Here is a 112,700-nt window from a genome sequence, read left to right as displayed (position 1 = left end):
TACATTCGGCATCAGTGTGCCATTTCGAGAAAGCGGCATGACACGAGACTCTCATCGTAGCCACCGGTAAATAAATTCCCGATCCTGCGGGCCAAAAGGTAAACAGTAGACGTCACCCAAAACACGTCATTTCGGATCCACTCGATCCACTAACGGTGCTGTTAGGTACCCCAAGCAGCAGTCATCGTTCTCGTCGAACCCGTTGCTTGCGACGAAAGGCTCAGCGAGTAAACTAACCTACAGACCACTGAGTTTCTCGCTGAATTTTCTCAGTGGGTCGCGTTTCCAATCCGATGGTAGATTCTGCAAAGCACTGCTCTTGCTAGGGTTAGTGCTAGCAACGTCGTCAGGTTTGAGCCCCGTGAGCTAATAGTTAAGGTTACTCTGAAATGGTCTCTCAAGAACATCAGCTTAAGAAAAAAAAATGGTATGTACCTATACTACCTATCTGTAGGCTCAAGGGCGGATCCAGCTTTGGCGCCAGGAGGGGGTCACATAATCAAATTTTCGATGCGCTCGTTCCCAAACGCTTGCCATCATACAAAGTTATTAAATTATATTAAATTAATTAAATATTGAAGGTATGTAGTTACATAAAATCTGTATAGTGACAAAATATATAAATAAAATCATTATGGTCAATTAGTGGTTCACCTAAGTCCTGGAACCAGCTCAGGGGGGGGTCATGACCCCATGACCCCCGCGGGATCCGCCGTTGTGTAGGCTATGAATGAAAATTAAATCTAGTGAAGTAAAATTAAGTGTAATATTATTATAATATATATTATATTCTTGATCCAGGCGGTAAAGTATTTGAGAGTCGTCCTGGATGACGTGTCTGCAAGTGGGGAAAAAGTGCTTTCGCAATAAGGTGTCATTTTACAAAACTTAAACGCGGCCTATACTGACTTATGAGTATGACGGTGACACGGCCGACACGCACATAGACTTCCACCAGGGAATTCAATCTCTGTTTTGTTCGAATAGGTTTTAGCAATCTTTCTTCTCTTTGCGAGAGTTTTTACCCGCCCAAGTGTCCTAGCTCGGCGGTAAGAACATGCCGCGCCGTAATCCTTCCACCCAAAAGAAAAACAAAAAAGCTAAAAGCATAATAGATGTCAGTTTCAATTTTCTCATTTTATTGTAATCCTTTTAAATTCACTTAATTATCATCATTAATTTATTATAAATGGAACAGCAATTTTATTTTTATATTGCCTACAAGTTGAGCAAAGAAAGAACTTTCAGCTATTCAAATAAAAAAATGGCTTATAAGCTTAGCGTTCTTTGCCTTTCCTAGTGAATCAAACAAAAAAAAGAGATTGGTTTGGAATTCTTCAATTCAGTGCCAAATTGGTATAATAGCAATCGTTCGTCCGCCATTATTGTTTGGCGACTTATCGTTGTCGAAGTCCAGTGAAAATAAAAAATACCATTGTAAGTACATACAACTTGTTGATCTTGAATAGAATAAAAACTAATAATTTAGAGCTATAATTATTATTATGACTAAATAATTATTTAAAAACGTGCGTTATTGTAACACGTGCCAAATTATTAACCAAAAGCCGGTAGAAACTATTGTTTAGCGTCAACATAGAAAAAATAAAAAAAAATAGTTTCACTTTATCTTTATCTTTACTGTTAAGTATAGATTTTAAAATAAAATGTATTCATCCAGTTATTGTTACTGGTAAAGCATTGTTAAAATAGTTTTTAGTTCGAAATGTATAATAGAGAATCAACTTCGGACATAGCTTTTAAGATTAAAATTACAATATGGTAGCAACAAATATCTTCAGTATTTAATATAACTTTATCATTAAAAAAACGGTTGAACCAAATAGCCATGCTGTTTATAAAAATTTCAATCTACCTTCCAAAACTACTTGATAAAAGTTAATGGAAAATGAAGGTCACAATGAAAAATTTTAATAAAAAAATTACTTTGCAGGTAATGGATGATGACTGGGATGATTCCTGTGAAGCTGTTGTAAGTCATCAACTATAAAAAATAAAAATGATCTTTTTGATAATAATGCCTAAAATAATAATATATCTTTAACAAAATGTGAATTTTCTCCATATTATTATATTAAAGTCACATAATATTTGAATAGTTTAGCTCAATTTCCTTCATGGTAATATGTGTGCAAAGCTTCAAGAGAACATTTAAAAAGGTCAAAATTATGTGCTCTTTTAATATTTAACATTTTAGTCTATTTTTTGTTCCATGGAATAACTTAAGAACCACAGCGTTGGAGCTTATGGATATCACAATGTGTTACCATCCTCCTTTGGGACCAGTGGTAAAAGTCTCAATCAAATGGTATTGTAAACCGATTGTCCCACAATATGAACCCTTCACCTATTTGCAGGCTAATTATTTGACCTATAACTGATAATTAAGCAAATCAACACTTCTCAATAATGATTTTTACCACATGATGATCACAAACTTGTGTAAAGCACATATTTTCATAAAAATAACTGGACCAAGCCTGTAGGATACAATTTCTGGAATATGAAATGAAATGTTAAATTCAGTAACTTTTCGGTGTTTAATGATTTTCCTGGTTTCCACAAGCTACATACATAATTAAAATTACTTTAATTAATCTTATTATCTGTTGTCTGCATTCTAGGTGGTGCCACCTCCCCCACTACAGAACCATGATTCTGTAGATGAAGGTCACAGTCTATCCAGAGGAAGAGGATTTCCTTCCTTCAATGAGGATGGTAAGAATTCAGCTATTTTTCATTTCGGCTTTTAAAACTGATAGTAACATATTAACTTAAATTACATTTGAATATTGCATAGAAACATAAACTAAGGGAATGAAATTAAGTGCTTGTTCTTGATATAAGATTTTGTGTATCTTTACTATCATATTAATCTTTTGCTTATGTGTTTACCTTTGCTTAGCTATTTTATATTAAGGGTTAAAGTATGAAATTGCCGATTTGTACTGAAAAATTGAAATTCGTTTTTTTTTTCATTTAACATATTTTTTAATCAAAATATCTACCATTATTATCTATACATTGCTGCCATCTAATAGGAAGGTCATTTATGCCTTTGCGATAGAACTCTGGTGGTCTAGATTCTACAAACTGTCAAAGCATTTTGTCCTGGGAAGCAAACTTTTTATAACATAGAAAATTGTCCAAATCACGAAAAAAATGCTAGTCCGTTCGAGCAAGGTTTGGCGAATATGGAGGGTGACGAATGGTTTCTTATTGCAGTTCCTGTAGAGTTAAAACGGTTTCTCGTGCTGTATGAGGTCTCGCGTTATCACGGAGCAATGATGGTGAAGATCGATTCATGAGTCGAGGCTGTTTCACTGCAAATTTTGCTTTCGTTGTTCGGATTTCGGCACAGTAGACATCTGCCGTTATTGCTTGACCAGATCGGAGAAAGCTATAGTGAATAACAACGTGCTGAGACCACCAACAGTTACTATTACCTTTTATTGGTAAACTTTGCTTTAGGACACTGTTGCAGCGTTTGACCTGGGGTCAGCCATTGCCTCTTTCTCTTACGGTTAACGTAAGGAATTCACTTTTCATCACATGTCACAATTCGATCCAATATTCCGTCATATCTGTATCGATTCAACAAGGCAACACAAGTTTCAACACGCGTTTCTTTCTGCAGACCAGTCAAATCATAAGGGACCCCCGTTTTTCATATTTATTTTATTTTATTGATTTAACGCATATGAGTCAACATCATTGGTAAGGTAACGTTAAACCATGCCGCTAATCTCTGGGTAGTATGGCTCGGATCGGCTTCCAAAATCTCTTTCAATTCGTTCGTTCTTCAAATCAAAATTTCCATCACGAAAGCGTTTAAACCAAAATCGCACGGTGCGGTCATTAGCAGTCTCCGCTCCAAACGCAACATTGATATTGCGAGCTGTTTCTGCAGCGTTAGTTCCGCGTCGGAACCCTTATTAAAATATCACTCGAATTTTCGAAGTATCGCATCTTTTTCGTCTAAGCTGAATAAAAAAAAAACAACTGAAAGTCAAATCGAATTTTGCACATTTTTTAAACAAAGAACCTCATAGAATGGTACCATTTGAAAAAAGTTTCACTCAAAAATCTCAAACCGTGAAGCTTCTATGTCAATTCGAAGTACCAATTACAATAGAATGGCAATTTCATACTTTGACCCCTTTTATTTTTACATGTTTCACATTCACATTGTCTTGTCAATAAAACTGAAAGCTTTTACTGGGTATGATAAAAACTCCACTATAGCTATTTTTTGCTAAGAAAATTTAATCAAAAACATTATAATAAATATATATAACTAAATCAGAACTGTAAAAAGCAGATTATGATATTAATATTGAAAGAAGTATTAACAAAAACATATTGTAAGGCTGGTTTGGTGTCAATAAATTTTTGAATTGAGTTGCCACTTAAGTTTTCTTTAGGCACTTATGATGCTTTAATTAACTCTGGTTAAGCACTTAAGCATGGAATTTTAAGTATCCACAGCTGAATCCAAAAATAAAATGTATGTTGACATATGCTGAAAGCAGTTTTTCAACTCTAATAGCATTGTATAATGTGATAGATATTGTTATTGGAAAGTATTCCTTTGGGTTACTTGATTAACTTGAATCTTTTCTCACTTGCATGAATGTAAAAAATTCAAAACAATTTCATTTTATCAAACTAAATATGCAATAATTAACTGAAATATATAACAAAAAGTCTGACTAAGGTTTCTGTGTGGTCATGCATGCATTTTCTGTCATTGACTTCTTGAACCTGTTTTCTGCAGCATTTTTGTTATAGACATTATTTTCTCAATAATATAAAGTCTTAATACTGCACTGATTAAAGCTACAAAAAATATATAGTTTAAATCATCAGTAAAATTTAATATTTCTAGAAGAAACATTTGAATTTTAGATGAAAAAGAGAATGGGTATGGTGAGCGACGGGGTCGAGGTAGCCGAGGCGGAGGACGAGGACGCGGCGGAAGAGGTGGACGTGGAGGGTCACGAGAACAGCACAGCGACTATGAGACTAATGGTAATAGACACAAATATCAAAAATTAAACTCTATATTATCCGTGGATGTTGAATTATTTATTGTTTGTAATTATTATTTATATTGTCTCATAAATGGTATGAATATTGTATATAATTATAGGTGACCATGATGATAGGGGTCGTGGCGAACGTGGCCGAGGCCGCGGAAGGGGAGGACGTGGTGGTGGTAGAGGTGGTGGTGGCGGAGGAGGCGATAGAAATGATTATGAAGATAATGAAATAGGGGAAAACGGGGAAACGAAGAAGCCGGTAACCTATGTGCCTCCAGAACCAACAAATGATGAGACGGAAATCTTTAGCAGTACTATAAGCTCTGGTATTAACTTTGACAAGTTTGACCATATTGCAGTAAAAGTAAGTACCTAAGTAATTTGTTGTACTCTCAAACAGTTTTAAAGTAACTATAGCAAGTAAATTACTTTTTAATACTTAATAATAAAAAGAGCATTTTTTTCATAGTACAAAAGTTTTGATGTAATATTTTAACCTCGTACTAAAGAAAATAAATTCGTTTTATAGGTCATAAAATGTTAAGTCTACAAATATGAGTATTTTCCTATATTTATGATGCAACTCAAATCTCTAATGTTATGTTTACTTCATAGAATGTGAATGCATCCATCCAATGCATGCAATTATCTATTTTAGAAAGAGCCAGCACTGCCTCCAATGAACACTACTCTAACTCAAAATTTTGAAATTTTCGTTTTTCACACAAATCGCTTCACTATTTTAAAAGTATTACAAATTCATTATTAATGGTTCGAAGCAAGAGTAAATCAGTTAGTTACTCAAGAAAAAACCATAAATATATCTGCAATAATAAAGATTTTTTCAACTTTTTTCATTTAAACGCTCCTCCTGTAAACCTACGAATTTGGAGTTAGAGTAGTGTTCATTGGAGGCATCGAAATATAGGCTGGTGAACACCATGGCTCTCTTGTCAATCTCTCAGTTAAAAACATTGTTATTCTCTTTCTAATATTGAATACTAATTTAATTTGCAGGTCAGTGGTGAGAATCCTCCGAGACCTATCGAAAGTTTCGAAACTGCAAATCTCAGAAAGTATGTTCTAGATAATGTACTTAAGGCTGGTTATAGAAAACCCACACCTATTCAGAAAAATGCAATCCCAATCATAATGAGTGGCAGAGATTTGATGGGTTGTGCCCAGACTGGTTCGGGTAAAACGGTAAATTTGAACTGTTTAATATACACAGTAATTCAAACCACTTTGTCTTTAGTCTTGCGTCTTTTTATGTACTTCTTTTCCATTAAAAAAAAATTTTTTTTCCTATATTTTTCGCCTTTCACATACTTTAATTGAGCCATCGTCAGTCAATCGTGCATGACCACGAAAACTGCAGGAAACGAAAATAATATGGTAATCAAAATAAATAAATTAACCCGAGATTAAACTGTAAAACTAGTTTTAACTACGCTCACGACTCGCGAAAATTTTAAAAATAAGTAAATTACAAAAGCGAAAATAACTATTCAAAATTATTGATTCAAACCTTTCTTTTACAATAATTCATTCGATTTTTTCTTTCAGGCTGCTTTTTTGGTACCCATAATTAATATGTTATTACAAGATCCAAAGGATCTGATCTCAGAAAATGGCTGCGCCCAGCCACAGGTGGGTAAATTTTTATATTATTTTTAAAAGTAAGAATATTGTATAGCATTTTTTGTGGTAATGTTAAATTAATTTTAGGTTATAATAGTATCTCCAACGCGAGAACTGACTCTTCAAATATTTAATGAAGCTAGGAAATTCTCATATGGCTCAGTTTTGAAGGTTGCAGTTGCTTATGGTGGCACTGCTGTGCGCCATCAAGGTGATAACATTGCTGTGAGTATTTCAATATTCAACTATTCAATATAATTTCAGTAAAACAGTTAAACATGCAATAGAAGAACGTTTTTAGGGTCTAGGTTAAGTTATGAATGAAAGACTTATGTTACTAAATAATCAGCAGAATAATTAAGATAAACAATGTTTAATATTACCTACTAAGTTTGTATTAAAATAGGTCAAGATGATTGTATAAATACCGGCGGTTAGCATATCTCTGTTGATGTTGCATTCGTATTCTACCCGCCGTAACGTGTACTAAAGAGAATATATTATTTCGTGTGGATGTAACTTTTCTAGTAAGAAATTAGTGATCCTTAAAAATATATAAATTAGTTAGTCAACTACAACATTATTACTACAACCCTTTCTGCATCCCGGTTGAGCTATCAATTCCTATATCTACAGCATTATTCAACGTACAATATTGTTATCATCATTTTAAATCTGAAATATAGTAAAAAATAAAACTTAATACACAGAGAGGCTGTCACATATTGGTAGCAACACCAGGCCGTCTTCATGATTTTGTGGAAAGGAATCGTGTATCATTTGGCAGTGTAAGATTTGTCGTACTGGATGAGGCTGACCGTATGTTAGATATGGGGTTCATGCCAAGCATTGAAAAAATGATGTTACATCCAACCATGGTGGAGACCGTAAGTTAATTAGTAATTAATCTTATTTATTATGCCAATTAGTAACTTCAATAACAATTAAATATAATAAAATAATTCTTAATGTGCAACTATTTAGTTTTAAAAATTGTGGGAAAAAAGAAAATGGTGTTTAAAATATTAAATGGTCAATTTATAACTGATGGTCAATGGTGCCTTTTTGTTTTAATAATTTCATATCCTTTGACTTAATGAATGAATAATGAGGGAGATCAGACAGGTAAATAATGATGAAATAAAATGAAAGCCAATGTCCAAGGAATTACTCATTACTTTATATTAGCTTATAACATCACTAATTCATTGGTACCAAATTGATTGCTTTAAAACAGGGAGAAACGACTTCCACTTAAATGAAATATTGTGAATGTATATAGGCACAAGGTGGTTTTGATTTGCTGAGTAGGTATAAAATTACAGTTAATTTTTATTCCTACTCACTGGTTACTTGTCAGTCAACACACCACCTACTTTGTATCAGACTGTAAGTGATCAATGGAAAACAAAGCGAAGCTTGTGGTGATTGGTGCATCAATATAATATCAGATGTCTATTAAGAACTTTGATTAATGATTATCTCCATCATTATAGAAAATACGCAACTAATCAACTAACTTTTAAACTCAATATATAATTTTATTTTTTTTCTAAATCGACAGACCTTCGATTAGAAATTATATTTCACTCATCAAATTTAGCTTTCACCTTTTAATGAACTACGTAAAAATATGTATATGAAAGAGAAAATTACTCTAAGAATATGTACAAAATGTCTCTTCATATTGCAAAGTTTCCATAGACCTTGAGAGGATATTTACTTTGATTAATATATACAATTTCTCTAAAAATAGGATATATTTTCATATTCATCATACATTATTATAATGAGATATTGTTATGCCAATATCTCATACTTTAACCTAAAATAAAATAATAGAACTACTATAATATAAAATAATACTATTAATTGGCAACTACTATCAGCGGATCCTGTTCGCTTGTAATATATTGGAGTCACATACATGCTTTGCACTCAGTGATGATACTTAACCAAAGATATATTTGTGTACATTGGGGATTTAAAATTAAAACAATGAACTTCTACACACTCCTTTACCCAGTTTTTATAAAACCACATACAAGAAGAAATTATATATTTCTAAGAAAATTTAAAGTGTGCTTTATATCCACTGCAGACGAAAAGGCAAACTTTAATGTTTTCGGCAACATTCCCTGAAGACATCCAACATTTGGCTGGTCGTTTCCTAAATAATTACCTATTTGTGGCGGTTGGTATCGTCGGAGGCGCTAGCACTGACGTCGAACAAATCTTCATTGAAGTCACTAAATATGAAAAACGGAACAGTCTAAAACAACTCATTGAGGAAAATGGTGAGAAAATATTTTAATAATATAGTCCATAATTCCAGAAAAAGTGAATTGTTGTTGTTCTTTCTTATTTTCATGTCATCTTATAAAACAATTATTACAGATGGTAAAAGAATCTTGGTATTTGTCGAAACAAAACGTAATGCAGACTTCATAGCAGCCATGTTGTCGGAACAGCAATTGCTCACATCTTCAATTCACGGCGATCGCATGCAACGTGAGCGCGAGGAAGCGTTACAGAATTTTAAGAGTGGAAAACACTGTATCTTGGTTGCAACAGCTGTAGCTGCACGTGGCTTAGGTAAACATCATTTAATTTTTATATTGTTTTTTTTTTTGTTATTATAATGTTTACAATGCCTAGTTCAGTTCCAATCTGCCAGGAAATTCGAAAATCATAAAGATTAATGTACTATCATTTTTGTATATTTTTTTATATAATAATGGTAATAATAGACGTTTATTCCGCCTAAGCAATAAAACAACTTTTGATGTACCTACATGCAATTTTTGTCACTAGTTAAACTTTGAACAACTTTAATTAAATCAATGAAAATGAAAACTAAATATCATATAACTAATTTATACCGCACTATCTACTGTCAAGCACTGTAAACACTGGTTATTTTTAAAAGAATGCTCAGTTATTAGTTTGTAAATTAAGAAAAATCTTAATTTACAAACTAATTGTAAAGTTTTATTATAGTAACTTGCGGATTCCATAACCACTTAGTATCATTGCCCATTTGCTTATGGACTGTTAATTGTAAAGTTTGTAAATTAAGAAAAATCTTAATTTACAAACTAATTGAGCATTAATATCTGAAAATATTAATTTCAATGAACATTTAAAATTTCAATTCATTGAAATTAATATTTTATTACTTCAAGGGGAGTGGACGCGCTCACGGCCCACCTGGTGTTAAGTGGTTATGGGCCCATAGACATTGTAACAAGGTGAATACCGACACAGTCGCATTGCTCGATATGAATGGACTGTGTGACCCTTTAGCCCAGTGGCTCTCAAACTAAGAGTCGCAACCCCTTTGGTGGCCGTGAGAAGGTTGTTGGACGTCACTATTTTTTAATTTTTCGGTCGGTTTTAGTAGCTCGTATATACCACTCCCTCCGTATTTAGGGGTCTTCTAAGCTTTTCTCTACTGAAGGCGTCGTAGTGGAAAAAAGTTTGCACTGCTTTACAATAGTTTTTTTTTAATACAAAAATTGTATACTTGGTTCTGCCACCAAACACATACATATATAAAGTTATCCAGGTTCAGTGAAACATCGATTTGTACAACTTGCAGTTATTCCATCCATATTCTATGCTTAAAGAAGGTGGTGGAGAATGCAAAATTTTTTAATATCTACTTTATTTTCAAATTTATCCTATTTTTTTCTCACAAGAAGTTGACGGAGTTACTTTATATTTTTTTTATTTTCAGACATTAAAAATGTAGACATTGTAGTGAATTATGACCTCCCAAAAAGCATTGATGAGTATGTGCACCGAATAGGGCGTACTGGTCGCGTAGGAAACAGAGGAAAAGCCGTATCGTTTTATGATTCTGATCAGGTAATTAAATTATAATAAATTGAATGATTCAGTTGAGAAAATCTGATTTAAATACAATGTTTATTCGATGAACACTGATAATAAAATACACTCAATAAATTAGAACATAAACATTAATCATTTTTTTTACACTGTATAATTCGTACAATAGCTTCTATTTATATTTATAACAAATAAAACTTCTCTTTTTATTTCAGGATTTAGCCCTAGTGGCTGATCTTTCAAAAATACTTCGACAGGCAGATCAATCTGTCCCAGACTTCTTAAAGGGAGGTGGCACTGCTACATTCAAGGGCAATAAATATGGAGGCAGTGATGTCAGAGTAAGTAATATGAGCAAATGGGGAATATGTGAATTTCAAAAATTACAAAGAATCACTAGATTAAACAATTTGATGTTATTAATAACTGTGGTATAGCTATTCCAAGTTGGTATGGCTATTTTTTAAAAGAACCTTTATTTTGTATTTCTTTATCAGATTATTCAATGAAATTTAGTTGTTCCATGCCAATTGATTAGTAAAAAATTAGCATCTATCTGTGCATTAATTCTTATCGATTTTCCAAACAATTCTCAAGGTTCTCAACTAATTTTTGTTAATGCTTCCAAAAGGGATTAACATACTACAATAATGAGGTACTTAAAAATATAAAAATATGTTAAATCAACATGATTAGAAATAGTTCTAAGTACAAAATTTTCCATCTAATTTCAGAATTTCAACAATGCCAACACAGCTGTAGTAGACCAAGGGCAGGAACCTGAAGAAGAATGGTAGATGTACAATGTACAAAAATGACTTTGAATTTATTATCACTATAATTAGACGTAAATGTGACTGTTAGTGATTTTTTTGCATTACATCTACGTACATACAACAGGAGTGAATGCGCGTTCAGAACATTGGTGCTTATGCTAGTAAACTAAAAGACATCTTTATTCGTTGCTACGACGAAGTAAAATTATATTATACATGGCCTGGTGTACAAAGACTGTAATTCATTTTCAAGTAATTTTTTTTTTTAGAAATAAGAATATTTTCTAAGATTAAATTGCCTTCAGGCAACTGCAGCTTGCTCAACTTTGACGCGCAATAACCCCGATATTTCGAATTACTTTATTCCGCTGTACTTACGTTTATTATTTTTACACTATTAGAAGAGGTGTTTTTTTTTTATATTTTACATATTAAATAGTGCCAATAAAGAATTTAACACGAAACATTATAGTGCATAGAATGACATGCGATTCTGTGATTGTTCAAGTGAAAGTTGCTCACTTAAAAGTTTAACAAAGTTACTCTATTATCTATAGTTTTCAGTTATTCATATTTTTGTTTCAATTCTATTTTGTTTCGTTTGAATCTCTTGAGAAGACCTCATAAATATATCAATTATGTTTATCCCTGTACAAAATTGACTAACTGAAATGTAGTATAAAACTGTAATCTGTGATGATTATTATAAGTAGAAATAAGTTTGCAGTTTGAATTACTTCTACCATCATGCCATAGATATTTAGTTCAATACCAGTTCGTTGAAGTGATCAACAAAACATTAAAGAGTGATTTGAATACTAAGTTAGGGTTATTTACTATGTACGTTTTCAACTTTTTTTTTATTTGAGTTTAGTTGTTATACTCATTATGTTATAAGATGTTACTTTTGAATAATAAGGTGTGACGAAATAAGTGTTTTATTTGCCCATTATAAATACGCCAGATCTTAACGCACGGGAATGATCAACTTAGTGTTTCATCTCTGGTTCAGTTTCCAAATAAATCCTGGACAATGAAAACACATACCTACTGATAGTGCTCTTATAAAGCAACATGCTTCACCCACCTTAAGGATCTGTTCACAGACTGGCTCGGAGAGGAGAGCAAATTTTTATTACGTTGGAAGTTTATTTTTGCATTTGTACACTTTTTTGTCATAAAGAATACTTGAACGCGCTGCGTGTGAAATAATAAGAGGAGCCGACCGGCTCTGATTGCGAGCGCATCCGCTTTCAGATCTCTTCCACCCGGACTATGTGAAATAGTTGGCGGATCCGCTCCGGCCAATTCCAATGTATACGATGCGGTCTGTGTGAAAAGAAAAAAACGGGCCGATGCTCTCCGAGCCGGTCTGTGTGAACGGACCCTAACCCATACGGTTGTAATTAACTATCAATGAAATAGAAGCATTGTACGACTGAAGCTGCAACTTTTCTTCACTATCCATTCGCTGGTAGCCTAAAGGGCTATTCCAGCTACGCTGTGACTGGTAGATGAGCTCACATGGCTCAACCTGAGAGAATGTGCTAACATTGACCTTTGCGAGAGTAGTGCTTCGTAGATTCTACGACCGAATCGGAATCGCAACCCCCTAAGCCGCAACGCAAGACAGTTCTTTTTGAGGTAACAACGGCAAGGATTTTGCAAAATTGAAATTCCGTAGATTGTTTCTTGGGTATCAATAAAAAAAGATCGCTTAGACAGAATTTTATTATGACTAAACAGAACATCACATTCAAATTCGAGTTTTACAGATAAATATAAAATACTCTTTTCTTTAACCTACCTATCCGCTGCCTAGAGGCTATTCCAGCTACGCCCGGACGGGAAAATACTTCTGATTCGAATTAAACCTATTGATCCATTATTATTCTATAAGGATATATTTAAACCAGTTGCTCCAATTAAAACTACGAGATTGTCTAAAATGTCCGAGTTGATTATTGAGTCTGATTGAATTGTCATCAGAGTGCATTATTGCGCATAAAATCACAACATAACAAAGTCCGTCTTAATGAAGTTATACTTCTTTAGGCGCGTTATGAAAAATTGATGAGAGTGAAATTTTACGATGCGCGCGCACCGTGACACAAAATTAACAGAAATGAAGTTGCCCGCTAAATCGCTCATTACAATACGACCGACGTAACTTGGCGAGTCTGAATATAGCCGCAGGCGAACTTTCGCGCATGTACACTCGTAAAAAAAAGTGTTATTAGCATTCATTTTTTAGTAATATAAATGACAAAATTATTATTTAATATAATTCATACTAAATATTATTAAGTTATTAACGTTAAATATTCATTATTAATTATTTAATATTTAAAAAAAAAGAAATAAATTTAATAAAAATAAAGTATAACGCGTACATAAGTACACGCACCCATTTATTTATTTATTTGATATTTGATAAAGTGACTGACAATCCATTCATAAATTTTCATACTTATGCGCCACGGCAAAGTCCGCGATTTTTTTTCATGAGGTTTTGTGATACAATTTTTTAAAAGTGCATCGTACGCTAGCAGTTTTTCGGAATACTATTTATCACAGAGTTTTCTTTTATTTAATGTTGTATATAAAATAAAAGCAAAAAATATTGCACAGGAAATTGCTGTTGCTTTTTCTGTTAATTTATCACAAAGAATTCTGGATGTGCATGTATACAAAATTACTGACTTGGCTACGAGTTTTCCTTAATTATAAACGTATATTCTTCTGGTAACTTCTAAACCCCTACTTCCAATATTTTTATAAAATCTTTAAAATCAGTTTTGGTGAGGATGCAATGAAAAATCTATATGATTCTATATACCCCTTGGGATTACAACTCTTTTTAATAAGATAACTTATGTGTACAACATTTAATTATATTTAAGTTTATTAAAAGTATAATTTAAAAAATGTATCACAATTATTTACGACCCCGTAATAATTAAGTACCTACCTACCTAAATAATTAGATTACCTATAAAACTTCTGCTATAAGCAACAAATTGTTTGTTCAAATACAAAAATTAAGATCATTCATTTGATTAAGAACCGAAGTCCAAAATTTGAAATTAGTTAAATATATTTTAATGTATATCGACGCTTGAAATGCAAATGTGACTAAGCGACAATAACTGCTTTGTACATACATGATAAGCAATAACCATATTCGATGCGCAAAAAAATATATATTTCTAGGTCTATTAAAGTCATTTCAATCCTACAGCTAGATTCGTTAAAATATATTTTTTTTCAGGTATTTTAAGTTTAAATTAGTCTACTGTAAAGTTCACGCATTGTCGCTTTGTCACGTTTGCATTTCAAGCGTCGATATATTTAAAATTCATTCTCTAGATTTTGACAGTATGTAAAAATATCTTTTGGCCAGTAGATGAAATAGTTACCCTTCCGCCCTTCCCGCACTATACCTTCCGGAATATCCAGTCTGTTAGGTACAGTTATCAATAAAAAAATATTGTAGATATTTATAGGCAATTTATAAACAATCTACTCTGCAAATGAAAAATCAAATTACGCACGTTTTTCTAATCTAACCCAACCATATCACTTTTCAATTGTGACATTATGCACATTATGTGGGTTTTAGTAATGTAAGGCACATTTATTTAAAGGTTTTCACGTATTTTATGCAATCGTTGGTGTATCTTGCAACCTCTCATAGGGCGTTGACACATTCCTTCTGAAATATTGTACTAATCTGTAAAAAGAAAACAATAATGCGTTAATGTTATAGATAATATTGATCAGGCAACAGGATTTAAAAAATCACAATAAAATTTGCTTTTACCTAATCTTTCGAGATGCCAATAGTCGTGTCAGAGTTAGATAAAGGTAGGTACTTTCAAAACCAGTATTTGCCAGTGGCCAAGGTTATTTTTTTAGAATTAAACCAAAACAAAACATACTAGCCTTAGACACGCGTGACGCATACGGATTTATCTAGCTTCATAACACAGACTTGTACAGGCAAGTAAGTAGATGTGACTATTCCACCTTTACCGTGTTTTCTACTTCTCGGTCAAAAAGTGTCGGACAGACAGACGGACAACAAAGTAATCTCGTAGAGATTCAATTTTCTTTTTAGGGACCGTAACCAAAAAAATGCATTAGTACCATTAATTTCAAAAACCCATCGAGATAATAAGATGCTAAGGGTAACATTAAAGTATACATTGTAACATTGTTTTGTGGACAACTACAATTATGAATTGTTATTAAAGAAGTCTATATTTATTATTAACTAGCTGAGCCGGCAAACTTCGTAGTGCCTTAATCGATAAAAAAAGACCTAACCTTTTGTATAAAATAAACTTAAAACAAACAAAAGGAATCCGTCCGACAGGGGACACAATAAAGGAAAAACAAAATTGTTATTTTTATTTAATTCCGAGCATTTTCATATTTATCTTTACCTTTTAAACCTTCTCTCGACTTCCACAAATAATTCAAGACCAAAATTAGCCAAATCGATCCAGCCGTTCTCGAGATTTAGCGAGACTAACGAACCGCAATTCTTATATATATACCTAGTCAGGTCATAAATTCTGTCACATGTTTAATGTAAAATAATTGAAACAAGTTTATTCATTATGTAACCATTCATATACCAAAATGAACTTAACAAAACATACACTCGGGTGCAATGAAATCGCACATCTGTACATTTTTTGAAAAATATTATTTACTTCTTTTTATTTAAAAAAATACAGATATTTTTTAACATAAGGTTAAAGGATAGTTCAATACCTATTCAATGATACCACATAAGACATGATAAGTTTACCTGCCTGCTGAAACAAAACGACAACAGCAAACTCCAAAAATGGCTCCCTCAACTCACTGCAGTTTGCAAGACCAACAGCAGGTATAAAAAGGCATGTTTTGTGTAAAACGTCATTCTACCCGATGATATGTAGGCGAAGTAAAATGTCCCTTAGAAATAAGGTGACACTCTACAAAACTTGCATACGCCCCGTCATGACTTATGCAAGTGTAGTGTTCGCTCACGCGGCCCGCATACACTTAAAATCCTTCCAAATTATTCAATCCCGTTTTTGCAGGATAGCCGTCGGAGCCCCGTGGTTCGTCAGGAACGTCGACCTCCATGACGACCTGGACTTAGAGTCCATCAGTAAGTATCTGCAGTCGGCGTCCATGCGCCACTTCGATAAAGCGGCACGACACGAGAACCCTCTCATCGTGGCCGCCGGTAACTACATTCCCGATCCTGCGGACAGAATGGAAAGCAGTCGACGTCGCCCAAAACACGTCATCTCGGATCCTCCCGATCCACTAACGGTGCTTTTAGGTACTTCAAGCACCGGTCACCGTTCTCGTCGAACCCGACGCTTGCGTCGAAGGGCTCGACGAGTAAATTAACTCTCAGACACAGCCCACTGAGTTTCTCGCCGGATCTTCTCAGTGGGTCGCGTTTCCGATCCGGTGGTAGATTCTGCGAAGCACGGCTCTTGCTAGGGTTCGTGTTAGCAACATCGTCAGGTTGAGCCCCGTGAGCTCACCTACTAAAGTTAGGGTTACGCTGACATAGCCTCTCAAGGCTATCAGCTTAGGTAGGAAAAAAAAAAAAAAAAACGTCATCAGTTGCAAGCCAACGCTTAACCTGATAAGACCTCTAGTGACTCCAATTGCATTTGTCTGAAAAAGATGGATACTACTCCGGAAAAAGCCGCTCAAGTCGTCGCTCTAATTGAAGCGGGCCAGAACCAGAGTGCTGTAGCTCGACAACTGAATATCAGCCGATATTCAGTTCGTCGTGTATACCAGCGCTATCGGGAGACTGATAGCTTTGAAAGGCGACGAGGATCTGGTTGAGCAAGAGCTACAACACAGCGCGACAACAGATTTCTTGTAACGACAGCGTTGCGAAATCGTCGTTTGACTGCCGTTGAACTTGCACAGCAGCTTCAACAGGTGCGTGAAGTGGTAGTCAGCAGGTGGACAGTCAGAAGGAGACTTGCCGAAGGTGGTTTGACTGCGCATAGGCCAGCAAATGGCCCTAAGTTGACGCCAGCTCACCGCCGGGCTCGTTTTCGATTTGCACAAGAACACGTCAACTGGACAGCCGAGCAGTGGAAAGCAGTCCTGTTCTCAGACGAGTCCAGAATGTGTCTTCATGATAATGATGGACGTGGAAGGGTCTACAGAAGGCGCTCAGAGCGATTTTCCCAATGTTGCATCACAGAACGTGTAGCATACGGCGGTGGTTCGTGTATGTTCTGGGGAGGTATCTCACTCGAACGAAAAACAGAGCTTGTCTTCATCGTTGGGGCCAATATTAGGCGACAAACAAGAGGTCTAACATCTCAACGATACATAGAGGAAGTTCTACAAGAACATGTCGTACCATTTGGCCGTTTAATTGGAAGTAACTTCCTTTTTATGCATGACAATGCAAGACCTCATACCGCTGCGATAGTGAGACAATACTTACAAGAAGTAAATGTACCCGTGATGGAGTGGCCAGCTCGGAGCCCGGACCTTAATCCGATTGAACACTTGTGGGACGAATTAAAAAGAAAAATTAGAGGTCGAAATAGTGCTCCAGCTAATCTCCAGGAGCTACAAAATGCGCTCAAAGAGGAATGGGACGCCATGCCACAAGACTTTATCAGAAACTTGATAGAGTCGATGGGGAATCGGTGTGAAGCTGTAATTCGGGCAAGAGGGGGCAATACTTGTTACTAATAAATGATTTTTCAGTATTTTTTGTTTTTTTTTTATTAATCCCCAAATTTTAAACGGTTTAGTTGAGTAATCATTTTGTAATAAAGATTAAATTGTTGTTGTATTTTATTTTCCTCAAGAAAGTAATCTTATCTCCACTTATATGGTATCATTGAATAGGTATTGAACTAACTTTTAACCCTATGTTAAAAAATATATGTATTTTTTTAAATTAAAAGAAGTAAATAATATTTTTCAAAAAATGTACAGATGTGCGATTTCATTGCACCCGAGTGTATATTCTTATGACACTAAAGTTTATTAACAATGACCTCCGTGATTTTGAATACAGGCCTTCAATCTGCGCGGCCAGTTGCCTATCGCAGCACGAACGAGGTCCATGTCAATATCGGCGGCTGCCTTAATCAAGGATGTCTTGAGTGACTCCAAATTGGGATGAGGCTTTGAGCACGCCTTTTCCTCCAAGTGTTGCCATATCTTGTAATCTAACGGATTCAAATCTGGACTGGAGGAGGGCCAGTCTTCGTGCCGGATGAAGTCGATTTCACGCGCCGCCAGCCAGTCTTGTGTGCTCTTCGCTCTATGAGCTGGCGCCGAATCTTGTTGGAATACCCAGTGCCTGTTATTGAACATGGTATGAGAAACAGGTTCCACAAGGTTCGTCAGGACTGTATTTTGATACACAACTGCATTCGTTTTTACACCTTTCTTACAAAAATATACCTCTGTTAAGCCCCAATAAGAAACTCCCAACCATACCATGAACGAGGATGGAAAATGACCTCGTTGGACACGCGGAATACGGTTGCTCGCTTCTTCACTACTGTGTGCGTACATCTTATCATTTTGTTTGTTGTAGCTCTCTTCTACGGTAAAAATTTTTTCATCCGAAAATAGAATTTCCCGATATTTTTTTCCCGCGTACCGCTTCAACAAAGCGCGGCATCTCTTCAGTCTCAGGTCCATTAGACGAGCATTCAAACGATGTCCTGTTTTTCTTCGATATGCCCGAAGCCCTAAGTCTTCATTTTCCCCGTGGTTCTGCTTAACCCCATCTGAAGGGCCAACAGTTTCTGCTTAAGTTTGGGATTTCTTTGAATTCGCGCCTTCACGGCTTTTATCACTGCTGGAGTCCTAACAGACCGAGGGCGACCACTTCTTGACCTGTCACTAGACACTAGAGTCTTCATTGTATCGTTTAATGGTACGATAAACGAATCTTTCGGTTATATTCAAATTTTTCAGTATGTTAAAAATTTGAATTGGCGCGTAACCGCAACGATGCAACGCAATAACTGCAACACGGTCTTCTTTAAGCGTCCACTCCATATTTAAAAATGAGTAAAATTCTAAAAGTATACATTTTTATTTTCATGAACAATTCGATATTCGAATTCAATAAACTTTTTTGTGGCCAGCATTCTAAAAGAAAAGTTTTTACTGTGTGACAATACTTATGACCTGACTAGTTATATATAGAAGATAGAAGAAGAAGATATATTTGACGAAAATAACCATATGTATTAATTTAAAATCTGATAAAATATACGAATTGTACAAACTTTCGCGGCTATCTAAATTAAACACACTATTATTTGTATTATATCAGTAAACAGCACTTTATTATTGAATGTGAATATTGTCGTAAGAGTCCCTCAAATATTAGTGCCTGATAAAGAGTACCTACATACTTTAAAAATATTATATTTTGAACAGCGACTGCCAAGAAAAGTTCAAGGTATCAAATGAAGAATTAATGGAAGCCGTTTATAAATTGTAAATTTAATTATAGTATAAAACGACAATAAAAAACAATAATATTAAGTTTAATCAATCGCACACAAGTTCTTATTCATTTTCATGTGTCATATTATTATATTAGTTCAGCTACTTGCCGCTAGGGAAGCTTATTCCCCAATACAAAGACAAAGAAACTCCGTCAATATTCGTCATGTAATATCTAAATATAGATTTACGTTTAATTTTTGAAGTCACGCTACTACGAAAATAAAGTTGAAATATGTGATATATCTATTTATAGAAAACGCGTTGGTCCGACAATGTTTTTGCTTGTTTTTGTATACTAAAATGTCATTGTTTGTTTAATTAGAATACTGAACACCAAATATGTTTTAACATTTTGTAAACATGTATCGGGAAAATCGTCCTCCCTATTTTTGTCACGAAGCAATCATGGGCTCGGTTTTGGAGGGTAAGATATTCTAATGCGGTTCAGAATCCTGGGTCAAGGTTGGCTGGCGAAGGTCACTGTTAGTCTATAGACTCGGATAATTACTTACTGTTTATGACCAAGTGAACCGTAACCTCTTCTGCCCATTTATGCGAGCTATACAAAAATTGTTCAAAAATTGACAGCATTCTATCTCGTGCACAAACACACTTGTTTTATGACGATAACAACTCATTCAATTAAATAATATATTTAACTAGGACACTGGTGAATTACATAATAGATACATCTAATTAGTACGCCGCGAGTATCTGCAGGCCATTTACAGTGAATAGTTACTTCAGTCGCTAGCGAGTTTAACAAACTAACGATTGTCATTAGTCACGCTAGACTTTGTAGCGTAAGGGACCAAGGATCTTTGATCGTAATTAAAAATTTCAACAATCGTAATTGTTCAACTAGACGTCCACGATATCTAGAATTTTATTGATCTAATTCGTCCGTAAATTATTATCTCCGAAACGTCATTAGCACATGTGCCTCACTATATGCATATATTATAGTAATACGAATGTATGTACCTACTCATACCACAAAAGCGACGATTATCACCGGCAAGAACCAAAAACAGGGCAAAAAGTAAACAATCTCCCCAACAATAAATAATGACGATGTAGGTAGATAAGGAGCAGATTCTGTATCAGAAAAAAAAAAAAAAAAAAAAAAAAAACGTATGGTAAAAATAAACTTTATCGAAACGCAAACATAGTTCACCCTTTTTCGAAATTTACATTCAAATCGATTCACGATAATTAAAACAAAACAATGTGGTTAGCTTAAATAATGCGAGCAACCACCCTTAGGCACAGCCCACTGAGTTTCTCGCCGGATCTTCTCAGTGGGTCGCGTTTCCGATCCGGTGGTAGATTCTGCGAAGCACGGCTCTTGCTAGGGTTCGTGTTAGCAACGTCGTCAGATTTGAGCCCCGTGAGCTCACCTACTAGTTAAGGTTACGCTGATATAGCCTCTCAAGGCTCTCAAGCTTAGGTAGGAAAAAAAAAAGCGAGCACCAAATAAATATGATGATAAATTTCGTTCAAACAAGTTATCGTGTGCAAAAATAAATACATTATAAACTGCTTAAAACATACTCGTTTACAGCATTATCATTTTAAAATATGTATTTTATTTTATTTAAAATGCGATATGAAACATTTTGATAAAACTGTTTCGGTATTTCAATAATTGAAATACGAAAGTTTATATCAGCAAGGATAGCATTCGACGGTTGGTTAAACCATTACACTACTCACTTATTTTTCCCACCTATGCTGATATTTATTTTTAGTGCTCAGTTGGGTGGACGAGCTCACAGCCTAGCTGGTGTTAAGTAGTTACTGGAGCCCATAGACATCTACGACGTAAATGCCACCACCCACCTTGAGATATGAGTTTTAAGTTGTCAGTATAGTTACAACGGCTGCCCCCCCTTCAAACCGAAACCCATTACTGCTTCACGGCAGAAATAGGTAGGGTGATGGTACCTACCCGTGCAGACTCACAAGATGTATCAGCGTAACTTTAACTAGTAGGTGAGACCTCTGGGCTCAAACCATTAGGTGTTGCTAACACTGGCCCTAGCAAGAGCAATGCTTCGCAGAATCTACCACCGGATCGCGACTCATTTAAAAGATCCGGCGAGAAACTCATTTGGCTGTGTCGGTGGGTTAATTTACTCGCCGAGCCCTTCGTCGCAAACGACGGGTTCGACGAGAACGTTGACCGGTGCTTGTCGTACCTAAAAGCACCGATAATGGATCGGGGGGATCCGTAATGACGTGTTTCGGGCTTGAGGTAAACGTATGTACGTATTGTTGCTAAAATCGCTCAAGGCTATCACCATAAGTAGGAGGAAAAAAAATATACCTCAAATTTCCAATGCTGAGAAATTATGAATTTTCATAAATAAAAACTACTTACCCAATAAACGTGCATGATACGCACACGATCCCAATGCTGAGCATATAAAAAGCCGCCGGGAATGTTGATATCGTGCATTCGTATAAGGAATTGTACAGAAGCGGAGACAGTAAAGGGCATAAGCCCTCAATAGCCGACATTAGCGCGAATACTTTAGCGATATCACTGATAGGCAGTATTTTCGTCAACAACGACCTCAATAGCGGTGACGATAGCCCTTTGAACAACGATATAGCGGAACCTGCAATATAAATTTCAACTCAATCATTCAAACACTAAAATTCACAATAGATTGATCAGTATTCCTTTATTATTTTGTCTTATCTAGCCATACAGCTACGCCGATATTAACGAAAAATAATTATTTGATTAATGTAATAATATATGTTGAAACACGATTCGAAGTAACAAAATGTAATCGTTTTTTTTTTTATTGCTTAGATGGTTGAAGGAACTCACAGCCCACCTGGTGTTAAGTGGTTACTGGAGCCCATAGACATCTGTAACGTAAATGCGCCACCCACCTTGAGATATAAGTCCTAAGGTCTCAGTATAGTTACAACGGCTGCCCCACCCTTGAAACCGAAACGCTGCTTCACGGCAGAAATAGGCAGGGCGGTGGTACCTACCCGAGCGGACTCACAAGAGGTCCTACCATCAGTAATTAGCATGTAATCGTTTAATGAGTTATGTCTTGTACTTTAATGTTCTTTAATAAAAAGTAGTAGAAAATTGTATCAAATGTATGTATGTTCAGGTTCAACACGACAATGCATCGACGTAAATACATAATTCGTTTGTTAGAGAATGACAAACATAAATCGGGTAAAAATTGGGGTATCATTATTTCAGAATGATAAAATTTCATATCGGTGAATGTAAATGGGTGTTCGACCTCACCGATCTACTTGATTAGCAGAGCCCATACCGGAGTGAATACCGCCACACACTGATAGAGATATGAGAGCCAAATTTTGTTGTAAAACAGCTGTCCATTGTTCAGATTCGAATGTATAATTAATTGGTGGATTAATTATGCAGGATTATGGTACTTAGCCGTTGGGCTTATAATACCAGTAAAGGCCGATTGGTGATCGCAGTACGTTGGTATAGTATTCAAGGGATGCTACTGTGTATTCTCCGGTGAATCAATTGAACACACACACACACGCACGCACACACACCCACACGCACACACAAACACGCACACACACACACAAACACGTACACACACAAACACATACATCGAATACATCGAAATTAGTGTTGCAAAGAAGCCAGTAGCCGCTAACCTGCATATTATATAGCTATTCAAGGCTAACGCACACACACAAACACGCACACAAACACGCACACAAACACGTACACACACAAACACAAACATCGAATACATCGAAATTAGTGTTGCAAAGAAGCCAGTAGCCGCTAACCTGCATATTATATAGCTATTCAAGGCTAGGACACCAATTATGCAAATGTAATTGAGGATGTCTCGAGATGGGCGGTAGAAGCATCAGATGAAAAAAAAAAAGAAATAACGACTTACTTAGAGCAAGAAGTAGACCTAAGAAGAAATGGATGGATTGCGTGAAAGACGATATGTGTAAAGGGGGAGTGAGCGAAGAAATGGTATATGATAGAGGAGTATCGAAAGAGAAAACATGTTACGCCGACCCCAGGTGACTGGGAGAATGGTAGGAGAATTATGATAAACGACTTACTCAAATACATATGCCACGTTGAAACTGCAAGCGCTTTCACGACGTACTCGACGATCATCGAGATATAAGCGACGTTCACGAAGGCCAGATCGCCGATCTTCAGTAACTTCTGCACAACTATAATGCCCAAGAAACCGCCCGCGAACGATATCGTCGTGCTCAAGGCCGAATATAACGTGTAGTCTTTCAGAGCCCAGCGCAGTTTCTCTCTCGTGTACAGATATTCCAAATTCATGGAACCGTATAATATGAATATCGTTAGGCTGTTCGCAACGGTGAGGAGCAGGATCTGTGCTCTACCGAAGTTAGGCCGTTTCTTGAAACATTCGCGTGCCATCTGTTTCACTAAAGACCAATCTAATAGGGTACCGAGCCGCCCCTAAAACAATGCTATTAATAAGACGACTCTTTGCTAACAACATATCAGTATATGGCAACACCATATATATGGCAATACCATATCATTATAAGGCAATACCATATCATTATATGGCACCACCATATCATTATATGGGACCACCAAGCCGCTCTGATGACGAACCTGGAAAGCGAGCCTCGAAGATTTTGCATGAGCTGTTCTATTACTGCACTATGCGGTTTACCGGAGACCATAGACTTCTGAAGATTATTGCCCCACCAACCTTGAGACATGAGGTCAAAGTTGCAATTGTACTGTAAAACAGCTGCTGCTGTTCCACTCTGCAAACTAAAACGCATGATTTTACAGCATAAATACGAAAGGATGACCACAATTATGATCACAATACAATAAGAATATTTATTTCTTTACTAATGAATTTTTTGATGGATAAGCAGGATAAATAAGAGAACACATTCCATGATTGTCGACCGCATCTCTCATTTTGGGCGGCAATAACATTTTGGTGTCCAAAGGCTTCGATAGACAGTTAACACGAAACTGACTGGGCCTACGTCATACAGCAATAATAATAATAAAACGATGCGTGCTTAATCTCCAACTCTATAAGTACTAGAAAATTCCTTATCATGCGTCAATAGTTGTGATATCTTCTACGAACAAATAATTGTTAAATTTAATTTCACCTGTGTAGCTCCTTCCAATGATTCCCTTAGAAATATATTTGTGAAGGCGTACGCAAATACATTTAAAGATGCTCCTATCAACAGTAAATACACATTCCCGACAGCCCTAAGCAAATGGGCACTAAATAGTCCTCCCAGTACGGTTCCAGCAGAAACAGATGCCTCCAGTATGGTCATTCTACAATAGAAAATTTCAACCACGTTAATCCATTGAACTTTAGATATTCGAAGGGCCTTTTCAACCATTCGGTCTTCAACTAATTATAATTTAATCTATATCTATAAAAATGAATTGCTGTTCGTTAGTCTCGCTAAAACTCGAGAACGGCTGGACCGATTTGGCTAATTTTGGTCTTGAATTATTCGTGGAAGTCCAGAGAAGGTTTAAAAGGTGAATAAATATGAAAATGCTCGAAATAAAAATAAAAATAAGAATTTTGTTTTCCCTTTGATGTGTCCCCGTCGGACGGATTCCTTTTGTTTCTTTTAAGTTTATTTTATACCAAAGTTTAGGTCTTTTATTTATCGATTGAGGCACTACGAAGTCTGACGGGTCAGCTAGTTTCTAATAAAACTTAGCAGGTACGATGCGCTACATTTATTGATTAACGTCAAATAAATCTTATTAGTTTAATAAATACGGCTGCCCCAACCTTCAAACTGGAATGCAAAAATATTTCGCCGCAGAAATAGACATAGAGGTGCCTCCAGTGCGATCCCATAATAAACCCTACTGTATACCAGGAATTATGCAAATTTATTCACTATCGAAGACCTTCATAAACAATCAAATAAGTTTTCCTTAGAACCTGTCTGTGGAATTTTAACACTGGCATAATCGCATCGCTTCATACCGGGCGACTTAGCCTTTAGGCTACGACGACTTCGCTATGTCGCTGAGCCCAAAGCAAATTAAAAAAGCATTAGTAGGATTGGTCCACAAATACTAAGTTCTATACAAATACAATTTTACAGTTTGCAAACTATTATTATAGGCATTTGTTTAAGGTTAGCATGGAAAACAGGTAACGTCAAAACCGTTATTACCTAAGGGATCTGTTCTCCGGGGATGTGACGTCACTTACGTAACAAAAAGCTCCAGTAAACAATATGATCATGCCGCCGGTCAGCGAATATGGAACGGCAGTTACTATCAACCACCAAGGGCCCAAGTCGTTCATAGTGCTATACACCACCACCATCATTCCTGTCATTGCCATGCCTAAAACACACTTCAATATATTTTTTACAAATAGTTATTAAAATAATTGAATATCGCCGAGCAGCGGAAAATCTACATATAAATAATAGTTAAAAAAAACTAAAAAACACGCTTTATATAAAATTCAACTAAAAAATAAATAAAAAATTTATTATAAATTAATTAAATAATAAAAATAATTATTATAAATTTCAATTGAAAATAATGTATAATATATTTTATTGTAAAAAAGGCATGGGGTGCATGGTGTTATTAGTTATAAATATTTTTTTGACATATATGAGTAGAAGAATTATTATTTCAATAATATCTTAAAAAGCACCCCACGCTTTTTTTACAATAAAATATATTTTACACTACCAGTAAAATCACGCGATCACGCGAAAAGACCTCCTCAAAGAAAAGATTGAAAAAAACCTAGACCCACATCTAGTGTTTGTTTCATTTTAATCGTTTGACTAATATAGTACTGACTGTATATCACATAACTGTTTACTCAATACCATACGTAGATTAAAATATATTGTACCTAAATGTAATCTAAAGTGTATATCATTGCAGGCGACGAAGGTCATCGAGGACACGGCTTAAATAAAATTTGAACTCCAAATTCAATACGACATATTCAATTTACGACACACCTTAAATGCACGATGCATTTTATTTTTAAATCTGATAACAAGACCGACCGGTTTCAGGGCGTAACTAAAGTCAAAAGTTTTTTGTTTTGTATTTTTAAGGATACTGGTTCTGAAAACCTTCAATTAACACAAGTTATTTCTTAATCGATCTTTAATTCTGGCACGAAGATACCTTTAAATTTGCTTTTAGTATGATCAGAGGATCTCACAATGAATGATAACAGCTAGTAATGTTATTTATTGCGGACAATGTGTAAAGGCTTTTTTGTCCACATAAGAAAATCGCCGGATCACCACCCGCGCGGCAAGTGGGGTATGTGGGAGTTGAACCTCACTAAAAACTCCTGCCGCTCACAGCCGGCGCCCTACCTCAGACCGGGCCGGAGCCCAGTCAGGGCTATTGAGACGCGGGACAAGGTTGAACAATATGAGAGGGCTAGAGCTAGCTAGAGATATTTTTATTTTTTTTTATTGCTTTGATGGATGGACGAGCTCACAGCCCACCTGATGTTAAGTGGTTACTGGAACCCATAGACATCTACAACGTAAACGTACCACGGAGCAATAAGGAATTACATTTTATAATTTTGATAGTACATATTTTGAAGTCGTCGTGGCCTAAAGGATAAGACGTCCGGTGCATTCGTATGAAGCGATGCACCGGTGTTCGAATCCCGCAGGCGGGTACCAATTTTTCTAATTAAATACGTACTCAACAAATGTTAACGATTGACTTCCACGGTGAAGGAATAACATCGTGTAATAAAAATGAAACCCGCAATATTATAATTTGCGTAATTACTGGTGGTAGGACTTCTTGGGAGTCCACACGGGTAGGTACCACCACCCCGCCTATTTCCGCCGTGAAGCAGTAATGCGTTTCGGTTCGAAGGGTGGGGTAGCCGTTGTAACTATACTGAGACCTTAGAACTTATATCTCGAAGTGGGTGGCGCATTTACGTCGTAGATGTCTATGGGCTCCAGTAACCACTTAACATCAGGTGGGCTGTGAGCTCCTCCACCCATCTAAGGAATAAAAAATAAAAAGGCATGAAATAAAATGAAATGAAATGTGATGAGAGAATATGGGAGCACGTAATGATTTATATTTTATATAAAAAAGTTATCATATAAATATAGTTTTTCATATAAAAAAAAAATCATTTCGTGCGCAGCGCGTTTCGCATTACGTTGTTTTTGATTTTTGGCTTTCGTTCGTTTTCGTAAACAACCTAATGCGCGATTTCTCGTAACAGGTTCTATTTTTATTTTCAAGCAACCTGTTGCTGCAACAGGTTTCGTAAACAATTACTCATCTTTAGTAGGAAACAGTTAAAAAAATATCGTTTTTTATTAAAATATCTCGAACAATAAACATAACCTAAAATGTAAACATTGTCTGATTTTACCAATTTGGCCATTGCTGGGAGACCTGAAAATTGGGCTCATGAAACCTTCTTAGGTATTGTAACTTATGCCCAAATTCTAGCACTGTAACGCCACGCCCAAATTTGTATGGATTTCGGGTTTGTCCTTTTAATGATTAGGGAACGTACCCATACTACGTGACCCGTTTAGGGGGGGAGCGGAGTCTTTAAAATACTACGGTCAGTCACAGGAGCGGGGGGGTGGCACAGGTTTTTGTCACGTAGTCGATTTTAGTCAGAGAAATCTCGTATTTTTTCGACCTATATTCGAATATAGCGCGCAGTGTTTAGCGCTTTGTAAACTCACACTACATAATTCACTAGTAATTTAAGTGTGTATGCAGTCTTATGCAATAAAGACGAGTATGAACCAAATTATTATTTTTTTCAATTTTTGCGTGTGAAATGATTAAAAATCATAATTATGAATTACTACGTAAAAACTAAAAGGGGAGAGGGGGGGTCTTGGCATATACTACGAGTGATCACCGAGGGGAGGGAGAGGTCGAAAAAACTAAAAAAAATGTTCACGTAGTATGGGTACGTTCCCATAAGTTTTATGATATAAAATGTACCGGTATTTTGAGTGCTAAATTGATGTTCAATGATAAAATGTTGCCATATACGTTTTTACTAAAATGCTTTCGCTTATATTATACTTATATAGACCGCAGGTTGCCCATGCGATGAACTGACCAAGTCATGTCAGCAGTTGGCGTTTATTTGCATGGGTGTACCAGGCTCACCACAAAACCAAGAGAAGTGGCGATTGCTCGTGAGGCGCATAAAATCTACCCACAGCAATGATGTCTCCACACGTCATTACGGATCCTCTCGATCCATTAACGGTGCTTTTAGGTACCACAAGCACCGGTCACCGTACTCGTCGAACCCGTCCCTTGTGACGAAGGGCTCGACGAGCGAATTAACCCATAGACACAGCCCACTGAGTTTCTCGCCGGATCATCTCAGTGGGTCGCGTTTCCGATCCGGTGGTAGATTCTGCGAAGCACTGCTCTTGTTAGGGCCAGTGTTAGCATCACTCCGGTTTGAGCCCCGTGAGCTCACCTACACGTTAGGGTGAAGCTGAAATAGCCTCTCAAGGCTATTATTAGCATAGGTAGGAAAAAAATGTATACTGAATGACGACCAGGACCGACAAGAGTGATACGACAAAAGATTATATTATACGTACTCACCAAGAAGTGGCCATACAACCAGAGGTTTTCTACCGTGGGTATCAGACCACACACCCATAAATAGAGATAAAACTGCCGGTGCAACCGCTTCTATTATACTCTTTACTGTATTCACTACGGTCGCGTATCTCTGCACTTCTTTTTCTAATTCATCTGTTTGGTTCGTCTTGTCGAGTGCAAGAAAAACCTTACACACAGAGTCTGGATGGTTCAAACTATGCAAGCATGTCCTGTATAGTAAAATGTTGCTAACAGCAGCGCCTAAAATAATATTATTGATTTAAGAATACAAATAGAGAAAAGAATATCTTTACTTAGCTTAATCCGTTTTTTTACTGTAATTTTTTTGCTACCTACTCGCTAGTAACCAAAGGGGCTATTCTAGCTACGCGCGGAGGGGTTCGGTGAGCTCGCCGGTTCAATCTGTGAGAATAAATGAACACCAGCCCTACCAAGGGCAGTGCCTCGCAGAAACTACCACCGAATCGGAATCGCGACCCACTGAGAAGATCCAGCGTGAAACTCAGTGGGTTAGTACTATCTCAATAGAAAGCTAACAATAAAAACAGCCGATCAATGAAAACAAGGTAAAAAATTATTCAGAAACGTACCTTACGTTGTAATGGTTTAAAGTTTAAAAGTGCGATATTGTATAATGAAATTAACATTCCGGGGTTAATTCTAGATTTTATACAGCGACATGGTCTACGGAAAACGAAACAGAAACGAACAGTGCATTCCCCACTCGCGCTCACGATTATCTTTTAACTCTGATAACTTGGAACCTATTAGCCCATTATTTCTACAACTTGCTTATATTAATTACGATTTTATTTTATTTTATTACATATTACCGTAGTCAACTAACCTATGCAGTAAGAAGCATACTTGACAATTCCAGTTAGGTTTTCGAGTTTGTAAGAATTACGATCCGACATAGCATCCCTTTTTTTCTGCAGGTTTAAATGGTGAAAGCGTTTTTTTTTTGACTTCAAAGACAGTGGAGGTTTCATGTGATCGTAACTGGCTGTGGTCGCTCATAAAAATAACCATTAACAAGGTGGGTATTTATAAATAATGGTTCTGGCAACAATACACCCCCTTTGGCTATTCAGATTCTACCTTGACGTAATTCGATCACACCACTATCTGCACCACAAACCATCATTTTCTGATTTTCTTTTGTCCAAATAAAATATAAGGTATATGTCACAAAAAAGTTTTTGATATAGGTATATTAAAATATTCACTGGTGGTAGGACCTCTTAGGAGTCCGCACGGGTAGGTACCACCACCCCGCCTATTTCCGCCGTGAAGCAATAATGCGTTTCGGTTCGAAGGGTGGGGTAGCCGTTGTAACTATACTGAGATCTTAGAACTTATATCTCAAGATGGGTGGCGCATTTACGTTGTAGATGTCTATGGGCTCCAGTAACCACTTAACATCAGGTGGGCTGTGAGCTCGTCCATCCATAGCAATAAAAAAAAAATTAAAAAACTGCCACATTAGTAATTCAATAACACCTCTACATTTAAACTTGATTTTCATTCTGTACATACCAATAACATATTTATATTAGCACTGCAGTTCTATTCAAAATAAAAATAAAAACTTTGGTATGTTCAAATTTACATTTCATTTCATAAACTGATCCTTATTACAATCTCTGATTTTGTATTTGTTTATAATTGTATACCATTGTATATATAATTGTATATCACACAAATATTTTTAATTAAATTTAAAAAAAACCTTGGTTTGACCATATGCAAAATTAACAATGGTTATTCCTATAGCTTTTCTCGCAAGTTTAATTCATTATTAATAATGAATAAATTAAAAGTTTTCTTGTAAAAGTTGTTGAAGTGCTTATATAAATGCTAGTTTCCAATTACCTAATAAAAGACCTGTTAATTACCTGTTAATGACAAGCTTAGCATGGTTAGGCACATTGGAACTTCCATAGTCAAGTGGAATTTTCTTGGTGTATTTTGGACCATAGACCTGACTGCTGACCCATTTTCCAGATGATGATTCTCAATTTCAGTCATTACACTTAGATCTAAATGAAAATAAATTTAGTCTTAAAAACAATATAGCTCAACATTAAAATTGAACTGAATGCACACAATGTGATGAACAATTTTACACACTTACTAAAGAATTACCTTATTAGATATACTGAACTTAAAAATATTGTTGTTAAATTTTTATCTACCGAAATAATGCAGCCTTGTTTTTATTTGTTTATATCAAAAATCAGAAGGCGGCAGCAAGCAGTGGGCCTTATAATTCTAGTTAATCAACAGTTAATATTTTTATTTCATTTAATCTCACATAATTTTTTTATTTTTATAAATTATTGTTTTTATTTTATTCAATAATTACTAATGATAAGTTTGCAGTGGCTCGAACCACGTATCAGTGATATTACTAAAGCACTTCTAAAACAACCAATGAAGGGGATACAGTTTCCACTATCTTGCAAATCTTATTAATGTTTGATGGAGTATAATCCACACGATCCAATGTTTACCAGACACACGACCAAACTAATCACCATAAATATTAACAGAAGAACTAAGTATTTAATTGTCTTACAAAACAACAAAGCAATGTTTGCGTGATCATAAATGAATATTGTGTTAATAAAATTATTACGTTTGCTAATTTTTTCACATCACACGGCAAAATTTGAAAACGTTTATTTTCCCGCGATGGATCATCCGGAATGAATTTGTTCACTGTAAGTTTAACAAAGTTGATTTTTTTTTGTTTTGTCCTCCTACATGACAAAACATTGCATAAGTACATAGATTATACACATAATATAATTGAGACTTATGTACCTATACATATTCACTCATAAGAACTGTCAATTGTCATATTGCGCGCCTGCCAATGGAAACAAATAATATGTTTGGAATTTTAAAGATTGGAAAGGCATTGCTAGATGTTTTGTTGAATTAAAAATTTTGATTGAATTCGAAGTACCGTACCTATATATCATAGAACATTTACCGTCCATCAGGTAACTTATGCTTTCCGTTTAACATTAGCCTACTTAGGTACTCAGTTTTTACTTATTTACATTATGCCGGCCACTCACATGCGCGAAAACATTCCTATATTGTACAAATGTTCGCGCCATGTGAAGGGCTGTTAAACATTCATTCGCAAACTTAGCGGCTGTGCAAATGGGTTCGGCATTCAATTTGCGAACCCGCTTGCGCTTCCTCCTACACTTGTTTAAGAATGTCTCACGAATTTCTCCTCTTTTTTAATTCGTCAATAGAACATTGAAGAGAAAAAGAGTTTTCAATTCTTTCCCAGGCGTTATTAACAGCAATTGTTTTTTGGGAATTCTTTTGAGGGTCCCATATCGTCGATTCATTTTGCAGGAGTTCAATGAACCCCATCACCTTGGTGTTGTTCCAATCCATGATGAAGGTACGCTACATAGTAGACGTCACGAACTATGAAAATGGCGAAACGTCCATTACCTTTGCAATCGTGGGCACAACTGGTCACACGCATGTGTGGAAGACTACGTGAAGGATCGCGGTTCGCGCGCTTTGATGTCCGTTAAAAAACCGACACAGTTTGAAAAACCGCGAATGCAGCGAAAACTGTGCTAATCATTTGCAAATGTCGTCCTACACTTGTGGGTTTGCGTATTCGTGCGAATGTGTGACCGGTATTATATGGCTCACTGACTTTGGCCCCCCTTTTTTTATTTTCGGATAATTTTTTTTAATTATTTGTTCGGTAATGTTCGAATGTAAAAATTGTTTGTTCGTCTTTTATTTATTTATAATTAATTAAACAAATGATCACCCTTAAGTCGGCCCTCCTTACCTTATCCTTATCTTTATTTTTATCGGTGAGATTAATTAATTTTGATCAATTATCGTTTGTTCGACGACTATTGGTGATTGTTCGATCATAGAAACAATTAAATTTCCAATTATTAATTATTTTATATCTAATAAACAAACCATCACCTCACGCCTACAATGCACCGGTTTTGTCTGTCAGCTGGCAATGGCCGTATTTACTAGCGTTTTGTTAACAAGTGCGTTTATACTGTCTAATTATTTCTTAAGTAGATCAAAAATTAAACATAAAAAACTCCGTGAGGCTGCAATTGAGTGCTAGGTGACACATACTCAGGTTTTTTTTAAATAAAATCCTGTTTATAGAGTGTATATACATATATACCTAGTCAGGTCATAAATTCTGTCACATGTTTAATGTAAAATAATTGAAACAAGTTTATTCATTATGTAACCATTCATATACCAAAATGAACTTAACAAAACATAGATTCTTATGACACTAAAGTTTATTCAAAATGACCTCCGTGATTTTGAATACAGGCCTTCAATTTGCGCGGCCAGTCGTCTATCGCAGCACGAACGAGGTCCATGTCAATATCGGCGGCTGCCTTAATCAAGGATGTCTTGAGTGACTCCAAATTGGGATGAGGCTTTGAGCACGCCTTTTCCTCCAAATGTTGCCATATCTTGTAATCTAACGGATTCAAATGTGGACTGGAGGAGGGCCAGTCTTCGTGCCGGATGAAGTCGATTTCACGCGCCGCCAGCCAGTCTTGTGTGCTCTTCGCTCTATGAGCTGACGCCGAATCTTGTTGGAATACCCAGTGCCTGTTATTGAACATGGTATGAGAAACAGGTTCCACAAGGTTCGTCAAGATTGTATTTTGATACACAACTGCATTCGTTTTTACACCTTTCTCACAAAAATGTACCTCTGTTAAGCCCCAATAAGAAACTCCCAACCATACCGTGAGCGAGGATGGAAAATGACCTCGTTGGACACGCGGAATACGGTTGCTCGCTTCTTCACTACTGTGTGCGTACACCTTATCATTTTGTTTGTTGTAGCTCTCTTCTACGGTAAAAATTTTTTCATTCGAAAAAAGAAGTTCCCGATATTTTTTCCCGCGTACCGCTTCAACAAAGCGCGGCATCTCTTCAGTCTCAGGTCCATTAGACGAGCATTCAAACGATGTCCTGTTTTTCTTCGATTTGCCCGAAGCCCTAAGTCTTCATTTAACACCCTTTTCACCGTGGTTCTGCTTAACCCCATCTGAAGGGCCAACAGTTTCTGCTTACGTTTGGGATTTCTTTGAATTCGCGCCTTCACAGCTTTTATCACTGCTGGAGTCCTAACAGACCGAGGGCGACCACTTCTTGACCTGTCACTAGACACTAGAGTCTTCATTGTATCGTTTAATGGTACGATAAACGAATCTTTCGGTTATATTCAAATTTTTCAGTATGTTATAAATTTGAATTGGCGCGTAACCGCAACGATGCAACGCAATAACTGCAACACGGTCTTCTTTAAGCGTCCACTCCATATTTAAAAATGAGTAAAATTCTAAAATTATACATTTTTATTTTCATGAACAATTCGAAATTCGAATTCAATAAACTTTTTTGTGGCCAGCATTCTAAAAGAAAAGTTTTTACTGTGTGACAATACTTATGACCTGACTAGGTATATTAAGTTTATTCTTCCATGTTAAATGATTTTCTACGAAATGTCCCAGCAATATATTTCTTGAACTTATAAATAATTGTCATTTCAACAAAAACAGATTTTGTGTGCATTACATTTACATTTTTTGAACTACGTAATGAATTTAGGAATTATTAATTTTATTATAAAATACAAGTATCATAACTATCTCCTATTGCATGGTAATGAATAATATCATTTTAAAACGAAAGTTGTACTCCTAAAATATTCTTAGAATAATTAGATATCACTGAAATTCCTATAGACTTGTTAATATTCAATATCATTAAAAATAACTGAATTTATTAAAACCGCGGTACTCGTACTTTAACGACTAATTGGCCGTCTTCATTGACATTTTTTTGTTGAAGTATTGTTGAAGTTTGTTGAAGTTGTCAGTATTTTTTTGATCTACATAAGAAATAATTAGACAGTATAAACGCACTTGTTAACAAAACTCTAGTAAATACGGCCATTGCCAGCTGACAGACAAATCCGGCGCATGCGCATTATAGGCGTGAGGTGATGGTTTGTTTATTAGATATAAAATAATTATTTATTGGGAATTTAATTGTTTTTATGATCGAACAATCACCAATAGTCATCGAACAAACGATAATTGATCAAAACTAATTGGTTTGACCGATAAAACTAAAGATAAGGATAAGGTAAGGAGGACCGACTTAAGGGTGATCATTTGTTTAATTAATTATAAATAAATAACCGACGAACAAACAATTTTTAGATTTCAACATTAACGAAAAAACGACGAACAAATAATTAAAAATAAAAAAAATCCGAAAATCAAAAAAAGTAGGGCGAAATTCAGTGAGCCAGACAAAGCCTGTCCAACCTAAAGTGTAATGTTTGAATATTTCAATGCCGGTTGAACCTTAGTGCGTTTGCCTATAAAGGTTAGCGAATAGAGTCTAAAAAAATCTTTGGTCGTAGGTATCGTGACGAATAGAGATTAGAGAACAGAAAGTGTCTATGGTGATCAAAGAAGAACGAGGTGAGCGTTTTGGATAAAAATTCTAACAAATTTGATAACTTATCTCACACAGCAAACTTGTTTAGAATAAAGATAAATTCACGGTCAAGAATTTTTTCATCAAGGGTAAGTTTATTGGCAGTTAATTTTAAACATTTACCGCAAAACTCTTAAAGTAAAGCGACATATTTTTGATGAGTCGACTCGTATGTCATATCACATCCGCTACGAAGAACGTTTCAGTTAACTGTTACTTTACAAACAACTGTCTTATTGATAGCGTAAGAATTAAGAAGTTCAGCAGGTGGTTATAGTTATATGAGTATTTAAAAGATAGACTCACTGTATCATAATACCACGACCTATTTTTAGATCAGCTTTCTTTTCCGAATGTATTCGAGGCGCATTGATGTTTGCTTGCAGCCGGTCTTTTAGCGATTTATCTAATGTTAAACAATCCCAACCTTTTGTTTCAGGCTGATACATAGTAAAAATGGCTGTAAATGTATATTCTACGAACGTTACGTCAGAAAATCTATCGCGGCATGATATGCTAGCGTGGGTGAATGATTGTCTCCAGTCAAACTTTGCGAAGATCGAAGAGTTGTGTACAGGTGCCGCCTATTGCCAGTTCATGGACATGCTGTTCCCTGGCAGTGTACCAATGAAAAGAATCAAATTTAAGACAAATTTGGAACATGAATATATACAGAACTTTAAAATATTACAAGCTGGTTTTAAAAAGATGGGTGTGGACAAGGTATTGCTTTTTGTAAATATAATTCTAATCTGATTAGTCATAAGTTTTAAATTCTCATTTAAAGAGACTTGATACACAATTAAAGTAATATCAGAAAGAAAACGGAATGTTTATCAATAATGTGTTGAATCAGTAGGTATTTATGTTTACAGGAAATGGCTTAAAGAAAGATACTTATTTAAATAAATTACCATACTATTACTACCAATGGTAGGACTGTAAGCCCAAATGGGTAAGTATCGTCACCTTGCCTATTTCTGCTCTGAAACAGTAATGCCTTCTGGCTTGAAGGGTGAGACTGTTCTAAGTATAATTGAGGCTTTGACCTCATATTTCGAGATGGCTGACAATGTTCACATTGTGATCTTTAAAGGCTAAGTACCCATTTGACACCAATGAGCTTGCTTACTCTTCGATATAATAAATTCAATCATTGGTAAAAATTATCAATATCTGTTATGTTGCCATTTAACTAAATAAATATGTAATTTTATAGGTAATACCAGTAGACAAGCTGATTAAAGGCAGATTTCAGGACAACTTTGAATTTTTACAATGGTTTAAAAAATTTTTTGATGCTAACTATGATGGTCGGGATTACGATGCTTTTGAGGCTCGCTGCGGTATCCCACTAGGTTCTGGCATTTGTGACCCGGGTGTTCCATTATGTGGCATCATGCAGCCTCCACCAACGAGAGCACGCCGACCAGCGCCCATACAGCATTCGGGCAGTATGCATCTATATAGAATACCTTCAAGCACACAACTCACACACCACACTCAGAAATGATACCTGTGATAAAAAAAAATATAACAATTAATTCAATTTTAATGAAACATTTTTGAGAGTGGTGCTTGAACTTTAAACATAAGGTCCTAATTGCAGGTATCGTATCCCGCACTTGTAGACCTATTGTTTCATTTTATTTTATCCTTCACTTTTTTCTTTTGTAGATAGTACCCATTGACAAACTGGTGAAGGGTCGTTTCCAAGATAATTTTGAGTTTTTGCAATGGTTCAAGAAATTCTTTGACGCCAACTATGGAGGTGCGGCATATGACGCAGTGGCGCAGCGAGAAGGTCTGCCCATGGGGCACGGGGGCTCGGCCGCCCCGAGGGCCGCTGCCGCTAAGAAACCCGTCGCCCCTGTCGCCAAAGTCGCAGCTAGACCCCAAACCAGTACTATTTTATTTTCATTTAATGAGTGACCTAACTATTCCTTATTTTGCTGTTATAAAATATGATTCATTACAAATTTTTAGTATTTACTTATATTTCAATTTATCAGAACCATTGCACCTAATTAATGATTAGTATTCCCTGTTACTTAGTGTTGAGTTTTGTATAAATATACATAGTTTATCTTTAACTACTTATGAGATATAACTTTAACTACTACAACATATATGTCATACAAATCATTATAAGGAAATATATAATGTTATTTAAACTGCACCTGCACATAAGTTACACATATTTACACAGCATGCTTTGCATTACATTTACATGTAAATATATTTTTTTCTTCTTACAATTGTAATTATGTACATTTTATATTATAGTTATTAATGTGTAATTTGCATAGTACTGTAACTGAAATTTTGTATAAAAATTTACACTAATACTTGAAATATACTGAATGCTCGAATCCAAGCAATATTTTAAAATAAATTAATTTTATCTTTTTTAGTTGGGAAAGCTAATACAACAGTCAGATCTCCACCAGTTAATTTGTCACGGATAAGTCAAAGTGCCAAGGGTGATTCGAAAGTTGTGGATGAATTAAACCATCAGGTAAATATAGAAGTCAAATGTGATTAATTCAAGATAATTCCAATGGAAACATGGATACAGTTTTAATTAAATTTTCTCAGATAAACGAATTGAAAGCTACAGTAGATGGATTAGAAAAAGAGAGAGACTTCTACTTCGGTAAGCTTCGGGATATAGAGGTGATCTGTCAAGAGATGGAAGAACAACACAATGCTCCTATAGTGCAAAAGATTCTTGATATTTTATATGCCACTGAGGTAAGTATTTACTACATACATTTTTGATAACAACAAGAACTTACACAGGACTTTTGTATTAAAAAAAAGCACTATTCTGTTCATAGTCACTAGTTTGGGCCTTTGACTTTAATCAGATTTTCTCTCTATATCCTATTATATGAACATTCATTTTATAAGAATCTGAAGTATATGATTCATTTCAAGGATTTGTTTTTTAAAGTCTCCTTTTTTACTTAAGATATTTTACTGCATCAAATATGACAAGTTTATGCACATTTATATATTAATAAATATAATTATATACTATATACATAATCAAATCAAGAGGTGGTCAAGAACTAATTTACAAAAGCTGAGGTGTGCTCTGCTAAATTTAACTGTCTTCTTCATTGTTATAATGTGGAAACAATTTTATGTTTTGTTGTAAATATGGGAGGTACTGAAACATCAATTATCTTCTCACTGTACTGTTGATTTCTCGTGCCAATCGCCTGTATCCATGCAAGTGGCACTTCGACAACAACTTTACGAAGCTCAGTAAATTTAAATATAAAATGTAGCACAAGACAGTAAACTATGCAAAGCCCAAAACAGCACAGCCACTGATTTTAATTCAATTATTAATAAATTCAAATTATCTTATACTTTAAGTCGTCGTGGCCTAAAAGATAAGACGTCCGGTGTATTCTTGTTGAAGCGATGCACCGGTATTCGAATCCCGCAGGCGGGTACCAATTTTTCTAATGAAATATGTACTCAACAAATGTTCACGATTAACTTCCACGGTGAAGGAATAACATCGTGTAATAAAAGTCAAACCCGCAAAAAAAAAATTATAATTTGCGTAATTACTGGTGGTAGGACCTCTTGTGAGTCCGCGCAGGTAGGTACCACCGCCCTGCCTATTTCTGCCGTGAAGCAGTAATGCGTTTCGGTTTGAAGGGTAGGGCAGCCGTTGTAACTATACTCGAGACCTTAGAACTTATATCTCAAGGTGGGTCGCGCATTTACTTTGTAGATGTCTATGGGCTCCAGTAACCACTTAACACCAGGTGGGCTGTGAACTCGTCCACCCATCTAAGCAATAAAAAATAAAAATATATACTAAATAAAATTTGCATGTTAAAAACAACTTATATGAGTTAGGCTTGTCATACTAATTCTTTATGATATAATTTACAGGATAATACAAATTTGATTTCACTACTATAGTAGGCAGCAGCTTGGTTGTGCTCTTGGAATTTAAGCCAATGCTAAATTCTTGGAACATTAAACATTATTTTAGGAAATGTAAATTTTTTTTTTTTTTTATAAGCAATAAAAAAAAAAAAAAATTGAAATATAAAAAATTATTAGTTTCTGTTTCTATTCTTAATTTGAATCCAGCCTGTTATTTTCCAGGATGGTTTCGCGCCTCCCGAGGAGATAGACGGCGACAACCCTCACCCGCCAGAAGAGGACGAATATTGAAACAAGACAATACGACATCAACGCGTATCATAGTGCTCTTGTATATTATATCAAACGAAATTATATCGCTTAACAATCATTGACAATATTGAGTGCTTAGTATTTCACAGCCAACGAGTCGTAACATACTAGGTCGGTCCATTGACACAGTGACCTTTAGCTTTTCTTGTGTATTAAATTTTAACACGTTTGTTAATTCTAGTATGTTTATAATTAACTTGTCAAAACGACTGTCTATATTTGGATGGTCGCGGATTTGTTATACATTTTCCTTATGTATTATAACATTTTTGAATTATGTAACGTGTTAAAATTTAATTTAACATATATAAAATATTATTTTCATCTGTAATTTCCTTCTCTGATTTTTGCACAAAAGTAATTTATCATCCATATGTTTATTTTATAGGAATTTTTAGACCTACAATTATTGAAATAGCTTAATAATGACTAGCGGTATTGTAAAAGTTAGTCTTTCAAGTAACAATAATTTATGTAGGTTCCGTAGGTAGATGAGTAATAATAACATTGTATCGTGCATGTAAATCTGTGTTGTATTTTCGCATGGCTGTGTCATATCTAAGTGCATACCGAATAAATTATTTGGGGGCGACATTTCTCGACTGAATTTCTAATTTCGTGTGTATTTTCGGAGGTTTGAAGTATAAATGAATGGCGTTGAGGTTTCGCGTTTGAGATTGAGTAATGTGCAATGAACCGCGAAATGAGATGCTTTTTCTCGTATCTACTACATTTCTGGGCCACTATTGCCTAAATAATGTGCATTTAATAGTTTGTTAATTATTGGAAGAGATTTACTGTTACTTGTTCAGTTCTGTTAATAAATAACAAAGTTAGCCAAAATTAAATGTTACAATATTATCTCGTATTATTATGGTTTGTAATTAGATCTGAAATTCTTAGTTTTCATGGAAATTTATTTTGTTCTCTGCAATTTGAATAACCATGCTAGTAAATCGTTAAATACTTATTTTTCGTTTTAATACTAACATTAGTTATACGTAAGGTATACTAATAAATAATAATTTAGTATATTTTATTGGTAAAGCATCTTAAAAGCGGGACACTAACGACTTGTTGGCGGAAGATGTTCGCTGGTTAAGATAAAGATAGATAATTTATTTACTTCAGCATTCGTAAATTGCCTTAACTTCAGATATATTAATTGCGTCTGATTTTCAGATTGTGAATGTCTTATCGAATAAATAACTTTTATTGACGATTTGTTTTTATTATTTCAGATTAGTAAATAAATATATTAATTGCAGCATTTGGCCAAAATTATCTCTACCTATTCATGCAATAACAATTCAATACAAGTTGCTCTCCCTAGCCCTAAAGATTCTCATATCGGCATTGTAGTAACATGAAGGGTGAACGAGCTTACAGTCACAACCTATCTAGTATTAATTGGATACCGTAAACAGGCATTACATGTGGACCCCAGCACCTACATCGAGACACGACGCGTAAGTCTCCTTTGTATAGGTTAAGAGCTGTTCCAACTCTTCAAATCTTTCATTACGGTTTTTATTGATGTTGCTTCACAGTGAAAGTCATCGTGAAGATGTGTGACTACTTAGGTATATTATTATTTCAATGGAAAACTTTGTATCTCCGCAGTATTTCGACACTTCTTCATAGCTTATTCAGAACGCTTGCAAGTACACATTCCCGATCCTGCGGAAAGAATGGAAAGCAGTCGACGTCGCCCCAAACACGTCATTTCGGATCCTCCCGATCCACTAACGGTGCTTTTAGGTACCTCAAGCACCGGTCATCGTTTTCGTCGAACCCGTCGCTTCCGACGAAGGGCTCGACGAGTAAATTAACCCTCAGACACAGCCCACTGAGTTTCTCGCCGGATCTTCTCAGTGGGTCGCGTTTCCGATCCGGTGGTAGATTCTGCGAAGCACGGCTCCTTGCTAGGGTTCGTGTTAGCAACGTCGTCAGGTTTGAGCCCCGTGAGCTCACCGACTAGTTAAGGTTCCGCTGATATAGCCTCTCAAGGATATCAGCTTAGGTAGGAAAAAAAATACAAGTACACCTTCGATCTGATTATATCCAGGGTGTCTCAAAAGAAAGTTTACATTTGTTTTGGATAATGCGTGAACGCAACTATTCTGAGGGGCGCGGGGGGGTGTCAATCGGTAACCTGGCCAGAGGTCAAATTTTTCCTGGTGAATTGATCTCCAGGAGACGTGACATAAGTTGACCTCCATGCAGTTCCGATTTGACACCTATGGACTTTTTCCTGTGGGGTTATGTCAAATCCAAAGTTTACGCCAACAAACCGACTTTCCAGGCACAATTAAAAGAAAATATCCGTCACTAAAGCGCAGCCATCACGGAGAACACCTGCCGAGCCGTCATAGGCAATTTTAGTGCTCGATTAAACGAATGCCGTGAACGGAACGGTTTACATTAGGACGATATCATTTTTAAAAAATAAATTCCTAAACAGTGTATCTTAATATGTAATAAACATTTTTTCAATAAACTCCTTACTTTTTTATAAATTATAGTTTTAAATATGACATTTCTTTTGAGATACCTTGTATATCAGGATACAAATTACAATATTTTTTTGCTTTATCTATGTACTGCTTAATTTGTTGTTTCTTATTCTTAAATACTTTTTTTAAATGAGTGATGTATGATGCTTAATGGTATTTCCAACAGTACGAATATTTTACAATTTTCGCATTCGAGAATATTTAAACACTAAATTTACGCCTATAACTTATCATCATCATTCTCCTCACCTTCTCCCAGTCACCTGGGGTCGGCGCAACATATTTTCTCCTTTTATGTATGGAAGGAGAATAAATCATCTATCCTATAGCATTTCTTCTTAGATCTACCTCTTCCTCCATAAATTATAATGCAATTAATATTATAAGATATACAAGGAGATACAACTAATTAAGTATCTTATCTATGACCACCACAATGAAACAATTGTCACAGTCACAGTTTTTTTTAAATAGAGTCCTGTTTACATAATAAGCTTTAGGATTTTACTACGTTTATAGACACTCGAATCCGACAATGACTTCCATATCATTCACTGCTTCGGTGCAGCCCAGTTCCTACCCACCGGCTGGGCTTCAGCTGTTCGATTACCTGCAGACTTAGCGAATGTAATTTCCCACTCATGATTGTCAACGGCCGACTCCATGACAACGAAAATTGAAGTATTCGATGCGTCGCGAGATGTTATAGAAAATAAAAAACGTGAGATGAAACCATACAAGTAGTTTTTAATATGTCTACGACTCGCGAAAATCGAAGAAAATATTATGACAGACACATAGTTGACACAAAACAAAGGAATAAAATTTAGGTTACAGTTATGTACATTTTTATTGAATATTTAAATTTATAATATTAAAACCTAAATTAAATCAGGCATACACAATAATTTCAGAATTTTACATTTTTAAATAAGAACTTATTAATTATAGGATGACAATATGGAAATGTAATCTTAATTGCAACTACAATAATAGCCCTCTAAAACCCTATTTAAGTTATTTTGCGAGTGGAGATTAGTAAGTCATATTATTATCATCGTATCTAATCCTGCTTTGGAGCAGTTGTACATTCCAGCCTGAAGGATAGAACTGATATTGGCCAATACATTCTAATTTATATGAATAGTGCCCGTAGATAATGGTAACTGCATAACATCATATGAGGTGCAAAGTGGTAAATATTCAGTTTGTTATTAAACTGATATAAATTTTTCTTGGCTTTCTTTACTGATTCTTTCTTAAAAAGCATTATGAACACATAAACAATATAACTTAATTAAAATATAAAAAAAAATTCTAATAGCTTTTAATTCATATAAATTAATTTCTCCAAGCAGGTAAACAAGTATGTTTAATACCGAAAATATTTCATACATATGCTTAAATTTTATGTCTATTATTATTATTATTGATTTGTCTCCTTGTCCTATTATTATTTTTAATTATTGGGCTTGAATTTGATAAATTACTTCTTGATCTTAAACTCCTGTCATGTTTTACCGGTACAATTTCTATATTCACCTTATTATTTCTTAACTTATTTTTTACCTGAAAACTTACATCAACCTTTGACATAGAATCCTTTTTTAAAATTTGTGTGTTAAAAACTTTGACTGGCTCCTGTATACTATTCTTTTTTGATTTGCTATTTTTCATTTCTATAGCCTCATTCTTCAGGTTTATATTCTTCCTGGAGAGTATAACTTCTTTTTTTAGTTTTTCTGCTTTGGGGCTTTTACTGGTCTTCTGTGGGGTGACCCTGTTATTTCTATTAATTTTGGTGGTTTTTACAGCATTTTTTGGAGTTATAGCCTTTCTTGTAACTCTTTTTGATGAAATATCATTTTCTCCTGAACTTGTTTTGATCCTCTTTGCTGTATTTTTTGGAGGCGTTGGACATCCCCGTTTTACTTTTATATTAGATTTATTTGTAGTATTCAGATTATTTTCAGCAATTAAAATAGACGCCTTCAAATCAGTTTGGGGTTTCTGTTTCTGTTGTTTTGTTGGTTCCTTTTTTTTACTATTTGTGGTGTTTGTTTCTTTGGAATCAAGATTTTTTTTGGATGTGGGCTCTCTATGTGATCTTATCCGAAAATTTTTAATATTAAGCTTTTGCATATTCATTTTAGTATTGTTTTGAATAGTATTGTTGACCTCTGGAGTTGGAGTACTATTTTCCTTGTCATTTCCATGAACATTAGTAATATTATTTGTTCTATTTGGGGTGGCTAAAACAAAATAATGTTTTAATATTTATTTATTTTTTACCTTTATAGACAGACGAGCATACGCCCCTCCCCCTCCCATAGACACACTGAGTTTCTTGCCGGATCTTCTCAGTGGGTCGCGTTTCCGATCTGGTGGTAGATGCTGCGAAGCACTGCTCTTGCTAGGGTCAGTGTTAGCAACACTCCGGTTTGAGCACCGTGAGCCTCACGTACACACGTTAGGGTGAAGCTGAAATAGCCTCTCAAGACTATCAGCATAGGTAGAAAAAAAAAAACGGCCCACCTGGTGGTAAGTGGTCACCGCCGCTCGTGGACGTCAGCGATGCCAGGGGCAGAGCCAAGCCGCTGCCTACCATTAAGTGCTCTCCGCAAGCCTTGTTTGAAGTAGGACATGTCCTAGCGCTCAATATTTCGCATTTAATTAATTTTACAATTATCTAATAAGTTATGCTTACCTAGCTTATCAATACTTGCATAATATGTGGTCTTTTTTGATACCATGAAAGACTCCACATCACTTTCAATATCTGTATCCCAAAACGACTTAACACATGATTTGATATTACTGTTGATTGTATCTGGAAATCCTGAAACATGCAAACATTTCTTATAATTAAGGCCAATACATATTATAAAATTTTATTAATGTATCTCAAATGTAACAAACCATTCTTATTTATTTCTGTTTTATTTAAATAATTCCCTGTCGGCTTCTGTAAAAGTTCCTTTGCTGGAGGTCTAACATTTTCTAAAACAACTTTACAGGTTTTTAGGTTACATTTATCTATACATTTCTTCTTTGTATTTGCTCTATTTTCTTTATTGTTTTGAGTATTTTTAGTTTTATTACTTTCATTATTTTTATTTTTAGCAGCAAGTGTATTTGTACTTTTATCAATTTTTATAGTTTTACTTTTATTAGGACCTTCCAAAAATATTTCTTCATCTGTGAAAGTATCACTAACACTTTCATTGTTACATGCAGATATTACTGATGTAACATCCCATTTGTCTTCTGGTTCATTTATACTCCTTTTGTTTTGTAGTTTTGTTCTATTTGTTTGTGAAGTAAGATTCATTTTGTCAGCAGGAACGATTTTATGTATGAGATCTAAGAAGTTATTGTCATCACCCAACATGTCTGTATTTAAACAAGATTGAGAAGTAACTAGTTTTCTAATTTTATTCTTTTCTTTTTGTATTGTATCATAATCATTTTGAGGACTGTTAATCGAGTTATCAGAATTATTTTTATTACTATCAGGTACATCAAATTTCTGTGTAAATAGTTTTCGTTTAATGAAACTTGGTTTACTAGATATGTCACTAAAACAAGTCTGTGCTGTATCATTAAGTTTATCTTGAACTCTTTCCTGAGTTCTCTCGGGTGAGCCTGCATCACACAATTCATTGACTGGCAAAGAATTAATCTCTGAAGTAGGTGCTGATTTTGCAATAACTTTTTCTTTTAAAGTATTAGCTGATTTTCTAACTGGAAATATAGGTTTGGCAAAATTAAAATCGTCTGTTTTACTGTTTGTTTCAGACACCTTTGTGAAAACCTCACCATCTATCTTTTTTACAGGAGAATTCTTACATCTCTTTTTATTTGGAGTTTGAACAGTTTTTGTCAGTAAATTCCTTTTTCTATTAGTTTGTTTTTGAACCAAATTCTCCTTTACTGTTCTTGAAAAAATTTCTTCATGTTCACTATCTGTTGTTTGGCTAATATTATTAACTGGGTTCATATGGCTCCTTACAATAGGTTTTGGATAATTTACATTGTTTTGACTCTTTTTGCCTGAGCATTCCGGTATTGTTGCTGATGCTAGAGAATTGTTAAATCTTTGAGAGGGTAATAGGAACCCATTTTTGAAACGATCCTTTTGTAATAAAGGAGCTTGCATAGATTTATTTCTGTTAGCAGCTAGTGTTATAGGGTCAACAGTAAACATATTTCTAAAAGTTTTCTGTTTAAAATTTGCTGAACAATCTTTGTAAATGTTGCCCTCCTCAATAGTTTTCTTTATATGAGTAACATCTGTTTTAGTTGATCTACAACTTGATAAATTTTCCTTATAGAAACAGTTTCTCATGGAACTACATTCATCATTACTTAAAGAAGAGTCACTACCTTGCTCTCCAGATTCACCACCCGATCCCTTTCTGGTACCTTTAAGAAATAATCTTAAATGGCGCCTTTTCTCAAACTTTTTTCTGATGCGTCTTTTCATATATTTTTTGTAAGCCTCTGTTATCACTTTTAGATCACTTTTTGAAAATTCTCCATTTTTAAATGCCATTGCTATGTCTGCAGCACTTACACTTGCACAAGATGCTACACTCATAGACATAGGGCTTCCACTTCTTCCATTAAGCAAAGATCGTTGAGAGCTCATAGCACGATGATAGAAGGGGCGATTAAAGTTTCTTGGCAACATTTCACTTCTCATTGAAACGGGTGAGGTTTCTCTCTGAGAGTACATATTCCTGTGATCATAAGCAGACTCGGTATATCGATATTGATCAAAATTTCTAGATATTTGCATTGATGTCATCATTTTATTGCGTAAACTTAAGCTCGTCATGTTTGAAATATCAGGTCCTTTTGCACAGACCGTCTGAAACAGTGAAGTTTTATATTAAAACCTAGAACTCACATATAAGTCCAATTCAATATAATGCAATCATATATCCTATGGCTTCCGAGTAACTCACTCTTTGAATTTGAATTCAATTCAAAGTAAATCATTTCACTGTTTGTTTCACTCACCGTGTTTCTGTTTTGAAAAGTATAAACATTGTTTGATAATGCTACGCTATCACTGTCAGTATCACTCATTTTTAGTTGTTCCAATTTGTCATCACACAAGAATGTTCACATAACTTCGGTATTATGGTAAGAAACTTTTGTCAAATCACGATTATGGTTATGCACTACATTTCAATTACTACGTTGTTTATCAACTCATTACAAAATTAAATTCACATTCCCCAAAATATTCAAATAACGGATTTCGTTTGACGCGTAACGCCTAGTTCTCAAATATTGTGTATAGTCTATAGTCTATGGTTTAGTTATAAGTTGACGCATGAGTGATTGGTAGCACTGTTTTTTTAGTTTCCATAGTCAATATTACTCTTCTTCAATCTTCATCTCATTTAGAGTTTAGAGACTTTAAAGTGCTTTTAGTCTTCACATTTAAATGTAATTCTCAGTTTATTTTGTAATCTATCCATAAATTTTTTGTTAAGTTACTATATTTTATACGGGGTGAATTAAAATTTCAAACTTTTAAACTTCTTACAATGTTTTAGTTGGCTTTTTATTTTATTTTTGAGCTTAAAATAAGTACTGCATTTACGCATTTTCGAATTTACAATACTAGTTTAACATATTTACATTTAAATAATTTGCCATATGACAAAATTAAATGTAATGACGACATTGATAATATTAAACATCTGATCTTTCACAAATTCATGATACTTATCTCCTCGCTTTCCCACCAAAGTCCACTGTAAAAGCCTCAATATATGACCACCATTTTACTGAAACTTTATTTCATTCATCTCGTTTCATTTAATTTCATTCCAAAGTCTCAAATTAATCAACTTCTCAATTCGCTTCAAATCATATATCATAAAACAGAATGTAAGAAATAAGACTTGCTTTAAAATAAATGTTTTATGGTGGAAAGATCAAACTCCAAATCAACCCTCCCCTTTTCTCATCTGGGATTGGGACCGGAATTGGCAGAGACCAGCCAGGTCATAAAACCTTTTAAAAAAAAAACTACATAGTCTCTGGTAGTATCTGTTTATAACCTTACTTTTGATATAAACATGGTACTGTACACATAAATATAAATTACGAATATTTAACAACTTCTCTCAGGTATTTTCAATGAAATTGTAAATTAAGCATGTCTCCAGGAACAAGATTATTTGTTAGTAATATTCCCGAAAACACAAGTGAAGATGAGTTACGATGTGCATTTTCAAAATTTGGTAAAGTGAACAGTTTAGATTTAAAGTGCAAAAGCTCTTTAGAAGAGAACAAAACTTTCGCTTTTATAACTCTAAGTGCTTCAAACTACGATATTGAGTCATGTATGTATTTAATTTCTAAATTAATTCAAACAAAATTTTAATTATGATATTTTGATTTTGAAATTATGATAGTTATGGATTTTTTAATTTTTTTGTTTTGCATAGATGGGTGGACGAACTCACAGCCCAACTGGTGTTAGTGGTTGCCGGAGTCCACAGACATCTACAACCTAAATGCGCCACCCACCGTGAAATATAAGTTCTAAGATATCAAGTATAGTTACAACGGCTGCCCCACCCTTCAAACCGAAATGCATTGCTGCTTCACGGCAGAAATAGGCAGGGTGGTGGTACGTGCGGACTCACAAGATGTCCTACCACCAGTAATTACGCAAATTATAATTTTGCGGGTTTGCTTTTTATTACATGATGTTATTCCTTCACTGTGGAAGTCAATCGTGAACATTTATTAAATACGTATTTCATTAGAAAATTTGATACCCGCCTGTGGGACTCGAACACCTGTGCAACGCAAGATACAAATGCACCAGAGGTCTTATCCTTAGGCCACGACAACTGTATTATAATTTTAATTTTAAGGTATAAAATGTTTTACATCTGAAGAGTTTAAGGGCAGCAGATTGTATGTAACTAGAGCTCGTGAAAGTTTTCTTGAAAGACTACAAAGAGAAAGGAATGAAGCACAAAGAAAGGAAACAGAAAAGGTACATTTCAGACTATCACTCGCAGCCATTACATTTTATGATTTCAGAAAATCTTCTATGATTATCTCTGACTTTCTTTTGATGAAGAAATATGGTGGTGATTTTCCTTAAGCTACTGCTACAATTTTTTTATCATTTGTATTTTCTCAATTGTCATCTGTATCTAATTATCCTATTTGAATTGCCTAATAATTATTCACAGTGTCAATAACTGTCCACAAAGCCCATATACGTTAGTCCTGATGACCAGTCTGTATCTATTTCGAAGTAGTCAGACCTAGCGTGGACAGTGGCTTTCTAGTCTAGTAAACTTATAGGCATGCATTAATTAATTAGTGTATTAATCAATTAATACTTCCACAGTGAAGGAATAACATTGTGTAATAAAAATCAAACCCACAAAATTGTAATTTGTGTAATTACTGGTGATAGGACCTCTTGCGAGTTAGCGCGGGTAGGTACCACCACCTTGCCTATTTTTGCCATGAAGCAGTAATGCGTTTTGGTTTCAAGGGTGGGGCAACCATTGTAACTATACTGAGACTTTAGAACTTATATCTCAAGGTGGGCTGTGGCATTTACATTGTAGATGTTTATGGGCTCCAATAACTATTTAACACCAAATGGGCTGTCAGCCCGTCCACCCACATGTGCAATAAAAAATAATAATTTGTGGTTATGAAATAACATCTATAAAAATTTATTTCTAATAAATCTAATAGGCAGGATTTAATTGTTGTAATATTATTGATTTGTGTTTAATGTTTATGTGTTTGTATTTCCTTTCCAAAAATAATACCCGTCTTTGTGAATCTCACTCCATATAGTCAAATACTCTAGACATGTAGTATTTTTCACAAGCTCTTCAGTAACACTCGTCAACCCACCTAAGCAATAAAAAATTTTAAAAAGTATTGCTAAAATGGTATTTTTCTTATGAAACGAAAATATTTTTAGGAACAGCAGCATGAGACTATACCCAACCAAAATCCAATCATTAATTTGAGTGAAAAATTGAATCCAAGAAAGAGAAAATTTGAAAGTCATGTAGTCAACACATACTCGGATACAGTAAGTCTTAATCACAAATTGGCTTTCATATGAAAACTGTGATCGCGATTGTCCATGTAGATTGCGGCAGTCACTTGAAAGAGCGTTTTTTAATTAAACCATATAACAACTAGTACATTATGATTCATTAAGCTAATGTTGCTACTACATGTAGAGTACAACTGTGATTAGTGTGATTTTATAATATTAGAATTTACCAGGACATTGCTAGCCATAGTTTTTGGGAGCAGTTTTTTATTTAAACTACATACTTATGCTTTCAGTAATGTGATTGTTATTCAAATGAGCTTTTAAAACATTTTACAACTTACAGGGAATAAATTTAATTAAAAAACATACACATTTAAAGTAAATGTACATGCCGCATCTTTAGAATTGATGTGGTGATTAGATGGTGATTAGAAGTGGCTTAATCCAAATTTTGGATTTTTTGGGAAACCCCAAAAATATACATAATTGGGGAATTGTTGATTTTTAATACTTTAAGCCTTAAAGCGCCTTAGATAAAGTTTAAAGTATGCGCTTGATTTAAAACAGATGGAAAGTGTACCTACTTTGTTCTAATTAAATTTTTTTATTATTTATTAACTGATATATTACATAATACATAAGTCATTCAGAGTATAAAACTCATTTTCTTAAAATTTTTAGTTAAGCCGCATCATTTCTGAAGGTGCATATGTAAATATAATTTAATAAATATTGCAATTATATTAGCAACACTAAATATAAAAATTACAGGAAAAGAAGCGGTTGGAAGCCATGAAGCAGAAAAGGCAAGAGTTTAAGCATAAACAAATGATAATCATTTCATTTTCTTATGTAATGGCGGTCCTTTTTGATTTCGCCAAAGTCAAGTTTTATAGAGTCTGTGGTTTTGGTTATGCTCAGATGTCTTTTGGTGTGGTTTGGATTCTTTTTTGTTGGGTGGGCTTCGTGATTGCACAAGGTCACATCAATTTTAATTATTATTATTTTACAAAGTAATCAACTGTTGAATTACTTACCTAAAACAGGACAAACAATATATGTATATATACATACATATATATATGTTACAGAACAGATTGTTAGAAGATTATTAAGGACAAACAACTTATAGTCTAATGTTATTCTGGTGAACATATTCACATAAAATATTTACAAAAGTTGTATGTACAAGGCTCAACAAAGATTTGAAATTCGTCGGTCTGGGGATAATGTCCGGTAGCACTTCGTAAAGGAAAGGTCTTCTAGAGCAGTTAAAGAAAATGTGTTCTGCTGATCCCTCGTCGAGCCCACACTCACAGAGGGAGCTATCCTTGACCCTTAATTTAGCTTGGTGAACCAGGGTACAAGCATGACCTAATCTTAACCTACATATTGTGGACGTGACTCTCTTGTTGGCTTTCCTATATTTAAAAACCAAGGCTGAACGAGCAACGAGTCTTGAACATCCGCGTAATGGTTACCTTTAATGCATTTCAAAAGGTTCCACGCTTCATTCCAGCGCGACATGAGATCGACCTTGGCTAGAGACGTTAGATCTTGTGCATAGGTTGTGTAATGAGTATCACTACCTATTGTCGTGGCATCCTTAGCACACTGATCAGCACCCTCATTACCCACTATACCGCTATGTCCCGGGATCCAAGCTAGGGTGACTTTTATGCCAGACACGTGACACCGAAAAAGAATTTCTTTAATTTTCAGAACAACAAGGAGCTTTGACTTGGATCTGAGTTGGTGTGCAAGGATTGCCTGTAGACAGCTTCTAGAGTCAGTGAATATCACTGTGTTGTGTAGCTTATGTGATTCTATATACATCAGGGCTTCAAGGATAGCTAGCGCCTCTCCTGTAAAAACCGAGGCTTGAGGGGGACACTTAAAGTTTAAAATGATTTTGTACTCCGGTATCCAGACAGCGAAGCCTACACAGCCGTCAGCTTTTATTTTTGATGCGTCAGTGAACATAGTATGCCAACCGTTCCATTTACTATTGACGACAGAGTTAAAGGACAATGCCCATTTTCTATGGGCGTTTGGGCCCCTAAAAAAAGTTGTCGCGTCATGATGGTTTTAACTTATTTTGATAGACAAAGAAATGTCGTGTCATATTCAGAAAATTATTTTTATATTCTCACCCAGGTTTAAGAGAAATCTGTTTTTTTCTGCAGCTAAAATTAAGTTGTTAATTGTTTTTTTCGAAATCAATAATCGCTTTCATCATTATTTACAGTATTAAATAAGTTAATTGTGGTTAATGTTGCTAGAAATAAGCCCTTACGTACATTTTATTTTTATTATATCCTCATAATAATAATAAAATGAAATGAAAATCCGGAAGCCGACAACGATATTGTTGTTTTTAAATTCGCCAATAAGCAGACAAAAAGAGCCTAGTCTGTCGTAGTTACATTTATATTTTTTTTTCAATAAGAAGCTGGTGTATCTCTTTTTATTGCTTTTTGGGAGTTTTGACGTCAACTCGATGAATAGCACATTGAGTGAGCGTGAATTTCCGAAGACCTTTTATCTTGAAAAAAAAAAAAAAAAACAGTCACTGCTATGTTAGCCACAGTTTTATTCCAATGCCCCAATAATCGTGAACAAAGTTTATTGACGTTTAATACACAAAACAACACCCAATCTGTATATTAAAACATCACAATAAACTATTAAAAAAACATTTAAATAAAACTTCATATAATAAAAATAGAGTAATGGTAGGCCACTGAGATTTTTACTAATGGAATCAATAATATCTAAAAATATTAAATAATTCATGGTTTTAAGTAATAATTATTATTACAATATATAAATATTGAATTGAACAAAAATAAACTAAAAAGTCTGTGAATTATAACCGTTAGCTATTTTTTTTTAATTTGTTGTTCAAGTCACAGACAACTCTTTCGTTTGGCAGCTTAAAGGTTTACTATAAGGCTTTATGGGCTAAGCCCTTTGCCTATTGACGAATTTAAAAACTATGGCTCTCAGTTTTGGGATGGTATCAAATAAGTAATTTATTTTTTTGTAAAACAATGCCAGGTTGAAAGAAATGTTGACACATAAACTAAACAACGTGAAAAAATAAGGCATAGTTTTTCAAGTACAAATAGTTTTGACATAAAGTTGGCCCACTTTTGGGCATTGTCCTTTGGCGTTTGCACCGGGGTCGTCTTTGTTTATTCCGATATGATGGGGGGTTGATTGCTTCCCGCTTCCGTAGGTTTAACCCGCGATTCCCTACAAGTGACCCCTGGGTGGTGCTAAACGGGAGCCGAATACATAATCGGTGGTAGGACTTGTCCGACTGGCTGGCGACCATCCTCCAACTAGAGTCCGCCGCCAAATAGCCTAGCTGTGTTCCGGCGTGTGGGTTGGAGAGCCAGTTCTATTCCTTCCCTTCCCTCTTCCTTGTTGGGGGTGAGTCTTGATGATACCTGGAACATGCGGAGCAGACGTGTGTGCGAGCTTGCGGGACGTGATTGTTCGACGGGGGTATAGGGAGACCTAGTGAAACGGTTTTCGCCGCCGCCCGCCGGTCAGTAGGGGACCTGAACTCGGGTGTCACTACTAAACTCCGCCCCGGGAAGCTGTCCCGCCAACCGGTGTAAAATCCTGTCGTGCGGTCGTCGTGCCGGAGTCGGAGACCGGAGTGGATCCCGGCGATCGTACGCAGGGTGGACTGGGGGCCCTTCCATGCCCTGCGTCGGTCTTTCACGCAACCCGTGATCGACCACACACTATGTTCCGCGCTTTATTCAGGTGTTGTCATGATTTCACTTCCAACATCCTACCTCACCCTATCCCACTCTCCAAAAAAAACAACATGAAAATCAGAAAAAGAAAAAGGGTTACATCGGCGATCCCCTATTCCACATTTAATGTGGATTTCAGCAATGTCAGGGGCCTTCATAGTAACCTTGACGCCGTACACCACTACCTTGAGACGGCGCAGCCTGCCCTGCTTTTTTTTAACGGAGACGCAGATATCTGCTCCGGACGATACCTCATACCTTGAATACCCCGGCTACGTATTGGAGCACAACTTCCTGCGTAAAGCCGGGGTGTGCGTATTCGTCCGGGCTGATGTCTGTTGTCGCCGTCTTCGGGGCCTCGAACAACGGGACCTGTCCCTCTTGTGGCTGCGCGTAGATCACGGGGGCTGTATCCGAATCTACGCGTGCCTGTACAGGTCCCACAGCAGTGACGCAGGTTCAGCTCTTTTTGAGCATGTGCAAGAGGGGACTAACCGCGTGCTTGAGCAGTACCCATCTGCGGAGGTGGTGGTTCTTGGAGACTTTAACGCTCACCACCAAGAGTGGTTGGGGTCCAGAACCACTGACCTCCCGGGTCGGACTGCCTACGATTTCACCTTGGCCTACGGCTTCTCCCAGCTGGTGACACAGCCCACCCGTGTCCCAGATATCGAGGGGCACGAGCCGTCTTTGTTGGACCTTGTGCTGACCACAGATCCGGCCGGATACAGTGTGGTGGTCGACGGTCCGCTTGGATCGTCTGATCACTGCCTTATTCGTGCTGCCGTACCACTCTCTCGTCCTGGTCGTCGAACGACGACCGGGTATCGAAGAGTTTGGCGGTATATGTCAGCAGATTGGGATGGATTGCGTGAATTTTACGCATCCTACCCATGGGGGCGGTTCTGCTTTTCTTCTACTGATCCTGACGTCTGTGCGGACCGTCTTAAAGACGTGGTGCTTCAGGGGATGGAATTGTTTATTCCCTCCTCTGAAGTGCCCGTTGGGGGTCGCAGCAGACCCTGGTATAACAATGCCAGTAGGGATGCTGCACACCTTGCGCGGTCCGCATACGCGGCATGGGTTGACGCCAGGAGACGTCAGGACCCTAACATCTCAGAGGAAAGGCGGAAATATAACGCCGCTTCCAGGTCCTACAAGAAGGTTATTGCCAGGGCGAAGTCGGAGCACGTTGCTAGAATTGGCGAGCGAGTAAAGAGCTATCCCTCTGGGAACCGTGCTTTTTGGTCGCTCGCCAAAGCTGCAGAAGGAAACTTTTGCAGGTCTAGTCTCCCACCACTACGCAAGTCCGATGACAGTCTAGCCCATAGTGCGAAAGAGAAGGCTGACCTTCTGGTCAAACTCTTCGCCTCGAACTCGACTGTGGACGACGGGGGTGCCACACCACCGAACATCCCCCGGTGTGATAGTTCCCTGCCGGAGATCTGCTTTACACAGTGTGCAGTCAGGCGGGAACTCCGACTCCTGGACGTCCATAAGTCGAGTGGGCCAGACGGCATCCCTGCAGTGGTTCTGAAAACGTGCGCCCCTGAGCTGACGCCTGCGCTAACGCGTCTGTATCGCCTCTCTTATTGCGCTAACAGGGTTCCGTCTTCATGGAAGACCGCCCACGTCCACCCTATCCCCAAGAAGGGTGACCGGTCGGATCCATCGAGCTATAGGCCTATCGCGATAACTTCTTTGCTTTCCAAGGTGATGGAGCGAATAATAAATATACAACTCCTAAAGTATCTTGAAGATCGCCAGCTGATCAGTGACCGACAGTACGGTTTCCGTCACGGTCGCTCAGCTGGCGATCTTCTTGTATACCTTACTCACAGGTGGGCTGAAGCCTTGGAAGGCAAGGGCGAGGCTCTTGCTGTGAGCCTTGATATCGCGAAGGCCTTCGACAGGGTCTGGCATAGGGCACTTCTGTCGAAGCCACCATCTTACGGAATCCCCGAGGGTCTCTGCAAGTGGACCGCTAGCTTTTTGGATGGGCGGAGCATCACGGTCGTTGTAGACGGTGACCGTTCTGATACCATGACCATTAACGCTGGCTTTCCACAAGGTTCGGTGCTCTCCCCCACGCTTTTCATCCTGTAAATCAATGACATGCTGTCTATTGATGGCATGCATTGCTATGCGGATGACAGCACGGGGGATGCGCGATAGATATATCGGCCATCAGAGTCTCTCTCGGAGCGTGGTGCAAGAGAGACGATCAAAACTTGTGTCTGAAGTGGAGAACTCTCTGGGGCGAGTCTCCAAATGGGATGAATCGAACTTAGTTCAATTCAACCCGTTGAAGACACAGGTTTGCGCGTTCACTGCGAAGAAGGACCCCTTTGTCATGGCGCCGCAATTCCAAGGAGTATCCCTGCAACCTTCCGAGAGTATCGGGATACTTGAGGTCGACATTTCGAGCGATGTCCAGTTTCGGGGTCATTTGGAAGGCAAAGCCAAGTTGGCGTCCAAAATGCTGGGAGTCCTCAACAGAGCGAAGCGGTACTTCACGCCTGGACAAAGACTTTTGCTTTATAAAGCACAAGTCCGGCCTCGCGTGGAGTACTGCTCCCATCTCTGGGCCGGGGCTCCCAAATACCAGCTTCTTCTATTTGACTCCATACAGAGGAGGGCCGTTCGGATTGTCGATAATCCCATTCTCACGGATCGTTTGGAACCTCTGGGTCTGCGGAGGGACTTCGGTTCCCTCTGTATTTTGTACCGTATGTTCCACGGGGAGTGCTCTGAGGAATTGTTCGAGATGATACCGGCATCTCGTTTTTACCATCGCGCCGCCCGCCACCGGAGTAGAGTTCATCCATACTACCTGGAGCCACTGCGGTCATCCACAGTGCGTTTCCAGAGGTCTTTTTTGCCACGTACCATCCGGCTATGGAATGAGCTCCCTTCCACGGTGTTTCCCGAGCGCTATGACATGTCCTTCTTCAACCGAGGCTTGTGGAGAGTAATAAGCGGTAGGCAGCGGCTTGGCTCTGCCCTTGGCATTGCTGAAGTCCATGGGCGACGGTAACCACTCACCATCAGGTGCGCCGTATGCTCGTCTGCCGAAAAAGGCAATAAAAAAAAAAAAATTTAGAACGATGTCTGGTCGGTATAGAATTGCATTATAAGGTGTGAGGAATAATGGATTTAACCTACATTGATAGATGGGACAGGGGAGGCTGATAAACTTAACAAAACTGGTGAAGAGGCATGGGTGGGACTTATGATTCCAGTAACTGTTGAAATAGATGTGTTCCGAAAGAGTATGTAACTTTGAAATAAGGGGGTGGTTAGAAAGCTGAAAATTTTTGTAAATGAATCTGTCCGATAAGTATTGTCTCCTCATGTGCAAGGGGGGTTCTGCACATTCAACCTGAAGGGCGTTGATGGGGGAAGACTTCATTGCTCCTATTATGATACGTAGGCACTTTGATTGGATCCTGTCCAAGGAGGTTAAAGCAGACTTATTGCAAGGTTCTAGAATGTGAGTGCCATAATCAAAATGGCTGCGAATCAAGGCGTTATATAACAATTATTCAGTGTCAATAACTGTCCACAAAGCCCATATACGTTAGTCCTGATGACCAGTCTGTATCTATTTCGAAGTAGTCAGACCTAGCGTAAACAATAGCTTAGACAACTTTGTTTCATGATGGGCAGTGGCTTTCTGGGCTTATAAGCTGTGGTAACTGAATAACATAAGATGAACTGTAAAGTTATATGCGTAGTTAATGCATTAATTAATTAGTTTATTAATCAATGAATACTTCCACAGTGAAGGAATAACATTGTGTAATAAAAATCAAACCCACAAATTGTAATTTGCGTAATTACTGGTGGTAGGACCTCTTGCGAGTCAGCGCGGGTAGGTACCACCACCCTGCCTATTTTTGCCGTGAAGCAGTAATGCGTTTTGGTTTCAAGGGTGGGGCAACCGTTGTATAGTAAGCGGCACGTAAGTTGGCAAGGTTTTGGTGTAGTGGGGGTAATGTTGCGCATAGTGCACATTGCAACAAAAAAATGGTCACTTTTATGCCCGCATATAATTTAATTTTATTTTATAACATTTTTTATATAATATATTTTTAAGTATATGTAAGCCATAATTTATTTTAAGCCTGTGTGCTTAGAAAAAAGTTAAAGAAAAGAGAGGAAAAGTTAAGAAGTATAATTAAAAAAATATACTTAATATTAAAAATTATGTGTCGCCGTCGTCACTATCATTTACTAATAGTGCTACCCCTTGGATAAAATTTATGGTAGCACCTGAGCTGGTAGAAGGAGTTGGCTCCTCATCGTCGACATAACGAAGAGTTTCTGTCGTCACTGGCGTAAATAATAAAACGCTCAGTGACTGAATCGACTATATGGTCATTGGTATTTGGTCCTGGCATTGCAAACAAACTTAAAACAATAACACTCGTAACAAAAACTAAATTTAAAACAATAATAACAATTCGTAACAAAAACTCAATATAAATAAAGGGTTCCTACAACTTTGTAGGCACATGTGTAACCGGGAGCGAACGGAACGTGGACGCGGTGCGGGAGGGGAGGGTCGACTGACTCACCAATCTCGCGTTCGGAACGGTGCTACGTCTTTCCCCGCGTCCCGCTTGACAACCAAAGAGACCTAAAAAACGACTTCTGCGCATCTAGCGACTCTTGCCAAGTTACGTGCCGGGGACTATAACTATACTGAGACTTTAGAACTTATATCTCAAGGCGGGCTGTGGCATTTACATTGTAGATGTCTATGGGCTCCAATAACCACTTAATAACAAGTGGGCTGTGAGCCCGTCCACCCACATGTGTAATAAAAAATAATAATTTGTGGTTATGAAATAACATCTATAAAAATTTATTTCTAATAAATCTAATAGGCAGGATTTAATTGTTGTAATATTATTGATTTGTGTTTAATGTTTATGTGTTTGTATTTCATTTCCAAAAATAATACCCGTCTTTGTGAATCTCACTTCGTATAGTCAAATACTCTAGACATGTAGTATTTTTCACAAGCTCGTAACGCTCGTCCACCCACCTAAGCAATAAAAAAAATAAAAAGTATTGCTAAAATGGTATTTTTCTTATGAAACGAAAATATTTTTAGGAACAGCAGCATGAGACTATACCCAACCAAAATCCAATCATTAATTTGAGTGAAAAATTGAATCCAAGAAAGAGAAAATTTGAAAGTCATGTAGTCAACACATACTCGGATACAGTAAGTCTTAATCACCAATTGGCTTTTATATGAAAACTGTGATCACGATTGTCCATGTAGATTGCGGCAGACACTTGAAAGAGCGTTTTTTAATTAAACCATATAACAACTAGTACATTATGATTCATTAAGCTAATGTTGCTACTACATGTAGAGTACAACTGTGATTATTATGATTTTATAATATTAGAATTTACCAGGACATTGCTAGTCATAGTTTTTGGGAGCAGTTTTTTATTTAAACTACATACTTATGCTTTCAGTAATGTGATTGCTATTCAAATGAGCTTTTAAAACATTTTACAACTTACAGGGAATAAATTTAATTAAAAAACATACACATTTAAATTAAATGTACATGTCGCATCTTTAGAATTGAAGTGGTGATTAGATGGTGATTAGAAGTGGCTTTATCCAAATTTTGGATTTTTTGGGAAACCCCATAAATATAATTGGGGAATTCTCAGATTTGATTTTTAATACTTTAAGCCGTAAAGCGCCTTACATAAAGTTTAAAGTATGCGCTTGATTTAAAACAGATGGAAAGTGTACCTACTTTGTTCTTATCTAAAAATTTTAATTTATTAACTGATATATTTACATAATACATAAGTCATTCAGAGTATAAAACTAATTTTCTTAAAATTTTTAGTTAAGCCGCTTCATTTCTGAAGGTGCGATGTATGTAAATATAATTTAATAAATATTGCAATTATATTAGCAACACTAAATATAAAAATTACAGGAAAAGAAGCGGTTGGAAGCCATGAAGCAGAAAAGGCAAGAGTTTAAGCAAAAACAAATGATAATCAAAACTGGGCTTTCTGCAGTGGTAGGTTAATCACTAATGAAGTATAAACCTCTATAAATTATCTTAATTAATTTACTCAAATCCTTAAAGCGTAGTTGCTCATTTTCACAATACACATACTGTTTAGAAGATTGAGTGAATGTTATAAATCTGAGTTCCAATTTTATGATTTTCATGAAATATTAATTAATTTTATTTTCGTTTTAACTCTTTTTTAAACAGGATAAACTACCAAACAAAAAAGTGAAATTTTCCGATGAAGATAGTTCTATTTTGGTTAATGATGGAAAAACACATGAAAAAAAGTTGGGACACCCACCTGAAAATAAAAATTATTTGTTTGATGATGAAGATGATGATGATGGTCAGGAGCATATCAACTTTGAAATAAAAAAACAGTTTGAAGGAAAAAGAGGACAAATGGTAATATTGAGCTTTAAAATTCATTTTCAATTCTATCTAAATTGAATGTTTTACTGTGAATTTCATTTATTTTATGTATAGTTTAAAAATATAACTTTTTTAGGTTCTGGATCTACAATCAAGATACAAATCAGATAAACGTTTCACATTAGATGAGAGATTTGTTGATGACGAAACAATTGGTGAAAAAACTAAAGATGAAGAAGTGGAGTTATCACAAGTTGACGAGAAAACAAAGCAGTTAAACATTTTACAAAATGTCCTTGGTGTTACTCTTAAAAGTAAAGAACCTGAACAAGATAGTCAGAAAACAAAGTGAGTATTGTCTGTAAATTTACCAAAAACATAAGAAAATTATTACAGTAAAATAAAAACTTACAAATATGGCTTAAAGTGGCAAGAACAGATACTCTTTGTTGCATGATATTGCTTAACGAGGGCACGCACTTAATATAAAATAATATTAAGTGATTACCCGACATTTTAAGATGACATCATGCCATTTGAAATCGTCGTGGCCTAAAGGATAAGACGTCCGGTGCATTCGTGTGCACTGGTGCTCAAATCCCAGGCGGGTATCAATTTTACTAATGAAATACGTACTCAACAAATGTTCACGATTGACTTCCACGGTGAAGGAATAACGTCGTATAATAAAAATCAAACCCGCAACAAATATAATTTGCGTAATTACTGCTGGTAGGACCTCTCGGGGGTCCGCGCGGGTAGGTTCCACCACCCTGCCTATTTTTGCCGTGAAGCAGTAATTCGTTTCGGTTTGAAGCGTGGGGCAGCCGTTGTAACTATATTGAGGTCTTAGAACTTATATCAAGGTGGGTGACGCATTTACGTTGTAGATGTGTATGGGCTCCAGTAACCACTTAACACCCGGTGGGCTATGAGATCGTCCATCCATCTAGGCTATAAAATTTTTTTATTAAGATGACATCATGCCATGTGTAAGGTGAAAGCATAAATTGTCATTGTCATTTCTCATTGTTTACATAAAAAAAAAAAATATTTTTTATTGCTTAGATGTGTGGACGAGCTCACAGCCCACCTGGTGTTATGTGGTTACTGGAGCCCATAGACATCTACTACGTAAATGCGCCACCCACCAAAAATCATACAACTGCTTCAATAGAAATAAAAATAGGTTGGACGATTCGTTACCTTTGCTGACGCAAAATAAGTTTTGCAGCAGCACACAATATAGGTACACAAGCCTAGTCAGGATAAGATATCTTTTAGCCTACAATTCTTCTCGTACTAATGACCAATTTATTTCAGGCCAAAATTAGGAATGTTGAGATTTGATCCTCTTCAACCAAGTCACGCAAAATTTTTAATGCAGCAAGCCGAAGATGTAAAAATTGAACCAGTGAATAAAAAAAAAAAGAAAAAGGACAAGCTGAATGAGAATCAAAATAAACAAGAACATTTAGAACAATCACAAGAGAACAAGATAGAAGTGTCTAAGGAAACCTTCTATAAAGTTAGCGAAACACTGAAAGAGACTATTGCACAACCTAAAACATTTAGCTTGAGAAGTTTGTTCACTAAAGATGCAGAACAAGATGAAGGTATTTTACTGTGAACTTTTTTTTATCTAGTGTTACGAGCTGGGGTTTGGGATAAATAAAATTTCACCACAGTACAACTAAAAACTGTATTCACCTAAACTTAGAACTAAACTCACTTAGAACACTTAAAACATTTCACAAACACTTTAAAATTCTCAATTCGCTTCTTCCGCTTCGCTTCAGGTTATCCGTTCGCGGTTTCTTTTCGAGTAGTTCTTTTTTTTTTTTTTATTGCCTTTGTTGGCAGACGGGCATACGGCCCACCTGATGTTGAGTGGTTACCGTCGCCCATGGACTTCAGCAATGCCAGGGGCAGAGCCAAGCCGCTGCCTACCGCTTAATACTCTCCACAAGCCTCGTTTGAAGAAGGACATGTCATAGCGCTCGGGAAACACCGTGGAGGGGAGCTCATTCCATAGCCGGATGGTACGTGGCAAAAAAGATCTCTGGAAACGCACTGTGGATGACCGCAGTGGCTCCAGGTAGTATGGATGAACTCTACTCCGGTGGCGGGCGGTGCGATGGTAAAAACGAGATGCTGGTATCATCTCGAACAATTCCTCAGAGCACTCCCCATGGAACATACGGTATAAAATACAGAGGGAACCGAAGTCCCTCCGCAAACCCAGAGGCTCCAAACGATTTTCCGATCCGATTACTGACTGACTGCGTGCCATCCCTGCAACGCTTTTATAGCCGATACCACATCCCTAGAATTATCGAGAATATTTCACACAAGTCGAGCATTTTCGATGCGTTTTTTCCGCTATTTGACAATAGATGGCGTTGTACTTCTCGAGTGTTCTGGGTCCTACTAGATCCTTTGATATTCGTTCGACTATTCGGCGATAGATGGCGTTACTCTTGCCGGCGTAACAATAGTAAATTAATAGAACAAGATTTTTTTATTTTTAGAAATAAGTTTACTAACTTAATTTTATTACTTTTAATAACCTAAAAAAACAACACTTGTTTTACAGCACCTCAACAAGAAACAGAATATATACCACTTGATGTTCCAAAGAAGAAAAAAGGGAATCCTTTAGACCCTGGAGAAAAGAATCCATTTATTTATGATTCATCAGATTCGGAACACGAAGAAGAGGTGAATGAGAAGGAAACTGAGTCATTGCCTGTGCCCACAGAAGCTAAAGCTGTTTGGAAAGAAAATCTATTCTTCACAAAGCAAGATCAACGACTGCTAGGTACCAATATGAGATGAAATATAATACCTTTTTATCTATGATATAAATATATGATGTTCCAGAAATCGAAAACAATCACTACTTGCTACTTTAATATAAGCAGAAAACAATACTAATTTGTAAACCTAAGTTTTCTTTTATCACTTTCATAATTCGTCTCATAGATACCAATTTTGTTTACATTGCTTTTTAAATAGCGTTAAAAAGAAGGACAACACTATAGAAAGGAACTAGGTACATTATCGTATTTTCTCAATACACAAAAGGTTTTAAAATATTAATTTGAACTATTCTCTTTTTTCATTGATGTGATGTTGATCACATAAGCCTGTGCATCATTGAAATTAAACCATTATATTTGTTTTCGTTTGTATTATACTTTGTCATTTGTATAGAAAAATAAAGTGAAATACTGGAATGAACCGTTGATCGATCGGTGTTGGCGGATAAATAATCAGTGCAGTAGTACCGATAGAGTTGCTACTGTTAACCATTTCCAAGCCTCGAATTTTTCCTTCCACTTACTTATTTCCTTAGTTTTGGTTTATGTTTTGAATATTTTTTTATTACTAAGCTTTAGTACTTGGCAGCAGCGTTTCTGTAAAACCTTGCCTAATATAAGTCCAGCGACTGTAACTACTATGCACATACCTACCATTTAACGGCCGTCTGGTGTAGTGGTAAGTGACATGGTCACTACACGATGCGGTCGCGGGTTCTAATCCCGCCAAGGGAAGATATTTGTATGAAAAAATGTATTTTCCAGGGTTATGAATGTTTATTAAAATATATGTATGTGTATAATAAAAATCTTACATTTATTTCCGTTATCTGGTACCTGTAACACAAGCTCTTTACGAACTTACCACGGGACCAGTTAACGAGGCGTGATTGATGCAGCCCATGTGATATGGAATTTCGAAACGGTCGTAGTTTACAAAAACCACAACACTTTTTAAGTATCATGAGTGGACTAATGATGGAATAATGGATATGCTAATTTAAACGCCTAACGGTTTTAACGGGTGTTCAGGAAACCGGCAGAACCGTGGCACTAATCTATGGCCTGCAGTATTAACATCATCATCGTAGTGCCTAAAACCGTGATTACAATGCAAATAATTATCTTTTCAGATGGTTTGAAATTCTTTAATACAACTGGAGACGCAGAAGGTCAAAAAGATAGAAGAGAGCTTAAATCATTGATGAAGAGACGAATTTACAACAAAGAGAGGAAAAATCAAATGTTCCACAAGAAAATTGGTGGTAGAAGAAAAACTATGAAGAAATCCTATAGAAAAAAAAACTAGTGACCAAGTGTAACTCAAATAAAATTTACAAATAAAGAAAGATAATTCTAATTAAATCAGTTTTTTTTTAAATACCGAAGTACTTAAACATTATGGACCTACCTAACTTTTGAAACAAGAGCTATATTAGATCTTACGACATAGATCGCTATCGGTCGGACGGCCATAGATGAGCTACAACTCGACCAAGTTAAGTTTGCACCTCGCATAGGATTACGTCACACTGCCGCTTAGGTACTGAAAAAAGGATTCGCTATGACTTTACAAACGTTTGTTAGATTTTACTTTGAACTTGTTGTTTTTAACAATATATTATACATAGGTACATTAGAATATAGGGATATCGGGTTTTTGTATTAAGACCAACCGGGCGTTCTTCCACTTTTTAAATTTTTATCCCAATTGCACAATAATAATTTTCCTTTCCTTTTTCATGTTCCTTTTTCAGGATTATGTTTCTCCCTTCACTGTGTATCACCTTTCCTTTTATTTTTGTTGCCCACAACAATCCTCTCGAAGTTAAAAAAAATGAACGTTAACCGTTCAGTAACAACAGTTCAACAAAAACTTAACAAAAATAGTCCAATAATATAACAAAACTTCAACAAAAAACCTAACAAAAACAGTTAAAAAATTTCAAATTCAACGGATAGGGAGACGAAAACTTGTATGATGCGTGTTGGCGACAAAGATGCTAACCGTAATGACGCGACAGGGCGATCGCGGGAAGGTGAGCGGAGAAGCGGGCGGGGCGCTGCATTCCAGCGAGGTGCAAACTCAGATTGGTCGAGTTGTACTGATATTATTATTAATACTAGGTAAACATCAACCTCCCATGCTAGTAGAATTTTCAGCTTGTTTGTTAAACAAATTTCTATAATTTTTATCCTAGTAGTAAGGCGTGCTATAAAAGCAGATAATATGTTTTTCGATTTGAATGTTAGAATCACTAATAAGGATAACGGTTATTTCAATGTTTCTAATTGAAGAGTTCGACTTCCATAGCTGAGGAGGCAATATAACAATGCGACAATCCAGGCTCTTTTTAAATGTCGTCCTGGTGCACCATAACTTTCATGGTGTCCATTACTTAACTAATACATAAATTAAGTAAAAGTCCAGGGTATTATAGTTTGATCTAAAAATAAAAATTAATTTTAGACAAGAGAAAAGTTTTTTTTTTTTCCTGCCTAAGCTGGTAGCCTAGAGAGGCTATTCCAGCGGAACCTTAACGAGTAGGTGAGCTCACAGGGCTCAAACCTGACGACAATGCTAACATGAACCCTAGCAAGAGTCGTGTTTCGCAGAATCTACCACCGGATCGGAAACGCGACCCACTGAGAAGATCCGGCGAGAAACTCAGTGGGCTGTGTCTGAGAGTTAATTTACTCGTCGAGCCCTTCGTCGCAAGCGACGGGTTCGACGAGAACGGTGCTTGAAGTACCTAGAAGCACCGTCAGTAGATCGGGAGGATCCGAGATGACGTGTTTTGGGCGACGTCGACTGCTTTCCATTCTTTCCGCAGGATCGGGAATGAGAGTAAAGCATTCCATCGTGCTTCATACGCCAGTCTTAAGGGCCCAGTGACCTGTAAATCCAGTTAATTAGCAATGAGCTCATATATCTAACTTCATGCAATTATAAAATAACAATGTAAAGCCATGGGGCTTGTCAAGAAAACACTTTATTGAAAGATCACAGTTGAGGAGTAGAGTAGAGTAGGTCAGACACAGTGAACATATCTATTTATTTAACAGACACGTGTATAGACCAAAAAATAATAGAAAGTATAAGGCCTGAGCTCAATTGATAAACGAAGTCTTCTTGACCTAAAAAACAAGACACCTGGTGCATTTGTATGAAGCATTGAGACTACGCTAGAATCCTGTAGACACACCCCAATGAAATAAATACTCAACAAATTTTAACGAATTACTTCCATAGTGTAATAACCAAAGGTAAGCACTCAACACAAGGAGGACTGTGAGATCGTCCAACAATCTAAGCAATAAAAAATATTACATTGTACTAAATTGTGGTAATTAACAACTGTTATTATCAGATTATCGATGTTGCATAAATGATAATATTCCCGTAGAAGTGTACATATTTGTATCAAGTGGTACAAATGTGTCCAAATCCTAGAGGTATAAGTACCTACCAATTTAATTAATGAAAATTTTATAAAAATTCTATATTTTTTATTGCAGGTTTATAGTAATTTAATCTACAATACATAGATTAACGTTTTTTCCATGTTGGCTTCTTCCTTGCTCCAGGTTGTCCAGGCTTCTTACGTTCACGCCTCCTATGATCTCTAGTTAATAGTCCTGCCACTTGCATTTGCTGTAGCATATCTTTGTCAACAAAACTACGGAGGCCCCAAGCTATACCCCATCTAATGGCTCCAGATTGGCCGGAAGGTCCACCACCTTCTACATTACATTCCACATCTACACGGTTTTGCATACCAGTGAATATTAGCGGGAACAACACTTGTTCTCTCGACTGAACATCATCAAAATATGTGATATCTTTTTTGTTAATTGTTATTTTGCCGGTGCCTGGTGATCTTATGGTTACATCGCCTCTAGCCTTTTTCCTTAAACACTCATAAGTTGTAATATAGGCTCTTCCCTCTTCATCATAATTAGGTTTTGGAATTTCTAAAGCAAACTTTTGTACAGCAAGGGGCTTCCTAAATTTTTCAATAAAATCTTTATATCTGTAAGAATATGGCAGTGAGACCAATCTTTCCATGACCACTTTGAAATTGTCATATTCTAAATCAGAAATCTTTTCAACTAACAACTGCTCAAGTTGATCTTTATTCAGCCACATACTACCCCCGAGTTGTAACTTGCCATTTGGATCAGGAGTTGCTTTCTTTCTAATAACTTGGTCTTCATATTTGTAAAGTTGTTGTAAATGCTCGGCAGCGTCATGAAGTAGTTTAAAGAAATTTGGTTTTCCAGTATAAAACAAACAATGGTGAGGTCTTCCAGCTTCGTCGAATTCAGCGGCTTTGCGAGCGGGAAAGACGTCTTCTGGTGGCCTCATCGATGGACGTGCGGCAGGGTCGTAAATACCGCTGGGGAATAGATATTCTATAGCGCGCTCTACATCCTTTTGAGTAAACAATTCAGGATCTTCGCCCATCATATTCGCAAGATGTCGTTTTCCGATGTTATATTCAAATTTTTGTCGTTTCATAAACTCGTCATGTTCTTTTGCTCTCTCTAAATAAGCTTTCATGGCCTTACTTATCTTTTTCTTTTTGTTAAGTGTCTCCCAATCTGTTAGATCATTTAGAACATTACTGGGATCGGACGTAGTTCTAGTGCAGTACTGAAATGTTCCTATTGTTAGTGGATACCGAAAATACTTTTTTGCTGCTGGTATTATTTGCCTAATTCCTATAAGAGACATTTTTGCAGTATGCAAATTGCTGCAGATATATTATGTAGCATCAAAGATTTTGATAAAAATATAAATTATAGTTTATTATCCCAACACAATAGCTTGAATGTACATAACCTATAAAATTTATTTATTTTTTCTTTGCGAATTTTGCCACGGGCAAAGGGTACAAAGCCTATACATAAGTATTTTTTTAACTCATCATAGTAAAAGTCTGTACTTCGATCTACTTGTTAGACTTAATTAGGTAATAGGTACGGTACCAATTTACGAATGGTTTATACGATTAACAGATATATGAAATGAAGAATGAAATAGGTATACACGATAAAAAGCAAACCCATCAAAAGATAATTTGCGTAGGATCTACTTGTTAGACTTAATTAGGTAATAGGTACGGTACCAATTTACGAATGGTTTATACGATTAACAGATATATGAAATGAAGAATGAAATAGGTATACACGATAAAAAGCAAACCCATCAAAAGATAATTTGCGTAGTATTTGGTCATAGGGCTTATAAGTAAGTCCCTTTTAACCGTGTGATTAAATACCATACATATTTGTTATTGAGGTTTGAGAGCTTAAGTTCAAAGGCATGAAGGTGTTGATATTGTGGTGTCTATGGGTTCCTGTAATCACTAACACCAGGAACACGGTTTTCTCTTAAACTAGCATTAATAAAACAATATATTCATCCTGTCTTGTTCAAATTTCGCAAGTTCGAGATAAGCAATAAAATTCATACTGTTACGCCTAGTAGCATAGCTCGAGAAGTTCAACGCCATCTATTGTCAGATAGCGGAAGCACGCATCGAAAATGCTCGACATATGTGGAATATTCTCGATAATTCTAGGGATGTGGTATTGGCTATAAGAGCGTTGCAGAGATGGCACGCAGTCAGTTAGTAATCGGAAGCATAGATTATACACTTAATATATTCGATCGGAAGCGAAACAGCGAAAGGACCACCTAAAGCGAAGCGGAAGAAGCGAATTGAGAATTTTAAAGTGTTTGTGAAGTGTTTTAAATGTTCTAAGTGATAAATACAGTTTTAAGTTATACTTTGGTGGAACATTTATTTATCCCGAACCCGAGCGTGTAACAATACTATTCCATAAAATTATGAAAGACATGAACTGACACTACTTTTAGTCAGCCTCTACACTTCTTGAGTTCGGTCATAGCTATTGTAATCACATCTTCGCAGATAAAATTCTATTTTGCTTTAAATTAGTGGTTCATTTATGAAAAACCATAATGAGACGAATATAAATAGTCGTTTTTTTTTCGTTTATTACTTTCGTTAATTGAAATAAACTTAACATCATAATTATAAATAATTCTGGTCATAAACAATAATAATAGACATACATTGCACTCACAAAGAAAATGTTACTATGCTAATCATTAGCTTATGGAATGATGATTTCTTTATTATTATTACGATATTTATGTAATATTTAAATGCGAACTTCAAATTAGACTAGGAATAACACGTGTTTACAAAACAAAACACAGGTGCACATTCGTTCTTATGTAATGTTATAAGTATTTTGTAAAGCTTACTTAGAATTAATTTATTTGTTAATATGAGTCACTTTGGTCCTTACTTCACGGACGAGCCTTTGATTTTAGGTAGTAGGTATTATTTGGAAACAAACCGTAAAGAGTGATATGTCGTGTTTGATTATTTTATTCACAAAGTTTTGATGTTCAATTACAGTAGTACAGTACTGGATATGTGGGAAAATGTTAATATTAAATGTGTTTAACATGTCTTGTGTGTGTGTGTTTTCAACGAGAATTCGGGATTGAAAGACAATTAAAGTAAGTATTCACAGTAGATTAATCGAGAATCAAATGAACCAAAATATAGTTATTCTTATTACATCCAAATCTATATAAAACAAATGAGCATCACAAATTTTGAGACATAAAGTGTGAGGATATTATTAATAAAGTCACCTCACAGATATACAATATTATAATTTCAATGAATAATTCGAACCGGAACACTGTAATAGTTTAGGAAAAGTTTTACACAAAATCATTTTTGTTACGGTCCGAATTAATATAGTAAGGTTAATGTAAAAATTACTGCGAAAACTTTCTACAGTTGAAACATAAATGGTAAAATAGACAATATTTTATGTCGCCTATAATGTTTGATGTGACAAGTGGAAGTTTCTGGTTGCAGATTTTGGTTTCATGTCTCTGATAAGGCCATTGTACTACACGAACAAAGATCACACAGTGCTGTTCACGTTCCGCAGTCCTTTAATGAGGATTTCTCGAGGACCGTTGCTACGTCGGCTCGTCCGAGGACATCAACGCTTCCGATTGTTCGTCCAATTCAGGAATATTTCTAAAGTTGCTGTTGAGAAAAGTCTTTAATAGTGCTAGGGTTGACGCACACGGGACACAAGCCACAACCACAAAATGCCGCCACCGGAATATTTCCTGTAATTTTCATACATTTTATATGTAGCTTGTGGTTGCCACCGGCGTCAACCGACGGCATTTTGTGGTTGTGGCTGGTGGCCCGTGTGCGGCGACCCTTATAGGTGTACATATTTTTTTAAGAAAAGCGTTTGTTAGGTGCATTGTTTGGTTATTGGCGGCTGTTTTCCCTCTCGTAGATATGTAAGCTGCTCACGATTTATCAAATACGAATGCCATGACCCATTAGCTTTATTAGCTTCAGACGTATGTATGTTAGTATGTAACGGAATCTTTGAACAATGTTTTGAAAATGTCGGATTAACTCGAAATTTGATATACTCATTAAGGACCGATGACAATATATTTAAAAAAAAAGAATTGAAAAAAAATTGAAAAAATTTTAATTCAACTAAAAAATAGAATATAAATTTGAATTAAAAATAGTGTAAGAAAAAAATATTTTATTGTAAAACGCTTTTTATACAATAAAATAATTTGTTCTTACACTATTTTTAAATCAAATTTATTAAAATTTATTTTGAGATATGAGGCGGCATCCACAGTATGCTGATTCCACTGAGACCACTCATCACTACATAGTATAAAACAAAATTGCTTTCTCTGTTCCTATATCCCTATGTATGCTTAAATCTTTAAAACTACGCAACGGATTTTGATGCGGTTTTTTTAATAGATAGAGTGATTGAAGAGGAAGGTTTATATGTATAATAACATCCATTAAGTAGTGGAGTAATCAATAATAAATTACAGTTTCCGCAGCGAAGCGAGGGCGGGTCGCTAGTTTAAGCAATAATAATGAAAACGGGATACTGACGAGATTGGATTGGGCAGCCTCAGGCGACGTGTTAGCGCGGCGATACAAGGCGCGGGTGCGGCGGCGAGCACGCACCCCGCGGCCGTCAGCAGCGCCGCCGCCACGCGCGCCGCCCCCCCCGCCTCCGCGCACACCGCCGCCGGCGCCGCGAGCCACACCACGCCGCTAGCCGCGCCGCCGCCCGTCAACGACCGACCCCTGCACGATACACATCTATATATTAATACGTGAAGCAAAAACTTTGTACCCCTTTTTATACTTGAGACCTTAGAACTTATATCTCAAGATGGGTGGCGGCATTTACTTTGTAGATGTCTATCGGCTCCAGTAACTACTTAACACCAGGTGGTCTGTGAGATCGTCCACCCATCTAAGCAAAAAAAAAATTATTTAAACTGTGCATATTCAGTATGATAGGAGGAAATAGTAGTTTGAATGAGGTGTGTTACCATATCCAGAGCGAGTCGATGAGCACAGGTCCTAGCGCTGCGTCGAGTATGAGCCAGGGCCACAGCGGCGGCGAGGGCAGGGCCGCGCGCTCCACGCCCGCCGCCGCCAGCGCGCCGCCCACGCTCCACGCCGCGCCGCCTACTATGCACCCCACCACTCCTGAACGTTGCAAAAACACTAGTTGCATCATTTAATATAATATAAAATTCTCGTGTCACGGTGTGCGTGATTGAACTCCTCCGAAACGGCTCGACCGATTTTCGTGAATCTTAGCGTGAATATCGGCCAGGGTGGAGAATCAAACAACATTTATTTTTCACCCCCCTAAATCTTAAGGGTAGCCCCTGGTAACCCCTGAATTTTTTTATTTATTTTTTTGACAAAATTTTTTGTTTTTATTTTTTTATGATACAGCATACAAAAATACATACAACCCTAAATTTTCACCTCTCTACGACCAACCCTTATTTTTTATTTGTTAATTATAAACTTTAATTTTTTTGCAAGAATTTTGTTTTTATTTTTATTTGTCATGAATTAAAATAAAATAAATCTGATGTTACTCTCAATTTTTCATCCCTCTATGATCAACCCCTACTTTTTATTGGTTAATTATAAACTTTATTTTTTTGGAAAGATTTTTTTTTAATTTTTTCATGACTTAAAATAAACAATTACATATTACTCTCAATTTTCACTCTTATACGATCAACTCCTATTTTTCCATCCCGATTTTTTTTTAATTCTATGCACAGATCCGTAATAAGGTTGTAAGATGGCAATCAAATATGATAATTGTAGTAGGATAAATTTTTATTCAGAGTTTATGATTTCAAGTTCCTTTAATTATGATTTTTTTTTAAATTCAATTTGATCTCCCGCCCTCGCCGTTCGACTACTGATCACCTATCAATCGATCAGTTATCCCCGCCAGGTGTCACCATTCATCCAGCAAACATCACGTAGTAGGGATGAGGACGAAGCCGGTCTCCTGTCTACTCACTATATATTTTTGAGCCATGTTTTTTTTTGTTTTATTTGTGTATCAATCGTAGCTTGCCAGGCCATGTTTTTTTGGTTTTATTTGTGTAGCATGTTCAGTAGGTCTGAGAATAGGCTACTATCTATTTTTCATACCCCTAAGTGATAAGGGTTGTCCACCCCAAACATTAATATTTATTTTAATTTTTTAGAGAATTTTTTTTTTGTTATGATGAGGTATTATGTGGTTGAATGAGGTTTTTTTTTTCTACACTAGAATTTCCGTAGAAATCTTATTTAAGGCAACACAACCTTTGCCGGGTCAGCTAGTAATCATATATATTTGAAAACCGCACATTCCTGCGCCGCCTACTATGCACCCCACCACTCCTGAACGTTGCAAACATAAGTTTAATCATACCGTATATTGGAAAGCCGCACACTCCTACCTATTTCGGTAAAGAAGTAATCATGCGTTCCAATTTGAATGATAACACAGAACATACATAATACACATAAATTAGTTATAGATAAGCAACTCAAGCACTTAACAAAAAAGTTTACGGGCGTCGGCCACTAGATGGCTTCCTTTCGATTACTTTCTCATTGCTCCTGTAGATGGTAGTAACATATTACCTATCTTATATTTTATTTTTAATGAAGGATTTTGTAAATTTTCAGAAACTACAAATTAATAAAATTTAATCAATTTGTCTGTCAGATCGCGTCCATTTAGCTCATTCAAATAAAAAATTAAAAGCTAAATTTGTGAATATACATATAATTATGTATTACTCTACTTTGTATCATTCAAATAACTTCATGTATTTATTTCCACATATAAAAAAGCTAACATACCAATCAGTAATGGTGAGTTTATGCCTTCTCCTTTCCTCAATTCTCTTCTGAACAACAAAAGATGTATTGCGTAGCAAAATGCCGAACCAAGTGCTGACAACACCGCCGTCCAGTTACTCTGATGGCTCTCTGATATTCCGAGCACCACCTTAAAACAATCGAGTCAAAAAAAATATTTTCACCGAGGGACATAAATACTTTCACCCATTGTTGTGATTAATATTAACATCATAGTGTTATACCTACTGCTACGAATAAAACCATCTGTCGCAAATAGCAAAAAGAGATATCGAAACAACTGAAAAATGTCTTGAATGTCCTGGAACATTGTAGAAATAGTCGAATCGACTATGAAAGCGCAGGTAACAAGAAGACAGTTGTATTCGAATCGAAGCGACTAACGGGTTACCTCAGGAAAGAGGAAAACTGAATTTTTATATGTAGTGAAGTTTAAGTTTTTAAACGAGCAATTCTTGTATGTTAATATATGTATATATAATTTGAATCTCAGAAATGGCTCTAACGATTTTCATAAAATTTAGTATACATGGGATTTCGGGGGCGATAAATCGATCTAGCTACGATTTATTTTCAGAAAATGTTGTTTTATTCGTATTTTCAATAATCAACTCTTCCCGACATCTATTGGCGAATAATAATACTATTTTTCTTCATTGAGGGCAACTAACTGCTTTAAAGAAACAAGATGGCGTTATCAAAAAAAAAATCGGTCATCATCTAGTGTATTTTAATTGCCGTTGTGAGTAAATTGTTTTCCAATTAGGGTTTCTGTGGAGATTTTTTTTTATCCTGAACCTTAGTTCGTATCGATTTAAGGTTCAGTATTCAACTCGTACTTATTTAGTGATCATAAATGTAGGATTGGTAAGAATGGAACGTATGAAAAGAGTGTGGAACGGAGCGTTAAGATGTCAGTGAGAGAAAACGGAAAGAAAGGGAGAAGAAAATGACGGACAGAATGACAGAGAAAAGGAAGATGGCGAAGACGGTTATAAAATGTTAATTAATTTTTGAAGTTATACTTCTTTAGGCGCGTTATGAAAAATTTATGAGAGTGAAATTTTACGATGCGCGCGCACCGTGACACAAAATTAACAGAAATGAAGTTGCCCACTAAATCGCTCATTACAATACGACCGACGTAACTTGGCGAGTCTGAATATAGCCGCAGGTGAATTTTCGCGCATGTACACTCGTAAAAAAAAGTGTTATTAGCATTCACTTTTTAGTAATATATATGAAAAAATTATTATTTAATATAATTCATACTAAATATTATTAAATTATTAACGTTAAATATTTATTATTTATTATTTAATATTAAAAAAAAAAAAATAATAAAAAAAAAGGATAACTTCTTACGCGCGTACATAAGTACACGCACCCTTTTTTAATTATTATTATAACAGAAGATTTTGGAACAGTAGAAGTTTTATTTTATGCGCTGCGATCCCTATTCGACATAAATCTATACTAATATATAAATCTACATCAATCTGGTTTTTACAATACAATACACAACCTTTACAATACAATACAATACAATCTGGTTTTTACGGATGTTCCGTTATAACTACTGAACCGTGCGTCCGATTGACTTGAAACTTGATATCCTTGTAGAAAATACATGACGTACTTAATGGATAGGCTAATATTTATATGAGTGTTGGACTCCCTACACCAGTTGCGGGGGCGTTAATGATGCGAATCTTTGTGGGGGTGAGAAGTAATAATGTTAATTTTAAATGCCCAGCGAAGCAGAAGGGTACAGCTAGTAAAACATAAAAGTATTTTTATTCACATATTAAAACTTAACTCTTTCTTTTTGGCTCCAAAGGTTAAAGCAATTTTATTAATAGTATTGTATCTACGGAGGCAGCCTATAATACATATGTCCAATGGAATAGCAAAAGGAATTTTATTAATATTGTGGAGGCAGCCTATAATATCTCCAATGGAATCTACGAACGTAATTCGATTATGTTCATACCAAGCCGGCTGCAGTTAAAAGAACGGCAACACTTTTCGAGATTGTGAACCGATCCGTTGGTACTTCTGCAAATATAGCTCCCAGGGTAAGAACGAAGGCGCCCGTTGTAGATGTGTACATTGTAGCTGAACTAGTTGATGTGTGCAGTATACTTAAACGGTACAGATAGTTTGATATGAACCACTGTAACAAAGAATTATACATATAATCAGTTACTTTGTATTAAGTATTCGAATTTAAGTCATTAAGGGGATACAAAAAAATAGTCAAGTGAAATGATCCACGATAATATCGTGTAATAAAATGGCTAATTATTAGGGTGTATTTTAATCACGCCCGGGTACATCGTTTTCGTCGAACCCGTCGCTTGCGATGAAGGGCTCGACGAGTAAATTAACCCACAGACACAGCCCACTGAGTTTCTCGCCGGATCATCTCAGTGGGTCGCGTTTCCGATCCGGTGGTAGATTCTGCGAAGCACTGCTCTTGCTAGGGTTCGTGTTAGCAACGTTGTCAGGTTTGAGCCCCGTGAGCTCACCTACTAGTTAAGGTTACGCTGAAATAGCCTCTCAAGGCTATCAGCTTAGGTAGGAAAAAAAGGTACATTCGGTCTATTTTTCCTACAAAGCATCTGCCCTTAAACCAAGCAACTGAGAGTCCGAGTCTCGAAACTTCTGGTGCGACGTGAGTTTGTCTGTAGAAATAAAATCTGACATTATCGCTCTATACTTACAGGCATAGACAAGAACAATGCCAAACGCAGATGTCGTCTTGTGGCGGCTGCAGCGGCACGCCTCTGTGCAACTTGCGCAGCACGTTCTGAGGCCGCCCAAGATAATCGGGCCAACAACGCTTCACTGGCCATCGCTGCTGACATAACTCGTACCTGTACCACAAAATAACCATACAAATAGCATTTAGGATCTTATTGATAAAACACTCAGTACACTTTTGTACCAGATCCCTCGCCACCGGATCAGAGTTCGTCCATATTATCTGGAATGGCTGCGCTCATCGACATTGCGTTTCCAAAGATCTTATTGCCATGTACCATCCAGCTTTGGAATTAGCTCCCCTCCACGGTGTTTCCCGAGCGCTACGACATGTCCTTCTTCAAACGGGGCTTGAGGAGAGTACTCAATGGTAGGTAGCAGCTTGGCTCTGCCCCTGGCATTACCGACGTCCATGAGTTACGGTAACAGTTTACCATCAAGTGGGCCATATTCTCGTTTACCTCGAAAGGCAATATAAAATGAAAAAAAGTTACCTGTTAACAGAAATGTTTTTGCGAAGAATTTTTATAGTCTGAAGTCAACATGTACGATGTAATTAGGACACAAAGATCACTAAGATGTGTAAATCAGAAATAGTTTGGATAGTTGAACTGTACCTCAGCAACTTTATTAAAACGGACAGCTCTAGGTGCAGCATCGTCACTGTCGGTTGTTTCCCCCGCTCTGACCGGTACAAATGTTGAATCACCCTGCAAAAATAGATTTACGTAGTAGTTAAAATCTAATAATAAATCATTTAATTTAACTAATAATACATTGAGACTGTATTACAATACAAGACAAGTTTTTTATGTTATCAAATTATAAATACCCATAGTTGTTTTAAGCATCAGATTGACAGTGAATATTTTTGATTCATTAATTTACTAATTATACTACATACCAAACTATTTACATTGGATTCAGTAAAGAAGCTTTCATCATCCGTTTCTGCTGTAGGCTCTAATAATTGCTGAAAAAACATTTTTTTTTGTCGTTATATTATAGTTTTAAATAAGCCACACACAACCAATAGGTTAAAAAAATTTAATTTGCGAAATTATTATAAAGAATATTATTGAATGAGATCTCACCTTGATTTTTAGCTTTAATCTCTACTGAGATGATTAAAAATAAAAATTGGTCTTAGAAAACGTTAAATAATACTGCTTATAATATAGATAGCTGCAAAAGCTTGGAACAATTCAATTATAATTTTACAATTTAATTCAGAAGTGATAAAAATTACATGATATTGAGTGACTAAGATAGTCTATAGATATCAACAACGGTATTTGTTAACATGTGTCAAATATGTATATCAGTGGAAAATTGGCATCTGCCAGTAGGTTTGAGTACCAGCACTGCCACATTGTTTAAGATGAGTACATCAGGCATCTTATCCTATAAGTCAAAATAAATTCAGAATAGTCCTGGTGATCAATTCTACTCTTCTTATCGGCCCATGGACATCCACTGCTGGACATAGGCCCCCAAGCCTCGCCACAAAGACCGGTCCTGCGCTGCCTGCATCCAGCGGATCCCCGCGAACCTCAATAGATCGTCGGCCCATCTTGTGGGGGCCTACCCACACTACATCTTCCAGTATGCGGTCGCCACTCAAAAACTTTATGGCCTCTTCGGCCATCCTATGTCTTAGTAGGCAGGACATATTGCTCACAGAACAATTCTACTCATAAGGGTTAATTATATAATATAATATTATTCAAACATCATCTGAGCCTATTTACTTATTGCTAGATTAATTTAGTGATAATTTAAGTTATATAAGTTCCAGTAATCATTTGTCATGGGTTGCAACTTCAAGTGAGAAAATAAATCATGAACAAGATTTTTGTTTTATTATCTATATTTTTTTTTAAAGAGGTTAAGGTGGGGCATATTCACTTACAGTGTAATCAGTTGGTCGACAAGGATCCTTTGTAGGAGGTGAAAAACACAAAACTAAGAGATATATAAATAGTAATGAACTTCTCACGTAAGTCACGAGAAACGGTCTCTCTAAGTGTTTTTCAGTGTATAAATACTGAAAAAAAAAACAGTAGTGAAAATTAGATACAATTTTTTTTAACAAATAGTAAATAAATTACACACAACTTATTTTAATTATAGATTAATAGTTGAACATTAGCCTAATTAATGAAATATTTAATTAAATAATAACAAGGTAATATTTGAAAATTTAATTATTGGTTTCATGTTGACATTTACAAAGCCATTATCTAATTAAAAAAATAGAGGATTGCAGACCTTATTTTAATTTTTATAATAATTTTACTGTTAGAATGTAAGATGTGCACAACTATTGCTACCCATTAAATACTTACTTTTGTCATCTCTGAGGATACGACCCATAATACAACGACCAGTAACAAAATAAATACACCGAACACATATTTTTTCCGGTTGAACTCTTGAACAACATCTTTGTTTTTATTATTGGGCGAGACGTGAAAATAATTGTGACACAAAGTCAACATTAAAACGGTTTATGGAGCAGAAATTAAAGAATACTTTAAGCTTGATGTCAATACATTTTATAATTTACGAAATAAACGTTAGCAAAACTACGAATTCGCGCTATAAATGTAAGTGTAATATCTGTTAAGAAATTATGATTATATTTTTTGCTGGTGTGATTCTAGAAAATTATGAAAGAAACCATTAAATTATAATGAAATATTGTTATCAACAACACAAGATAGTCCAAAAAATCAGTGACCTGAGTGACAATTATTGACAATTGAACATCTATCTTTTTTTTTTTTTTTTTATTTATTTACGGCCAATGGTTACAAGACCTTATAGCCTATCTTAAATTAATTTTCACGCATGAAGTACGTAAAAATTTACAAGTAATTATTAAACAAAACAGCATCAAATTGAAATATTAACATTACTCGTTTGTTTTTAAACATTTCCTATTGTGTTAATAATATATCTATAAATTGGTTTAAAATACAACGGGTTTGATAAAATTTCTTCTAAGTCCATCCTTACGCCTGTTTGTAAAGGCGAGTCACCCTTAGAAACATCGTCCAGCTCAGACACTAAAATTAATCTATTTATACTATATTTATGACATTTCATAACAATATGTTTCAGATCAGCGACCTCATTGACACAAAATTGACAGTTTTTGTCCGTTGCTAAACGTAGTTTAAACAAATGAGCAGGAATTCTACAATGACCGAATCTCAATCTATTAATGGTGGTAATGAATTGTCTGGAATTAGCTTCTTTAAATTTGTTATACCAAGGTACATGTGGCGGGGTATTCTGTATCTTTGTATACCATTTCCCTTTTTCTTGGCTTATAGACCTCCAGTGTTCATACCACAGCGTTTTAACATTTTCCGTTATTTTCTGCTGGAAGTCAGTAAACGGTACTTTTATTACATTAGTGTGGTCTTCGTCACATGCACCTCGCACTGCACAGTCTACAGCTTCATTGCCAAAAATACCACAATGAGCAGGTACCCATTTAAATTGGACATTCTTTCCTCTTTCATTTAAATTTGCCAATATTTCTTTTATTCTATAAATAATATAGTTCATATTAAATCTAAAAGGATCACTTTCTAGTGCTAACAATGAACTTTTGCTATCAGTTAAAATTAAAAAGTCAGAACTATTTACATTATTAATATACAAAAGTGCTGTATAGATAGCGTAGCATTCAGCAGTAAAAATACTGCAGTGACTGTCTAGCTTGAAGCATCTAGATTTCTTCAGTTGTGGATCATAATATGCTGAAGCTACTCTACCTGAACATTTTGATCCATCTGTATATAATTTATAAATATTTATGTTAGGTAAATTGTTAATATATTCAAAAAATTCAACTTTAGACCCAATTTTTTGGGAATCTGTTTCTACAGTCATATTTACAGTGGTATAATTGTTGATTTCATATATAGGCAAAAGGTTAGATGAGTATATATTTTTGAATGTATTTTTGATGCTAAGAGAAATTTGAAGCATCTCTGGTAAATGATCAGACACAAAACTGCTCATATTGATATTAGAACTGCCCATAAAATCAATAGGCAGATCCTTAGGTATTATCCTGTCAATAACAAAAACATTGTCAGTGGCCAATAGCTTCAGACAAAATCTCTGTGCGATCTGAAGACGCCTAAATTTTAACGGCATAATGCATGCTTCAGATTCCATGGCATTAATTGGAGTTGAGCACATTGCTCCTGTAATAATTCTTAGTGCCTTGTTTTGAATTACATCAAGTTTTCGTAGATATCTAAGATTTGCATTCATGTAAGCTAATGAACTATAATCAAAATGACTCCTGACAATACTTTTATATAACAGAGACAAAACCTTAGGGTCAGAACCCCAATGAACTCCAGCCAGAGATCGCAGAATGTTTAATCCTTTGCAGGCATTTCCAATTATGTTATTAATGTGTGTTTGAAATGTCAGTTTTGTATCTAACCAAACACCCAAGAATTTTTTATGTAACAACCAAGACAATGGACTATTGTTGTATAATATAGGTGATATCTCATTTAGGTTGACAACCTTTTTACTGAATAACATTGCCCCACTTTTATTTACACTTATATCTAAATTTAAGCTATTGTAAAAACATTGAATTTGAGACAATCCATTATTCAAATTTCTAATGGCATTGTTAACTTCTTTATTTACACTATATACAACAATATCATCAGCAAACAACAGGCATTTGACAGAGGGGTCTACTAAATATCTGTTTATCTGTGAAGTGTAAATGCCATATAATAAAGGAGAGATTATAGCACCTTGCATTGTGCCTTTATAAACATATCTAGGTCCATGTAGGATATTGTTATATTTGACATACATTAACCGTTCATTTAAAAAATTAAATATCCATTTACAGACTTTGCCAGGGACACCAATATCACTAAGAATCTGTATAAGTAAAGAGGGATTGACATTATCAAATGCACCACTTATATCAAGGAAAGCGCAAGCTGTGTATGAATGGCTATGAAAAGAATTTTTAATATCTGTAACCAGAGACATATAGTTTTCTGCTGCACTTTTACCTCTACGGAAACCAAATTGCTGTTCAGGTAAAATTTTAAATTTTTCACTATAAAATTCTAATCTCAATTTGAGCATGCATTCAAATAGTTTACCTACACAGGATGATAGTGATATTGGTCTGTAAGAATTGTAATCATTTTCAGGTTTATCAGGTTTTAGTACTGGAATAACACACTGTGTTTTCCATGAATCTGGAATCATTTGAGAGGACCATAATAAATTATATATCTTTAATAGAGTCATTTGGGCATTAGGGTGTAAGTTACTAATTAATTTATAAGGGATGTCATCGAGACCAGGAGTACTATCTTTTCTAGATTTTAAAGCTATTTTAAACTCATTAATACTAAAAGGGTTTGACAAAAAACAGCCTTCAATATTTCCAGGTGAATTAAAAACTTCATTTAACTTAGTCATGTTTATATACTTCTCCGGTGGAGATATTGGAGCTAGTTTATCTAAATACGAGGTGATCCATTCATCATTCTTAGGTCTATGTTTTAATCCTATCCTTTTAAATTTCCGCATGTAGTTCCAAATAATAGTAACAGGAGTGTATCTATTAAAATTCTCACATAATAATTTCCAACCACTCTTCTTTTTTTCATTTAGTAGCTTTTTCTTAATTGCATCAACTCTTTTGTATTGGATGTAATTGTCTATTGAGGGGTGGACTCTGTAGTTTTTTAGAGCTAATCTGGAATTGTTAACAGCTGTGAGACAGTCATTGTCCCACCAGGGAGCTGGACTTTTTCGTTTATAAGGAACCTTGTTTATAATTTTAGGTATATTTTCTGATTTTATTCTATTCAATATATTACAAAATTCATTATAAGTTTCTAGGGGATTGTCTGATTGAAATTTTAAATTAAGAAATGACTTTTCACTTGCAGAATGGTATGTTGACCAGTTGGTCTTTCTATATATGAAGCGCTCTGTTGGCTCACCTATCACATACTTTTCTATGGATGTTTGGATATGTGTGATTGTAGGGAAATGATAACTCCCCATAGGATCGCTATGCACTGTCCATTCACATAAAGGTGCAACATTTGGACTAACACACATTATGTCAATTGCAGATGGGTTGTGATGAACTGTACCTATGGTGGTTGGAGATCCGGAATTTAGAATGCAAAGACTACATTCATCTAACAGATTGAATACATCATTACCTCTGGAATTTGATGAAGCACAACCAAATGCAACATGATGTGCATTCAAGTCGCCAGCCAGGAATACTGGTTTTGGCAGTTTATTGATAATAGTTTTTAAAGTTTTGTATTGCAACCGTCCACCTCTAGGAGGACTATATGCACACAACAAGGATAAATTTGCATTCTTGGTTTTTAGAACAACTGCAGCTGTTTGTAAATATTCATGGTAAGGTGTACAAATCACCTGATATTTAAATGTGTCTTTTAATAAAATTGCTACACCGCCATGACCATTGGGTCCATTTTGAAGAACAATATTGTATTCAGGTATATTGAAGGGACTGTTTTCTCTCAGCCATGTTTCGTTTAACATGCAGATATCAATATCATACTCAGAAAGAAAGTTAATCAATAAAGGTTTTTTGTTACGCACACTTTGAATGTTAAATTGAGCAATTGTTAGAAAAGATTTTAAGTTACTCTGTAAATTGTTAAAACTAAAATTTGCCATTGTCTAGACTAGGTTTTTTAAAAATATTTCCTTTATTTTATTAATTGTTATGTTATCATCATTAGATGAGTTCGCTAAAGTAACTAGTGATCTTACAATAGCGTTTAATATAATGTCGTTGTTGGCAATTTGTTCTTTGTTCATTATAATATTATCTTTCTTGTTAAATGAATTGCTATTGTTATTTACAATAGGTTTTTCTTTAGTTTTTAAAGGTGGGAAGTTTTTATCGTTACTTGTTATTGATGCAAATGTACTGTTTTTGGGAATTTCTGACCGTTTTAATTCAATTTTTTTCTTTTTTATAGGGCAGTCCCGGGATACAGCTAGATGTCCCCCACCACAATTAATACATACTAAAATGTCAGACACACACTCTTTGTAATGGTGATCTCCTGCACAATATGAACACATTTGCTTACTGCGACATACTTTGGCGGAATGATTAAATTTGAAACATTTGAAGCACTGTATTAGAGGTGAAATATATGTCTGTACTTCGCAGCGAAACAAGTTGAGATACACATAACGGGGTAATGTAGTTGTTGAAAAAGTTATAGCCACAGAGCTCATAGGCATTAACTTCTTGTCTGCATTTCTTTTCATAAACCTCTTAATAGATATGATTTCAGCATCGCTACTAATATTTTTATAGATGTCTTCGTTGGATAAGTCTGTAGGCACAAATTTAATCACACCCACCTTCTCTACTAAGTGAGCAGGTATAAAGGCGCGGAATTTGTGCTTGCTGAGAAAGTTGTCAAGTTTGATAAAGCTATTAGCATCTGCAGCTTTTTGGAAATTCACACCAATTTTATATGCATTAATTCGTGAAACACATGTAATGCCTTTGACATTTTCATTTAATAAACTTGTTAATTTTATTGGATTTTTATTTCCGAGTTTTTCTTTTTCCTTTGACTCCACATAAACGGTATAGTTTGCAGAGTCGTTTTCCAAGAACAATCTAGTGTAGTTCGTTTTAAAATATATTTTATATTTATCTTCTTCAAAACTATTACTTACATCTTTGGTGTTAGCGTATTTTCTTTTCTTTTTGTCTGAATGCTCTTCCCCGTCACTATGCTGTCCCATTTTATTAAATGGGACGCAGAGCGTCAAAACTTAAATTTATTAACTTAGATATCAGATGAAAATAATTTAAATTCAAATACGAAATTAAAAAAGCGCGCCTTGTTTGACTTCCCGCCAAAAAGTTGAACATCTATCATCAGTCAGTTGTTGCAAATCAATGGTTTAGGCCCAGGAATCAAGATTACTTGTTTGCCTACATTATAGTGTAGTGTTTGTGTTCTCTGTGAATAAATGAAGTTTCTTCTTATTTTAAGTGTGGTTACTTCCACGTTTGAACAAACATATTTCCAATAATTAATCCGTGCCTTGGATCTCAAAGTCGCAACAAAATACCAATGTATGGCATAAAAATGTCCTACATTCTACGTCTGGAACCATTTGGATGAAAATATAATGAGATACAACAAGCTGTCTCAGAAAAAAAAAGTAGTGGATTATAGATGTAAGCATAGCCACTGCAATGTTCTCTGCAAGCCGTTTATTCTAGAATCACTTTCCAATATTTCCTAGCATTTACACTTTCTGTTCGCCGTTGTTGTATAAAGTCTAAAAACCTCAGCTTTTTATATCAAATATAAATTTCACATTACTATTCACGAAATTTCATTTAATATCAATTATACTTTTACTTAATTTGATGTCGAGTCTCTTTGGTCACTAATATACAGGGTGTCTCACAAAAGGTATATCAAGCCGAAAACAGCGGATATGATTCTAATAAATTAGGCAATCCGAGAAGAATAAATAATAGTTTAAAAAAATAAAAAGCACGTTGTAAATAAAATTCTACTAAAAATAGAAAATAAATTTTAATAAACTTAAATTGAACATAGCGTAAAATATATTTTAATGACAAAAAAAAACGTGGTGTGCATGGTGTTATTAGTTATAAACATTTTTCTGACAGTTAAGAGTAGAAGAATTATTATTTCAATAATATGTATTTTGAAAAGCACCCTTGCTTTTTTTAAATAAAATATATATTACACTATTTTCAAATTAAATTTATTAAAATTTATTATCTATTTTTAGTTGAATTTTATATAAAGCTTATTTTTTGTTTTTTTAAACTATTATTCATTTTTCATTTTTTAGTTAAATTTTCTATAAAAGCGTATTTTTATAACTAATAAGTACTTTAACATCAATCCCTGCCTTATCGACTATAGATAAACATTATATAACTTGGCAAAAATGTTATTTTGCAAATTGAATAATGGAATAATGTTATCAAACTAGTGTATTGTCATCGGTCCTCGATAAATCTACAAAGTTTGAATGAAATCTGGCCGTTTAAAGTGGGTCAAAATAGTGGTTATAGGTGCCAGTTACAAATATACAAACATACATACAAGTTAAGCTAATATAAAGCGTGTAAAAAGAGTGTGATTGATGATATTATACCTACATTTTGATTTAATTTTTAAGAAAAAGTTAGTCGCTTGTTTAATCCCTAACATAGCTGCTTAAACTTCAACAGTTTTCAAACTTTTTTAGGTTTTCGTAAAACCGGCGAGACGGATAATTCAGAATCATAGACAACTTCAGAAGCACAACCGAATATTTCATTTAATCTTCTGCATAGATAATACATTCAATCTTCTGTGTTCGGCAAGTATTCAAATGAGGCGTGAGATATTCATATTCATCCCGTAAATTAAAGTCATAAATATGTATTAAGTGTATTATTTATGAATTAAAGTTTTGAACTAATAAAAAAACGCAGTTGTTTTAGAAATTGTGTACTCTTCTAAACTTAAAAAAAAAAAAGTTACTACTTTGCTCTTACACATAGTAAAGCCAGATTATTTTTATGCCGAAAATGAGTACCAATAATGTGGATGTAATTAAGATGATCGGAAAATATTTAAATGTTTCAGTCGGGGCTGTTTGTTATAATACAGACAAAGTAAACACTACAATTTTTCATTAATGAAACCTAAAAGCTGGGTTCAGTTCAGTAAAACCTTAGTTTCTGTTTGAATTTTCCCAGGTTCCCACTGCCGTACTTGAAAATAAAAATGTTGAGGGTTTTGTGACTATCATTTTGAGTATGGTTTCAAAATGTGGAACTGCAAGCAGTGAAGAGCAACGACTGCTAACCTACCAATGGTTAGAGTACATCTCCATGTTTAGTAATCAGGCTGTGGCAAATTCAACTTTTGCATTCAAATTCTTGCAAGTTAGTTCATTTATTTAAATTTTGAGTTTTTGCCTCTAACCCGTTCCATATATGGGAAAACTATATTTACAAAAATAAATACCTTTATTTTAAAATTTAAGCATAGTTTGAAGCGTAGAGATATTTTCATTAGTTATTTTATTGCCAAACATTTTTGTTGGTGGAGTAATTTAAACTTCTTTTTAACGAGTAAAAACATTTTGGTATTATGATTAAAGTATTAGAAAGCTAGGTATATAAAGATGGTTATACATTTCTGATAATTAATAAAAAAAAATATAAAATTGTTTAATTTAAATTATATTTAATTAATTGATCACAATAATATTAATTAACTAAAGTAGCACATAATGTCATATTGTAAACTATTGTAATAGGAATATATAGGACTATAAAACTACTTAAAAAGGAAGAGAAGAAGAAGATAAATAACTAGTCAGGTCATAAGTATTGTCACACAGTAAAAACTTTTCTTTTAGAATGCTGGCCACAAAAAAGTTTATTGAATTCGAATTTCGAATTGTTCATGAAAATAAAAATGTATACTTTTAGAATTTTACTCATTTTTAAATATGGAGTGGACGCTTTAAAGAAGACCGTGTTGCATTTATTGCGTTGCATCGTTGCGGTTACGCGCCAATTCAAATTTTTAACATACAGAAAATTTTGAATATGACCAAAAGATTCATTTATCGTACCATCAAACGATACAATGAAGACTCTAGTGTAGATGACAGGTCAAGAAGTGGTCGCCCTCGGTCTGTTAGGACTCCAGCAGTGATAAAAGCTGTGAAGGCGTGAATTCAAAGAAATCCCAAACGTAAGCAGAAACTGTTGGCCCTTCAGATGGGGTTAAGCAGAACCACGGTGAAAAGGGTGTTAAATGAAGACTTAGGGCTTCGGGCATATCGAAGAAAAACAGGACATCGTTTGAATGCTCGTCTAATGGACCTGAGACTGAAGAGATGCCGCGCTTTGTTGAAGCGGTACGCGGGAAAAAAATATCGGGAAATTCTATTTTCGGATGAAAAAATTTTTACCGTAGAAGAGAGCTACAACAAACAAAATGTTAAGGTGTACGCACACAGTAGTGAAGAACCGAGCAACCGTATTCCGCATGTCCAACGAGGTCATTTTCCATCCTCGCTCATGGTATGGTTGGGAGTTTCTTATTGGGGCTTAACAGAGGTACATTTTTGTGAGAAAGGTGTAAAAACGAATGCAGTTGTGTATCAAAATACAGTCCTGACGAAACTTGTGGAACTTGTTTCTCATACCATGTTCAATAACAGGCACTGGGTATTCCAACAAGGTTCGGCGCCAGCTCATAGAGCGAAGAGCACACAAGACTGGCTGGCGGCGCGTGAAATCGACTTCATCCGGCACGAAGACTGGCCCTCCTCCAGTCCAGATTTGAATCCGTTAGATTACAAGATATGGCAACACTTGGAGGAAAAGGCGTGCTCAAAGCCTCATCCCAATTTGGAGTCACTCAAGACATCCTTGATTAAGGCAGCCGCCGATATTGACATGGACCTCGTTCGTGCTGCGATAGACGACTGGCCGCGCAGATTGAAGGCCTGTATTCAAAATCACGGAGGTAATTTTGAATAAACTTTAGTGTCATAAGAATCTATGTTTTGTTAAGTTCATTTTGGTATATGAATGGTTACATAATGAATAAACTTGTTTCAATTATTTTACATTAAACATGTGACAGAATTTATGACCTGACTAGGTATAAAGAAGACTACTATTACAATTTCTCATAAAATGTATTCAATAGTATAACTAAACAAATTACTAAATTTAGTGCATCTATAATATTTTTTAAGTTGAATTTCTTGTTATGTACATTGTTCATAAGTGTATTTTCTGTCCACAATATTGGCGTGTAAAGTGCCCCTCTCCTCAAATTCTCCTAACCAGTACTGAAATGCTTTATTTTTGCAGGAAATAAACAGAGCTCTACAAAGTAACACATATCTGACTGGCCAGTTTCTAACAATTGCTGATGTTGCATTATATTACATAGTGTATCCTTTACTGGTATGTGTCTAAACACTTGTATCGCTTACACAACAAATTAAAATTCAACATGGGTGAAGTTTTGCACAAATTTAGATTATTATTTGAATAAAAAAATTGGATACTTTATGACGGAATATGCTGCAGGTATATGATAAGATTTAAGTAATGGTGAATGATATGACAGTGGTTTGAGAATTTATGTGGAAGGATTTACAATTTGACTTTTAGTTTATTGACGAAATAGTGACAAACGGAATCTATCTTGTGATAATGCAACCTGTATAATAGTTATCTTTGAATTACAAATTTAATGCATGACAAATCATGGTGCATGTGTAGGCGGAGAATAAGCGAATATCAGGAAAAAACATGAGGTACTAGTGTCTTTATACAAATAGGCAGAGACAAAACAGTAATTACAATTTTATCTTCTCTTTCTTTATATTAAAACAAAAATGAAAGAAATCATACATTTTTTATTTTTCTTTCATTGCTTAGGTGGGTGGACGAGCTCACAGCCCACCTGGTGTTAAGTGGTTACTGGAGCCTATAGACATCTACAACGTAAATGCCGCCGCCCACCTTAAGATATAAGTTTAAACTGCTGCCCCACCTTTCAAACTGAAACGCATTACTGCTTCACAGCAGAAATAGGCGGGGTAGTGGTACCTACCTGTGCAGACTCACAAGAGGTCCTATCACCAGTAATTACGCAAATTATGATTTTGCGTGTTTGATTTTTATTACACAATGTTAATTTCAGGTTTGTAAGATGTTATATAATTCTGTTTTTTAATTTATATCATGAACTAATTTTAATTTCTTGTTATAGGAGCATATGTCTGTAGCAGAACGCGATGCCTTTGTTCACTTATGCAGATGGTCAAAACATATACAAGCACAACCGCGAGTTTGCCATAATCGTCCACCACTTCCATTGAATGCTGTGTCACTCTCGGTGCTGGCACCGGCAGTACACTGAAATTTTAAGCAGTATGCAATTTTAAATTTACCACTATACATTGCATTATTATGTATGACAATAATAATATTTCTAATAAAGTGTGCAAAATAAAATAAATTTTCATTAATTGGGTGCATCATTGTTTTGCTCTGTTTTCGAACAATACCTCAAACACATGGTTTAGATCGTAGACTATTTTTTAAAAAGTAAATATGATCAATCCACTCATTTCATGTAGACAGTGAAAATTTATAAAATCGGATCCATCAAAACTATAAGGTTCCGTTAATTCTGTTGTTGTTGGTTGTTGACCTGCTTAAGTCGAGGGCGAAGTGTGTAAAGGTAGGACCTACTTGGTCTAGTAAAATAGGTACTATGTACGTGTGTAACATTATTAAAGCTCACAGCCCACCTGGTGTTAAGTGGTTACTGGAACCCATAGACATCTACAATGTAAATGCGCCACACACCTTGAGATATAAGTTCTAAGGTCTCAGTATAGTTACAACGGCTGCCCCACCCGTGACCCTTCAAACCGAAACGCATTACTGCTTCACGGCCCAAAAATGAGCGGGGCGGTGGTACCTACCCGTGCGGACTCACAAAAGGTCCTGCCACCAGTAAGACCGACCAAAAGGAAATTTAAGCATAATATGTTCAGTATGTGTTCACAAACTGCGCGAAAGCAGTATCTGGTAATAAATTCAGACAATTCATCATTATTAGTTTTTATTTTATTTGATTGCTTAGATGGGTGGACGACCTCACAGCCCACCTGGTGTTAAGTGGTTACTGGAGCCCATAGACATCTATGATGTAAATGCGCCAACCACCTTGAGATATAAGTTCTAAGATCTCAGTATAGTTACAACGGCTGCCCCACCCTTCAAACCGAAACGCATTACTGCTTCACGGCAGAAATAGTTAGGGTGGTGGTAGCTACCCGCGCGGACTTACACTCCTACCACCAGTAAAAATACTGCACTTGCACATATCTACCTATTTTTATGTCTAAGCATTGGTGCGTTTTAGTTTGAGCAGTAGGATAGCACTTTTACCAATTTAAAGTAATGATCTCGATCTCTTCTTATAAATTATTTCGATCTCTTGAAATATTATATCTTATTCTTTCGTAGGCTTAGTCACGTCTTTTTTTTTTTTTTTTCCTACCTATGCTGATAGCCTTGAGAGGCTATTTCAGCTTCGCCCTAACGTTTGTAGGTGAGCTCGCGAGGCTCAACCGGAGAGTTGCTAACACTGACCCTAGCAAGAGCAGTGCTTCGCAGAATCTACCACCGGATCGGAAACGCGACCCATTGAGAAGATCCGGCGAGAAACTCAGTGGGCTGTGTCTATGGGTTAGTTCGCTCGTCGAGGCCTTCGTCGCAAGCGACGGGTTCGACGAGGACGGTGACCGGTTAGTCATGTCAGTTTTTGGTTGTTTCATTCAAATTAAAACCGTGCTATATAAGTTTTCATTTCAACAAGTAATCTGAGTAGGTAGTACATCAAAAAATCATTTATTTTAATGTGCGTTCAAAATTAGAAACGAAATATGCTAGTTGATAATTAATCGCTTAAATCGAAGCTTTTCAATCTTTATATACGCAATTAATGTTTTTAACATGCCAATGGTTTTTCAATTTTCCATCATAATTGAAAATGATTTTTAATTTGAAGCAATTATGTGTCGTTGTTGTTTTTTTGTGTGCTAATATTTCAGCGAGTAAGGTGAATTTTAGAGAAAAATCGCATTTAATAATAGATGTTTATTTTTTAGCGTAGTAGTATGGTAGTCTGTCTTACTAGTTATCAGAGAGAATTCGATGGACGAGATCACAAAACGTCTAGTTTCTAGTGGCTAACGTCTGGATAACGATAATAACAATGTACCGTAATGTCAATGTTGATGCCCATTTTGAGGCACGTGGTTGAAATCTCAAATATGTTTGTAATAAATATTCTTAAAAAAAAATAATCTCATAATACGTAAATATGGTGAAATTCCATATTATTTTGCTAGTGGAATTCAAGGTGGGTAGCGGCCTTGAAGTTTGAATGCTAATAAGTAAATTAACACAAAGTAGGTAGGTACGCCGTGAACTTCTCTATGTAATAAAAAAACATGTTTTTTTTGCCGCCTAATGAGATTTATTACCACAAATTTTCAGAAAATGAAATCAGATCGTTTAGAAGTGTCGTTGCCGAGGCAGATATTTCCGCATGAACTGCGGAATGTGAGCCTAGAAGCGCCTGTCATATATCATCCGCAACCATTCTCGTATCCGGGCTATCCTGTAATTTTATATCTTTAAATTAAATATTTATGTGTTTTTTTTTGTGATTTTCCTACGGTATTATTACAATCAGCTATTTGATGTACTTAGAAACTTTTCTGATCGAAAACGACCGTGTAAAATTACCTATTAGGTTTGAAATCTTTTTTGGCATTAATTAAATATCACGAAAATTATCCAGATTTTCATGTTTTAGAAATACATATTAATACTCGTATTTGTAGGGATAGCTACAGTTACCTCTTATTCAAGTACTTTAGATATTCCCTTTATTATCGGTAGCTATGCACAAGCCAAACCATTGATAAGTTCATCTATGATCGGAATTTCAAAGTACATACTATCAAGCTTTGGATACTATAAAATAATTTCCGAAAGCGGCAATGGTATAAATCAAGTCGCGGTTCTCGCTCCTATGCGTGTTGCTTCAACAGAATTAAATGTGGTTTTCCGTATCAAAAAAAATACATAAATCGAGAGCTCATTCTGATTCTCGGCGATGTAATATTTTTGTTTTTTTTTATGCTCTTGTAGGCAGACCAGCATGCCGCCCACCTGATAGTGAGTGGTTACCGTCGCCCATGGACTTCAACAATGCCAGGGGCAGAGCTAAGTCGCTGCCTATTGTTAAGTACTCTCCACAAGCCTCGCTTGAAGAAGGACATGTCACAGCGCTCGGGCAACACCGTAGAGGGGAGCTCATTCCAAGGCCAGATGGTACGTGGCAAAAATGGTCTCTGGAAACGCACTGTGGATGAACGCAGTGGCTCCAGTTAGTACGGATGAACCTTACTCCGGTGGCGGGCGGTGCGATGATAAAAACGAGATGATGTAATCATCTCAAACAATTACTTAAGATATGAATGAAGACGGAGCAATCTCTCGACTAACATGATCTTCGACAAATTATAAACAATTGTTTTCAAAACTTTATTAAGTTTATACACACTTTATGATTGGATACAAATGGATCATTACAATTTTGCTATTATATAAAATATTAGTAGACGGCTCATAACAACACAACAAATAAAAGAAGTCTGCTAGTTAGAATTTCTTGATTTCATATTCTTCTCTTTCTCTCAGCGAAGCGCAACATGAGACATTTTTCTAGTTTGTTTGAATATGAACATCCGTTGTCTTCGGTTTCTGTTAATGTAATAAAAATATTTAAATTATGAATGATGTAAAGGTAGGTATCTTAAGCTTATTTACCTTATACATAGATGTGATTATGGAATGGATCAAGGGTAACAAATACACTATACTCATCATAGATAATTGTAAATACTAAATCTAGTTTAATAAATAAATAAAAACACGCTTAAACAGCAAACTGAACTATAGTTTAATTTCATATTTATTTCTGATACTGATTAAGATAATTAAACGAAGTTATACCTAAAATTATTATAGGTACTGTAGTCAGCAATCCTTGCTGCGTGTGCAAATACATATATAAGTTAATCGGACATGTTGAATGCTGTGAAAATGTCGTTCGAAGATTCGCTTAGGTACATACAAATAAACGTACATACATATTAAGCTTATAAAAGCGTGTTAAAAAATGATGAAATTATCACCAACACAGAAAAATAAAAGTAAAATTTCAAACGATCTGACAGTGAAGTGTGAAGTTATTTGTTATACAAAATGGTAATAAATTAACATATTTGTTATTTATTCGTGCAACGACATTACCGGATTGTAGTTCTTGAAAGCAAGCATGTATTTGGTCATGTAAAGCAGCACGTGACTGTTGGGATGTGATTGAAGACTGCACTAGGTTCCAAAATTCAGCTTCACGTGGGATACCACGCGGATCCACCTGAATTTAGAACTTAAAATAAATTTGTGTAATTAGAAAATATAGGGTGTACTTTTTAGCAGGAACTCAAGTATCAAGGTGGGCATTCACTTTATATTATCTATAGGGTATGTATAGGGTCCGTTAACCATTTAATATCAGGTGAATCGTATGTTCATTTCTCCATCTATTTTTAATATTACGTTATGTTTGTTACGAAATTTTGAACATCAAAAATTTTAATATAGTATACCTAATATACCAGATGATTTTTCTTTTAAAATAATGACAACGAAAAACACCAAACCTCACGCCTGTTTTGTTCTTAAAAAAATAAATAACTATCAATTATATTATTTGGTATAGAGAAGGTATGTATTTATTATGCATAACCAAAGAGATTAAAAAAAAGAGTACTTACTTCGATTAGAAATTTGTACAGTGCACTTTGTGTTGCGCCAGAAAGTGGATTAAAGTTAATTGTTAATGGTGTATTTTAACATTTTTTTTTATTGCTATAATAAATATAATCTTGGAGTAAATAGATACCTACACTTCCAATAAATACTACAAGGTCCGTCCGTCCGTCTGGTATATAACTTAGCTCTTAGAATATGCATTTAAAATATACGCGAGAAGTCGAGGGTAGGTGCTTTAGTTTTTTCAAAGTCTGATAATACATGATTTACTAATGATTATTATTATTAAAAATTTATTAATAAGTAAACCACATGTTATTGTGATGTATTATACTAGAAATATCATACCATAAGTATATAATAATATAATACATATTTAAATAATATATCACACTCAACCAGCAGCATAATATATCTAATAATATTATGTACTACATAGGTAAAAGCGTTCACACATGTCAATAGACGACGCAAAGTTTGCATTTCAAACGTTTTGTTCGTTTGCTATCCATCGTAAGGTAATAAAAAACATTGTACTTACCACTTGTAAATTAGCAAACACACATTGACTAAGGCACTGAAACAAGGTGACTTATCAGAATAAATAAGGATCGGTAAAACCCTAATTTGATTAGTACTCGAACAAGGGCTTAATGACTCAGAGGTATGTTTTTATTTTATTTTATTATTAGTCAACTACAGATCGTGTTGTCGTGCTTATGGCTTAAATTAACCGGTTACCTAAATCCATAAACATCACAAATATGAGTTGTAAGTGTATGTAATAAATATTAAAAATATAACATCTTTGTCGAATCAATTGAAATGAATCACCATTTACGCATTCGTCAATTCACGCATACGAACAAAATATTGTAGATGAATCTAATCTATACTTCTATACTAATAATATTATTATAATTATAATTATATTATTATTTTATATATTATATTATTATAATTATAATTATAATTATATTATAAAGAGGAAAGATTTGTTTGTTTGTTTGTATTGAATAGGCTCCGAAACTACTGAACCGATTTGAAAAAATCTTTCACTTTTTGGAAGCTACGCTATTGCCGAGTGACATAGGCTATAATCTTTTTTGAAAAAGTTTGGGATCCTTACTAAAACTCCAATAATGTAACCCAAGGTGTAAAAAAATTACCTAAAATATTCTTTACATCGCGTGCCCTGCGAAAACTATTGATTATAGAATAAAATAATGTACTACGACTTTGTAGAACACAGTATTATTTACAAAAAGTGTCGCGACAGTATATGTTTAATTATTATGGTTATGCCGCAATAAGTGTTATTTTATTTTTTTAAATAAAACAACGTCAAATATTGTTGAAATTTTTGTTAAAGACCCGAGCGGGGCCGGAGCGGGCCGCTAGCCGGCAATAAATTTAAATGTGTTTATTTATTTAAAAAAAAACCCAATAAGTCTTACCTGGTCAGTGTCAGATTTATTAAAAAGTGGTTCGTTGCGTTTCGCCCTATACAGTTTTCTAGAGTTGTAATGATGGGCGCCTCCCGTTTGTGGTGACGAAAAACTAAACCATTGTTTTTCATTAGGTGCATCGTTTTCAAAATCGTCATCAGTTGTATTAATTTTGTAAATCTGCTCACGGCTCCCATCAGTGTTACGTCTTTCGAGAATATATTTCTTTGACGTTTGCTTCGAGTTGCCGTCTAAACCACCATTATTATATAAATCATTAGATCTTTTTTGTCGATTACCGGCTCCTAAATCCGTAATAGCACAAGACTTAAGTGCCATAGATATTTCATCTTCTAGTAATTGAATATTGCCTTGACCAGAACACAAAATCAGTGTTGGAAACACAGAGAAGAATATCAAAACTGCGACCATTGCTAAGCTTCTGCTGTATGTACCGGATAGTGCGGTTATATCAGTGATACACACAGGAAACTAAGTAATTACTACTGACATTTGATTGCCACTGATTGTTAACTTGTACAAAGAAAGATCGACGTTGATGCAAGTACAATCAGTTCAGCTTAGTAAGCAGGTACTACTTTTTATGTATGTGGAATGTATTTATTGGAACTAGGTGGAAGTATAATTAATTAAATATAAATTTTAGAGCCAATTACATAGTTAGAGTATAATACGCTTTATTGTACAACAGCGTAGAAAGAAAACAAATGTAAAATATTAGTACACAAAAAGTATTACGAGCGGTGTTATCACTAACATTTAACTCTTCCATACAACCTTCAGATCGAGAAGTATCATCTAAGGAAATATAAGTATTACGGTGCGCTAATCGATTGAAAAAAATATATATATGACAATAATATGCTGGTAATGTTACTATTTTAATACATCCTCCTCCTCCTTGCGTCGATAATCCTCAATGATGAGGGTCGTGGCCTCCTCTAAGAACTTTCTCTTGGATTATCCTGTGCCACTCCTGCCTATCAAATGAAACATATATAATAAAGAAGGAAAGAAAGAAAGAAATCATTTATTCGCTAAGCATAGTGAAAATGAGTTATTACATAAGTTAAAATAATATAACAAATAATAAATTTAATAATAAATAATTACATAAGTTACGATTTCGTAAATTTTTTTAATTTCAAATTATTAGTGTGTACGAATAAAACTGAATTTTTTTTTACATATTTTATTTAGAATTTAACATTATTGCAGATAATTATGTCTCGCGTTCAATTTATTCCCTTTATTATCTTTACACAGTTTTAGTTTATTCCTGAGAATCTGATTTTTCTTTTATATCTTACCACAATTCGATTTTTGTTTTTACAAACTGTCGATGCTATGGGAATAATTCACACGCGGAACCCATAGAAATAGTTTATTATTTGAGGTTTCTAAAAAAGTATAATATATCCTTATCCTAGCCTTTTCCGTAATGTCCCCATTTGCCATTTCCCCAACCACCCCAAGACGGTTGGTTGTCGCCCCCGTATATTCTGACAGCTCCGGATCCTGGTACGTAGGCACTGTAACCGTTTCCAGCTAGTGCAGATTTACTGAGTACACCACCCGCGAGTCCAGAAATAGCAGCATACGTATTACTGATTATACCCGATCCGGGTGCTGGTCTCCCGTAAGTTCCGGATAAGCTGAAAGACAGAGGCACGTGGATCGTCGCACCATAATTCACTGATCGAACGAAAGGCCAAAATGTTTCAGATGTCGTCATAGCTTCTTCACTGTTCCCTTTATTTGTAACGCAACCGCTCGCTGAAATTAAGTGATTTTATCTATACTAATATTATAAAGCTGAAGCGTTTGTTTGTTTGAACGCGCTAATCTCAGGAACTACTGGTCCTATTTGAAAATTCTTTTAGTGTTACATAGCCCATTTATCGAGGAAGGCTATAGGCTATATAACATCACGCTAAGACCAATGCAAGCGGAGCACCAATAAATAATGTTCCAAAATCGGGGTTTTAATCCATTTTGAGAGCTTCCACTGCGTGCGCTGCGGAAACGGTTAAAGTTTCGCTAAAGTAATGTATGCGAGAATTGTTTCCCTTTAAAAGATCTTAAAAAAAGCCCGCGACAGCATATGTCTATATATTAACATTGGCTAACTATAACGTTTTTTTCTGTTAAACAAATTTGTTCTAAAATTAAGTATTACTTGTGAACTATTCCATGCGGACGAAGTCGCGGGCAAACGCTTTTTTAATTTATATGATTTTAATGTTATTTAGAATTTTGGAAAGATAATTTTTGATTTTTTCTGTTATGTGTACTTTGGTGCTTGAGTAATCTTTGAGTGTTTGAGAAATTATTGTACATTTATGTGTACCTGGCGCTGATTCCGTGGAAGTATCCCTTTCTATTCTGTGATCATCAGATCTTGACCATTTCTCGTTTGGAGATTTTTCTGTGAACGGTGGACTCGGTACAAGATATAAGGCTGGATCCAAGACACCGCCCATTGTGAATTTTAGATAAATCGACAAGGTTACCAATTTTATCTGAAACAGAATGCCTGATAATGAGTTTATTTGTAAAATGTAATTGGATTGTTCTTTATCGAAGGTAAAATTATGGTTCTTAATTTAATGAACGGTTTTCTGCAGCGTAAGGGGTCAAATAATATGCAACGTTAACTATCATCGAATAAAATAAATATGACAAAAAAATAATCGGGTTAACGATGTTTTCAAGATAAGCTTAATTTATCCTAGTGTCGAACTACACGTTAGGGCCAAGATAGGGGCAAGATAGCTCTGACGATCGTATTATGTAAAACATTTAATGGTAATAAATCTTACGACACGATCAATCGATCACTTATCTAGATAAAAAAAGCTTAAAATGTTAATCCTTAGACAAATAGCCAGTAGAATTATCGATTTTAATTCAATGCTTTACTGACATAGAAACATAATCTAATTTCATTTGATGACTAAGGCTGTTGTTATTTCTTGACTGATTCAGTTTAATTGTAATTTACGATAGGATGAGTGAATGAGAATGCGTGCATTGTGTGAGAGTTGTCAGACTATGAGGTAGTTTTTTTTTTGTTATTTCTTAGATGAGTGGACGAACTCACGGCCCACCTAGTGTAAAGTGGTTATTGGAGCCCATAGACATCTACAACGTAAATGCGCCACCCAACTTGAGATATAAGTTCTAAGGTCGCAAGCTATTATTGATCGAAGGTCTCAAGTATAGTTACAACGGCTGCCCTACTCTTCAAACCGAAACGCATTACTGCTTCACGGCAGAAATAGGCAGATCGGTGGTGCCTACCGGTGCGGACTCACAAGAGATCCTACCACCAGTAAAACTCACGGCATACCCGGCCCCGAATGATTATTACCCTGGCCTATAGGCATCGCATTGTGAATTTACGGTTTAATCTCTATTGTATTGTGCGACTGCTCCACCCTTCAATTTGGAACTGGCATCTGGTGGACCTATTCGTGCGTACTCACAAGAGGTCCTACCACCAGTGAACTAAAAACCAGGTACTACAAATGTGTGCAGCTCCCAAGTAGAATAAGTGAAACCTTCAGAAGTCTATCTCATTCTCTCGCAAGCTAAATTCTATATATACATATTATATATGTTAATTTATCTCTTTTCAGTATTACTTTTTCGTTTAATCGAGTTTCAATTTGGCTTAAGCGACCTTTCGCTTAATACGTGACATTTATCTTTGTAATTAAAGGACCGTTTTATTTGTTATTAATACCAATTCGATGTTTTTAATTGAACTTCAATTAAATGTATCCCATTCAAATAGCTGAAGAAGTTTTTTTGTTATGATTTTTTTTGCTTCGCTTTCTCTGTCCCTATATCCCTATGTATGCTTAAATCTTTAAAACTACGCAACGGATTTTGATGCAGTTTTTTAAATAGATAGAGTGATTGAAAAGGAAGGCTTATATGTATAATGACATCCATTAAATAGTGGAGAAGTCAATAATAAATTACAATTTCTGAAGCGAAGCGAGGGCGGGTCGCTAGTATTAACTAAACCAAAAATTGAGTAGTACTTTAGTAAGTAGTGTTTATTTAAATTAATTCATCAACATTATTCAGTTCGCTCTGTCTATTTCTACGCGTTCTACTGTTATGTTAAATGTTAGGATAATCGTTATTCTGTAACATAATAAAATTCGACCTTACGTCCGGAGGTGGGGGGCAGCATTCATATTTAGACGTCAAAATGATGTACGACAACGAAAAAGTTTTCTTTCAAATTAATCGAAGTAAGTCATTTTAGTTTTAGTTTAGTTTAGTTATGTGGTCGTCGTGGCCTAACGGATAAGACGTCCGGTGCATTCATGTTGAAGCGATGCACCGGTGTTCGAATCCCGCAGGCGGGTACCAATTTTTCTAATGAAATACGTACTCAACAAATGTTCACGATTGACTTCCACGGTGAAGGAATAACATCGTGTAATAAAAATGAAACCCGCAAAATTATAATTTGCGTAATTACTGGTGGTAGGACCTCTTGTGAGTCCGCACGGGTAGGTACCACCGCCCCGCCCATTTCTGCCGTGAAGCAGTAATGCGTTTCGGTTTGAAGGGTGGGGCAGCCGTTGTGACTATACTGAGACCTTAGAACTATATCTCAAGGTGTGTGGCGCATTTACGTTGTAGGTGTCTATGGGCTCCAGTAACCACTTAACATCAGGTGGGCTGTGAGCTCGTCCACACAGCTATGCAATAAAAAAAAAATAAAAAAAAGTTTATGTCGAAAACTAAACAAATCTATACTTAGTCTGGCCATAAATACTGTTACAATAATTAATTTAAAAAAAAACAAAATATAACATTTGAATTTGGAATCTGTCATTTTTATATGATTGCTCATTGAGGTTTCTCATTTTGGCGCCAATCCATTATAAAATATTTTTCGATATTAAAGTGGAGTGGGGTGATAAAGAGAACCGAAACGCTGTGATTGCATTACACAAAGTAGGTATGGAGCCAAATGCAATTTTTAAAACTCTCCATACGCTTGGTATTAGTAAAATGTTTGTGTACCGGGCTATTGATAGGTGCAATGAGACCTCCTCGAAACAGGTGGTCAAAACAGTAAGGGAAATAATTCCAAGAAATCCTGTCCGAAAGCAAAAGATTTTATCTCGGGAGATGAAGATAGCACCTAGAACCATGTCGCGTATTTTAAAAGATGACTTAGGACTTGCAGCCTATAAGAGACGTACTGGTCATTTCTTAACTGATAATTTAAAAGAGAATAGGGTGGTAAAATCGAAACAACTACTGAAGCGGTACGCAAAGGAAGTTCATAGAAAAATATTTGTTTACGGATGAGAAAATTTTTACAATTGAGCAACATTTTAACAAACAAAATGAACGTATCTATGCTCAAGGAAGCTTCCCAATTAGTCGACAGAGTGCAACGTGGGCACTATCCGACTTCAGTGATGGTTTGGTGGGGTATTAGCTATGAAGGAGTGACTGAGCCATACTTTTGTGAAAAAGGTATCAAAACATCGGCACAAGTGTATCAAGATACCATTCTTGAGAAGGTAGTGAAGCCCCTTAACAACACCATGTTCAATAATCAAGAATGGTCCTTCCAGCAAGCTCGGTCTACGCAGTCTTGGTTGGAAACGACGTTTCGGACTTCATCAGAGCTGAAGACTGGCCGTCGTCTAATCCCGATCTTAATCCGCTGGATTATGATTTATGGTCAGGTTTAGAGAGTACGGCTTGCTCTAAACGCCATGATAATTTGGAGTCCCTAAAGCAATCCGTACGATTGGCAGTGAAAATTTTTCCCATGGAAAGAGCCCGTGCTTCTATTGATAACTGGCCTCAACGTTTAAAGGACTGTATTGTAGCCAATGGAGACCACTTCGAATAAGCTTTTTATACTTTAAATTGTTTTATTTTTATGTATTAAACTAACACACTGTAAAAGTAATAAATGTTATTTTTAATAGAATTTTTTTTCTCTTTTGTCTCAGTATTTATGGCAAGACTAGGTAGGTATATAAAAATGAATTGCTGTTCGTTAGTCTCGCTAAAACTCGAGAACGGCAGAACAGATTTGGCTAATTTTGGTATTGAATTATTAGTGAAAGTCCACAGAAGGTTTAAAAGGTAGATAAATATGAAAATGCTCGGAATGAAATAAAAATAACAATTTTGTTTTTCCTTTAATGTGTCTCCCCCCCATCGGACGGATTCCTTTTGTTTATTTTATATTTATTTTATACAAAAGTTTAGGTCTTAGGTTAGGTTAGGTTAGATCTTATTTATCGATTGAGGCATGTCGAAAACTACACAAATAAATACTTACAATCATTTCGAGACAGACTCTTCTTAGTTGATAGTAAATTATAGTTTGAAGGACACAGTGACACGAGCTCAGTGTTGTTAACAAGAACGATAGTTTTGAACTGGGACCGGGAACATTATGTTTGAAGGTCACGGGGAAAGGCTTTCTCCCTCTGCTGGATAACTGGCTTGGTTTACGTTATAGATCAAGGTCGGTTAGATATTTGTAGTGTTTGGTCGATTTATGTTGAGTTTAATGTAGTTGTTGTACCTAATCGTAGTTATCTTCGGATTTCAAGAGTCATAAACATAATTAAAACTATTTTTACAGTTTATTCTCTGGTTTTATATGTTTTATTTTTATTTTTATTTTATTATATGTGACATTAGAGGAGGCCTATGTCGAAAGACAAGCTGTTTCCTAAACATACCGGACGTCGATACTTAAAATATATAATAAAATCCTAATATTTAGATATAAGTATTGTATATTTTAACAGCAATAAAGGCTTATTATTATTAATATTTATATGTAAATTATCGAAAAATCTAAAAGAATTTACGTAATATTTAAACGTAGGTAGTTATGAGTTTAATATGTCATACCTAACGTTCAAATAACAACTTTATTAAGGCTAAGTTTTTTTTTAATAAAGGGTAAATAGCCTTGTCGTCTATCTGATTGTATTTTGTATAGCCGTTCGTGTAACATGTTAGGTAAGTATCATACACTTAATTCTGTAACACATATAAACAATAATTCACCTTTTTTTTTCTAACGCACCTATTATTTACTGAACCAGCATCACTGGTGCCGGATCTCGAACCTGCGATTTCTCGCAGGAATAAATACGGCTATGCTACTGCAATTCCTATTTTGGACATGTCACTTATGGACATCACCAATGCTAGGCATACACCAATGCCGCTGTTTTCATAAGCCGACTCTGTTTACCATGATTATTTATACTATTTACCTATACATAAAATGTTCAAAGCAACGCTAAAATGTCTTATACGTATGTAATAATCTAATGAATTGTGCGAGTCGTGAAATAATTATCAAAACGATTTCCAGAATTAATTTGTTACTTATATAATCGAATCGCGGCAATGAAACAAAAAAATTAAAAGCATTTTCAAATTATGATCGGATTTTAAATCCATAGCTTTTTACTGGCATATGGATTATAACCACCGTCATTCTGTTTTATTAGGTAGACTAACTTCTTTAAGCAAGACGAAATACATAAAACCAGTTTGCATCTAGAATATTAGGTATTTATAAGCGTAAAAACATGAGAATTAATTAATCAATCTGCCGTTCATTGAAGTGTCACAAATTATTGAAAATCATTTGGCATTTAACGTTAGTGTAATAGTTCATGCTAATTTATCTTATACGAAAAATAGATAATTGATCAGTGGATGTTCAGTTCAATGATCAGTTCTGTCATTTCATTTTAAATTAAATCGCCTTGTACTAAGTATTTTTTTCTAAAGAATCGTACTGTATGCAAATGATCAAATAGCATGCGGGTACCACATCAAAATAGAGTCTACTAATACAAAATATTTGGAAATCAGTTCTACTCATGTAATACATAAATCTTGGTTTTAAAGGGACTCGAAATGTAAAAGAAAATAGGAAATTTTGTACTTTTTATTATTCATATTAAAAATTAGAAGACATTGTACATAGTGCTTAATTAATATTAAATTTAAAAATACAATTCATTTGTAAGTGATTTAACTAATGGTACACAATTACTGCTTGTCAAGTTCTTTAAAATTGAATTTAATACATCATGTAAGATGGTAATAATTTAATTTTAACGTTATAAGTAGGTAGTTATAGGTAATAGATGTGTCACAAATTAAAATTTGTTGCTCCTTAACTTGATAAGACTATTCTATGTAAACAGCTTTTTAAAAGGCAGTTAGCGTCCGTGTCCATAACCACCTTTGTAGCCTCCATGGCCACCATGATGACCACCGCCGTAGTGACCACCACCGTGGTGACCGCCGCCGTGGTGTCCACCGCCGTGGTGTCCACCGCCATGATTCCAACGAGACTCGGCGGGTTGGAGGTCTTCAGCTCCCGTGAAGACCGAAGGGAGAGCGGAGACATATGCGAGGCACGCACAGATCAAAACAGTGATATAGTAGAGCTGCAAAATTAGCAATTGTCGAAATTATAATGTGTCTACTCAAGCGTGTTTTGGCTTTGTGCAGTTGTGTGAAATGACATACGTCGAGCATCGTTTAACATATATCGTAAATTGGATGGGTAAACAGCTTTACAGTCCGCCTATATAGTGTTAAAATGTTACCGGAGCAAATAAGATATCTTTCAAAAATGGAAGAAAGGCAACGAAACGTGAATTCTGTCACACTTCTTGAGACACTAGAGCAAAGACTCAATTTCATGGTATCAAGGCTATGGTATATGTCTTACTGCTTCGCAAAGAAAATAGGCAGGACTGCAATTACAACTCTAGATTGAGAGTTACTCTCTGACAATTTGGTGAAGTTAATTAAAGATGACAAAAATGAATAATTATTATAGTTCCAGCTAATGCTGTAGGACTAAATAGGATAATGTAATTCACGAAATAATTTAGATTCTATTAAACAATCAATAATGGTTTATAGCAATATTCAATTTAAAAATGAAAATATGTATATCTATTCACGTTCTTATTTGCATTGCAAATGTGTTCACCATAGATGCCATGTAAACTACTTACTATCCTAATTTTAATTTATTATGTACTAAAGATAAAGTACGTGATTATTTTGAATAAATAAAATAATTGTAAAGAGAATGAAATACCTAAACAAAGAAAATTGTACTGCCTGTTCATTTTGAAATTAGGCAATTAAGGTAGGTACTGACAATAACATTTGTCTAAACAATGAAAAATATACATAAAAATATGATTTAAATTAGTGACCCCGAGTTAACAATTTTCTTGAATTGCAGAGTACATAAAGATTTTCATGAAATGGCAGAGTACATAAAGATTAAAATATAATTGTACTTACAATGTTCATCTTGGAGTGCTGTCGGAACAGTGTATGCCTCGGTTGACCACGAGTAGCTATTTAAATGGTTCGAAGAGGAAAAGCTCTGTTAATTGCGACGCAAAAGATGTTATTATTTTTAAGGAAATAGGTATACGTGATGTTTAGATATGAACACAAATCTAAAATTCGTCATTTATGAAACATTTCGTCACACACCATCGTTAGGTTGCCGAAAGTGTTGCCGAAAACTATATGACCTACGGATACCATCACTATTTTATTAATTAATTTCGTGACATTGGCCTTTCTATAGTTTTACTCACTCATTGCCTGTGTATAGTTTTTTTTGTCGTATACGTATAAAAAAAATAGATATTGTGATCGATATTGGAAGTTGGGACATCGCACTTTTTTTGATATTTTTATAATTAAGCATTTCATAAATAAATAATTGGTGAACACAAGCGCATTGCGCTAAGATTATTTGTCTAATAGTGATACTCATATTTTATGGTTTTTTTTAAATACCAAATATGGGTGATGGATGATCGTGTCCTCACGAGCCAGGGGTTGAGTGGTCACCGGAGCTCATAGATATCACACCGTGAATGCGGCCTTCTGTCTTAGTTTTTATTTTAATACCTATAATCAAGGAGATTTAAGGTCTATTTTTATTGAAGTACTCGACAACAAAAGTTATACCTATAAAATCATTCTCATTTTATTAAATTTTATGTACAACAGCTTAGAGCAATATAATTTTTAATGAATTTCAGGGTAATACAATTCTTAACTCTGTATTTAAATCCAGTTTTGGCTTTTTGCGTGATGTTATTATGATTTGTTCTAATACAAATTACGGTTTTTATTTTTATGATCACATTTTCCTCAAGCCTACTTACTTATTAGACGTATATTTTGAAGATTAATTGAGACGTTTATTAGTTTCTTAAGCTCACGTGATCAGTTGAGTCACCTCAAAATTTTTATTCTGCGCAATATTTTCTGGTCACATCGACTTAGTTCAAAGAGTCAGTAAGCTGAAGTGGCAGTGGGCTGGCCATATATGCCGTGGAACTGACGATCGCTGGAGCAAACAGGCTCCCGAATGAAGATCGCGCAGAGGATAACGCAATGTGGAACTCTCCCTGGCTAGGTGGTGCAATGACCTCCGAAAGGAGGTCGACAGGAGGTGGATGAGGAGAGTCGAAGGCCGGGCTCAGTGGTGTGGATTGGGGGAGGCCTATGTCCAGCAGTGGACGACTGGGCTGGTGATGATGATGATGATAGAAAAAATTACAATGTTTTCAAATTTTCATATTGATTAAAACAGTATCACGCTTAGGTTAAAATATAATAATGATATATGTATAATAATGATAAATATGTAATAGCGATTATCAAACGTTTCGTATTCGAGTGCCTTAGACTAGGATTTTGTTCTGTGAACACACATACGAAACAAAACAAAACGTGTGGCACTCGGGAACTGCCGCGGTAAAGCTGTTGCATAGCATTTTTTATCAACTTATGCAATTATAATTAGACAATGATAATTTAATATTAAAACAATAATAAAACAAGACCACGCTGTATTAAACATTAATAAAAGCAAAACATTAACTGTCCCCTTCACACTCATAAGATAGACCGCGCGAGAGAGAGATGGGCAAACTTTTCATGATGCGCATGTAGTATGACGTCACGCCACGCGCTTATTCACAAACACTACACAAGCGCAACGTGTGAATGTGTTGAATGCGAGCTACATAGTAGGCGGAGTGAGGGGTGTTAGGTTTTTTTCGTTACGGAATTTCATGATTCGGTCGTAGCGCTCAAGGCCCGCGAGAAAAGCTATGCAATAGCTTAAAGCTTGTTCCTGCCTAGACCTCGTGCTTGGTAGGCAACACTTTTAACAAAGATTAAGACGATCTGAGTCACCGGTTGATTAACTAGAATCTTAATGGTACTGTAGTCTGCTCGTAATAAAATTGTAGGCAAGTTATGAAAGCAATTAAGGAGATATAGGTTTATTTTATTTTATTGTACAGACGAGTGAATAGGTGCATGACCTACCAATCGTTAAGTGTGAATGTCGCAACTCTACATTGAGACAAGAGGTTGTTATTCGAGGTTCAAATTTTATGTAATTGCATAGACGGGGTGATCAAACTCACGGTCGACCTTGCTATGTTTCAGGGATCTTGGTTGGAAATATTCTAGATAAATGAAACCTGTAGAATATTAAGCTATGTTACCTACCTACCAAATGTGTATTACCCTGTCCTGGTGAAACTGGAAAGGCCTCCGGGCCACCAGTAATCCTACAATCATAAAAAAAAAAAAAAAATGTGTATTAGGCCAAATTAGTTTTACTATCTTAGAAATAAAATCGAATTACAGAAAAAATGGTCAGATGAGCCCAGTGCCCGTCTAAAAAAACGAATGTAATTGTTTTTTTTTTTGGTACTATAGCGTATGTGTATTTGTAAGGTCAAAGATAACATGTTGACAGAATCCGGTATAATTTTAATTTAATGTATGAATAAATTTAAACTAAAATAATTAGGTAGGTATGTTTGTTTTATATATAGGTTATTTTGTGTAGCAATTTTTTTTAAACCAATTCAGAAATATGAATTCGATCGGCGACCTTTCTTTCTAAGTGTAGATATATTAATACATATATTGTATTATTATTCTCCGGTGAAAAACTTCAATTTATTAGGAGTAAATTTGTACTTTAAAACGTAACAAAACATTCCTCCAATTCTTCTAAATTTGTTGTCCAAGTTTATAACTTAGTAATGTGACATGTGTACTGTAATTCTGGCCTCACAGGTTTTATACATATGTGGTATGAGTAAATTGAATATCTTTGATATGTATTATTTATATGATCACGTTTTAGAACTAGCGTGATTTAAAACTGGATTCGGAGATCTTTAAATAAATTCAACTTTTATCAAGAGTTGATGGGTCGGAATACGAGATATTTTGACAGCCGAATTTGCTTGATGTGAACAGCGATTTTCATGTTATGATGTCTTTAGGATTCTGTAGCCACTTAATACTAGGAGGGTCATGAATTTTTCTCTCATCGACAGCAACAATTTAAAATTACGAATACAGCAGACGTAATATGAAACTTTGTCGTAGTACCACAATTTTTTATTTATTGCTTAGATGGATAGACGAACTCACAGCCCACCTGGTGTTAAGTAGTTACTGGAGCCCATAGACATCTACAACGTAAATGCGCCACCCACCTTGAGATATAAGTTTTAAGATCTCAGTATAGTTACAACGGCTGCCCCACCCTTCAAACCGAAACGCATTACTGCTTCACGGCAGAAATAGGCAGGGTAGTGGTATCTACCCGCACGGACTCACAAGAGGTCCTACCACCAGTAAACCCACCACCGCCCACTGAGTTTCTCGCCGGATCTTCTCAGTGGGTCGCAATCCCAGTCCAGTGGTAGATTCAACGAAGCAATGCCCCAGGGCATAAGGTTAGTGTTAGCAAATCCTCCCAGGTTGAGCCCCGTGAGCTAACCAACCAAACCGTGCGTAGTTGGATTACTCCTTAAGCTACTAACGATCAGTAAAAAAAAAATAGTAATAGTATCTCATTACAAAGATCACATGATTACGCTGGACATTTTAAGTCGGATAGTAACCTGCGAATCCCTAGGATAGAGAGAGAGTGAGAGCTATGTTCAGCTATTAATAATAAGGCTAGTGTTAGCAAAACCTCCCAGGTTGAGCCCCGCGAGCTAACCAGCCAAGCCGTGCGTAGTTGCAGTAGCCCTTAGGTTACCAAGGATCAGTAAAAAAAATAGTAATAGTATCTCATTACAAAGATCACATAATTAAGCTGGACGTTTTAAGTCGAATAGTAACCTGCGAATCCCTAGGACAGAGAAAGAGTGAGAGCTATGTTCGAGTTCGGCTATTGTTGTCTTTGTTTATTTATTGCGCTGAACAGATATAAGTACGTGCCCTACTGCATTGACGTGCTTTGAGATTCAGCGCCTTTGGCCTGTAAGCTTTGCCCACCCTATACATTAATGGTAAAATCAAAAACTATTTAGGTATCACAAAATAAAATCCTGTGGTATTTTGTTGTGAGCTGAAAATGACGATAATTAATGAGAATACAAAAAATGAGAACACTAAAATACCACATAAAGAAATAAACACCATTTATTCAGTGTTTTTACACTTTTTTCCGATAGACAGATTGATTAACAAATGATACTTCTTCAACGAAATTTTTTTTTTGTTGCTTAGGTCGGAAAACGAGCTCATAGCCCACCTGGTGTTAAGTCGTTACTGGAGCCCATAGACATCTACGACGTAAATGCGCCACCCACTTTGAGATGTAAGTTCTAAGGTCTCAAGTATAGTTAAATTGAGGTAATTCACCGATTTTTGAAGTCAGCTTCTATATTAACAACAGCTTTTTTTCCCTTATTGGCAGACGAGCATACGGCCAACCTGATGGTGAGTAGTTACCGTTGCCCATGGGCTTTGCATGCCAGGGGCAGAGCCAAGTCTACCCTTATTTGCTGAAACTGGAACGTAGATTTGTTTAGATATTTTTTTATTGCGCAAAAATGTGCGTAATACTATTTGAATGGAAATGCTTCCTTCAACATTTTTCGTTAGATAAATAAGTTGTCTTAAATTTTATTTGTACTGGTGGTAGGACCTCTTGAGAGTCCGCGCGGGTAGGTACCAGCACCCTGCCTATTTCTGCCGTGAAGCAGTAATGCGTTTCGGTTTGAAGGGTGGGGCAGGCAGCCGTCGTAACTATACTTGAGACCTTAGAACTTATTTCTCAAGGTGGGTGGCGCATTTACGTTATAGATGTCTATGGGCTCCAGTCACCAATTAACATCAGGTGGGCTGTGAGCTCGTCCGTCCATCTAAGCAATTAAAAAAAAAAAAAAATACATGTCCTTTTTGAAGTCGTCGTGGCCTAAAGGATAAGACGCCAGGTGCAGTCATATCTAGCGATGCAACAGTGTTCGAGTCCCGCGGCAGTTACCCATTTTCTAATGAAATACGTACCCACTTAAATGTTCACGATTAAGTAATAACATCGTGTAATAAAAATCAAACCCGGAAAATTATAATTTGCATAATTACTGGTGGTAGGACGTCTTGTGAGTTCGCACGGGTAGGTACCACCACCCTGCTTATTTCTGCCGAGAAGCAGTAATGCGTTTCGATTCGAAGGGCGAGGCAGGCATTGTACTGTAAAAAACTAACCTTAGAATTCATGTCTTGAAGTGGGTGGTGGTATTTACGTTGTAGATGTCTATGGGCTCCGGTAATGACTTAACGTCAGGTGGGCCGTGAGCTCGTCCACTCATCTAAGCAATAACAAATAAAAACAAACTATAATCGACCGAATAACGAGTTGTGGTTATTGGTTTGAATGCGGCTGACTTTGAAAATTTTGATCTAAAAAATGAACAACGTGGTCACCTGAAAACTGAAGTCAATAACGACGAACTAAAGACGATAGAGGAAGTTGACGATATTCAATCTACCGCCGAGTGGCAATGCAAAATGCCTTTGAAGAGTTTGTTGGCTTCGGTACACCTAACTTTTACAAGAAGGGCATTGAAAAATTACCACTAGGCTTGCTAATATAATCTAAAAAAGGCACATATCATTTGATACGCGTAATTTGATTTCATTATGGATATCCGTTATAAAAAGGTAGTTTTCTTAATTTTAGTAGAAAAATAAAACATATTTTAGTGTTGAAAAAAAAAGTTTACTCGAAATAAAAATTCATCATCACAGATGGTAATACCGGGTGTTAATGTAAAAAATTAAATTAGATTTTGGTGTTTGGAATTAGCGTTTCCAGCCGTAGCCGTAACCGCCGCCAAAGCCGCTTCCGTATCCCCATCCACCTAGTCCACCATATCCGCTATATCCGCCATAACCGCCGTATCCGCCATAGCCGCCGTATCCGCCGTGTCCGCCGTATCCACCGTATCCTCCATAACCGCGACCGTAGCCTCCGTGTCCTCCGTGGCCCCAACCAGAGTGGCCCCAACCCCGTCCACCCCAATGAGTTTCTTCCGGTTGGAGAAGCTCGTCAGCCTTGGCTGGTTCGACAGCCGATGGGGGAGGTGCGGCGTACGCCATGCACACGCATGCCAATAAAGCAACGCAGATAATCTAGTGAAAAAATTGACATTAGGATCATCATCTTATGCTGTATAAAAGCGAAAAATATAATATAGCATAACGTGTGAATATTGCTTATTTCTACCGTGAAGCAGTAATGCGTTTCGGTTTGAAGGGTGGGGCAGCCGTTGTAACTATACTTGAGACCTTAGAACTTATATCTCAAGGTGGGTGGCGCATTAACGTTGTGGACGTCTATGGGCTCCAGTAACCACTTAACACCAGGTGGGCTGTGAGCTCGTCCACCCATCTAAGCAAAAAAATATATATATATAAGAAGCTAGTTTTTTTAAAATATAAATAAAGTTGATTTTCGTAACTTTTTATTTTTTTTTATTTTTTTTTTATTGCGAATATATTGTTACATCCTGTATAGAGCCATTCCCGTAAACTAAGACCAGAAGTAGTGTTGGTGATCCTAATTGCGTGATAAAAAAATCACCATAAAAATAATTAACCCTTGAATATCTACTGAATACTTTAAAAACTATTTAAAAATACTTAGTTTTAAATATTAAATTTAATTTAATTGAAATAATTTACTCACAGTCTTCATTGTGTCAGTTTGTGAACTACTAATGTGTGGTTGTCGTGGAGACCTATATATATACCAGGCAGATGGACTCGGATCTTTGTGACTAATCGCAAGTAAACAACAGCTTATGTCCATATAATTAATATGTGGGACTATTAAAATTCAGGCGTTACTGGATTGGCGGCTCTAATATAATATATTAAAACCTGTCTCGGATCTGTGATAAAAGTTCGTTTTGCATACATTTTTATTACGCGTGATAAAAGGGGGATTCGTTTCATAAAAAAAAATGATTTCTTTTGCTACCAGTTAAAAAAAGCACGTTTTTTTTTTTAATAAAAAATAGTTTCGTAATTTATGGAATAGGTTTCTAAATTATAGAATCTGTAACATTGTAATGCAAATAAGAAATTCATAAAATTATAAAAGGAAACGCAATTGTATAACGTTAAACAAAAATCTCAAAAAGCCAAAATCGAAGATCTACAATGCACTGTTAATGTTTCCTTGCCATAATCACAGAAAATACTTCAAAACAAAGCTCGAAATTTTATTTAAATACTTAATTGGTCGGAG

At 35.6% G+C, this 112,700-nt stretch overlaps 12 protein-coding genes and 1 long non-coding RNA gene across 41 annotated transcripts; 5 read left to right on the top strand and 8 right to left on the bottom strand.

Annotated features, from left to right (window-relative positions):
* The first annotated feature begins 1,100 nt into the window (after positions 1–1,100).
* On the top strand, positions 1,101–12,262 carry Vlg (vasa-like). Of its 2 annotated transcripts, XM_028174476.2 has the most exons (15): positions 1,102–1,437; positions 1,955–1,993; positions 2,646–2,739; positions 4,930–5,052; positions 5,174–5,427; positions 6,081–6,266; positions 6,630–6,713; positions 6,792–6,929; positions 7,415–7,591; positions 8,806–9,001; positions 9,102–9,299; positions 10,444–10,574; positions 10,772–10,897; positions 11,188–11,211; positions 11,291–12,262. In XM_028174476.2, the coding sequence occupies exons 2-15, from the start codon at positions 1,958–1,960 to the stop codon at positions 11,351–11,353; spliced, it is 1,830 nt and encodes a 609-aa protein (XP_028030277.2). In that variant the 5' UTR covers positions 1,102–1,437; positions 1,955–1,957; the 3' UTR covers positions 11,354–12,262. The 2 variants fall into 2 exon arrangements, with proteins under 2 accessions (XP_028030285.2, XP_028030277.2); XM_028174484.2 differs by lacking the exon at positions 11,188–11,211 and having other exon boundaries at positions 1,101–1,437.
* Positions 12,263–13,047: 785 nt separating this feature from the next.
* LOC114243707 (putative peptidoglycan muropeptide transporter SLC46) lies at positions 13,048–32,654 on the bottom strand. 5 transcript variants are annotated; one of them, XM_089735518.1, is made up of 8 exons: positions 32,542–32,654; positions 31,439–31,582; positions 29,520–29,780; positions 26,078–26,252; positions 25,031–25,208; positions 23,966–24,344; positions 22,245–22,485; positions 13,048–15,065 (listed from the first exon to the last, which is right to left on the bottom strand). In XM_089735518.1, exons 1-8 carry the CDS (start codon positions 32,546–32,548, stop codon positions 14,993–14,995), a joined length of 1,458 nt encoding a protein of 485 aa, XP_089591644.1. In that variant the 5' UTR covers positions 32,549–32,654; the 3' UTR covers positions 13,048–14,992. The 5 variants fall into 5 exon arrangements, with proteins under 5 accessions (XP_089591644.1, XP_089591645.1, XP_089591646.1 ...); XM_089735519.1 differs by lacking the exon at positions 32,542–32,654 and adding an exon at positions 32,182–32,341; XM_089735520.1 differs by lacking the exon at positions 32,542–32,654 and adding an exon at positions 31,689–32,102.
* A 3,349-nt stretch (positions 32,655–36,003) lies between these two features.
* On the top strand, positions 36,004–41,542 carry Eb1 (microtubule-associated protein RP/EB family member 1). 6 transcript variants are annotated; one of them, XM_089735523.1, is made up of 6 exons: positions 36,004–36,079; positions 36,535–36,818; positions 37,315–37,549; positions 38,510–38,613; positions 38,694–38,849; positions 40,233–41,542. In XM_089735523.1, exons 2-6 carry the CDS (start codon positions 36,552–36,554, stop codon positions 40,299–40,301), a joined length of 831 nt encoding a protein of 276 aa, XP_089591649.1. In that variant the 5' UTR covers positions 36,004–36,079; positions 36,535–36,551; the 3' UTR covers positions 40,302–41,542. The 6 variants fall into 6 exon arrangements, with proteins under 6 accessions (XP_089591649.1, XP_089591651.1, XP_028028773.1 ...); XM_089735525.1 differs by lacking the exon at positions 37,315–37,549 and adding an exon at positions 37,773–37,998 and having other exon boundaries at positions 36,011–36,079; XM_028172972.2 differs by lacking the exon at positions 37,315–37,549 and adding an exon at positions 37,773–37,998 and having other exon boundaries at positions 36,024–36,184.
* A 2,023-nt stretch (positions 41,543–43,565) lies between these two features.
* On the bottom strand, positions 43,566–48,175 carry LOC114244678 (uncharacterized). Its single transcript, XM_089735515.1, has 4 exons — positions 47,864–48,175; positions 45,758–47,711; positions 45,546–45,677; positions 43,566–45,090 (listed from the first exon to the last, which is right to left on the bottom strand). Exons 1-4 carry the CDS (start codon positions 47,930–47,932, stop codon positions 44,240–44,242), a joined length of 3,006 nt encoding a protein of 1,001 aa, XP_089591641.1. The 5' UTR covers positions 47,933–48,175; the 3' UTR covers positions 43,566–44,239.
* A 58-nt stretch (positions 48,176–48,233) lies between these two features.
* On the top strand, positions 48,234–65,306 carry Nol8 (nucleolar protein 8). The gene is made up of 10 exons (XM_089735517.1): positions 48,234–49,203; positions 49,744–49,868; positions 50,826–50,939; positions 59,805–59,918; positions 60,664–60,750; positions 60,952–61,152; positions 61,256–61,467; positions 62,443–62,735; positions 63,716–63,940; positions 65,075–65,306. The coding sequence occupies exons 1-10, from the start codon at positions 49,017–49,019 to the stop codon at positions 65,248–65,250; spliced, it is 1,734 nt and encodes a 577-aa protein (XP_089591643.1). The 5' UTR covers positions 48,234–49,016; the 3' UTR covers positions 65,251–65,306.
* Positions 65,307–66,918: 1,612 nt separating this feature from the next.
* Positions 66,919–68,785, bottom strand: mRpS9 (mitochondrial ribosomal protein S9). Its single transcript, XM_089735050.1, has one exon. It carries the CDS (start codon positions 68,677–68,679, stop codon positions 67,492–67,494), a length of 1,188 nt encoding a protein of 395 aa, XP_089591176.1. The 5' UTR covers positions 68,680–68,785; the 3' UTR covers positions 66,919–67,491.
* A 1,412-nt stretch (positions 68,786–70,197) lies between these two features.
* On the bottom strand, positions 70,198–79,796 carry LOC114243232 (solute carrier family 35 member F5). 2 transcript variants are annotated; one of them, XM_028174643.2, is made up of 10 exons: positions 79,375–79,796; positions 78,939–79,073; positions 77,931–77,999; positions 77,644–77,736; positions 76,987–77,139; positions 76,254–76,436; positions 74,243–74,390; positions 72,403–72,562; positions 71,954–72,151; positions 70,198–71,050 (listed from the first exon to the last, which is right to left on the bottom strand). In XM_028174643.2, the coding sequence occupies exons 1-10, from the start codon at positions 79,525–79,527 to the stop codon at positions 70,981–70,983; spliced, it is 1,362 nt and encodes a 453-aa protein (XP_028030444.2). In that variant the 5' UTR covers positions 79,528–79,796; the 3' UTR covers positions 70,198–70,980. The 2 variants fall into 2 exon arrangements, with proteins under 2 accessions (XP_028030444.2, XP_028030450.2); XM_028174649.2 differs by having other exon boundaries at positions 77,943–77,999.
* Positions 79,797–79,810: 14 nt separating this feature from the next.
* LOC149500842 (uncharacterized) lies at positions 79,811–84,651 on the top strand. 18 transcript variants are annotated; one of them, XR_016324717.1, is made up of 5 exons: positions 79,816–80,261; positions 80,452–80,523; positions 81,930–82,125; positions 82,243–83,482; positions 84,076–84,651. It is a non-coding gene; the product is annotated as an uncharacterized LOC149500842 (long non-coding RNA). The 18 variants fall into 18 exon arrangements; XR_016324716.1 differs by having other exon boundaries at positions 79,818–80,261; positions 83,182–83,482; XR_016324719.1 differs by having other exon boundaries at positions 79,818–80,261; positions 83,182–83,583.
* A 1,791-nt stretch (positions 84,652–86,442) lies between these two features.
* AIMP3 (aaRS-interacting multifunctional protein 3) lies at positions 86,443–90,156 on the top strand. The gene is made up of 4 exons (XM_028173678.2): positions 86,443–86,771; positions 86,856–87,044; positions 88,998–89,093; positions 89,908–90,156. The coding sequence occupies exons 1-4, from the start codon at positions 86,676–86,678 to the stop codon at positions 90,055–90,057; spliced, it is 531 nt and encodes a 176-aa protein (XP_028029479.2). The 5' UTR covers positions 86,443–86,675; the 3' UTR covers positions 90,058–90,156.
* Positions 90,157–93,283: 3,127 nt separating this feature from the next.
* Positions 93,284–96,472, bottom strand: LOC114243005 (uncharacterized). The gene is made up of 4 exons (XM_028174371.2): positions 96,020–96,472; positions 95,104–95,139; positions 94,038–94,164; positions 93,284–93,485 (listed from the first exon to the last, which is right to left on the bottom strand). Exons 1-4 carry the CDS (start codon positions 96,440–96,442, stop codon positions 93,400–93,402), a joined length of 672 nt encoding a protein of 223 aa, XP_028030172.2. The 5' UTR covers positions 96,443–96,472; the 3' UTR covers positions 93,284–93,399.
* A 725-nt stretch (positions 96,473–97,197) lies between these two features.
* LOC114244691 (uncharacterized) lies at positions 97,198–102,589 on the bottom strand. Its single transcript, XM_028176579.2, has 3 exons — positions 102,369–102,589; positions 98,382–98,553; positions 97,198–97,807 (listed from the first exon to the last, which is right to left on the bottom strand). Exons 1-3 carry the CDS (start codon positions 102,372–102,374, stop codon positions 97,458–97,460), a joined length of 528 nt encoding a protein of 175 aa, XP_028032380.2. The 5' UTR covers positions 102,375–102,589; the 3' UTR covers positions 97,198–97,457.
* Positions 102,590–103,994: 1,405 nt separating this feature from the next.
* Positions 103,995–105,518, bottom strand: LOC114244087 (uncharacterized). The gene is made up of 2 exons (XM_028175808.2): positions 105,395–105,518; positions 103,995–104,517 (listed from the first exon to the last, which is right to left on the bottom strand). Exons 1-2 carry the CDS (start codon positions 105,401–105,403, stop codon positions 104,287–104,289), a joined length of 240 nt encoding a protein of 79 aa, XP_028031609.2. The 5' UTR covers positions 105,404–105,518; the 3' UTR covers positions 103,995–104,286.
* A 5,627-nt stretch (positions 105,519–111,145) lies between these two features.
* On the bottom strand, positions 111,146–112,281 carry CPG19 (cuticular protein glycine-rich 19). Its single transcript, XM_028176042.2, has 2 exons — positions 112,137–112,281; positions 111,146–111,580 (listed from the first exon to the last, which is right to left on the bottom strand). The coding sequence occupies exons 1-2, from the start codon at positions 112,257–112,259 to the stop codon at positions 111,251–111,253; spliced, it is 453 nt and encodes a 150-aa protein (XP_028031843.2). The 5' UTR covers positions 112,260–112,281; the 3' UTR covers positions 111,146–111,250.
* Positions 112,282–112,700: the final 419 nt, after the last annotated feature.

This window comes from Bombyx mandarina, chromosome 19, assembly GCF_030267445.1.
Source record: "Bombyx mandarina strain Sakado chromosome 19, ASM3026744v2".
NCBI classification, from domain to species: Eukaryota; Metazoa; Arthropoda; class Insecta; order Lepidoptera; family Bombycidae; genus Bombyx; species Bombyx mandarina.
Note: the sequence above shows the minus strand (reverse complement) of the source record. Positions and strands in the feature narration are given on the sequence as shown.

Coding starts and splice junctions, on each gene's coding strand:
- LOC114243232 (XM_028174643.2), bottom strand. CDS start 79,527: ATGTTGACTTTGTGTCACAATTATTTTCACGTCTCGCCCAATAATAAA. Junction 77,737..77,930: donor AATCCAATGTAAATAGTTTG/GTATGTAGTATA, acceptor CTATTTTTGCAG/GGTGATTCAACATTTGTACC. Junction 74,391..76,253: donor TTTTAACTGCAGCCGGCTTG/GTATGAACATAA, acceptor GATTGTTTTAAG/GTGGTGCTCGGAATATCAGA.
- LOC114244691 (XM_028176579.2), bottom strand. Junction 97,808..98,381: donor TTCCACGGAATCAGCGCCAG/GTACACATAAAT, acceptor ACTTAATTTCAG/CGAGCGGTTGCGTTACAAAT.
- AIMP3 (XM_028173678.2), top strand. CDS start 86,676: ATGCCGAAAATGAGTACCAATAATGTGGATGTAATTAAGATGATCGGA. Junction 86,772..86,855: donor TTTGTTATAATACAGACAAA/GTAAACACTACA, acceptor GAATTTTCCCAG/GTTCCCACTGCCGTACTTGA. Junction 87,045..88,997: donor TTGCATTCAAATTCTTGCAA/GTTAGTTCATTT, acceptor TTATTTTTGCAG/GAAATAAACAGAGCTCTACA.
- Vlg (XM_028174476.2), top strand. CDS start 1,958: ATGGATGATGACTGGGATGATTCCTGTGAAGCTGTT. Junction 5,428..6,080: donor TTGACCATATTGCAGTAAAA/GTAAGTACCTAA, acceptor TTTAATTTGCAG/GTCAGTGGTGAGAATCCTCC. Junction 6,930..7,414: donor ATCAAGGTGATAACATTGCT/GTGAGTATTTCA, acceptor CTTAATACACAG/AGAGGCTGTCACATATTGGT.
- Nol8 (XM_089735517.1), top strand. CDS start 49,017: ATGTCTCCAGGAACAAGATTATTTGTTAGTAATATTCCCGAAAACACA. Junction 59,919..60,663: donor TCAACACATACTCGGATACA/GTAAGTCTTAAT, acceptor TAAAAATTACAG/GAAAAGAAGCGGTTGGAAGC. Junction 63,941..65,074: donor GCAAGATCAACGACTGCTAG/GTACCAATATGA, acceptor TTATCTTTTCAG/ATGGTTTGAAATTCTTTAAT.
- LOC114243707 (XM_089735518.1), bottom strand. Junction 26,253..29,519: donor GGTTGTATGGCCACTTCTTG/GTGAGTACGTAT, acceptor AGTGTGTTTTAG/GCATGGCAATGACAGGAATG. Junction 25,209..26,077: donor CCGGAGAACAGATCCCTTAG/GTAATAACGGTT, acceptor TTTCTATTGTAG/AATGACCATACTGGAGGCAT.
- mRpS9 (XM_089735050.1), bottom strand. CDS start 68,679: ATGTCTCTTATAGGAATTAGGCAAATAATACCAGCAGCAAAAAAGTAT.
- CPG19 (XM_028176042.2), bottom strand. CDS start 112,259: ATGGACATAAGCTGTTGTTTACTTGCGATTAGTCACAAAGATCCGAGT. Junction 111,581..112,136: donor AAACTGACACAATGAAGACT/GTGAGTAAATTA, acceptor TTTTTTCACTAG/ATTATCTGCGTTGCTTTATT.
- LOC114243005 (XM_028174371.2), bottom strand. CDS start 96,442: ATGGTCGCAGTTTTGATATTCTTCTCTGTGTTTCCAACACTGATTTTG. Junction 95,140..96,019: donor ATAAATCTGACACTGACCAG/GTAAGACTTATT, acceptor ACCTTGTTTCAG/TGCCTTAGTCAATGTGTGTT. Junction 94,165..95,103: donor TGTTTGCTAATTTACAAGTG/GTAAGTACAATG, acceptor TTCTAAATTCAG/GTGGATCCGCGTGGTATCCC.
- Eb1 (XM_089735523.1), top strand. CDS start 36,552: ATGGCTGTAAATGTATATTCTACGAACGTTACGTCAGAAAATCTATCG. Junction 36,819..37,314: donor AAAAGATGGGTGTGGACAAG/GTATTGCTTTTT, acceptor GTAATTTTATAG/GTAATACCAGTAGACAAGCT. Junction 38,614..38,693: donor TGGATGAATTAAACCATCAG/GTAAATATAGAA, acceptor AAATTTTCTCAG/ATAAACGAATTGAAAGCTAC.
- LOC114244678 (XM_089735515.1), bottom strand. CDS start 47,932: ATGAGTGATACTGACAGTGATAGCGTAGCATTATCAAACAATGTTTAT. Junction 45,678..45,757: donor AACAGAAATAAATAAGAATG/GTTTGTTACATT, acceptor TGCATGTTTCAG/GATTTCCAGATACAATCAAC. Junction 45,091..45,545: donor TGCAAGTATTGATAAGCTAG/GTAAGCATAACT, acceptor ATTTTGTTTTAG/CCACCCCAAATAGAACAAAT.